We start from the raw sequence: 130758 nt of genomic DNA, 5'->3' as shown, positions 1-130758 counted from the left end.
TTGTATTTCCAATGTCGTATTATAAGAAGGGTCAGAAATCAAAAAACGACCAGCGAAAATGGTTCTAAAGGGCCAAGTTATAGCTAGTTTCAACTATGTCAGGCATGCAGTTTAGACTAGTTCTCAAACATTTCTAGCCTTGAAGGCCAATTCAAGGTGATTAATTTCGATTTGCAGTTGGCTACTATAAAGTAAGAGATTAGCACCCAAAGGCCATTACCAGACGCTTCGTTTTGAAGTTTAAGATTGTCTGGTAATCATAAAAAAGTAGCGTTTTACCTTCAAGCATTTTCAGTCAATTAATAGTGATTGTGCCAAAGTAGTGACCTCTGCTTTTTAACAACTAAGTGGTGAACATGAATAATTAAAAGATGGCTGTCCTGTTAAACGGTCTGCAAGACAGGACGTCAACGTACAAGCGAGAGTGACAGGTACCTTAATACACATGAGTTTCATTACCAAGGTAATTTGCTTTAAAATCAAGTTATACGTCTGTTTGTATTCTAACAATTAGGCATTGTCAGAAAAGACAATAGTTTGTGGAAATGATGATTTGAATGATTGATTGTAGTTCCATTGTTAAATGATTGAATTGATCTAGATTCTATGCTAGATATTCAAGCAGAAACACTCTCGAGAAAGACGTTATGCGCAGAAATATTCTTGAAATAAACTTAAATATTACAAAAAAAACAGACAGTGTTAGAGATTTTTTTGCCAGAATAAGAATAGACTATGCAAAATGGTCAATGCCCAAACTGCTTTGTTTTGCAATAACTGTTTCAGATATGTATTGTTATTTTATCTTATTCGCCGTTGATCTGTATTCAGTTTTGGTGTAATTAAATAATAATATTAGAGACGTATTAGTGAAATAAAACTTTACCATTTTTGGTATCAAGACAAATTAACATCTAGGGGTTTGAGAAACAGTTCAGTTGTCGCGTCTGATATATTCCTGGGTCAAAATCGATGCTAATGGAGTCTTGTGACAATGCAATTTACGAGTCATAATGAATGGAATAAATGTAATTGTGGGCTTAGAAAACTTTTTGTTCCTCCACTAACGAAAAGGCATTCGCACTTCGCCAGTCAGTAACTCATCAATTATTCCCACTTGGACTTGCTTTTGGAATTTCCTGGCCTTATTTTAGGCGGAACAAAACCAAGTTACGCCCAATTTTTGTAATAACTTACTTAAGTGCTTTGAACGTTGTATTTGTTATTTCTCGTTTTGGAAAATGATTAACTGATTAACAAATATATCCTTATGTTCAAATGCAAGTGTATCAGAACTAACATACAAATATATTTAAATCTCAATTGTTTTAACCCAAGGCTTTATTGTTAGTTTTTTTGTTTCTTAAGGCAGTACAATTTTCACAAAATGAAATGTTGAAATTCATTAATTGCAACATAAACCAATTAAAATGGGTTAATCAAACTAAAGATTTTTTACTGAACATTAGGTGCATAGGCTACTCACTGCATTAACTTACGAGTAAAACTTTTCTTCACCCCTGCCAGCGTAAAACTTATCTTTATTGTCCGAAAGTTCATCAGATAACAGTCGGGTCTTTTACGTAGCCAACACCTGGTGCATTTTTAAAGTTTTATTCTTTTTCTGTCTCAGCTAGGTTTAGTTGTCAATGTGACACAACAAACCAGCAGCTAGGAATAGAACAAAGACAATCTGGTTTATTCTGCTCTGAAATGCTGGATTATTGACCATTGTAACGCAATAGAGCTAACAATGAGGGCTGGAGTGGCTGCAAGTCGAAAGTTAAAGGTAAGTGTAAAGTTTTTGATAATTAAATTGTCCTAAATGTTAAGTTGAGTTTATTTCGCTTGGTGAAGGTACACATAGCGCCACAATTGCACTAAAACAATCACCAAGCCGGAAATAGCTGCGGTTTGAAATAGTATGCGTGTGTTTTTTTAAACGTTTTGGCAACTTTTGCCATTTTTGGCAATTAAAAAACGAAGACAGCGTAATAACAATAATGATACCAATTTTTCGTATATTTATTTTGTTTGAAGTTATAAGGTGTAAAGTGTGTTGCAAAAGTTATAAACAAGTCTGAAAATTAATTTCCGTCCATAAAACAAAACATAAATATTTCAAGGGCGTGCCTTTAATTACTTATGACAAGATAAGATCGCATTTTGGTCAAACAAACTTTCACGAATGGCATGTCCGCCAACTTTCTGGTAGGCAAAGTTATTTGGCCACTAGATGTCAATGTAGAGCTTTAGTGACTGTCGCTGCACCATGGGCCAATTTCTGTTGCAATAAAGAACGCTTTAGTCAGGGGGTTCTTAACCAGGGGTACGTGTACCCCTTGGGGGTACGAAGCATCAAAGCAGGGGGTACGACATGCAGGGTGAAATTATATGATAATTAGGCGTATTTGTGAAGAATGCGTAACAAGTTATTTTGTTACATACAGTATCCAGAACGGGCTAGTTTTGTACTACTTACAATACTGTTTTCATGCATGCATTCAACACCCAAGTTATAGATACACTGAGTTTAATTGTTACAATTTTATTTACGTCCGTCGGCCATTTTAGACAGGGGGTACGAGAAAATTTTATGGAAGCTCGAGGTACGAGCGCTAAAAAGGTTAACAAACACTGGTTTAGTCCTTCCAATCGATATGAATGCAACGTACAAGAGTTTGTGACAAGTCTGTTCGTGTGTTCATAATAGATAGGCTAAACTATTTTCCGTGCAAATTCATTTGTTTGGGGAATTAAAATCCTTGTTTTTTTCAACATGTATGAAATTTGTAAGTCAAGTAACAAGATTTATTAGTGTTAAACTTCTAAAACTCGACACATAAATATTTTTTTCGCAACATTTTTGAGACTTAAAACACCAAAAGTTGTTCAAAGAAATAATTATTGCAATACAGTGGTTCCCAACGCGTACGGCATTCCTGGTGGTACGCAAACACCTTTCGGTATTTTATTTAATCCGCATTTTTGCACACAAATCGATCATTACTTTAAATATGGTGTTGCGTATCACATGTTGGTGCAAGGTAAGGACGCTAGTAACTTCTTGTAAACAATATGTTTTGTCTTGAATTGTTTGGCTTATGAAAAGCAAGCAGTTGTGGATTGCGGATTAGTGTGCTGGGATCTTCGGTGTACTACATTTGTAGACTCTGAATGTAACAGTTGTCTGATTGAAAATACTTCTTTCTAAGCATGGGTGCATGGTACGCGGTGACGATGCGTAACCTTAAAGTGGTACGCGACCACAAAAAGTTTGGGAATTACTGATGTAATTAATGAGAATAGCTTTGGGTAACAAATGCGATCAAAATAGGGTTATAATGTTTTCATGCCTATTCTGATTTAAAAAAAAAACTGAAACATTAAATAAAAGTTGCCATGCGTAGAAAAATTGTCGAACAAAAATGCCCTTTCTAATGGATGTTTTCAATTGAACCTTGTGTTGTTGATTCAGGTGGACTTATTTTTGACACTTCCATACAACTTTTACAATATACAAGCTGAATAAAATACGTATTGGTTTGCAGACAACGTGCCTAGTAATTTTTAAAGATTTAATATTTTGGGGGTTTAAATTGGCGGTATTGAAAGTTAAGGCATTAATTTCCTACATTTAAAAAAATCCACTGAAACTGAAACATCGCAAAAACGCATTTCGGCTGAAATGTTTCGTGAAGCCTTGAAATCGCGAAATGAGAGTTGCTATGTGCAGAAACCACTTGAGTTTTTTTTCTGAAAATGTTAAACCGATTAACATTATACATGCAGTACTGCTTTGAATATAGTCAAAAAAAACAAACAAATCAATTCGCGAAAAATTGACATTGACCTTTTTCATGCCCTTACAACTGCGGTTGAAATTATCAGCTTGAGGCAATTTGACCTTCTTGACTTTCAATTACCACTTACTGCATATTGCCACATTCGTTAGTTGGCAAGACAATATGTGATATGCAACGATACTATTTAATAACGAAAGCAAGGCAATATGCCAGCAAGAAGATCGTCAATGTTCAAGGTAAAACATCTTGATTTTTATCTGTTTATTTCTCTGTTAAACTTTGCATGGCAATTACGGAACATGCTTTCGTGTGGAAATCACATAATTGCAAAAATAAAACATTGCGCAGTTGAAATTTACGAAATATTTTTCAATTTGCCGAATCAACAAAGCTTGAAATTTGTCTTTTAAAAAAAAAATCTTGTCATTGGGAGAATTGTCCTACGGTCACAAAATCCGTCATCAAAAGAGAACGTATTGTTTGACTATTTTTGTATCACACATGTAAACGATTTACTCATAAAATGTTTGTAACCCGTTATGAGCAGATTTCCTCATAAAACTGTGGCAAAAACACGAATAGACTGAAAGTTAATCAATAATTCAGCCCCGGATTATACAATAATTGCCAATAAGCTCCTGGATGCCTTAAAAGTGGCCAAAATTGGGTTGTGCAACAAACAGTCAAAAAGCGGTCAAATTTAAACACCCAGGGGCTCGACATTGAAGCCTTTGGCCCAATTCGGCAATGAATAATAGATTGTTACAATGCTTGAAGGTACGTGCACTTGCTAGCGGCGCTTGGCAGGTCTTTTACGGATTGTTCGGGGCGTTAAGATAAACATTTAGACTACTTTGTGACCTTTGCATTTGACAGAGTCAGGTTTTGTTATGCATGAAATCTTAATTTCTGTTGCTCTGCTGGGTGCTTTCAAAGGTTGTACATTTCAGTGTAATGGCTGAGTGATATTCAGAAAGGTATTGGAGGATTTAATTAGTTGAATATGTTTTTGCCACCTTTGCTTGGTTTGTCATATTTGTAGGTGAAGGGCTTTTTATCATCTTTTTTCGGTGTATTATGAAATTTGTTTTATTTTCTGTTAAAAAGTGTAAAAAAAACGGTTGTTTGGTTTAACTAAAAGTTGTAGACTTGTTGGAAAGAGAAAGGCGTTCACAGTGCCGCTAATTATTATTTACGGTTGTGTAACCTCTTGTACACTGTCGTTAGGGATGGTTTTCTCGCCTTCTTTCTTTTGCTTTCGAAAGTTTAGTCACACGCTTCGGAATTGACACTGATTGATGCTTGTGTCCGTTTAGCTCCTTGCTAATGGACTTTAGAAACCCAGTACCTTTGACATAGCCACTACAAGCCACCACGCTATTTGTCTCCATAAGGCGAGAGAGAAGAAATTCCGTCGTCGAGAATTAATTGCTCTGGCCTATCGGTTGCCACGCGGTCCCTAGGGACGCTACGTGCTTAGCAACGCGCGAATTCTTCGATTATTTTCCTTTTCAGGTGATTAAGGCTGTAAAATATTGATTTTAGCGGCTACTTTTCCGTTTGCTTGGCACGAAAATTGAAAACAAGGTAGCAATGTGGTGTAATGAGACGTAACCCTGTTCGTAATGAGCCTATTTTTGTTTTTTTGTTATTTCCCCACTTGCCGTGCCATTCTATCTAATTATCTCCTAATTAAAGAAAGAAAGGTCACATAAATGTCAACAAGTAAAACGTTTGAAAATGTCAATAATTAAAAATAAATAAATATTTTTTTAGGAAACTTAGCGTTAACAAAAGTATTTTTTCTTCTATGTTTTAATAAAATGATAAAAATTGAAAATTTTACGTCTTCTGAACAGTTCCAATTAAAACAAAATTTGGCAGAAGTGTTTAAAGTAAAAAAACGTTCAAAGTAAAAAAATAAATAAAAAACATTCGAAGTTGAAAAAGTGTATTTTTTACGTTTGATGCAAATTTAGGTGTTACAGATTTAAACTATGCCATACCTATAAGAAAACGACGTTTTAACCGAATTTTGCGGTAATTAGGTTTATGTGATGCTGGTTGCACGTAAGTGTATATGCCCGAAATAGGCTGGCACACAAAAAGGAAATTTATTTTTCAGTGACAAGATAATGGCACCCGCAACTTTTTACGCAACGCATTAGTGAACTTGCGGCTTTGACCTCATGTTCCTGGCACAAATGGCTTGTTGCGACCGGTTTTAACACAAGCTTTAGAAGTTTCACGACATTAGCTATGTACCACTTTGTCACTCTGGACTTTACAGAGTTGTAAGTCGTTGCCAAATAAAAGCAAGTTTCACCAAAACTATTATAGTTCGGGCCTGACTTACAGTATACGGTTGGTTGTGTTACGTGGTTATAATTCAATACAACAAAATGCGCAGCCTACAGATACGAATCTGTCGGCTTTCTAACAAAACCTCTGTTGCTTATAAAATTGTTAGCAAGCTCGTTTTGAGATGACAAGGCGTTTGAACGGTTGCCAAACCCGTTCCTTCCAAACATAAGCCCGAACGTACGACCTGAAAAGCCTGGCTTATACAACCCTACTTTGTACGAATAGCTTGACCACTGGAATATGTTATCCGTAGAGCTAATTCCATTCCGCTTTATTGTAAGAAATCATATTTTTATTAATGTTTAATCCAAATTCCGATGGAAAATTTGTTCCTATGCATTACAGCTGTAACATACAGCACACTTTTTTCCTTCGCAGTATAGTTACATATGTAACCTTTAAAAAACGGTGGATGACTTCAGACTTGTCAAAGTTTTTAGTCTGTTATTATATGCGACTGTATTCGCTATATCTCGTACTCAGTCTCTGGTGACCTGTGATTTTATCTTATACCAACTTACACACAGTTTATAGCCTATATGTTCTATTTATTTTGTTCTGGCGGCTTTCTGTTCTACGATGTGACACTTAAATCAATACTTAAGGAATATACTGCCAAAGATTTTCCACCAAACCTGACGAATCTTGGCATTAAGTTTGCATTTGTGACAAAGAGTTTAAACGTTTTCAAATTTAATATATTTAATGTATAGACTGCAGTTTAAGACCTCAATGATTTCCATCAACTGTAGTTGAATGAGTTTCACTTGTAAAAAGGAACTTTAGCAGCTTTTGCTGTAGTTTATTTTTCAAAGTGAAAAATATAGACTGAAAGGTATAAAAAATACAAGTCGGTTTTTTATTTGTCATTAAAATAAGTTTTTTTGCCTAAAGTTTATCCAAAGATTTCACACTTTATTGTTCACTTTGAACAATCGCAGTATTCCAGTTTATTTACTTTTGCTCTCTTTTCTAACTTATGAATTCCAGCTAAAACGTACAATTTTTTACCACCGCGTATAAACTAAATGAAAAATTTCTCTTCTCGATGTGTTTTTGGAACAAAGTACTTGTGAGCCGAATTTTCTGTGCCAGATTTTATATTCGAAATACAGGGTCAATGGGTTGGTGCAATGAAAAAAGGTTGAGAACCACTAGGGTAGGCTAATACCTTGAATAATGTAACAACTCATCTTTAAGCATTCAACCACAATTCAGAACAACCAAGCCAAAAACTTAGGGGGTCGTAAAGGGAAAGGGGGGGTCTTGGCGTACATTCACGAGCCCACATCAATTTTTAATGACCCCCAAAGAACCACACTAAAATATTGAAATTCGATATGCGCTTTGGTAGAATCGAGTTCCACGTGGCTGCTCTTGGTCCATTCGGTAACCTCTAGCTTGTTGCAGGAATGTGATCCAATCATTCGAAGTAATTGATGAAGAATTGGTGCCGAGAGGGACTTGAGTTGTAATTTAATTTAGACCGAGTAAATTTTGTTGGGAGTGAGGCTGTAATCAAATTCCGTTTTGATTTTCAGTCATGTAATTTTTCTCATTTTTCCTAGATGTAGTAAGGAATGTATTTAAAAAAAAACGAAAAGGCATAGAAAAATGTAAAATGCGTTTACTTTGTGCGTACATTTTGGTAGGAAAAGTATCATTTTTAAAATTATTACCAGGAAATAATATGCAGACTTTGTACTAATTTGATTGTACTAGGTTCCTTTATTTGTAATGGAAAATGGTATGAGTTACTTTTTCATTTAATTCCTATTTAAGAAACAATAACAGTGATCGTTTTTGTTGACTTATCCTGAAAATACGTGATCATTTCGTGCCTTGTAGATCGTGCCTATTTTTTTCTATGCTTTTGTCAAACCCACTGTTCTAGCATGTCTATGTATGTGTGCTGTGCAGCAAGAAAAAACGTCAGACGATTTTTTTTGAGTCTTTTAACCAAATTGGTTATTTTTTCCCCAGAGCTAACATGTTGCGAGATAAAAAGCCGCAAAAAGCACAAGGTCGCACGGAGAAATCGCATAGCAAGCAAAATGAGTAATGTTGTCTCACCTATAGTTTAAACCGCCATCGCGCATTCAAGAGATAGAGAGGGGAGAGATAGTTTACATTATTGCTCTCCTTGGTCGTCGTGAATGTCAAGAAAAGTGGTTCAGTATCTCATAAATCAGTCTGAAATCTTCTGTCAGTAGTAAATAGATTACGTGTATAGCATAGAGTGGTCATGGTGCCTTTTTGGAATTGAAAGTCGGGTTCGGGCCTAAGTTTAACTAAAATGGGCCAAATTCAGGCCCGATTTACACTCGAGATTATTTATGCTGCAATTTTACCAATTTTTCCAGCTCCTAATACGGGCTCTGTTTCAAAAATAGTTTGGGTCGGGTTCGGGCTAAATTTAAATAAAACGGGAATAATTCGGGCCTGACATTTGGCATCTTTTCGGCAGCAATTTCATTAGCTTTTTAACCTATTCGGGCTTTTTCTAACTTTCGGGTTTTAGGCAGGTTTGTCCCCCCCTGTACATTGGTTATTTGAAGCAAGGGGAAGGGAGGGGGGATAAGATCTAAAATTATTGTTGTAGTGTATGTACATTAATAAACAACAGCCCAGCGTTACCGAAAACAATCCTTTCTGGTGTTAGGTTTAAATACTGAGACACCATGCACTAAAAATATTTCGTGTTTAATTTTGCGAACAATCGAAATACAAACTTCAGTAGCGACATCACAACCTAAGTTTTGCCTTGACATTCTGGTTTCTAATACGAGCCGTCAACCCCAAAGCAGTCGTTCAATATCGTTTATCGTCAAAACGTTGCCTGTGCATCAAAACAAGGCCTTATTTCAGAGACTGTCAATTCAGGGTTTATTTGGTCCGTTGCCTCAAACCCTAATTGGGTTCTAAACGAAAAATCGAACTTTGTAATAATGCGCTAGTTCTTCTATCGATTGTTAAGTCATAATGATGAATGTTAAACGAAGATAGATTGGTATCATTTCGTTTGTGAGTTAATTCAGTGGTTTTTGATTTAAATTTGTTTCAAATTAAAAATAAATATGCAGCGGCTTTTAGTGTTTAAAAAATATCCCTAAGCAAAGTATCGCTAAGGCACAGTTTGTTTTGCAATTTTACAAACTTTCAGGCCTTATTCAGGCACACTTTCTTCAAGTTTCGTATATGTGTATACATAGTAAACCTCGGGTAATCCGGACCCGTTTGGACCAAAAAATTGTCCGGATTAGGCGAAGATCCGGTTCATCCGATGTTGTACCTCAATTTTTTTCCGAAATAGGCAAAGATCCGGTTTATCCGATGTTGTACCTCATTTTTTTTCCGAATTAGGCAAGGATCCGGAATAACCGAATCCGGCTTAACGTGGTTTACTGTATTTTGTTTTACTTTCTTTCGGTATTGCGTCAGCTTAATTGCTATTTGACATATATGTATGATTTTACACCCAACGTGTATTGCAAAAGAAATTTTGAAGAGGCAGAAAATTCTGTGTTGACTTGACTCGCGGTCAGCACTTTCATGTAATAGTTTAACCTTAAAAAATAACAGTCTAGAGAAAATCTGGATCTTTCTTTTTTCGCCCTATTTGACAAGGTCTTTGCTTGTTAAACGCAATGGAGAGATTCACGTGAAATTACAAAGTTCTTCACTGACCGATAAGCTCGGATATATAGGGTCGATATCATTACAGGGTGCGAATGCGCGGGGGGACAACGGAAAAAACGCAATTTACTGCATATAACTTAGCTCAATCCAACATAACACGTTGCTGAAGAGCGACAAGACATCGTATTGAGCGGTGTAGGTTGGAGTAGTGCAAGAGTTTTTATTGCTGACATAAGAATCCTGCCTAAATCTTGTTGAACTTTTGAATAAATTTCAGTGCTTTAATCAAAAATAAGCCGTGGTGTTCGTTGCCAGCTAACTTTGTGAATCTTGTATGGCGTGAAAAAATGTGCGCGCCTTTTAGCAATGTACAATACCCAGTCGACTGTTGCAGACGGAATGCAGCTGCGAAGCCTTTGATTTACGAGAATTAGCCTGAAACTAGTTTGGCGTGCAATAGGCAAACTTATCTGCTCTACAAACCTTACTAAACCGTCGTTGCCGGCCTGCAAGTGATCTATTGAACTAGCGTGTGGAAAGGGCAAAGCGATAACGGTTTAACATTACCATAATTTAGTTATTGTGTTGTTTGAAGATTCTGTGTGGCAAGTGCACAGGATTTTGCGTTTCAAAATTGTGTTCGTAAAAGATTCGGTTTCGGTCGAATCGCAACAAATTATTCGGTCGAAAACAAATCTTCATTAAAATCGCTGACTTGGCCGAATAAATTCAACAAGCCGAAAATTCGGTACATCACTATAATTCAGACCTTATGTAGTTGTTACTTGTAATTTTACCGGCTGGAATTTTAGAAGCAAATCGTTAGACACAAAAACCGAAAAAAATGTGTAGCGTTTGAATGTGTAAATGTGCAGTTTAGTCCAATTGCAGAAATTGTTCGCTTCTAAATAGGACTAAGCTTAAATAACACTTAGTTAATGGATCGAAAATGTTTCGATTACGGTTCAGGTTTGTTTCTCTTCTGGATCTTTGCTTCGTCTTCCAGTTTGCGGTTTTTGCGCTGTCGCACTTAAAACGAGGCTAAAGGGTTTTTCGAAAAACCTTAAACCAATACAATGAATAATGCACCATGAACGAAGCCTCATTTGGAAACATTGTATCAAATTTGCTTGCTCCTTTCACGACCAACTGTTACATTGATACTTATACCTCGTCTGTAGTGGGTCGTTTCGGCTTCAGTGACAAAGAAATAATATATACCGACTTATAAGGTTGCCACATTTATTGTGAAAACTGATTGTTTTCCTATTTTTAATTTTGTAAACCTGCATGTTCGCAGACAAAATTTTTTTTATATTGGTAAACCAATCCCATAAATAAAGGTAGATATAAATTACCATAAAACGGAAGTTAAAATTTGCTGCCAATATAGGTTTTAATCATTCCAACCTTCCGTTTGAAGTTCGTTAATTCCTGCACACAACCGCCTGCCGGAGAGCTTGCGATATGCGGACATTGTATCTCAGATGTTTTGACAGTCGCTGTTGCCATCATAGCACAGCCTACAAGCTGCGCTTAATAATGACAACAGCGAATGCTAAAACGTCTACAACAAAGCAGCAAATGGGCCAAAAACCCCAACAAGCCCGAAACCCAACCCAAACCATTTTTTTAAACAAAGGCCGAATTAGGACCGAAAGTTTGTGCAAATATGGCACTAACGATTCCGAGTTTGAAATTAGTCCAGAATCAAGCTCGAAACTTTAGTCTAAATCCAATCCCGAACGAATAACGGCACGACTTACAATTCTGTTCTATAAAAAAGTGTTTCTGGCAGTTTTGTTTTCTAATCTAGAAGTCCGAGATTAGTAATGCTCAAAATCTTGTCACGAAAAGTTCGAAAATTTAGTAACACAATTCACGTTTTTGTTTAATTTCTTTTATCATCACAAATCAATACTTTGCTTCTAAAATTGATGTTGGCAGGCAACCTCGTCGAAAACATTGCAAAGTATTAAAATCAACCTCTTTATTGGCTGAATTTTATTGAAAGTCCAAAAATAGTTGCAACGTTTGTGCCAAATACAACACGTGACATTTCGGCCTAATTCAATTTCGGTTTGACCTTGAACATTTTACGTTAAGGTCACTCTCGCCAGCTCGTCAACAGCAAATTAAAAGTCAAATTTTCAATCAGCCAAGGTCTACACTAATATATACTAGACTCCAATCGATGTTCTAGGTGTTGTTTGTTTCTAGTGTTAGCGTTTTTGGTGGTCTGGTTCAGCTGTTAAAAAAGTCATTTTTAACGTACGCATAGTTTTGCTGGAAATTTATTGTTTTTTCCAGAGACGAACTCTTATCTTATTTGTTGGGATTAATGGCAAAATAATGGTGGGTATAAATAAAATAACGAATGTTGTTGCAAGTTCAATCAAATATCTATTAAATAAGATACTTCCGAATGTTACTTTAGCTACAACTTTAATATATTGTAATGATGAGGTTTTTTAGAACACTAATGCTTTTAAAACTTGTGATGGTCAAATTAGGACATTGCACCGAATTTCTTCGAATTTATGTACTTTCTAGTAGAATTGTTGTCAAGAAAAGCGAGTCAGATTTTAAGCGTTTTTCTGATCAACTAATAAAGTTTGGACCGCTATAAAAGCACCATAGTGAAACAGCAAATACGTACATGTTTTTCTTGACGCTGTTTCCTTGTTAAAAAAAATGCTTAAGAACCGCAACAATAAATTTTTAAGTTCCAACCTCTTGAAATTCATGTTTTTATGACCAACAATCGACTGCTAGTCAATGTGTAGAAGTAGAGCATTGTGATATTTCAACATTAACAAAATTCGTTGTGTCCTTTTTTATGCGTCATATTGCTCTACTTACACATATTGGCTTTTGTATATTGTCATAGTTTTCAGAATTGTGAGATAATAATCTTACCGTCGCTGTTACCTAAAGTCTTAGAAAACATCTCTAGGTCATCTTTTGAAGGTCACATGACAGTTTTTCTTGTTACAGCTCGCCACCGTGGTATAAAATTTCCTTGATTTTTATCAATTCCTTTTGTTTTCACACTCGTGCCACTTCCCACCTCATGCACTCCACAACTTGCCATTAATTATTCAGTTGCCATGGCCAATAAATTGTCGGTCCCCGTCACACGTACTGGTGCCGCCGGCCGCAGCGACAGTCCACGCGCTAATGGCCAACCGTTGTCAATACTAGGGAAGTCAATCAACGCGAATCCTGGCGTCGTAAGTCTGTTGGTTTTTGTCAAGGTGATGTAAAAGAACAAGTTTAAATATTGGCAGAACAGAGTAAGGTTATAAGAATGCTAAAGACGTGCTTTATGTACGCTATATTGGTTCCAAATCTGTGGTACAAATACCACAAGGCTGTTCAGGTGGTACCAAAGCTTACCTGATAGTCAATAGTATATTTAAAAGCATAAAATTTCAGATGATGCAATGTGCGTTATTTTGTCACAATTACTTTTATTCGCATTACAAACCCTTGTGACACAACAAATGACATTGTATTAGTCGTAGCTGCGGTATGGGGACTTTCTTGGTATTTGTATTTTGGATATTTTCTAGCAGAAGAAGTTAAGTAGTCGCTGCGGTTTTAAATGATAGTTGAGAGGACAGCTTTTCTGGGATTTGAACGTACAGCAGACAGCTTCTATTACGATTGTCCAGTAATATTGCAAAACTGTAGCGTTGAATATGTTCACTGGTACTAATTTGGTTTCTTCGATCCGTTGCTAACAAAATAAGATTTAATTTAATTGTGAGTATAAATAGAAGTTTCGTCCGCTTGGTAAAAGAAAACGTAGCGACACAAATGCACTAAAATAGTGGCTCTTAACTTGTGGTACGCCGGAGCTTTTAGAGTAGCTTTTTTTCTGTATTGAATTCAAGGCAGTTTATGAATTGTAACAACTGACCAAACTGACCAGCCTTGGTTTTAGGTGAAACTCATTTCTTAGCCAATGAGGTTGAAACATGAGTTGTAAGAGGGCCCTGATTTCGAGCCTGAACCCGAAAGTATAAACCCGAAACCCGGCCCGTTATGGAAAAGAACGTTTTGGCCCAAAAGTTTGATTGACAGGCCTTACATAAAAGCCTACAAAACGTACTACTGTATACAGAACATAATTAAAAATGCGTTTTATTGGGAAATAGGTGAAGTTTAGCAACTAGCTACTTAGTTGGGTAATTTTGTCTGAAAAAAAAATGAACACAGAATTTAAATTTAAGCCCGAATAGAGCCCGTCTGTTTTAAAAAAAACCTAAGCCCGAACCCGGCCCAAACCCGACCGCAAAAGCCCGGCCTGACTTACAACTGTGATTGAAACCACTTCACTAAAAACAACCACCGAGTTGAAAAAAGCTACCCAAGTCAGACTGTGCTATTGGCTTTAGTAGTTACTATTGTAAATAAGAACTAGATTTAGTTTCACTGTGTGTGAAATGGTGTATCGATAGCTTGTTGTTGCAAAGCGTAATTTTGTTTTCCCCCATAATTTGGTTGCAATAAAATTACAGTTTTTGCTATAATGGTTCTTTTTGGAACACTATACGGATCTGTTCATAAGTTTAATGGTGAAAATAACGACTCAAATAGACGTAAAAAGCGACATGCTTTATTGTTCAAACGTTTCGGCAAATGCTCATGCCATCATCAGTGATCATGGTTAACTTTGTTTTAACAAATTAACAGTAAAGCAAAAAATATTGATATACGTTGATTAAACATCAAAACGCCAGAGACCTTGAATAGATTGGATTGCAGAGTACTGCGTATATGTAATAGTAATTTATCGTGAGTCTTGCGGGTAAACGAATCTTCTCTTACTTCATCTCAACGCGATTCGATCCAGAAAGAAATTCCGAGAAGTCTTTTAATGAGCGATGGATTTTTAATCGATACGTTTCCATTACTGGAGTCGTCTTTCGATGACGTAGGGGGACTATTTAATGACTAATCACGCTAATTTCGAACGCGTTGGGTTTCACTCGGGTTCGTGCGATCCTCTGCGGACTCTCCGTACTCGGCTGTCATCAATCGTTGTGAAACAGAATTCGATTTTTTTGCGTGGCTTCATCCATTTAAATTCCGAGTTACATCGATAGTTTTTGGAATCAAGGCTATGTAATACAGAACATATTAAAATTGAGCTTTATTATACACTGGTATTATGTGCGAGAAGGGTGGGTTCGAACCTTGGGAAGGGCATGGTTACCATTGCGCGAAAATCAGTGCAAATTTTAATTTGAGTTATGATTCAAGTTAGTTGGCTTGTAAAGTGTGTATTGTTGATGCTGAAGTCAGTGTGTTTGTGGTTTTTGTATTTCGGCTTGTTTAATTACTGGTTCTGATTGTTAGATGTTGATTTTAAAGCTTTTAGTTACATTAATTTTTATAGTAAGTTAAACAAATGGACCAATTTATTGATGAGAATTTATTTGGGCATTGCTACATTTTAACTTGAATCTAGTTCAGGAATTACGGATTTTTTGTATGTGTTCTATACCCTGTAGGTTGGCGAAAAAAATATTCTATGTGTTCTTCTATTTCTGTGTGTACTTAACCCCTGTTTTATTACCGAAAAAACAAGTGTGCAGTCTTAACCTTGTTTTTAAGCTTTAATTTTTTTAAGGTTATTTATAAACTTACTGATGCTTGTAACGAAAAATAAATTGTAAAAACGTTTACTTTAAGTTTTCTAATTTGGAATAAAAACCTAACGTATGTTTTTGTTTTCATTTGTCTAAAATTTAGCCAAAAACAGAGGAAGCCTCAAAATCCGCTTCCTCGTTAAACTCCAACCTCAAGTTTGATTCCAAGAGTCGCCCGCGCCACAACGGAACCAGCACCGGTCGCGCCGACAACACCGACAGCTCGAAACGAATCGGCCGACACAAAACACCAACACCCAATTGCAGACATGAACGCTACGCCCCAAAATCTTCAAGCGTGACGCTTCTAGAGGTCCCTGGTGGAGTCCCTTCGACCCCCCTCGTCTCCAACGGGAGTAGTCTCAACCCGGCGCGTTACTTGGCTGTTTCATTAACAGACGACTCGAACCAGGGATCCACCCAAAACCTCGGTCAGGCGCAGAATCAGGGCAAGAGTCCTGGGGTAACTTTGGTGCGTGTGGCGGACACTGCTGACGCTTTTATGGCCGCTGGGGCGGCAGCAAAGGGCGAGGAGCGCCTGGCGGTTGTGAAAAAACAATATTACAGGAAAGCAATCGCACTCATGTCGGTAGGCGGCTTCATATTCCTGCTCGGCGTGACTTTTGCAGCTTTATTTTTCGCCGGATACGCTCCTGTACAAATGGCTGGTCCTATCTGCCTGGCAATCGGTCTACTCCTGGGCGTGTGCGGTCTCGTATGGATTCCCATCATCAAGACGAAGTTAAAACGCAAGCAACAAATGATGACACGAACGTTTAGTTTGTGAATCAGACACTTGTGGGTTCGAATCCCGGCAACTACAGGGCACGTTTTTATGTTTGTTCCACTGTTTTTCTTTTTGTTGTCTTGACACCTTCCTAACGACTGTGTCGACACAATTCGTAATGACCCTTTTTTGTTTGAGTATGTTGGTCTATGAACTGATATATGTTAACACAGACTAAAATCGTCACAAAACGTTTTACTATTATTGTCCCAATTTGCATATAAGACCGAAGTTTTGTTTTGTTCGGAAACAGCAGAAATATTTTACAACACACATTTATTTCAGTGTTTGTGACATTGATTTTAATAAAACAACTCCTGCAATAAAGTAATCAAAGTCAATAAACATATTTTTGTTTGGGATTCGGGTCTAAGTTTAAACAAAACCTCATGCTCGGCCACACTGTTGTCATAATTTCATCTTAGTAAATCTTTCAAAATTGTGCTTTACTCACGAAAAATGGATTCTGGTTACAAAATTGTCTAGTATAGCATTGCATTTTTTTCGTTTTTTACCTGTTTCGCCGCACAAGATGTCAGTTTCAGTTGTGTTTCCTCTCGCCATTGTGACGTTACGTCGCGGTATTATGACGTCACGGAGTTTGTTTTCTGTTGCTGGCGTCGAATAAAAAATAGTATTCTGGTTCGGTGTTGTGAAAAAAACACGTTACAGCATTTTTTTGAAACAACTTATACATACACTGTTAATTGTGGCAAACTCTCGATTTAATTCATTCTTTCTTAACTTTAAACCAGCCAACTCAAAAAAAGAGCAATGTTTTTCTGAGTCCGCCCCCATTTGCCAAAATAAATTACAATTTCACACCTTTTTTATTTGTTTTACATATTCATTAAGTAGGATGCGTCATAAACAGTTCTAGACCTTGAAAAGGTTGAAACGATGATCTAATGTTATATTAATGTTGTGACGAATAAGTCTTGGCGCCGCGGAAGCTTGTTCTGTTTACGTGTTATCCAGCGGATGTTACAGCGCAAATACGATGCTCTAACGCAGTGGTTCTTAACCTTTTTTCCCTGCTGCACCCATTTCAAATCACCAACCAGTTTTCGCACCCCCTGGGTTTTTGTATTTATATACCAAGGGTTCTTAAACTTTTGCGGTCGTGCCCCACTTGACACTATTTATTTTTTCTCAGATTTTAAATTGGATTGTAGAAAGACCATATCGTGGCGCACCTAGAAAAATCGCCTTGTGGACTAAGTTTGAGAAGACGGCACTAGGGCATGAAAAAAGTTTGGTTAGTACAACTGGACATCCATTTCAAAGTAATGAAGCGCTGACTTTGATTTCTAAATAAGTTAGAAGTCAGCGCCGACATAATTCCCATGCATTCATTTACAATTGTTTGCAAGTGAAAACTTTGCAGCCATAATGTGCTGCGAACCCTTCACGCCCCCCAGTATAAGAACCCTTGATTTATACAGAATAGACCTAACCAACCTTAATGATTCAGCATTCCCGCACCCCCTAGGAACAGTTCTCGCACCCCTTGGGGGTGCGTGCACCCCAGGTTAAGAAGCCCTGCTCTAACGCAAGGGTCCGCAAATACTTTTTGGCGCGGCCCTAAAAAAAATTGCTCTAAATTCTCGCGACCCAAGCATTTTGCAAAATTGCTTTAAATTCACGCGACCCAAGCATTTTGCAAAATTGCTTTAAATTCTCGCGACCCAAGCATTTTGCAAAATTGCTTTAAATTCTCGCGACCCAAGCATTTTAGCATGTACGTTTGTGGAAAATACTAATCAACTAAATATCAATATTCAGACTGCTACTATGCTATTGTCAGTTGCTATTGTCACATATAACTGTAGGTAAACGAACGTATATTCTAACAAATTAGAACGTTGGGCTCTGTGTTGAGAACACAGCTAATCAGAAAACGCATGCTTGCATAGGTGCGCTTGACCCACTATTTGCGGACCCCTGCTCTAACGTCCACAAAACGTAATGACGAAAACATAAAACTTTTTTGCTCCCAAGCTACACTTAGGTATCTAGATAGGAAAACAATATGCTAGGCTAGTATACAAGACGTTTGTGCCCCTATTTTAAACACAAGTAATATTTTGATACATTTTAACATATAACATATATATGCAATCAACAATATGTTTAAGCTGCGCAAAGCAACAATAAAAATTGATACGTAATTGCTAATTTCAACTTTTTCATACTCATTCACACACTCTCCTGGGGTCTGGTTACAACCGCATTATAAACCGTGTTTAAATGTATGAATACCAATACGACTTTCAATAAAATTTAGTTCATCAAAGTGTTTCATTTTTTTTGACACTTACAAATCTTATCTTTTAGTGATAAAAATACCGATGTGTTCCTGGCAATAGAAATTATTTATCCACCAAGTGACAAAAGGCCGTAAAGTCGTAATTGGAAAACTCAAAATGTCAATCGCTTGATATAAAAGTGCCCGACAGTGCAACACGAAACTCAGGTATCGTTTGCCAGACACAGGAACACAGCTAGAGTTTAAAAGACTAAATCCTTGCTTGCGCTAAAAAACAAATTTTTAAATTATAAAAATTAAAATAATATTTCCGTTGATAAGATTTGACTGCAAAAGCGTCATGTTATGTTACACCAAAAGTAACGATAATTATAGGATTGAAAGTTTATGGCAGTGGCAGGGAGGCGAGCTTCAACAGTAAGACATTTTAAAAATTTTGAAGGAGGAATTTTAAAGCAAAATATTAAGCATTGCCGATTTTTTTGTATTATCGAGGAATTGGAAAGGTTTTAAACCACTGATTTGTAGCATAAATGATTGGGCATTAGTAACTGTTAATAAACCCCCTTTACATGTGTTTTTTCCGTTTGTTTTCCCTTTTGAGCTAGATTAAAAAGTCAAATTACGTACATCACAGTATTGGAAGAGAAGAGTTTTAAACTTTTTAGGAAATAACGTAAGATTTATGCGGTTCATATTTTGTTCCTTGATGACCAATTTTATACGAATAGATCTATTGAATACGTATCAACGACATTAAACGTACAATGTTTTCACTACATTTATTGCATGAATTGTAAATTGTGTTCATTGCAAGGTTGTAAAATTTTGTACACTCAAGGGTGCTGCAACAAAACCTTTGTTATGTCAAAAAAATTGCTTCCATTTTTCTGTTTGCTTACTATTTTTCTTACCAACTCGAATACTGCTTCGTCGGTAACCCTTAGCAACAACCAGTATCGTAGCGTTGTCATAGCAATCAATCCGGCGATCGCCGAAAACAACGACATCATCACCAAATTGCAGGTAACGCATATTTTAGTTGTATTCTGTTTTAAGAATATTTTTAATGTTTATGATCTTGTTAGGCGGTTTCCAGACAATCCTGGCAAGATCATAAAATGTCAAATTACACGTTTTATTGGCGCCAGGCTTTTAACTGAGTACACCAAAGTATGATGCAAACAAATTGTCAAAATAAAAACTAAGTGCAATTGGAATCTTTTTCGCTTAACCTAGAAACATTCAACTTAATTATATGGCTCTCATTGATACAAAACTTGACTGGATAACCCGTGTTTGGGTCGGTGTCCTTCCTGTTTGATGGAACCGTTCAGCAATGACAATGTGATGAAGTCACAATGCAAATGAAAATTTTAATTTGTATCATGTACACTTTTTAACTAGTCATTGCAAAAAACGAGTTGAAAACTTATAACTCACAAACCACCCTTGTAAGCTAGGCCCGAACATGGTCCGAACTCTTTTTTTGCAGCCAAGCCCGAATTAGACTTCCTTTTTTTCTCGTGGCCTGTTGTATGCCTGTAATTTCCACTTTAAATCGTGTGTTTTTATTGTACGTTAAGAGTGTTTGTAATTTAACCCGTTGTGGTAACGGTGTAGCTGCAGCGCGTTTTACCATTTTCCCACTAAGTACGCCCTCCAAATCGCGCTTTATTATGTAACGTCTCAAGGTTGCGCAGCTATTTTCGGCTTGGTGAATATTTTAGTGCAATTGTGCTACGATTCTTTCATCGGGCGAAGTAAGCTCAATTCAACTCAACCCCGACACCCAAACAGTTCCAAACGTTTTCATGTTGTTTCAGTGTTGTCATTGCAATTTGTGGGCCGAATCTTGCAACATTGTTTTATGGGTCATATAACTTGGGCTTAGCAAACATTTAACGTAGCTACGCCAGCTGTCAAACCTTTTACGTCAGCAATTTACCACGCCTATCGAGGAAATGTGATAAATATGAAAGCACTCTCTGAAATCGGACTTTAAGATAAGATTAACGATCATCTTTAGCAAACACGTTAATGATAACGCATGACGTTTTGTTGGTTTAACTAGGAAAACTAAACACAATTTCAGGACGTGCATGGACGTGTTCAATCTAGTTGTCGACCGCACACAGATTAATCAAACATTTGAGAGCAGTTTATGGCTTCACGTAACGTTTAGAAAATGTCAAACTTTATTACGTTACGACTTCTTTTGGACGTAAAAAGGCGGTTTATTCCTAATACTAAAAAGTGTCCACATTTTATTACTTGGCTTATGAAATGACAAAGCCTGTAGTGCAGCCCAAACATGATGGCCAAAATGAAATTTTCTGTGATTATTAACTGCGCAGTGCACTCTAGTTAGGGTCCGCAGAAAGTCTGTAAGATTGGTCCAGGGGATAATTTAATTGTTTTACTCTTTAGCCCCAGTCAAATAACATCTTGAAATGACGATTTCGCTGCAGCGAATTTGGCCATGATCCAAAAATTGTGTTTTAGCGTTTCACAGGTCTTTTTTCGGCGTGGTGTCTTATTGTAATTGTGTAGCTATGTTTTTTTAATAAGCGAAATAAACTAAACTAATTCAAATCAAATTTGCAGACGATCTGGACTGACGCATCCAGCGCACTCTTTGTCGCCACCAAACGACGTGCTTATTTTGGTCAAATCACCATCCTTGTTCCCACAACATGGTCGGGAAATTATAATCCTGCAACGAGTGAAACATACGACAGCGTAAGGTTTTTTAAATATCAGCACTAGTTAAGAATTTTACAACATAAATAACCTTGCTCTTGCCATAGGCTGATATACTAATAGCGGACCCCAACCCTGCTTATCAAGACCAACCGTACACGCTTCAATATGGAGATTGCGGTCAACCGGGCTCATATATTCACCTTACTCCTTCATACGTATTGAATGATACATTTATCAACGATTTCGGACCAAAAGGTTTGATAATTTTTTTTTGTATTTCTATTGACATGTACTATTTCGCGCCTTTTTCGTGCATGTGCTATTTCTGTATTTTTTCAAAGATTTGCTTCGGCGTGGTTGTTTGATTGTTTTGATGATTGGGATGTTTTTACTCTTGTATGACCGCAGCTTTGCATAAACGTTCGTAACTTATTTTACTAATTAACAGTACTTATGGTATATGTAAATATGTGAACGTTGCACCAGCAAAAACAGAACAGACAACTTTTTCATGACAACTAACTGTAACTTTTATTGTGTTTTAGGTAAAACACTTGTGCATGAATGGTCTCACTACCGATGGGGTGTATTTGATGAAACTTATACCACTGGATACAATCCCTACTACTTTGACAGCAGTTACAATGTTCAGGCAACAAAGTAAGAAAACTGTTTAAAATGTAGCAGAAAAGATACACCCGTTATGGGTATAACATTTGTGGTTCAATTGCAGTTGATTTGTCTCTGAAAGACCTTTGATTACCTTCTCAAGTTGTTAGATTTGCATTTATTTCCTGTGTGGTCATAACTATTGCTTGATATTGTTACTTTGGATAAAAATCTTCAGATAACGGTGAAAAAAATGCTTGGTATTACCAGAAAATAAATTGAAAATTTACAAGAGATGGCTATACCGCATAGCACAATGCATTGGCTATAACATTTTTATTTTTATCAGTTTTAATAAATTTTGACAGATGTCCAGTGGCATTAAAAGGTGTCAACAAAATTATTAACTACCAAACTGGCAGCACCAGGGACTGCCAAAAAAATCTTCAAAATGGATTGATGGAAGATGGCTGTCAGTTTATACCCTACGAGGAACAGCGAACTGACCTTGAAACTTCAATGATGTCCAACCAGTATTTGCAACAGGTTTGTGAAGTTTAAAGTCATAACTGCACCAGAATCTTTGGATTGTGGAGTACCATCTGGATACAAGCAAACCTTTTTGATGTATATTTAATGTGATATTTTTTTTTAATTTTGCAACTGACAAACAGCCCGACTTTGCTCTAACCTTATTTTAAATAGACTTTGTGCTGTAGTCATGTTCATCTTATATGGGGACAGGAAAAAAGTTAGGAAAAGTATTTTAGGTTCAACTGAAATTTTCCTCAGAATATGTTGTAAATCTTCTTCTATTTGTATTACTTTTGACAGGTATTTTTTGTTCAGGATTTATAACACACTGCTGCAGTTTAAACACATATATACCGGTATGGTTATGCTACTTTTGTTTTACTTAATAGGTTCAGACATTTTGTCATGATGATATTTCAGACCCGACAAATCTCCACAATACTGATGCTCCAAATGAACAAAATCGCCTCTGTGACCTACAGAGCACATGGGAAGTTATAATGAATTCTCCAGATTTTGCTGGTGGGATGAACACGCCAATATCTGGTAGTGTTAACACCCAGCCTAGCTTTAAAGTAGTTCAAGTTGTTTCGTCTAAGAGATATGTACTGGTGTTGGATACTTCCGGAAGCATGGATGGTGTAAGTCTAGTTAATGTATATAGGCAGTGGTGGGATTGAAATTTTTTGTCGGTTTTATCACAAAGTCATATTTTTCAACCAGTTCTATTACAAAAAGTCCAGTAACCAGAAGTGCTAACCGGTTCGCTGATCTCATAAAATTTCGTGAGATGGTTCTATAGATCCAGTGCGACCTGGCTGAATCTCACCACTGTGTATTGGTACAAGCAGCTACTGTTTTTTTCACAAATACATTTTATTAGTATTATAAAACCAGTTGGGTTCATGCTTTAACAATATTTAATTACTGTGGCAAACTTGATGTTTCTTAATTTTACTTAATTACCTTTTTTAATGTTGGACTATATCTTTTTAAAGTTGGACTATATCTTTTTTATTGAAATTAGCTTAGCTATGAACACAATGTCATAATTTTAAACAACTCAGAGTGTACCTTTGTTCAGGCAAGCTCAGAAAATACATTTTTTTCTATTTTAGGAACGATTGGAACAAATGCGACAGGTGGTCAATATGTTCATTTCACAATTTGTGGCTGACGGGGACCAAGTGGGAATTGTAGAATTTAGCACCAATGCTAGAATTTTATCATACATGGTTGTTATCAATAGTCAGAGTGATCGTGATAAACTATTGAATAGCATCCCTGACTCAGCTAATGGTAATACTTGCATTGGATGTGGCCTTCTTTCAGCAATAAAGGTATTACATACTCTGTAACTTAATGAAATTTAGTGTGCCTACAAGTCAAAAGTAATCATACATGCTACTGAATTTTTTTAGTGTGCATCATTTTTTTTGGTTAACAGCAAGTTATATTTGCCAAGCTTGTATACAGCATACAATAATGTTGTTTTTGTCAATTTAATTTACTTTCTCTCTCAATTATAACTTAAGGTTTTATCAGACCCAGCTTGGGGACCACTAGTGATGGGACAAGTACCCAGTACTCAGTATCGGTGGTATTGAATGATTTCTGTGGTATCAATAATAAAATATTTTGCCTCAGTTTTCGATACCGAAGGCCGGTTTACACTATAAGAATCCGGGCAACTTTTTACCAATATTTGCTTCTGCTGTAGAAAAATGCACGAATGTAGAAAAATGTGATTTCAACACGATAGTGAAAAAAATATAGGTTACATATTTTTTTTTCACGATCAGGTGGAAATCACATTTTTCTACATGCTTCTGCATGTGTGTGTGTACGCATGTACCCCGACCATGGCAGATAAATTAGCTAGTGATATACAACTTAGACTAAGTACAATACTATATTTGAGTACTCATACTAAGTAATCGGTATTGAAGGTATATACACGTGGTACTTGTACTCGGTATCGGTACTCGCTTCAAAATCTGATATTGTCCCATCACTGAACCACTACTTTAATCCTTTGATATGGTTTTGCTCATTTATAATTATGTTAGGTTCTGGAAGACCAGGGTGCCTCAGCAGCTGGAGGCAATGTGATTGTTCTTACTGACGGCAAAGAAAATGAGAAACCTTTTGTTGCAGATGTTAGTTCTACAATAATACAAAAGGCAAGACTTTCAACTTATGTTTTTGAATTTTGTACTGGTAAAAAAAATTTTCCAAAAAAACAGGAGATTTATTCTTTTTTATCATAGGAGGTCATCGTAAATGCAATTTTCTTTGCAACTGATGCAAACTCAGACTTGCAGCAGCTTGTGGCTGACACAAGTGGAATTTGGTTTTTCGCAAATGATCAAAACATACAAAGTATCCTGGGTGCTTTCCAAACCTTGGCTGAAAAAGATGACGGTGATGTGTACAGTGAAACTTTTCAGGTAATGTGCTGCTGGTTTCTGCTGCTTGTGAGTTGTGACTGTATTACACCTTCTGAATTTATGCCTGTATTTTTTTAACTTTGAAGACAAAAAATATAAAATGTTTAACTGTTTACTTGGTACTGGGTAGTTTTAAAAGGTTAAGGTGCTTTTGCCTTAAACATAGTACTTTTTGTTACATTTGCTTTGAATATTATTTAGAAACATATTCATCGCTTTACACTAGCAAAAAATGTCTTAAAAAAATTCTTTTGTAAAGTTTTGTAAAACTGTCTGAAACCTCTATGTCACTTGTAAACAGCATTCAATGATTGTTCGAGATATAGCTATAGTTTGTAACTCAAAATTGTGCTATAGACAATTTTTATTAGTTTTACTTTGTTTTATGATGTGCAAAATTCAAAAAGGACTAGATAACTGATGTATTTCAGTTTTATTAAAAATATTGAAGTTGTACTTCGTGATAATTTTTTTCTATCTGCTGAAATATTCTACACCTTTTTCACAGGTTCTTAGTTCCACGTTCTTTGTTGATGAATATTCAACCCACACTGGTGGAGTGACCATAGACACCACAGTTGGGAATAGCACTGTTTTCACATTTGCATGGTCTCAATACGACATTCCAATTAATGTTGTTTTGGAACAGCCTTCTGGATGTACTTACTCCACTAATCCCATTATTGTGCCAGAAAGCTGCCCAGGCCACCCATTGGCTGAAACAGATGAAACTTTTAACATTGTAAGATTTGCTTTGCCAGGAACTGCTGAGGTAAGCATTTTGTGCCACAAACAGGACATGGTGTCATTGCATTAAAGTATGCTTAAGCGGAATTGATCAGGGACTGGGCTGAGGTTAGGTTTATGTTTTAACATCAAATGAAATACAAACATCAACACAAAGTAATGATTATTTTAATTTTTTTCTGAAAGGTTTGTAAAAACCTAATTTGGTAAACTGAAGATGGCTTCTAATTTGGTAAAAAATAATAATTCCTTTGTTTAATCCCAACATTTATTTTTGCAGCATGGCAAATGGAAGTATTATGTGTCTACCTCATCAGCCTACTCTCAACAAATTACAGCATCTGTGAGTTCACAAGCAGCTAGCAGGGACACAGAACCAATTGTGGTTGCATCTGGTCTTGAAAGTACAGATATTGGAACCGGACAGGCAGTGGTTGTTTATGCCCAGGTAGGTGTAAATAATATAAATTAGCGCTATCTCTTTTGTGGCAACCTTTATCTGTGTGATGTAGTTAATTGAACCTTTTCTCCCTACTTTTCTGTGTATATAAACGCACTCAAACTAACATTAAAATCTTAAACACTGTCACATAAAATACTTTCGTCACGTTATTGGATGTTGCAGGTATCACAAGGGTTTCTTCCAGTTTTGGATGCAGATGTTTTAGCCAAGGTTGGAAGACCTGATGGAACTGTTGAATATCTAAACCTCTATGATGCTGGAGCCGGTAAGCCTACTTTCTACTCTTTAATAAACTGCTTTCTCTTTAACATTTTTTAATTTTTTAGCTCCTGATGTTAGAAAAGATGACGGTGTTTACTCTCGGTACTTTACGGGCTACAATAACCAGGGGCGTTATTCTGTTGAGGTTTGAAAACTGCAATTTACTAGCTCAAGTTTTTTTTTATAACACCTTTCTTTTAATGAATTCCCTAGGTAACAGTTACTAAGAACAGTTCAACTGTCGCTCGCAAAGTCCTGATTGTTTCAAGGGCAAACCCTAATGTTGGAACTGTTAGTGCTGATGGTAAGTGATACATATGTTTGCTGTGGTATTTTTAGTTAGACTAAAAATAGATCTTGGACACATTTGGACAAAAAATCATTTGCAGTACTTTTTTAACAAACGGGTCGGGTTGGATTATAACAGCGGTCTTATGTTGTATTAAACCCAAATTTATTGCTATAGGAACGATTGCAGTTAACAAAAATGCAGGAAAATACGTCACCGGTGACGTAGCATCCAGTGACGTCAGCGATTTTGAGCGAGTTGTGACGTCAGAAGGATTTTCGTACACTGGGTAAGTCTAGTTAGTTGCAAGAGAGCTAATATTTTGTCACTCTTACGTAAGAAATTACTAAATTTTTTTAAGAACGGCTTTAGCATTTAGTAAGGATGGGCCAAATCTGCAAACGTTCTGTTTGGTCGGGCACGCTCGGTGCATTATGGCGTCACAAACATTCCCATTTTCACGCTAGTTTCGTAGCTTTGTAAGGTCCCTTACGTCACAGCGGTGTATTAAGCTGTACATGCCCCAGACGTACGTCCACCATCTAACATTCTAACGCACTTTAAAAGCAGTTACTGTGTTTGGATACCCTTTTAAGTACTAGTTCCTTATGTTAGCAGGGCATGAATATTCAAATTTAATGCTTTGGTGAGTTTGTGCAACTGCTTGGCCGAGCACTCAGCATCAAAAACTGCGATGCTCGGTACCGAGTACTCAGGCTCTGCTCGGCCCATTCCTTGTTTCCACTATTTTAACAACCTACCTGCTATTTGTGTCATTTTCCTACCCATGGAACGATATCACAAAGTACAGACATTGTGTAGTTAACTTGTAACGGCCTCGTAATGCCTTAACAGAACGCCGGTTACTGGAAAACAGGACTTTTTCCCTCCAAGCAAGGTCATTGACCTCTCCCTCCAACAACTCGATTCGGGAGACTTCCACGCCGGAATCGTGTTACGCTTCACTGCACCCGGTTCCGACTATGACGTAGGTTCAGGTGAGTGACGTCATAGCGATTCGATTCTTTACTAAACAGTCAATACGTGCACAATTTGTTTTTAATATACAGCATCATCTTATGACATCCGGTACACGATGAACAACGCGAGCAAGTTGGTCTCCCAGTTTAACGTATGCCCTCGAATCACCTCCAACAATGTGACCCAAGGTAACCTCAGCCAACCGCAGCCAGCCGGAACCGAGGAAATGTTTGTTGTTGTGCCAGATCTTGAATCTTACCAGGATCCAACAAGGTAATGAAGTTTTAAGAACACTTGTACTTAAGTCAAAGCAATGTCCACTGTTTGCAGTTAAATTAACATCGTAATTGCTCATTGCATTTTAACTTCCAACTTTATCAATAGTTTGAACTGCAGGAATTGCTTATCACTTACTGCTTACGACGTTACCATTTATACTGTTATTGTTTTACCCGTTTGATAATGTTTGCACACAATCAGCTTACAAAAGTCTGCCGTGTGTCAACTTGCCTTGTATAAATATTTTCACAACTGTCAAAAATCCTTCTCATACAAAATTAAAAAGCTAAATGTCTTAGCCAATGAACGACCGCCAAGACATACATTAACATACTTCTGCATGTCCGCACAAATCTATATCCGCTGTCACATGCGGTTATAAAACTACAGGTTGTACACCCCTTTTCTTAACCATCGTATAACAAGCAAATGTCGATTTTTTTTCCTTTGCAGAATTTCTTTTGCAATGAAAGCAATCGACGCATCTAAGAATGTTGGTGATCTGTCCAACGTTCCTACAATTACACTGAATGACAATGCTCCCAACTGTCTTCCTTCCAAAACAACGTTGTTGATCATGGCTTTTCTTTCAATTCTTCGTTGTGGCTTTTATTAGTGATGATTGCACATTAAACATTTTCAACACTTGCACTTTTTATTTACAAATTTGCACTTCGCTTTTGTACTTACACGACTTGTGCACCAATAAACGTATTGTATGCTTTTGTGAAAGTATAGCTGACAATTGGGATGCTTCTCCGTAGCCTTGAATTGAACGAACATTTCAAAGTAGTTGAGGTCGTTGCTTGTTTTACAATATGACAACGGCGCCTTTAGGCCGTTTTGAAAACAAATAATAAATTCTTGTGATGCAAGATAGTTAAGTTGCCGCAAGTTAGCTATCTTGCGTCACAAGTTACCGGGTGCATTGTGGGAAATTCACATCTAAATGTGATTTAGCTAACTTGCAAAGCAAAGTCACCGCAACTTAGGTATTTTGCGTCGCAAGTAAGCTATGTTTGGTTGCAGGTTAACTATCTTGAGTCGCAAATAGTTGTCGCCTACTCTGCAGCAACAGACACAGTAAATTTCATTTTTTTAAAACCCGAACCGGAGTTGAAGCTGATGAATTTTTCTAGGCGTTGAACAGGAACCGAACCGGTAAAAAAGCAGCACGTATTATTTTTTTGTAATCGCTACCACAAAAATAACAGGTTGTATTTGATAGTCAAAATTCTTTTAAAACTATTAAGGAATCGGGAATTCAAACCGGTTTAAAATTTGCAAACCGGTCCGGGCTGGGTAATTTGAATGCGAAACTACACGATTTAAAAATCCTGAACCCATAGTAAAAGCGGTTTTGACTCCCTGCTTAACATCTGTGACATCTTCTGCAACAATCCTATCAGTTTTAGCCTAAAGTTTTCTAGCGAATTTTGTAAATCCAAAAAACTTACAAACAAAAATCAGTGAAGCGTGGTAAACAGTTTATTTGGGTTATTCCCCAAGAAAGCGGTTGAAATTTGGTTGTCAAGGTTCACATCACAATTGTTTTCGATATAAGTTTCGTTTGTAAGTTCTAATATGGATCAAAGCATATTGGATTGTTTGTCGAAGCCGAATGGCGAAGGTGCATTGTTGACGTCATGTGGAGCTGAGTTGCAGGAACTCATGCGTCAAATCGATATAATGGTTGGTAAATTACATCTTTATATTTTGTCTACCTTTTTATTTTTTCGGCATTTTGTACTCAAATACCCGTTTTACCTAAAAAAATGAGTTCATAGTTAGTTATATATGGTAGAAAATGTAAGGTAACAGTGTTTTTCGTCACAAAAAAAGTCCAGAACAAGTCATTTAAAAATATTTTTACTGTTTAGTTAGAACAACCATAAACTCCATAATTTGTGGTTGTTGTCCAGTCTGCAGAACATGGCAGTTCCCGACGAGATCTCGTGCGTGCAGGACCAAGATGTCCCGCGTACGCGCGTGTATGACCTATAAGTTTGCGTGCAAGGCCAATTTCAGCAGGCGCACAACAAGTTAAAGAGGTCCAGGCAGTACAATTAAATGCGTTTTGTGCGAAATTTCCACGTGCAACCCCCTAAAATTGGCGTTCAAAATTTTTTTTAGAAAAAATAATCGTGCGTGCAGCTGCCACACTCTGCAGACTGGGTTGTTGTTCAAATTAAGCTTTTCTGATATTTTTTAAGTGGATTTAGTTTGTATTTGGCTCATATTTATTTCATGCATGAAATTTGACACAAAATTATGTTACAAGAGTTACACAATATTTAAATTAATAAGCTGCTGAAGGCATGTTCAAACACATTTTGGACTTAAATAACGTATGTCATATAGGTTTTAATCTGTTTAACTGTGTAAAAAGCAATGTGAATAATTAAACTTTGGTGTATATGTTTCTATTTAAAAATTAGGTTAGAAACAAAAAAATGGAATGGGAGGCAGAATTGATTTCTACCCAAGATTGCTTAACATTGCGGGAACAAGAGCTGCTACATACAAGGTAGTTTGAACAGAAACTATTTCTTCACCACAATATTTAAATATTTTGTTTCTAAGGAAAAAATGTTTGTTTGTTTGGTTTTTCAAAAGTAAAAGTGTAAAGAATCATATACAGGTAGTACCCAGTTATCTGTCATATGGCTTGGGCAAATTAAATACTTTTGTAATGAGAAAGTATGAAACTGGTTTAAGAACAATAAAATGACATTGCACTGTTGAAAATCAGTAACTAAAATTTATCAGGTTGCGTCTGATGTTATCATGTAAAAGTAAATAAAATCAATGTAGAATGGTTATCACTGATGATGACGCAAGTATTTGTTGAGACACTTTTTTGAAAAATGTGGTTTATAACAACCATAAAATAGATTTGTCTTTCAAAACGTATTTATTTTAGGACTTTACTGGAACAGAAACACCAGGAGGTTGGAATGTTGAAGCACCAACTTGAAGGTTATGAGTCTGGTCAAAAAAATGTTGCTGAAAAATATGAAGCACAGCTCAACAAACTGAAGAATCAACTTAAGAATCTAAAAGTAAGAACATATTGTCAGTGGCCTGTTTTTCTTTTTACACATGCATGATAAACTAACCTCAATAGCCTTCATATACCACTTGTCATGCATGTACCATAGAATCTTAAACCTAAGTTAATATTTAATCTCTGTTTTATTTTTACACTTCTTTACAACTTTGTTTTTGTCCTTTCAAATCTGCAAGTGTAGCAAATTGTGTGATTTTTGACTCTTATATTTATTTGATTATCACTTGCAATTACTGTCTATATTTGTAGGAAACCCATGAAAAAATGGCAAGATCCAAAGAAAAGAAGGCTCAAAGTTTTGCAGAGAAAGAAAAGGAGATGATCGATGAAATTGATCGCCTCACTCTCGAGTTGAAGGAGAAAAAGGTTTTAAATGTGCAACATGAGAAAGAAAAGAGTGAATGGGATATCAGGTAACCACTTTATACCTTTATTGTAGTCACTTAAAAACTTCAAACATTTTCCTACAGCTACCAACAACAATGCCTGTATGGTGCATTTTATGATTCAACCAATTTATTACCCTTTTTTTACTACAAAATTGACTGGTAATTAGAGTCAGCAAAAAATATCATTACTTCAATTTCAATTTGCAAAAAATGACTTAAATGACTTTATAGGGCCTGCTTTATTGGTTTAACCCCAAGTTGTTTGCAATTTTATAAAAGCTGTGCCTGTTGTCATATTATCTATACCAGTGGTGGCCAAACTATGACCCACGGGCTGCATCCGGCCCCCAGTCCTGTTTCATCCACCTTGCCTATTTTTTTACTCCAGACTTTAAAAGGCTTGTTTAAAATTGTAGACAGTTGCATTTATCTCATTGATATATAAACCTTTTTTAAATACAAGTGTAAACAAAATGGTCTTATTTATTGTTATTCTACTACAATAATATATATTTTAATAAAGATGGCAACCAGTTACGACAAATTTTACGTAAATCTTATTTAATCCGGCCCTCCAGTGGCAAGACAGTTGCAAATTTGGCCCTCTGGTAAAAAAGTTTGGCCACCCCTGATCTATACCATTTGGTTAATCCAGATCTTTGCTAATTTGGACAAAACTTGAGTTACAAATGATTTGTAATGTGCCTAATCCAGACAATTTTTTGGTCCAAATGGGTCCAGATAGTAGCTAAAGTAGCTACCATGAAAAAAGTAGCTACCATGAAACTGTTGAATTAAATGTTAAGCAAGGCAAAACCAATGCCGACTTACTTACTATAATTGATTTTCAGCAAACGGTCTCTTCAGCATCAGCTTGAATGCATGGAAAAACAGAAGCGAGCAATTGCATCGAACTACGAACACGCTCAGCAACAACTTACCATTGCTCAGAATCGTCTCAAGAAAAGCAACCGCATGGTTGAGGAGATGGAAGGCACAAGCCATTCATTGCTACGGAAACTTGAGGATGAGCTCGCCAATGATAAGGAGTTGATTCAGAGACAGGAAAGCATTATTTCTGATCTCCAAGCTAAGAATCGCGAAATGTCAACTGCCAAACACCAGGCCACTGGAGAAAAATATCGATACCAGGAACAGGCTGATAAAGCCAATTGCAAAGTAATTTGTAAAAGTCTATAAACAAGAGGGTTTTACTGCCTCAATTTAGAATAGATGTTCCAATTTGGGTTAGATCAGTGGTTCTCAACCTTTTTTCTTTCGTGGCCCACTTTCATTGCAAACAAATTCTTTAGCCCAGTAAATTTTTAAGATAGAAAGAAAACAACTATAAAATAGGTTCAGAACAGAAAACAAAACAAAAACATTTCTTCTTAATTCCTCTCCAAGGCATTATTCTTGTAAAATTGAGTATAGTGACACAAATGAAAGTAATTTTTTTTTAAAAAAGCTTTCTATTTGGTTGGGCTGTGGTCCAATCAAAATGCTTCCATGGCCCACTGGTTGAGAACCGCTGGGTTTATGACATCATGTGAAGTTGTAAGCTATGAAACATAAGTTTTCCAACAGGCAAACTGTGTTAGTACATAGTTTTGTTTGTTTTATGTCATGTATATGCTTAAATACATAGATAAATGCACAATTAAAGGACTATTTAAACAGTATTTTAAAAACCTAGAAAAATAATAACTACATTTGTGCTTACATCATATTCTGTCTAAGGTTTTCTTTATAATGTTAAATTGAGTTCTGTTTTTTTTTTACTTGGTGTCTTCTCATTTACACAAATTCATTATAAAACAATTTACTTATTTAGTTGCGAGTTGTGGAAGAAGAAATATCTCGTCTACAAGCGGCTCTTTCAGCACGAGAAACTGCTTTACGAGGTTCAGAGCATGAAATTGCCACTCTACAAAACAAAGTGTCTGAATTGCAGACTTCTGTGGTCACCAAAGACAAGATCATCGATGCCATGCAGGTAAGTTCTGTTGTTAACTTGCAATTAAAAAAATTTTGGTGTATAAATTACTATTCAGAATATGTATAGAAAAGGTACTTACCTTTGGTTGAACTAACCAGGTTTATTATTAAGCAGTTTTTTAAAACTAGTATAAACTCATCATAAACATTACTGCCAAGGTACTTCCTCTATACATCAGTACTTTGGCATCAGCACTGTTTATTTTCTAATTATTTTTTATTTCACTGTTTATAAGTCCATGTATAGTGTTCCTTAGTATAAACTGAATTATAACTGTTAAGTTTGTGTCACATTTTCGTTCTTACAACTCCATGAAAATAAATTGTTTTAAGGACTGCTGATTTTGATTTTGACCACATTTTTTTGGAAGTCTCAATCATCACTTTTCACCTGTTTTGTCTTTTTAAAGACAAAAACCACATAAAACTGTTAATAATTTAAGAGATTCATTACATGTGCATCATATTCACTCGACTTTTTTGTCACGCTTTTGTCATTTTCACGTTTTTTAAGGTCCGCTCACCACTCAGAGGTAAAGGTGATGACTTAAGACAGAAAGTGACTTTGCTTGAGGCTTCAGTAGAAACAATGTCTGAAACCGAGTCGCACTTAAGGGATGAGGTGCGCTCACTTGAGCAACAACTCAAAAATTCTAAAGAAGAAGCTGAAAATCTGAGAGACGTTGTCAAAATCACTGAAAATGCCAGGGTATGTTTTGTATGCTAGAGAATAACAAAACTTTGCTTTTTACTTTGTTTTTATAATTTGTGTTCAAATTGTATTTGTTTTGCTTGGTGAATTTAGCAAATTTCTTGTAATGACTATGTATATATATCTAGTATAACTTTTCTTTTTGAATTTTAAGAGGATGAAAAGCCTTTTATGCTTTTAATCAATGCACTAACAGACTTCTATCTATTTAATTTGTTTTACTTCGATACCACTCGCATTTCATTTACATATCATTTTGCTTTTTGCTTTTTGACTGCTTGCTAAATAGTGTGGAATTAAAAACGTTGTTGGTCAGAAAGTTTGTACAAAAAATCCAAATATAATACAGCTGTAATCTGTGTAGGTGAAAGACTTGAACCAGGAAATTCTACAGCTTCGCGACAAACTAGGAGAGATGGAAGCATCACACTCCGCACAATTGAGTGGAATGAAGGTCAGTTTTAAAAAAGTGAAAGAGCAAAAAACGTTAGGACTCCATAGTTAAAAAAAGTTAACATTGGTCAACAACACTAACGGTTTGGGTCTAGCTACAACACATGAGCATTCATGCTCTAGAACTGGCCATCGCCTTTTAAGAAGCTCACAAATTCAGTTTACAAAAAGACAGGGGTTTTCAGATTGGACCCAAACCGTTAGTGTTGTTGACCAATGTTAACTTTTTTAACTGTGGAGTCCTAACGCATTCAGGCATTCCCCTACCGATTATAAAAATAAAACAAACAACTTAATTAGGCAAGCTAAAAAAAGCAATACCTAAATGGGTGTTTTGTGTAGAATGACGTCACAAAATTATCGTCACATCTTCACGGTCGTGACGCAAACATTGAGCGACTGACAGAAACCTGCGCTGAGATGGAAAGACAACTTCAAGACGAATCTCGGCAGAGAGAGAAACTAAACTCTGAGTTACAAACGGCTGCTTCGCATCTCAATAAGCTGAGATCGCACAGGAAAAGTGTGTCAGCTGAAAATGTGATGTCTGCCAGTACTGAAAGGTAAAATTATGCAAACTTGTTATTTTTTGTGTAAATGTTTTTTATTGTGAATGTTTGGCGACCGGCTGATTCGGTATGCGCGCCTTCAATGGGCCTGGGGTGCTGTGATTTATACATAAGTGTGCCGTGATCGCTGGTCTGCATGGACGTTTTAGGGCTGATCCCAGTTATGAATTTATGTTCATCCTAACTTTTTTTATTGTTTTTTTTTAAATAATTTTGCAAAATCTGCTGTTAATACGTTTACATACAACCAAGTTGAACTATTATGTCCCATTTTTAAACATAAACTACATAATTGTTTTGCAATTTTGGTGGCAAGAATAAATCGTTTTTGAAAGAATGGTTTTTGTAGCTGCTTTTTGATTCTTTTGTCACGAGCATATTGCTTGGTATTACTAAACAAATTCAGTTAATTGCATCACCGTTTACCAAGCTTTTAATGCAATTTACAGGATTAAGCAATTAACTTGGGTTGACTACATTGTCCCTTTTATGAACAAAAAATCCTATACTTGTAAGCACTTTTGTTGCAATGCTTGTTGCAAACAATACTTTAGAATTACAAGAGGCCTCCACTTGCATTCCCATGCAGAAATGATGAAATGTTTCATATTACCTAATCTAAATAACAACTATAGTGTGACATGCACAATTAAGTCCCGGAAAGACGACTGTCGTTGGTTTGAATCCCACCGCAGGCTCAATTTTTTCTAGCCTACGCCTTGCCATGTGGGAATGCTTGGGTGACATGGGTTGATTCGGTATCACGCCTTTAACAGGCTTGGCGGACTGTGATTTACAGATGAGTGTGCCATAATCGCTGGTCTGCATTAACGCTTTAGGGCTGATCCCAGTAATAACGAATTTATGTTTATCTCACCTAATGTAAATAGGTTTTAATTGATTAGTTTCATTTACATTTCGTGCTTATTAGATCGTTGACAGAGGCCGAGCTTCAGCTTTCAGATTTACGTCACAACTATGGAAAGGCCGTTATGAGGTTAGAGGATGAAAATCAACATCTCATTACGCAGGTAAACTTATTTCTCTGTTCCAAGGATAAAGTCCCGACAATATCGTAGGGATTCCCTTAAATCCAGGTACTGTGTGGTCATTACACATGTTACTAGCATGTTTGTTGCCGTGTAGACTGATATTCCTGAAACTTTGCTTTGGGGGTTTGTATTTTAAAAGTTATCAGTAACAAGGGGTAAAGTGTTTTTTAATCCTCACATCCTTGATTTAAATCTTTCTTTCAACACTACACCAGGCCTATTGAGGCATTGTAGCAAATCAACCTGGCCTTCCAAGCTATTATATATGGCATGGTATAGGTTAACAAAATCTAGCATGTGTTTGGACTTGAACTTATGGTGGGAAAATTTCAAAAAACGCAGAATACTCTCTTTGGAATACACCCAAATTAACTTGTACATATTGGTGGGTTGTGTATGCTGGATCACATGCACGCTTCAGGGCTGTAGCATATTGTTCTTGTTTATTCTACAGTCTATTTTTGCAGGTTTCTAGTTTGAAGGAGAAACTACAAGACAAAGAGAAATCTTTTCACATTGAGAAACCTACAGATCTTGCAAAAGCGCAAGAAAATGAGAAAATAAACGAAATAGTCAAAGCGTACGAACACCGAATAGCATCTCTTGAAGCACGACTACAAGAAACATCAGGACATAACCCTGAAATTCGAGCTCCACCATCTGCGAGCAGTGTTGTCCTGCGCTCCGCCGAGAGTTCAACAGTTACTCCACGCTCCGAAATAACAGAAAGTTCCGAAAACTTACGGGAAGAGGCAAGGACTCCTACACCGACCAAAAACTTCCTGCAGTCAATTGGAATTGATCCTACATCAGTCAATGCATCTTCTGTGTCATTTTACTCTAACGTTCCAGGGAGTATGAGCGAAAAACAGCTGCAAGCGCTACTTGGGATCACGGATGAGGGCTTCGAGGATAACGGAGGATCAACAATTGAAGAGTTTGCTCAAAATGAGGAAAAACGAGTGTTGGAACTAGAGTCGAGAATCGAGAAACATATTGGGGACATGCAGAAAGCTATGGACGCTGTCATGTCAAAATATGATAAATAGAAGTTTGTTAGCCTTAAAGTCTGCAAACATTGATTTCATTATGTGTGTTTTTTCCGTTGCTGCTATTTGGTTCAACTTGGCTTAGAATATGTTAGGCTAGGTATAAGTTTAGCACTCATGTTAAGATTTTTGAGGGTATTTGCAAGTGTTTAGAGCTTAGCCCATAAGATAAAAGGTTGTGCTTTTCCTGGGATTGTTGTCCAAAAAAACTAGTCTAGTTATTTTGAAATTTTTAATAGGGTTTGATTTATAATCTAACAGAGCAAAATGTGTCTATTTATAATTAGAACTTCTCTGTTCTCCCACAGTTCTATTTCACCTTTTTGCCAACTTCTGTTTTGTGTGCATTGTTTGTATTTACTTTCTGCAGTGAGTTTCCACCTGTAGGTACACTGTTTGTTTCAGCAAACCATTTGGTTCAAATTATACTTGTTTACAGTTGCTCCATATTTCCCATCAATACATACAAAGATGAACTTTACATGACATACAACGAATTTGTAAATTCTACCTAATTTTATTTCATTGATATTTCTATCCAGTTTTGTCTTCTGGTTACATTTACAATTTAACTGCATGCAATTTCACATCCTTGTTAGCAAAACCTGTCTTGAACTACTTTCTAGCTGTCTAAGGAAGACCCAATTTATATTTTGCTTGCATTGGTATTTATTTTTCTGTAGCTATCATAATATTTTCTTTTTCAGTAATTAGAACATGATTAAAAAAATATGAGATTCTTTGTAAGCTTTTACTGGTCTTAGCAAACTTCCAGCAATCCAATGACGTTTACACAAACTTTTCGTGGATTGAAACATCGACCGGACATGCTTGCCTCCTGGTTGAAATACCCGCCACGTTTGAAACTTATCACAAGACCGGTTTCAGCTTCTATTTGAAGATTTCTTAGTTGTCTGTTGCCCGAAGTTGTCATGTCACTGGCTGCAACAATTTCCCCAGATTCCGGCAAGATGGTGTCGAAAGCAGTAAGATCGACAGTATCTGTTGAACCATCATCGAAGTTAATTGCCACCAGGTAGGATTGCGTTCCTGTCATTTCCCGGACAAACCTTTAAAACAAAAATATAATTATGAAACAACTGAACTTTTATTGTTTGAAATAAAAGCGTTTTTTAAAATGTTTACAACCTAGCAATAGAAATGTCTAATTGAAGTAATTGATTTCTGTACAAAAAAAAACCAGTTGCCTCCAAAATGATTAGTTCTGTCCTTTTGACAGTGCTTCATTTGTAGAAGCACAAAATGTAGTTAACCTTGAAAATTTGAAATACTTACACTATAGAACGTTGTGTCGAATTTACTACACACAACCATCCTCGTAAAAATGTAACTTCAGATCTCAATTGCAACAAATCCTGATACATCGATAGCATGGATGTAGGTTCAGTTTTTGCAGCCTAAGTACACAAGATGAAGGCTTTAAATTGGCCTTCTTTAATGCTAGATTGCCTTTCAGTAAGTAAAAAGGGAGGCACAATTTAAACTACAATTGGCCTGAATTTTCAAGCAACATTATCTTCTGTAAAACTTAAAATAGAAAAAGCACAAATGAAGTTTCAATGGACCTGTTTTTTTTTTAATACACAAGTTAGCATTTGCAGTATTAAACACATTTAATCACAACTACAACTTTGTGCTTTTTACCTCAACATTTATGTCATTATTATTTGGATTAACTGCAAGCCATGGTGTGCAATTGTAGCAAAACCCAGCAGTAGCAGTATTATCCCATTGCATTGGGGTTCGTTCTGGATCTCTGAAATCCTGTTTGGAAATGTTGTGTTAAAGCTTATTATTTTCATAACGTTGCAGACTATACATTTTTTATTTTTAGTTAATGTTTAAGTACAGTGCTTTCTTTATCTGGTGCACTTAGGATTATGTTTAACAGATTACAATTTTTAGAGGTGCTTTTGGGACTGAGCTTAATGTAATAATATTTTTTTTTGAGTATTCTTCTTTTTAATATGAGACTATTAGAATGTACAACTGTTTTGTGTTGTTAAATTAAAAACTGAAACAACATTCAATCTGACTTTATAGGACAAAACGATTTATAGGACGAGTGGATAACCAAAAGCTGTTAAAACGAAATTTAGATATTTAAAGGCACTGTATTTTGCACACATATTTAAATGTATGTTGTGCTCACACTTTGATCTGACATCTTGTAGTCAGTCATTCCGATTTCTTCTCCATAGTAAATGCCTGGTGTTCCTGAAAGTGTGAGTGTGAGAAACGAAGTGCACCTTGCCCTCTTTTCACCCAGGCGTGTTACTAAGCGTGAGTTGTCATGGTTACCGACCTGTGTGAATGGAAATGGTTTCTAATAACATACCTGAAACTTGTTTTTTTTTGCTAACAACATACTGTAAAATTTAATAGGTCTAAAGCAATGATTCTTGAACGCGGTTCTCAGGGTCACATGTGGCTCCCAACTACTTATTTTGCGGCTCTCACCAAACCTCAGACAATCACCAAACACTGCTATTTTAGCTTTCAAAGTCATCTTCTTTAGCGATTTTCTCAAAGTTTTGTTTTTTTGTGGCTCCAAACACACTTAAAAAATACAATTTGGCCCCGACAATAAAAAAGTTGAAATAATAAAAAAGTCGACAAATAAAAACCACTGGTCTAAAGTCATTTATCATTGAAAAAAATAAATTACTAGAAATACATATTAATCAAGTATTTCACGATGTGAAATTGCACAACAGCGAAAGCTCTCCTGTTTACTATTTGCCTTAATTACAATTTGCAGCTTCTGGTATAGTGAACTTTAAACTATAGCCTTATTAGTTGAAAAAACATTGTACTTAATTGCATATTGCAGTTTACTGTATAAAAAGATAAATTGAACTTGCTATTTAAAGTCAGCACAAAAAAGATGTCTGGTAGGTTAGAACCACTTTAAAAAGTTATTTTTTTCATAATTTTCTACCTCTTTAAGACATTTAATAAACTGTTTTTTACCCAAGAGCTCTGTTTTTTTAAACATCTATTAAAAATCAAATCCCTACCACCCAGTTTGGCCATTTTGATTGCGGCATATTTTGCATCCATTTTAAGACTGTTGCTTCAATGTTTTTTCCACTCCATGACGATGGGTCGTTACCGATATCAATAAGCAGGAAATTCATTGGAAAATCAGCCTCATCTTGCCATTCAGTACCATAATATCGCATTATGATGTCTATGTCTTCGTTATATACTTCAGTTTCCATAAACCTAGAAATAATAGTTAAAAAGTTGTTGCAAGCAGTAAAAATGTAAAGGGTTCATTGTTGTTAATGTTTAGATCAAAACTCAAACTTAAGCTATATATATTTGTACTATAACTGAAATAGTTATATCGCACTAAAACGTTTTGAGTTAAAATAAGCTTATGCATGAAACTTTGCTTTTTATAATAATAAATGTATGAATGGTGTCTATCCCTCTAATAGCAGTTACGTATATGTCCATGATTGCTAATTACTGAGTAAAACTGTTTTAAAAAAGTATTAATAAAGAAGAAATCCTCTGACTTAAATGAAAAATTGTTTACATTTATTTACATCATCATCAGCATTGCTTTTTTAATGACAATAATTTGTGTCAAAGCTTTTGTTATTTATTTTTTTACCTGTAAACCCCTGGTTCACTGCTGTATTTTTTCAGTAAATTTCTCCAAGAAGCCACAATTTCATGGACCCCATTCTGGTTTTCTGTGTAGTCAGGATACATGTTCTCGTACGATGGCTGGACAAAAATCAAGTACATCACCAGTAAGTTTAGGTAAAAAATTGGGTTAATACTTTGGCAGATTTAAGATCAAGCTTTTTTATCTCATAAAAAAATATACAAATGTGTCTTGGATAGCTTACTGTAAAATCTATATTTATTGCAAATCTACCCTTAAAGTATCATGAATAAATTGGTTCTTCTAGCTTAATATCTGAACTCGGAATTAAAAAAAGAGTCTCTTACTGGCTGTGTATCATCTTTAAGTGGGTTGTCTCGTAAACTTTTGGACTCCAGCATGAAAGCCAATGCATCGCATCGAAAACCATCAACCCCCATGTCCATCCAATAGGCCATAATATCCTAGACAAAACCAATAGAAAAAAAAGAATTTTCAATACACATTAATCTGGCTAATTGCACATTGGTTGATCACACTCCATTTAACTGCATGGTAGTAGTGAATTTAAACTTAACACAGATAAATCAGTTATTATATAAAAAGATGACATTTGTTTTGCCAATAACTGTAATAGTCTGTATTTGTCGACAAAAACTCTTTTTAGAGTTTCCCACACCTGGCATAAATTATAGATAATTTTAAGTAATTAATCAGCAATATGCCGTCAAGTTACCCACCGAATACCTTTCATACTTAACACAGCTCATACCAATAAAGTATTACCAATTATGGCTGTTCCAGCAGATGTTTATTTATTCTAAAGAAGGCATCTTATTTTGGGTGTCAAAACATCGTTTATTTACAGCAAAAATCTACTAAAAGAGCGATAATTGTTGATATGTTATGTCTGACAACAACACCATATACATGCCAATAATACTTTGGGTTTTGTTGTCTGCAAACACAAGGTTTACATTTGTTTTACTTACCTCAAGTTCTTGAAGTACTTGGTCATTTCTGAGGTTCAGATCGGGCTGCTCTTTGTAAAAAGCATGATAGTAAAACGCTTTACGGTTTTCATTCCACTCCCAAGCTGGAGAAGTTGCATTCCCAGGAAAAACACTTTGCTAAATAAAAATATTTGGTTAACACCAAAGCAGTGTTTCTTAACCTTTATAGCGCTCGTACCCTTTGAGCTTTCATGAAAATTTCTCCTACCCCCTGTCTACAAGGCAGATGGAAGTAAATAAAATTGTAATAATAGGAATTAAACTCAGTGTATTTATAGCTTACATGTTGAATGCATGCATTAAAACAGTTTTGTAAGTTCAACAAAATTTACAGCACACCAACAATCAGTCAGTTCCAATCAGTCAAAGACATATATCGAAGTAACTTGTTACGCCTTCTTTAGAAAAATGCCTAAATAGTGTATAATTTCACACTGCATGTCGGTTAAGAACCCCTGCACTAAAGGTTAAGTTTGAAGCTATTGTTTTCAACATTAAAAACAGAATCAATACAATTTTAGGAATTAAAGCTGTACCAATTCTTAAAAGTTTAAACACAGTTCGATTGGTATTGCTGTGGATTTGATTGATCACACATCTAATTTACCAAACAATTTGTGAACCAAAATATTTCTTGATAAATAATATTTTTTACTTGGTTCCAATTTTTTGTTTGGTAAGTTAAAAAAAAAATTTGACACACTTAAACGTATGAACAGATGTGTATATAGTGTTCCAAAGTATTATTTGAGAAGTGATATTTTTTAATTTCATAATCCTGATTCTTTGACAAAAACATGCAAGTTACTGGAGATGACGGTAGTAGCCTCAGCAACAGAAAAATGCAGGGAAAATTAACTTTTGTTAACATTTGCTCCTAAAGACTTGTTTCTGAGGCAAGATGATTGTTTTTGTAAGCCAAAATGTTTACCCAATTGTTTGGAAGCCCTGTAGCGGATCCATTAGTACTATTAACCCATATATAATAATCCCTGTACTGTTCATGATCCGTATGGTTAGGATTAGAACTGGCATTGAACCACTTGTGTTGATCACTAGTGTGATTTGGGACAAAATCCATGATCAATTTCATACCTAAAAAAATGAAAATAATATGTTTGAGTTAAGTTTTCGACAGGCAAAATCGTAGCAGCACAATTGCACTTTGGCAGCTATAAGGGCCTTCTGATAGTTGATAGCAATTCTCTAACTATTTAATTTAACCTAGCAGACTGAAGCCAGGTTGAATTTATCACCGAGTCCCAGAAAAGACTCCTGTCGTGGGTTCAAATCCCACCGCAGACTAGATTTTTCTAGCCTACGCCTTGCCATATGGTGGTGAATGCTTGGTGACCGGCTGACTCGGTATGGAGTCTTCAATGGGTCTGGTGTACTATGATTTTTATCATCCTATGTTATTTCTTTTCTAAAATCTGACAATATGACAAATCACATAACTTAGGAAGCACGGTAGTCTGGGACATTTTTTTAAGGATTGTTTTGCATAATTTTATGTCAGTTTATGGCAAAAATTACCCATCCCACAAACTAGCCCAAAGTTATCTATATTCAGTAGGAAAATTTGTTTTAGTCCAGCATTTTTTAAAAAATTTGTTGGTTTGCTAAATTTATTAAACCTAAAGAAACGTTAAACATATCACTAGACACCAGACTGGTAGCAATCATGTCAAGTGGAAATTCCGGCCCTTTTTGTCAATGCCTAACCGTTGCCCACTATTGGATAAAAAAATAAACCGATTAAACACAATCCTCTTAATCGGGAATTCTGGATAATCGAAACAAAAGCCTTGGCCGAAGGTGGGTGAGATTTCGGATTTGTCTGTGCCCTGTATTTGAAACGTTGTTCTTTTCCTAAAATAGTACATCTTTCTGCACAATCTAACAACTTTACCTCTGTCGTGCAGATCAGTGATGAGTTCTTCCATATCGGCCATTGTTCCGAATAATGGCCAAATAGAACGATAATCTGACACATCGTACCCGTTGTCTATTTGCGGAGAATCGTAAACCGGATTGAGCCAAACCGTCTCGATGTTGAGGTCGTCTCCCAAGTAAGCCAGTTTGCTTCTAATTCCTAAACATAACAAGAAAAGTTGACTGTTGAAATAACCTAAAAAGCTTTCGAAGTTTTTATACGGCGAGTCGGATAACTTGGTAAGTAGTTTTTAGCTGGTGTGTTTTCGTTTAAACCGACTCCCGTTAGCAAAGCATAAATGAACGTTGTAGCTACTGACTAATTATCGTTTGTTGTGTCCCCTGCTTGTCACATTCTATAACATCTTAGCGTTGCGCGATTATTTCAGCTATATGGCACAATTGTGAGTACTGCTGTTAGATGGCTGATCCTAGTTATGAATCTTAACTGATACTGGTCAATCTAGCGAACCTAATCTGGCTACTATGAAGCTGACATGTGCAGCATACAAGACAGGCAACGGTGCTCGTGATTCGACTTTCGGCGGATTCTCCATTGAGCTCGTGTAGCTCAGTTGGAGACCTTGTGATTTTTTATCTTGTGAATTTTGGGTCCAACTACAAGGTACTAATTTTAAGTTCAAGTGTTCGTTTGTCACAAGACTGTTTTCACGAGTTTGAACACTTAACAGTCCAAAGCAGGACTCCGCTATTGTTTGACAAACTAACAGACAAGTTACTCATTTACAACATATTAAAACTCATTTCACATTAACGACCAATAAAAAGGTTTACGTTCGTCGGAATGTGGATCGTTTCAAAATCGTGCAAAACTGTGCAAACTCGTTTTGAATAAATTCGCAATTCTTAAAACTACATAAAATAGAAATAATATTTCCCTTTAGCTTAGCGTCAAATCTTGTGTAATTCAAAATTAATCTTTTAATGGCAGAAAATCATTTTTATTGTCCGTAATCTTTTGGAGTCCAGTATAAATGCCAGTACATCGCTTCGAAAGCCATCGATTTTGCTCATATATGACGACTAGCATTATTTTCACATTATTTTTCAGTAAAACGTACTTAAAAGTCCGCTTTTATATCCCAACATCAATGAAAAATCTGTACTAGTAGAAAGGTGGTGATAAAAGTGACCCAAACTAATTATTCGCCGACTAACCCTCAAAGTAGTATAACAACAATTTTACCAAAATTATGCCGCTTGGGGCAACAATGCAAGTAGGGTAGTCAAGCGAAAGCTTATACAATGTGGCACCAGGTCATTGAACGCTTTAAAATAAGTTTCCGTCGCTTATTAGAACACCTTGTTATACAGTGTTTTAGCGGCAGCGCTTTCAAATTTAACCAATTGTGCCCTTTATATTTATGCGTACAATAACGTTGCAAATTTGACACATCATTAAATTGTGCCCTTTACTTTCATGCGTACAATAACGTTGTAAATTTGGGCAAATTTGGCAACATCATTAACGGTCAAACTAACCATTGATATCTCCCATTCCGTCGTTGTTCGAGTCTGCAAAGGATTTAGGGTAGATCTGGTAAATGGGGCTTGTTTGAAAGAACTTCTGGCATGCTGGAGAAACAGCAATGAGCGCGATGACCATCGATAACAGAGCCAGGATCGTCAAAATCACACAGGCTGTGAGAATGTTGCGGGCCCAAACGAACTTCTTCTGTCGTGAATACTTGAGCAGAACCTCTTTTGGCATTCCTGTTGAAAGTTTAGGTACAGGTTATTTTGCGTAATACAAGGTGTTAGTAACGGTTGTAGGTTAAACGTATTGATTAGTTTCCCAGCTATGAAAGCAGACAAAAAGGTAGGAAAAATGCCGTTCAAAAACTTTTTGAGCAATATTAAGGACACATAAATGATTTAGATACTTATGTTTCAGTGGAACTTGCCACTAAAAAACCTTGTAATTCAATATCTTAAAAAAACTAATACAAAATGATTATTTTGTTGGATGAGAGGTGGAGATTGGATACGAGCAGTGGAAAGTTGTCAAACATTAACGCGATGTTACTTGAGTTGTATATGCTTGCCTGAATCATGTAGCACTGTGGGTCGACATAACAAATATCTTGCACTCTGATTATGTTAGGTAGAACGTAACGGCCTTTAAAGCAAGGCTTAAAACGGAGTTAATGCAATATCTGCGCTTTTAATCATCAAAACTTGTAATATTTGCAACAAAATATATTTTTTGTTGACTTTAGCGCACTTGTTAAACCACCCTACTATATCATACACATGATAAAGAAATTATTTTCCGATTTTAGGTGTATCAAATTGTTGATAACCTACATTAAAATGATCAAAAACGCATCTAGGGCAGTCGACCCAACACCTGTACAATGTTGCACCTGGGCGTTAAACGCATCAAAATGAGTTGCTGTCCTATGAACATATCGCCTTGTAAAAACATTTTTAAAGCTGCAGCGCTTTAAAAAAAATAACCAAATGTGGCCTTTACTATTTTGCGTTCAATAACCTTCCATTTTATTAGTTTATGTCGTTGGTTTTGAAAACACGACGTTTTTCACATTCATATTTCCAATCTCTGCATTAAAAACTAATTGTTAAAGTTCATACCTGCGTACGGACCATCATGAGTCGGTTCCATTTCCATGCGATTACCATTCACTTCTACAGTGACGTCACTAGTTGATGGCGTCATTTTATCGCTGTCCGAATCGTAGGCGTCGTTTTTAGACATTTTGCAAGCACTTCACTTTGTAACTGTTCACAACTGATAAAAGTTTGCTGGCAATAAACTAAAAGGTTAATTACTATTGGTAGCATGCAAACTAAAATACTAAACCAGTGGTTCTCAACTCGTTTCGGGCCATGCACCGCCGGCCCAGTAAAAATAATGTCATTTTTATCATTTCATTTTGAGCAAGATTGAAGTATGCATACGAAACAACCATTTGGGCTTGAAACATATTTCTTTACAATAGATTTTCAATAAGTGAGATACAATTATCATCAGCCAACACTTTGATACTCTTTTAACATGTAGTATGCAATCATCTCTGGTTTTTTACTAAAATTAGTGGACGTTCTATGGGCCACCAGTTGAGAACCACTGTACAAAACGAAACGTTTTAGACACAACAGTACGTTTTCGATTAAAATAAATAGTACTTGATACTGAACTTTGGTGCAAAAAAATGCAGAAAAACAAATCGTGAATGCAACAAAAAGCATTTTGATTGCATGCTTTTTATGATATGTTTTTAAAAAACATGTCCACTGTGAAATTGTCTAGTCTTAAATATTTGTTCTTTAACCCACATTAAAAGATGAAAACGCCAGAACTGTCAATGTAACAAAGCTATCCCTTGTCGTTTTACGACTTTTTCTTTGCAATATACATTATTTTTGTTATGATCTATTAGTCACATGTTACGTTGTGTTTTTAATCTGCTTTTTCTCTCAAAAACACCCTAGAATCAACTATTCCTACTAAGCTTAGCAAGGCACTTCTATCTGGCATTCGGTTTCTCAAATCTCAGTCGCTCTTAAATAACTTCGGTTGAAGAACACTTTGCATTGTTACGTCACAATAAGGTGCTCTCGACGAATTTGGGTTAACGATTGACGTTGAACAAACTATTTTTCGCTGCTCTAACTAGGTGCCCCGTTGTTGCGACACAATAGGTTCAAAGTTTGGTCCTATTTGTTTGCGATGAACAAATTCTGCACTATTTCTCGCGCTTTGGCAAATACTTAACTTTACAAACATTACTTTTGCATGATATGAATGCATTTAACACAAAACTGACATAACACTCCACTTTTTAGTCTATGTTTAGTTGTTTATAAGTTTTATTGATAATCTCGATTTCAATTGTTTGCATTAAATTTGGTGTTTAAAAAAATAAATTTCACAAATGAACATAAAGCTTTTATTTCATTTGTTATAAACGTATCAAAACATATAGAGCGAACAATTGACTAATAGGTGTTGTGAGTGCTGCAACAATGGCACTGTTATAAAGTCTGTTCTTTGTTGTCGTTTCAAAAACGAATAACTATTTTGCAATTTGCAAAAGGATATTTTTGTATTTTCTTTCCAATTGCAAAAACTATTTTCGTGCAACAACTTTTTAACACATCTTTGCAGAATAAACTACAATGGAACCGTTTGAAAGTCTGTTGTTTGTTGGCATTTTAAAACCAGATAACTATTTTACCATTTGCAAAATTTTTTGTGTTTACTTACTAATTACAAAGAATACTTTTTCGTGTAACAATGACAAACTTTTCAGAAAATAATGGCAAAGTTACGTCGGAATAGTTGTGTGTTTGCAATGGTTAATGATTGTTGAATTTGCAGCAACTAGTCTCTGCCAGTGAGATTCGCCAAACTTATCCGCAATCATAAAAACCGTCGCTCAGTTATTTGCTTCGTAATCATTGCAAATATTTGTTTTGCTTATGTCGTGGTTACGTAAAAGGTGTGTTCGTAAGGTGGCGCTATTGAGGCCTTGGCTATTTATTACTTAGTATAAGAAATCGGTAAAAGGCGACACGCCAGGTGATTTTAATGGCAAGTCAAGTAGTTACCATACTTTTGCATACCAAATATGCCTATTTTGAGTTAATAACTAAAAGTAAATTTGCATTTGTTTCTATCCACATAGTGTCAGGTCGCAGAAAAATAGCACCGGATACATTAATCTGTTCAAAAATATAAAATAATTGGACTCGCTTGCCAGTACATTTGATACCCCAGCGTCTCCGCGGGCTGCAGGTTGCACACCACTGCTGTAAAGTGAGCAACCAATTTCCCGTTCATGAAATTGCTAACCCACAAACTGCATCGTAATGATTGAATAGTTTAGAAACCCTGCCAAAGCAGGGAAGAAAAATTCGAAAAGACTCATTGAAATGTTCCCCCCCACGGAAATCTTTAGTAAAAGGCGAAAGATTTATGCGTGTGAGGAGAAACCAGAGTAACGTAATTTACTTTTTCGATGTGTAGACGCGTGGCACATTTTTTCCGTTTGTGGTGCGTGCGGCGTTTTTTTCTTTGCACTGTTGTAAAGCAACCAAGACTCGAGCAGAAAAAAAACACCAACGGCGTTTTTACGATCGCTTTCAAGTTTTATATTATGCGTGACTGCCACCCTGACTTGCTCTGTGACATCACAATGCCCAGTGTCGCACGACAAAAATATTGGAATTCTGCTACTCATCTTAATGTATAGTGTTGTTTTCTGCGGGCAGCGTTTGTTTGGAAATGGGCGTAGCTAAGATAACTACTTGAGATGCGATTGTTGTGATTTATCTGTGCGCGCCATCTTCAATTTCTTGTAGCAATTGCAAGCTATATTCTAGGCTTCATATTTGTATCTATAATTTGAAGTATGTCTTCGCACAAAGATTACAAAAAATTAAAGATGCAAAAAAGTCCTGATTCGCACTGATTATAATCAGTGGTAATATTATTTATAACATAATTATTGTGACAACATAGATTAATAAAGCGTCTAAAATGCATTTTATACACTACATACCAGTCGAGCAACCTTCTAAAATGCTCAATCATTTGTACTCCAAACCGTAGACGTACAAACGACAAAACACTTCCATTAATAACGCTTGATTATACCTGGCATAGTGGAGTGTTGTTTTAAGTGAAGTGGAACACTTGAATTCGACCACCACTTCCTATTTGCCCACGGCTAAGTACTGTCCACGCGATAAAGTGATTGCTAGGAAAGACTTCGCGGATACAACAGTGTTTGGGTTGGCAGGCAGCCCAGATTTTGGAAGTCTTTGTCAAAACAGTGTTCGACAGGTCACTGGTATTTCGGCAACATTTTTATTATAGGACCGTACCTAAACTTAATTTTAGGTGTTTTCGTCTATTTTTGTTAACTGTTACAAAGACTGAAGAATCGATTGACTGCATGAAGCTCGTTGTTAAAACCGCTTTAAGTTGCGTTAGAGCTAGGCAGTGCTCGCGCCAACTGTGCTCATTGATGCGGTGTACGGCGTTTCATGGTGTTTGATTTTGTTTGTGACTGCTTGTAGTTGTATACAGACTGAAGGTAGTACTAGTCGCAGCATTTCAAATTAGTTGTGCCTAAATTCTAAGTCTTGACTTCGCTACTTGGTTTTCATTAAGTGAAAGTAATATACATTGTTATTTTTGTGGCCACTATACCATTGTGTGCAAATTTTTTTAACAAAAGTAACAAATAAAGTTAGAATGAGTCAGTTTAGACTTTAGAAGTAGAACTAAATAGACTTTGAAAGGTATTGAAAAATTCTATGCTCACAATATTAATCTATTTGGCATCTTACAAATTTGTAAAACATTTGTTACGTTTTTGTATGGAATTTGTTCAGGCTTAAAGTTTGAATAAATGTCGTTCAAATATTTTACAACACTTACGCTGTTATGTGATTCACTAATGTCGTGCAGTTGTCTCGTGGTCATTTGTTGTAATTTTAAGGTACCGGCATTTCAATGGGTAATTTGCGGATATGTTTCAACAGGTGACATACATTATCATTACAGTACATGTTTCGAAACAATGGCGACAGTTACTTTAAAAGCATAAACAGAACAATTTAATTTACATAAAACTAGACATGGACAAAAAACAAACTTTTTGCAAAAAAATATGTTAATTTTCTATATTATGAGTTATGACCACAGCGATTGTTTAAACTCATGCAATAAAACGTATTCGCTGCGTACAAACTTTGGTGGTTTTGTTATGTCAATCAAGCTTAGTTGTATTGCAATTGAAACCCATATGTTTTGATGTAGTTACAATTTGCCCAAACCGTATTTCACCGTAAAAAACAAGTTTTTTCGCACAGTGCGACGGCTAAACCTTTAAAAGTTTGTGAGGTAAAATACCAGACAAAAGGCCGGTTGTGTTTTAAGGCAGCGAAAAACTCGCGGTTTTGTAATGTAAGAACCACGATCAAATTGCTGTCTCTTGACGAGTTCGTTAAATATCAGCAAATGGCCAGAATCCACTTCAGTCAGCAAAACCTTTAACATTCGCATTTCTTTTTAAATGTTTATGTGATCTACATAGTAATGCCATTACCCTGACGAAGGCGTTTTTTCTAAGTTTTTGGCACATTTAGCGGCAAATTACCGACAAAAAGCAGTACAGTTTAGGTTTGTGGGTTTATGTAGTTTTCTTGTGTTTTGTGTACTTGAGATTTAGACACTTTATTGCATTTGAATATCATATATAGCGACCCAAACATCGATTTAGATTTGTGTGGTAACCGACGTTTAGCTGTCACAGAAGTATGTTTGTATAGCAGTAACATATATTGGCGGAGATATGAACTGATTTGTTTGATTATATCAAACATTGTCATTCGTATCTTACACTTACGGTATGCGGGACGTCTTTAGGATTCTAATAAATGGCATTTAGAGTGTTTTCTTATTTGTTACAGGTTCAATCGCATAGACTCAACTTTTGGGCCCCTGCAATGCTATGAAAGACGGAAAAGGCCCCGGAAGTGACGTCATCGGTGGAAATCGTCGGTTGCCGTGGCGACGGAGGTACCATGATGTGCAGGTTACCAGTTTGCTGCACACCGATGTTAAAGGTAAAAAGATTTGAACAGCTATTTTTTTTCACATTTGCACAGTATTTGAGGCACGCGCGGCCTGTCGTCTCGTTTTTTTTACATCTTCATTGCGCTGTGCAGTCATGTGTAACGCTGTGAACTCATGCCTATCACGATTTGTTTCCTGGCAAAACAATTGCCACAAAATATTTTTTTTACGAAATAAGTTTACTTGCACAAGAAATGATGTTTTTCACGAGAAATTTAGGTTTGGTAGCATTCGACTATTTTTTTTTACTTTTTGCATTCGGACTTATTCTTGCAACACAGTTCACTGTCTTTTTACTGTGACTAATAATATGTATTTTTTAAGCGTTTTCAAACTGTAGAAAAAAGACAAGATTTCTATTTTTAACCAGTTTTTGTTACCGACTCGATTTTGCTAAAGTGTTTGTTTTAATTAACAGTTGCGCATTTAATTTTTAACAGAAACAAACATATTTCCAAACTTCTGATGTTAAATGCATTGACCTATTTGGTTTTATTTAAATCCCGCTACTACATTCTTGATGACAAAAGCCTCAAGAATATTCCAGAAATTTGACCTTTAAATACAAGCATTTTTGACGAATCAAAGGCGTTATGACGTCACAAAAGGTTGGGTCTGCAATTCCACCCCATTTCTTTAGTGAACAGGGTTTACGCGCGATTTTGGGGTAAAACATGACCCCCAATGCCGCCCCACGCTTTTACTCCTCAAGGGTAACGTTACCCACAATCGCGTAACAAAACCAGCTATTCTGACATCACAATAATAGAATCCCTCGAGCATGACCGTGGGATCAACGATAGATGCGTGATTATTCTCACATCGGTTCGTGGTGGTGGCAAAAGCGATTGCGACGAATTGATGTGAACGACCTTGCAAAATATTTGGTTCGGAATGTTTATGACTTTTATTTGTCTGCACTTTTTGTTTAAATCGTCAAATCAGGCCGAAACGAAATCTTTGATATCTCCTTTGTGTTGTTTTTTCAATAGCGTTTTTCACTTTTGACACTAACGGAACTAACAAAAGTGAAACATACTGTCATGAATTTTCATATAGGCTACCCTGCAACGATTTCTGCCTTTTTGTAGATGAGTTTAACATTTTTTTTTATCTGTCGTACATTTCAGTCAGCAAAAATGCGTTTTAAAACGGCTTTTTGTCTGCAATTCATATGTAAATCTATCATAAGTTTATATTCTTTTAACTAAGTGGTCTTACAAATGTCGTGTTATCCATAACAAATTTCTTGTTTTGTTACAACAGCCACAGCAATGTGTGCGGCTGAAAATTCCAATTTCCACGCAAACGAGCCTGCGCTGAGACTACTTTTCGCGACCAACCACGATGTCGGAACCCCTAGCAACGGATCTCTGTCAAACCTTGCATCGCCCAAACACATCAGTTACCGTGGAAACGGTAACGGGTCAAAATTAGACGTCATTCCAGAAATTAACAGTGACATCGATAAACCTCATTGCGACGTTGGAAATTCAATTTTTCAGCGGTTTCTTGAAGGGCCGACCTGCCATCTGTCAAAAGGTAACTAGATAATTTGTTTTTGTCTGACCTGTGCGGTTTTCTAATTTCGAATGCGGACCTAATTACAAAATTTAAATCGTGAATAGAATTTTGCGGCTAAATCTGAGCGCATTTTTACACGATTATCACAGGCCAACACAATTTTTGGTGTCTTTAATGTTTAAATTGATATTGACTAATTTTGGGGTGCTGATTTCAAAAATCATTACGGTTTTCTTTAATCAGGTCAACTTTTTAAGTTATTTACAAAATCTAAATTTATGACCATATTGATTTAATGACTTTAAAATCATGCTTTTATGTGCTTGTTAAAGTTTTGTTACATTAAAAAAATTAATTTCCTACAGTGCAGTCTGTTTCATAGCATGAATATGCGTTCTATTCTTATGCTCTGTCTAAAAATGGTTGGTGCAGGCTAGCGGTAACTTTAAACTATACATGTTTTATGGAGTGATTTTCAGACTAGTAAAGCAAGGTGGTAAAACTAAAATTAATAGTGGCTAGGTCATCTAAAGGTGTTGCATGAATTACCAAGATGGTTTATGCTACATTACTGGTGAATACCCATACAACACAACTAAAAAGAAAAAAAAAAAGATCCGTATCAAATGTGCATATCTTGCACACTTCGATGTGGCTTTAGGGGTTTAGGACAAGCAATGGGCTCCACTTACCTAATGTTGATTGGAATATTGCAGTAATGGAAAAAAACAGTAGAAAGGGACTGAAATTAATAGAAAGAGTACATAACTAAGTTGTTAAGCGGTCTGAAAAATTGAGTACGAAAATAAGTATAAAGCTACACTTCCCTTAAAACGTAGGGGATATAAATGATGAGAATTAAGCTGAAAGATTCCAACAGGATATCAGTAAAACGAAACGTGTCAGGAAAGATGGAATAATGTGGTCCTAGCTAACTGCTGTTGGTCAATTAAACGGGACGATATTGCTGCCACTCAGTTTCGAAAGTTACCAAAGTACATGTGTAGGCCTATACCTAATAACTTACAAACTTGAAACATTTTTTTGTTTTTTTGTGTTGAATTTTGTTTGTTAGGAGTGTCCACCTGTTACATTTAAAATTAATTTCGAAATTTTGTTCTTGAAATAATGTTAATTCCAAATAAAATACTCAAAACCAGTTTCACTAGTGTATACACGTTTTTCAAACGTGGATGTACCATAACAGGAAAACTAGACGTGATACAGATAAACCGATTGCATTTTTGAAATCAGGGCACTAGAATTAGTCAAAATCACTTAAAACATTACAGACACCAGTAAAAAAATATTTTTTTGTTGCCCAGTGTTATTTGTGATTGCAAAAAAGCGCATGTTTTTTTACAAATCCAACTTAATAGTTTGGAGAGTAATGGACTAAAACGCTTCTGTCGTGGGTTCGAATCCCACCGCAGTCTAGGTTTTCTAACCTTCATCAACCTACTTGCATAGCCTGGCATGCTGTGATTTTTTTACAATAGTATCAAGTTTATTTCTGCCATTTACGCGTTTAATTTTAAAACATGTGATTTTTTAGAAAGTTTGCAAAACGGAGCGACCGACAGCGACTCCTCGGGTGATAACCACGTGCTGACGCCCAGGAGGACTCGAAAATCCCGTAAGGCTAGGGTGAAACGTCGTCACACGGTGTCAGGGGAGAGCGCAATCAACTTGGAAGACATACAGGTGCGGGTTTTCAATGCAGAGTATAAATTGTTTGTTTTATAGTTTTTGATTTATTTGTGATTTGCTAAAATGTACGACCTATAAAAACAAAGTGCGCTGTTTTTTTTAACTCACTCATGGTGGTGAATGCTTGGTGACCGGCTGATTCGGTATGGCGCCTTCAATGGGCCTGGCGTACTGTGATTTATCGATGATTGTGTCATGATCGTTGGTCTGCATAGTTGCTTCGGAGCTGATCCCAGTAATGAATTTGTTCATCTTGGTTTTTAACTCATGGTTCTTAAAGTACCAGGCTTCAACACTCTGGGGCGTTTGCAGTAACAAAGGGGTGCTGAAGAATAGTTGGGCAAATGGGGGTGGAATATATCCTGGTAGTTAGAATTAGAACAGAATACAGCGACAAGGGAATTTAGTGATATATTTCTCCCTAATTATCCAGCATAAGCAAGTTGGTAAAATGTTTTTGTAATATTCACTACTTGTAACATTTAAATCCGAAAGTGCTAAACTGGTGTCAGCGTATATAAGCTCAAACTGTCATTGAGATTTTTTGCATTATGGGTGTGTTTTGAAATTTGACGTACATCGAAACACAGGGTTATGTTTAAATCGGCAAATCAAATGTCTCTTTGGTGTTAATTTTGAGAGATACTTTGCGCCAATGCAAAGAGTCTTAAAAGGAAACAATTAGGCCATTTTGCTTTAACCAACCAAAATCCACTAAGCGCGTTGCACTGATAAAAATGAAAAATCATTAAAAATCATGACACATATTGATTTTACTCAAATTGTTTTGTTGTTTTTTTGTTTTGTTTTCTGTTTTTTTCTCCCCAAAGTTTGTCCGACTCGTTTTTCCATGAAATGTTTGATGGATTTCGATGAAATTTACACAGATGGTAGATATAGGTATGTAGATGTGCATCCCACTTTGTTTGTAACCCCAGTATTTACCCCGCTAGCCCCCTTTTACCCCAAAGTTTGTCCGACTCGTTTTGCCATCAAATGTTCAATGAATTTAGATGAAACTTACACAGATGGTAGATATAGTTATGTAGATGTGCATCCCACTTTGTTTGTGTTGATAACCCCAGTATTTACCCCGCTAGCCCCCTAAAATGTTTTTTACCCCCCAAAGTTTGTCCGACTCGTTTTGCCATCAAATGTTTAATGGATTTGGATGAAACTTACACATATGGTAAATATAGTTATGTAGATGTGCTTCCCACTTTGTTTGTGTTGATAACCCCAGTATTTACCCTGTTAACCCCTTAAAATGGGTGAGTTTTTAAACATGTCGGAATGGGCTGAAATTTGGATAGCTTGAAGAAGAGGCCATTTAGAGGTGTTGATTGTTGTGTTCAACCATGTAGCCCCAACATTCACCCCACTAGCCCCCAAAGTGTAAAACGTATTTGTATGTTATTGGGCACCACAATCGAAAGATTTCTGTGGCCCAATAGTGTTACAAGAGCAACCAGTTGTATGTTACTTGTGTTTGTGGGTTGCTTGGTGGATGTTTTTGCGCCATGACAGTTAGGGGGTTGTTAACAGCCCTATGTAGTCAGAAGCATTAACGGTTGTTGCTCAAAACACCTCTAGTGGTCAAACCTTTAAACATTGGCGGATTGGGCTCAAATTTTGTAGTACTATTGATTGATTTATTGTGGTTTCATAGTATTATTATTTAAGCCCAGTGCTGATCACTGTGTTTTACCTTACAACACCCGACTTTCTCATGGTTATCTCTTGAAATGCATTATTTTTAACTTTGCATGTGTGGGGACCCATGAGTTTCTGCCTGCAGAAGCAACTAAGGTTATAAAAGAAGGTGGATAATGTAGGACCCAATATAAAATAAGCAGAGGAAATATATGAATGTTTTAAAATAGGTTATAGTTTATGTGCAATGACAAAATGTGCTAAGCCACCCTTCTAGTTTTAACATAGAAATCATATATTCCGCGTTTAAAAGATAGGCGGACATTTAAGAAACCACAACAAAGAATGTGCACAACCTAATTCCAGTTTGTTGATTACAGCCAACTATCCTGTTGTACAGCAGCCATTGTTGTTAATTCTAATCCATTGTCTATTGATCAATAGCTTGAATGGTAGCTGTGCTGGTCCTGTCGTAATCAATACTTTTCATTAACTTTTCAAGACGCATCGTCCGTTTCTGCTTGCGGTGTTAACAGGACGAATTAGCTGAATTTTTCCGCCTGTCTTGCCACATTCGTTGTGTTAAATTTGTGACTTTTTTAACTATGGTTTTAGATAGTTCGTAATGCATTCATCCGCGGCGGAGAAAAATGGGGGTGCCTTTAAAGCTCGTTTCAGTTTTTGAATTGTGTATTGTTTTCTGACCTATGTTGTAATCATAGTTTCTTAGAGAATTAGGAGAAGATTATTTTTAGTGAAATCTTAGTTACCCTTTGCAGTTAAGAAGAACTGCGGTTCGGCTCCTTTCTATCGGTACTTTTTTAAGGATAATTGTTGTTAATTTCGATTCGATTTGTGTTTTTTCGACATACTCTGTGTTCATTGCATTTAAGGTAATCACTTGTTACTCGTTAAATTAACAGATTAGGTGCTGAGTTTCTTCAGTAACATATTTGAGAATAAAAAAAAGTAATGCCGTGTATTAGAAATATGCTCAAAATGATCCAACGCGCTTGATTTAGGTCGAGAAAGGCTTTTTTCGAGAGGTAGTAACGTTTGATTCAATGGTGGGATTCAAATTTTTTTCAGCCGGTTCTGTTACGAAAAGTCCATTGACAGAACCAGTAATGCTAACCGGTTTGCTGATCTCATACAATTTCGTTTCTATAGAACAGGTGCGAACCGGCTGATGTATGATACATTTTTACCTTGCCTCAGAAAATAAAGTGTGTGTGATGATTTTTTACCCTTGATTAACGCTTGTCAAACCGTAAAGAATTGTTCGATATAGCGCGAAGTTTTGTATTTTAGCACTTTACCAAACTGGATTAGGGATGGAATATTTTGATGTGCACGTTTCGTTTAGTCAGTCGCGACAGGCTTGTTTCAGAGTTTTACAAAACATGTTTAAACCCAGCTCAGACAGGATTTTAAAGTGGGCAATTAAAAAATCATTAAAACCGAACCTACGCAACATAGGATAATGTGCTTTATCGTGTTTGTGCTCGCAAGCAACCATTAGAAAACTTTCATATTGGTTCTACACAAATATGTGTTTTTCTTAAGTTTATACACTATGTGAGTTTGTTTCTTGAAAACGTGCTTGAATATTCAGTAATTTACTTCGTCAAGCAGGGTTCGTTAGTGAACAAATTGTCTGTTGAGAAGGTATAGATCAGTGTTTCTTAACATTTTTTCCTTGCTGCACCCCTTTCAAATCAGCAACCAATTTTCGCTCCCCCTACTGTAATTGCTTAAATAGAATAGACCTAACCAACCTTAATGATTCAGCATCCCCCGCACTCCCTAGGAACAGTTCTCGCACCCCTGGTTAAGAACCCCTGGTATAGATGTTGCTAAACATAGACACTCTTAGATCGTTAATAGTTGCGGTCATATTCTTTGTTCAAGCTGAAGGAATTTTGTTTTGGGGTTTATTACATTCTATTCAAATAAGGAACCGGCGCTATCATTTAGGAAAACTCGATGAAAAACTGGTTTTACACGAATTAGTTCGTAAGTTTAATGGTGAAAATAACCACCCATATAGACGTGAAAAGGGCCGTTATTTTCACCATTAAACTTACGAACAGATCCGTATATTGTGTTCCATAGTTTGTTTTTGGAATACGAGTTATCATTTTCATTAATTTACATTGGTTAAACAGCAGTAGTTCATGACCATATTTATTGCTTAATCGGTTGTGTTTTGTGTACCTCGCTTATAAATTTCCTTATTGGTGATTTTAATTTTCCGTGCTGAAGGTTAAATTGCCCTCGGTTCAGAAGCCCCTAAATATGTTTACCAGTTACAGTTTTTAGTGTTGTTTTAGGGAAACAGATTTCTTACTGCTATAAATTAAATCTGTGGGGCTCCCTTCTAAACACAATGAAAGTTCAAGTGCCTGAATTAAATTTGCATGTTTGGTTGAATTGGCGCCAGAAACCGGTCGCCTCAAATGAATAATTAAAGAAATGAACACGCAAACTGTTTTAGTACAGTTTTGTGTTTTTATGCTACAGGCATATTTTGTTGTGATTTTCGTTGTAAAAGGGAAATAATTTTGATCAAAAGCGTTTTATTTTTAGCAATGGATTTCAGACTCTTCGAAACAACGTCCTTGTGACGTCACACTGAGTGATGATGACGCAAAAGCCGTCATAGCAAAGCCCAAAGTGTTGCGGACGAAATTGGCCTTGAACAAAAAACGAGAGAGCAGCGGCATGTTCGCTTGGAAAAAGGGCGAACGAGAGAGCGCGTGGAAGAAAGGCAACGGCAGCTGTTCGCTCGGATCAGCTGGCGCTCCTGGGCGTTGTGATGTCACAAACGTTAGAGGTAACGGCTCAGTGAGCGCGAGGGAGCCAGTAGTGACGGAAGCGAGAATTTTGACTCTGGGAATAAACCGTAACCGAGACTGTTTCTTGACTCCGCGGCCGTTCCGACAAAATGCGACGCACCGACACCGGCAAGTGACGTGGGCGAGGTCACGTGATTACGTCAGTGACGTCATAGAAGGGCAAACCGGCGGAAGGATGGAAAACGGCGGTGATAAATTGCGGTCGTCCAGTGAAGGTAACGTACTTCATACGTAGTGGACAACGGGTGTAGTTTTATGTCTAAAGCCAGGTTTATTAATCCGTAAGGGTCGACAGTTTGAAAAAATCGGTAGTTAGTGCGCGTTTAAGTAATGCAATACATTTGTTTATGCTTAAAGGAAAAAATGCTTCTTAATTTTAGAACATTTTAGCGATAGTAAAGTTGGTGGTGAAACAAACAAGCTGAAGAAATCCTAATGTAGCATGTTTCTTTGTAATGACAGTAGCTCCGTACTGGTAGCTTAGTAATACGTTGTTATAGGACACTATGCGTTGCCATTACGTATTTCGTCACCAATAGACTTACCTCTCACCCCATAGCTAAGTAAAATTGGTACACAGTTTAGTTTCGCAATGATACAAATGTCCTACATCACTTCAGGGGCTAAATTGCCTGCATTTTGCGTGCCCAGTAGTGTGTAACGCACGTGTCAAAAGGAAATAACAGGTCATCGACTCAAAAACAGACCCCACATTGTTCACATTTTCACACAAGTAACGGTTACTGAAAAGCCATCCTCTTTCAAAATTGTATTTTGTAGAAAATGTCCGTTTAAACGCACAGTGAAAGAGTTCGATTTAAAAAATCAATACATAACGCCTTTTGTCTGTTGTTTTTCACCTGTTGGGCTTATGCAACCTTATGCAGTCAATATATTTTGTGTTGCAATTCAACTGTTGGCTAATGCGACTTTTGAAGAAAACGCCTTTCTCAATTGCCGCTTTATAACTATAGAGCCATGTTCTAAATGCTGACTTTACGTTTTGTGAAATTCTTTGCAGAATCCTATTCAAATGTATGTAACCGAGCTAAGGTGTGATCAAAAAGATCCCCTTTTTTAATGATTAATGAAATGCTTTGTCAGGAGTCGTCCAGTATAATTCAATTTTATACGCGAATTGAAATTAAATTTTGAATTCTTTGGCCTTCGCTTTGATCGAGGCAAGCATTCTCAAAACAGAAAACAACTATCAGTGTTTTTGTACCTTATTTGTCAAAACCGAAATGAAAGGTAAGCGTTCAAAGTATTACTTGATGAGTAGAAGTGTCAAATATATTGACATTTGTTATAACTTCATCGAAAAATTGTTTAATGTAAAACCGCCCGTCGCGATAGGTTTTAGATAACTCTAATTTGCCATGCATTTAATATTTCAAATTTTCAATTCTGTTGGAATTGCTTTAGTCCAAAAGGTCCAAAGCCTTTTGTTTCGTTTCACCCCTTGGCAATTTTCGAAAATTAGTTACGTTACTTGTCAGTACTGAGCATAATAACAGTATCTTTATAGCAGGGGTGCTTAACCAGGGGTGCACGAGAACTGTTTATAGGGGTTGCGGGGATGCCAAATCATTAGGGTTGGTTAGGTCTATTTATCAAGCAATTACAGAAGGGGGGCGAAAATTGGTTGGTGATTTGAAAGGGCTGCAGCAAGGAAAAAAGGTTAAGAACCACTGCTTTGTAGCGTGTTTGCATGACTATGCGGTTTTTTCTATTTTTTATGGAATTTCAATACTTATACTTCCTTATATTTACCCCGGAGACATGTCAATGTTACACTGGATTGACAATAGCTACTTAAGCCTGTATACAGAAACCGAATAATTTGTACCCCTATACACGGACCTGTTTATAAGTTTAATAAAGAAAATAACCGTGATATTACTGATGATGAGATGAGCATTTGCCGAAACGTTTGAATAATAACGCGTGTCGCTTTTTGCGTCTATTTGAGCCGTTTATTTCTCAATAAATCGAAAAATTTGTGTGTGAATAGCTATAGATGACGTTTAGGACAGTGAATTTGAAACTTAATCTTCCCTTATCTAATCAAAACAAACTTAAACTTCAATAAATCTTGCCTCGGGGCATTCATTCGTCTCCAATGACAACAGACATAGGCTTGGCATTTAATTGTAATTACGAATGCGACATGTTGGTCATCTCTATAAGTTGTGTGTCCTTTGATTCCTAGTTTGTTTGAACGTGGAAAGGTTACTTAACCACTTTATACATTTCCTTTTTTCTTTTTGTCTTCGGAGACCATGCCATCATCAGTGATATGAAGGCCACATCAGTTGCACCCGTTTGAAAACGTTTTATTTTAGAACTTTTTTTTTTTTTTTTTACATATTTTTTACAATAAACCATTAGGAAAGGTGTCAAATAAGTCTAAACCATGTTTTACATTAGTTTTGATTTTTAAGCCACACTTCAAGCTCATTTAACACGTCACAATAGCGATTGTTTAAACGACTGCAATGGAATGTATTCTTTATCTGCAAGCTTAATTGCAACTTTATTTTGGATCCAGCTCCTTTCAGGCCTAGGTGTAGTATTGCTAATTTTCCAATTCTCTGCAAAAACGCTAAATAAGTGTAACTAACCATTAAAAAAAGTTTTTTTTATCTTAAATGTATAAAAATCGTCAAACGCAAACAAGGGGAAAAAATGCTTTAATTTGTTGTGTATTGCCTTCTAACACTTAACAGTTTAAACAATCAAACCAGTTTCTGTTTTTTACTCGTCCCAAGTTTATGATGTCAATTTGATTTCCTTTATTTTCCTTTATTATGTTTTCCGTTTGAACTATGCCGCTAAGCTAAGAAATAATTGCATTGGTGTTTCGTAAGCGACCGAATACAGAAATAAACGACCGGTAATATGATTTGCATCGGGTTGGAAGACCCTGCCCTTTCCGACTTGTGTATTTTCGACTTCACTGAGCGACAGCCCTGGTTTGACGCTTGTACATACTGAAGTCCGTTTTAACTCCTTGGTGTTGACTTTACCAAATCTACAGAGGCTATTTAACGCATTTGAAGGCCCGTGCTATATTTAAACACGATCGATGTGCGAGTTTTGGTAATGGACTGTAAATTACCCGCTGTTTGAAGTAAACGTAGAGAGAAAACTTGTGTCCTGCACTGTTAATTGCGCAAACAGTGTCTTTGGTATTTGCTGCTTTGCCATTTTTTTGTCAAACTTAAAGTGCCTTTAAACGTTTCCCAGAAGAGTTTTTGACCAATTTTATTCGTTTTTAGTTTTTAACGGCGGTTCGTTTCATTGTTTTGATAAAAAGTTATGGTTCCTATTTACACAAACAGTAACTTATTATATTACAATACCTACAGAACCTCAAAAAATCGGACTCATATTAAAAAATGTTTTGTTTAGCTCTAAGTTCGGAAATTTAGTCAGTCAAAGAATTTTAAACACTGTACTTATAAAAACGTTAAAATACTCTAACAAATTGATGGATGTTTTGCACTATGCCAATAAGGGCCCGATAATTCTACCCTCAAGTTTTAATCACAGGATTGTTTTGTTTACTTGCAGAAGATGCAAATCACCCTAATGGCAGCGATGTTACGAAGGACACTCGGTACGACACCTTTCTTGACCTTTCCAAGCTTAACTTAGACAATGACGTAAACCCTAGTGATGACTTCATTAAGGGTGGTGACGTCATTGAGGTCGACGGTTGTAACGAAAACACCGTGACCTTGGAAACTGTCGATGCGACCTTGCAAAATAAAGACAATGGGCAAGAGATTAAAAACGGTGTTTCTGTATCAGCTCATGAAAACAACCATGAACATTTAAACAAAAGCCAGGACAATGATGTTTCAAATTCGTCTACCAACGAAATTAACCATTCTGATGTTACTCAACCTTCAAAAACGGTTACTGTCAAAGAAAATGGGAACCACCATATTTCTTGTGACCCACCTATTAACAAAGAGAAACTAAACACAAACTGTGTAACAGCAGATGATAAAGCATTTCCAGAAACCAGTAATAGTTTCCAAAAAAATGTCAAAGTTAATGCTAATGTTTCTGATTGCAATGTGCACACAGAAAAAGGCATGGCTATTGAAAAACAAAACAACACCGATTCTGACCCTATCGAAGGTGACAAACCCTCTTCTCAAGGTGCTAAAACAAGTGACAGATATGATGGAATGGAAGCTAATACACTTAGTAATGATTCAACAGATTGTGGTACTGGTTCTGCTGATGGCGATATAAATACATCTGGGAACCACAACACAAATCAAGACAGCGCTGCTAACAATTCGACAACTAACAGTGATCCAGCGAATGATATCACTATTACATCATCATTAAACTCAGGTGTTATTTCGACGCCAGTTGTAAAATCGGCAAATTCAGAGGATTTCAGGAAGATGCCGCAAAATAATGTGACACATCAAAATCTGGATCTGATTTCAAAAACAGATGACACAAATTTGAAACAATTTGGTTTAAACTCGGATGTAAATGGCAATGATAGTATTGGATTTGAACTGAAAAACGGTAGCTCACACAATGGTTTGCACAGTAAAATTTCTAAAGTCAATGAAGAGGCAGAATTTAATGAAACAATTGAGACATCGGATCCCATCCACAATGAAGATGATTTACCAACTTCACCTGAAGCTGACTCTCAGTCTGGGAGCAGCATACTTACCAACGAGGACTCTGAACCTTTTAAATTTGAGTTTGTGTCACCCAAGGACAAAACACTCTCGTTGGACCGCAATGCTTTTAAATGCCAAGAAATACCGCTCTTCTCTAAAGATAAAAACAAAAAAGAAATGGAAGACAAAGCAGCATTACATTCTGGGATGAAAAGGTTGTATCAAATCACATTGTCTAGTGTCACGAGCAAGGAAAAGACTTTTGCCAAGATCAAGGACCTATTTGATCTTATTGAAAGCAAAGGAATTCGCTTATCTGATCCAAGGTTAAAGGAATCGTTTCGAAAGATTGAAGTGGAACCACAAGGATCTGATACTGCACTAACTTTTGATGTTTTTTCAAGGTACAGTGGCTTTATAATTTTGTAAAAATGTCAGGTTATGGCGATACCCAAAATAAGAGGATTTGATGAGGAAGAATGTACTTTTGTTTCTGAAAAAATTCTCAGATAAAAAAAAATTTGTAACAGGTTTCAAATTAAACAAATAATTTTTGTGCTACTTTACTGTTTTTTCAAATTTTTTTATAATATCAAATATAGCTATGATTTTGTGATATATGATATTACCGGTTCATCTTTCTATTTTTTTAGCAGTAACAGACAACATAAAATAGTTTTAAAGCTTTGTATTTTGTCACAGAACATGTGAACCATCATTCAAATTCATCAGAAGCATTTTACTTAGCCAACTTTCTGTGCCAGGATTCAGTATCTTCAAACTTCGAATGGAAAGAATATTCGAAGTCGTCAAAGTGTTGCTGGATGAATTAGTAAGACATTTCTATTCTTAGTCTTGACTAAGTCTAAACACCAAAGCAGTGGTTTTCAACAGACAGACAAACAGTGTTGGACAAGTTTAACATGACAGCTGAGTGTTTGTGCTACTAAAGTGTGTTCATAAGGTTGTGGGCTCTAATCCTGTCCCTGCTACTTGTGTTTCCCCAAGAAAAAAATAGGTGACATTGCTCAAACCCAGTGGAACCCACTTGGTTGGACTGAATTAAAGTGACCAACTCTTTAACTTAAAAAACGTGTTTTCAAACAATGATTCAACAGCAACAAATTAAAGCTATATGGCAGACTCATTGTCAGGCACTGTCTGCCCCACTAAGGATACAATAAAACAAACAAAATAACATACTAGATGATTTTTAATTTACACCAATTTTAATACCTTGCCTATCTTACTTGTAGAAAGTGGAGCCATCAAAATCCGTTGAACCATGTTCCAGTTATAATGTGATGATGCGTCGTCAAAAACAGAGTGACAGCTCAAACTTATCATTTTCTGTTTGCACAGTTGATGGACAACGCTTGTCCTTTGGTGACAAGGGTAAGGACATTTAACTATATTTTTATTTTTTTTAATAACAATATCTCAATCAAACCTATTTTTGAGTGCATTCATAAGCAAAAATAATTTTTTGTTTTCTAAAATAATTCATATTTGTTCACTTACATACGAAAGTACTGCTTAACCCTCTGAAGTTTTTGGCAACAGTTTTTATATTAGCTAAAAATTTTAAGCACCCTAGATTTGAAGCAAATGAAATTTTTGGACATCAGTTTTTGTACTTTTTTATTGTTATTTTTTTCAACAGAAACCCCCCACCCTTTGAATTCATGTGCATCAGTATTCAACTTTTGCTTGGGGTGTCGACAGAACGGGAGCGAAAAAGTTTCATCCTACGTTGGGAGCGAAGCAAAACCAGCCGATAAGGTAACTGAGTAACTGCAAACGGATCAGTTGGTTGAGAAGTGATGTATGTTTGAAATATGATCATAACTGTCTGGGGAATAATATACCACATTTCTACAGGGAATATACCAAATACTGTATGTACTTGCTCAAGGCTACCTAAGTACAAGTTAAGGAATAACATCAGATTCTTAACTGCCTTGGATGTTACTGTTTGCACATTTAATAGGATTTGCCAAAAACGATCATAAATGTTCAAAGTAACATGTTGTGTGTTCATGTTGGGTTTGCTAATTTCGCTTTTCAATGGGTGTGCAACCTTTCACTTCTGGGCTGAATGCCAAGATTAGATAGTCACAGCTTCATAAACAGCAGGCTGCACTTCAAAAATCCAAACTTTTCTTTGAGTCATGGGTTGCATACTCATGTCCAAAATTTTTGGATCAAATGCTTTTTTTTGATAAGATTTTTTAGATAAAAACTTCTATTACACACCAGACAACATTTCACGGCACACAAGTGTTCCGCAACCAAGTGGTTGAAACACTGTGCTAGCAATCCAGACAGTTATTTATCCCTCTGTTTATAAACTCTATGTTAACCCCAACAAAACTATCCAACCTTTTGTATATTTGCAGGATGAATTTTCCTTCAATGAACAGAGTCGTGTTTGGAATCCATTCACAAAAGCTGGATCCATTATAACAACAACATTGCTGTTTCAACAAATGATGGTGGAAAAGCGCTTGGATGCCTTGCACAGCTTTTATAACCAGCTTGTCGGTGGTGAACCAATTTGTTGTGACAACCTCAGGTACAGTGAAGAAACTTGGATGTTTGCAGTTGTTCAAATCCATTTTATTCCTAAGGTCCATTGAATTTTGTCCTTTCGTTTTATGTTAAGAAAGATTCTTCAGTAAAAATTCTTTAGCAAGGCCATAATATAATCACTAAACCTCAATTTTTTTTCTGATTTATATCAATTTCTGATTGCCAAACCCTGCTACTTTTACTCTTTAAATACTCTCTTTATCTTTTTTTGTGCTAAAATATTAGACTGCATCTCAAATTTCGAACATGTGAACAAACCTAGTATGGAACTCTTGCTTTCAGTCAAAACAGTTTTTCAAGTAACCATTGTATATTTTCGCATACATTTTATGGTTTTTTTTTTCACAACTATTCACCACTCCTCATTTTTTGACAGTTACAACTATCGGAGAAACTATGCCCATGAAGAAATCTCCCTTGCTTATTACCTGAGCGCAACGCAACACTTGCCACGTGGAGCATCAGCTGAATTGTCAGAACTGCTGGAATTTTATCTTCAGTCTGTTTCAACAGCTATGACAGCTGATTCATGTGCTGTTGGTGCAGCAACCATGGCTAACAAGGGGAGGTGCCCATTAACAGGTGCGATGGTTTGTCAGATAATAAACTGACCCATGAGAAAGGATACTTGAATTACAATCATTTATTTCTTAAAGACATAAAAACGTTTTCATGTTAATAATTTTAAGTGAACAATGTTTATTCAATCACTATGCGCATAAACTCTTATGGCTACCTTTAATGTTGCTCATATTGGTCCTCAGTGTGCTAAGGGAACTTGTACATATGGCCAGACGCAAAGTAATATTTGCTACACATAAACTGGTGTGTAGCCACAGTGTGCACTTCTAATGTTGATCGCATTGGTCCTCATTGTGCTCAGGGAGCTTGTGTACATGCTCAGATACATAAAACTATATGCTGCACATAAACTGGTGTATGGTCACAGTGTGTGCATCTAATGTTGCCTGTATTGGTCCTCAGTGTACTAAGGAAGCTTGTGTATTTGCCCAGCCACACACATCTTAATGGTGCAAAACAATAAATTTCATTTATACTTGCATCAAACAGATTTTACTTTCAGACAATCTCGTCATTGACCGGGAGAGCATCAAAAACACATTTAAAGTCATGAAAAGTTCTGTGGTGAAAGAATTGTCCTGCAGTTGCCAATATGTAGGTCTTTTTCATTTTTTAAAATTTGTTTTGAAAATTGGATTTTGGGGCATTTGAAACAAAATTCTTTAGACCAGCAAAAAATTTCTTTACACCTCTGAACATTTTATATACATGTCAAAAATGCAAAATTTTATTTACAGACGCAAGAAGTATTGGGATCCTGGAATGAAAACGGAAGTATTATGTTGATTGTTCCCGGTGTCCTTGGTTTAACTTGTTTCACCCACTGTCAATCCATCGACATTGTCCAAAAAGTTGCTGCTTGCATTATCCAGGCAAGTAACAAGTTTTTCCTAATGCAATCTGCCGATATTGTAATTTATTTTTTCCATTAAATCAGCTTTGAACTATTGATTTTGTTAAACATTTGTTTCAAAGAACATTCATACTGAAGAATTAAAAAAAATGCTTCCTAAAATTTATTTTTTGAAGTCTCTTAAAAAAATTGTGTTTTTAATGGTGAGGGTAAGAATTGTAACTAACATTTATTAAAACTAACAGTAGCGAATCAAATTTAAGATGCTTTGTGGCAGTTACTTAAACCAGCATTTTTGTTTTCAGGAATTAAACGAAAGTTTCAACTTCAGTGTTTACAAAAGCCTCAAAGATCATGAATGTTCCAGTAAAAGAAGAAAATAGAAACTGTCGTATTTAAGTTCCATTGAAGCACTACACATTTTGCATGTCTTGCCAACTCGCTTTGTTTTATTGTTAAATAAATATTACTCTTTAAATCATGTGTGCTTCTTGTTTGTGGGTTAAAATACTGTAGGCTAAAATATTCATGTAAATTATAGCAGCACAACTCAAACATGGGCAAAATTTCCAATATATTCTAGTTGTTGTAGTTTATTTCTTTTTTATCCTTGATGGGCAACGCCTGAATGCATAATGCTCATAATGAGTCAACCGTCAAACTGCTAGTTTTATTGCAAGACCATTTTTTCAACTTTGGTGAACTCAATTCAGTTCAACCCATTGGGAACCATAAGGTTAGGCAATGTCGCTGAAGTTTCTTGCTCAGGACAACACAAGCGACCGAGATAGGATAAGAACCCATGACCTTGTGAACACAAAAAAGTTGTGCAAACCAATCTGCCATCTTGCTGACTAACTTCTGTGTAATGTTCAAATATTTGCTTGTATAACATAAGGAATTTGTTTTGCATGTCCTTTATGCACTATTATTGTTTCAATGAACTGAGAGGTGCCCTTTTCAGTGATACAAAGCAATGAGTTTATAAAATTTGTAGTCACAGTAACTGAACACTAGTTTTTTTCATACCAAGAAAAACCTAAGTTAGTCTTTGGCTCATTGTGGTGCATCCCAGTACAATGGTAGCTCTTTCTAGAAATTTATTTTTACCAAATTGGTGGCTAAGAAAGACGACATTCTGTTAAGCATATTGATCAAATAGGGTAAATAGAAAAACATAGTAGAATTTTAGGAAAGAGCATTCCATGAAACTGAAGAAAAAATCAATATGGACCTTTACCTTAAAAACAAAAATCTTGCCTCAGCGTGAAAAAGTAGCTGAAGATATCGCAAAACGTAAACACAAAAAAATGCAAAAATCCAGCAGCCTGGAATATTGGTGACTGGCCGAAATGCTTTTATATGGCTCAGTTTATAATATAAAGCAGTTAACTTTTGGTAGATAAAAATCAAATCATTAGCGGTGTTATTCATTTTGATCTAGGATGTGGTGCTCTACTTTGTATAACTGTCCAATTGTGACCTGCATGAGATAGAAGTATAAATATAGTTTACTAAAATCCACACAAGTGAAATAAAAAACAGTAATATACTTATCATTTTTGCACATTTTCAACTTAATAATCATTACAACATAAGACATTTCAAGTGCAAATCTTAAAAACCGAAAGGCACACAACTTATCTTACCATTACCTATTTAATCTTTGCTCATATGTTTTCGTTTAAAACTTTTTTCGCAAATAAAAACTGTAATGGCAGTTTATATATTTTTACTAATTTTGGTTTTTAAATGTTATTTGTAACGCAAATAAACCAAAGTCATGAGTCATGACTTACCTGACGCTGAATTTGTTTAAAATCATGTTCGGCGTTTTTGATTAAATCTTGCAGTTTTTCTTCATTTGTTTCCTCCAAGTTTTTTCCATAAAGATGCTGAATTCTTCTCATTGCATGACTCCTGAAAAAAGATATGTTTATTTCTTTATAAACTCTAAAAAAGGTCATTACTGCACTATAAAAGTGGCTTTAAAACACTAAAATTATACCATTGGGGATTAAGAAAGTTTATGAATTGCAGTCAAATGATAAACCAAAAAAATGAGTAGGAAAATATATTCAAATACTGCTGTTTATAAAACTTATGAAATTATCTCATGTATTGAATTCGAAAAAATATTCAACAACGTTAAGTTGGCATTGGTCGGAAAAATGTCCATGTATAAAGTTCATTTACTTGTGCCAAACTTGTACATACCGAAAGTTGTAATCTGTGAATTTGTGACTTTCTGTAAGTAGCTGCTTGTACAATTTCGCGAGCTGATTTCTTGCCATTTTTGCGCTGCAATGTGCAAACTAAAATTATAGAATACCTGGCCGAAAAATAAACAAACACAATAAAAATTGTCACGTGTTTTTTTCGGTCGAGCTGGTCGCTCTTTTTTACAATGTTTATGTTTTGTAACTAACAATTAAAAGCTTGAGGGTCTGATTGGTTAGTAACGAACGTTAACTAATTAGCCTGCATGTGTGATTAAATTAATCAAAACATCCGTGTAGAATTAAGGTGTTGTGTATGTATATTTATTCCTTGTTTTAATAATTTTTTTATGATATCTGTTGACAGTTTAATTTTTTTCCTAAGCAGTGCAGTGTTTTTTTTTTAAAAAAAAGTTATCAAAGAGGTCAAAACATAACACAATTTAATTGCTAAAAACCTGCATACATTAATTTTTGAATAGTATTTTGTTTGTTTGTTTTTCAAATTTGATGCTAATTGTTTTTGAAAACTGCTCTCACATACAAAAAACCCCACACAGTACCGGATTTAAAGATCTCTAGATTACAGTTGTTGCAAAAGTAGTTTGGTGAAGGTCGTGCCGTGTTTTATTCATTTTCGTTTGTTTGATTTTCGATTTGTACTATCCTCCAATATTTTTTACGTCCATAGGGTACCTAAATTAATTCATCATGGCGGAGCAAAGTGGTTTGGCGGTTCATCCAAAATATTATGGAGCTAAAAGTAAGTTTATTTTATTGACAAATAAAATAATCAGAACCTTTGAGTTATAATATTTTAATCAGAACCTTAAAGGCTTATACAACCTAAACTATGGGCATAGGTAGCAGTGCAAAAGCAATGCCCCAAATATTGGTGAAATATCATTTTTCCTTTTTTTCACCTTACCATCTTAGAATGTGCAACTTTATTTTTTTACTTAGCTGCTATATACAATTTCTATTTGTGTTTAGTGCAGCCTAACGTTTGTTGCCAAAATTACTAACCAATATTTTTTTAGTTGAACCAGGCATGAAACTGCCAGGTGACACTCGGCTCCTCAGAGATGTTAAACTTTATGAAGTGCCCAAATGGCTCATGCAACGGAATTGGACTCCATTAGGAATGTACTTTTCTCTTAAACGAAGTAAGTTCTAGAACCAGCTAACTCAAAAACAAGTACATAAGTTCATTCTTGAGCTTTTTTCTCACTAAAAAATAACACAAACTTATCTCACAACAAATTGTTCCACCTGTCAGAAACCAATTTTGCTGTATATCTTGCTCTGTATAGTTTGTATTTTATATTGCTATAGCCTTTGGACAGATTGCCTTCTTTCCCCACTTTATATTTTCAATATTTATTGCTGCAAACCTTCCCTTGTGCAGTCATTCAAAAAGTATATAATTAATGATTATCATAAGCTGCAGACAGTGCACACTGTTTCGACCTATAAGGTCTCATCAGTGCAGCTGGTGACGAGAGATCGGCCGCATTGGCTAGTGTAGCCATTCAACGGCACTCCAGTTTGTTGGGAGCACAGGGTACAACCCCATGCATCACCTAGCTCTATATGCTTTTACAATGATTATCATGCTTGGTTAATTTTTATGCTAAGCCCAATCTTTGAACCATAGTAGGTTCGTGAGCGATGCCCAGCAGTTCACTCTTATTTTACAGAACACAAATTACTTAAACCACTTGTCATACACAATTCAAGTTGTGTTCTTACATTATTATAAATACATTACGTGCTAAAAAAAGATGCCTAACTTCAAAATTAGTTACTTCAAATATGTAATTTTATGAAGCTTGTTGTATTTGTTGTGTTGTATTTCGACATTCATGGTTTGTGTTTTGTCAAGCAAAAACTAGTTGTATAAACCTGCTGCACTTCAAATGTGCAGCACAAGTTAGGTTCTTAAATAGTATGAATTAGAAATATTTTAGCCACAATTGTTAAATATTGTGTCATAAATGGGATGGTTTCCTAAAAAAATCAGTAGTAGGCAACTGCGGTCCGTGGTCGACAACCGCCGGAAGTTCGTTACTGGGCCGTATAACTTTTTAAGTTGAAATGTCACAAAACATTTTGCTCATGTATGCTGGATATGATAAATTATTAAATTAATTTAAGCATTTCTATTGCTAAATATTTGTAGGTTTTTGAAGACCGGTCCGCGATAAAACTTCACTTTCAAAAACGGTCCGCAGTGCAAAAAAGGTTGCCGAACCGTGCTGTAAATGACCTTATGTGAATTTTTTCCTGGGAAATAACTAAGTTATAATAGTGGTTATTATTGCGAAGCATTGGAAACGCTTCCAATATATCAAACAAACATTGCTACACAAACTACATGAATGTATACCAAAACACTTTTTTCACTATCGCTAATGCAAAACAAATCGTTCCATATTTTCTCACTTTATCCATGTTTTGCTTTCATCCATTATAGTTAAATGGGCTGTGCACAGCAAATGGGTAAGAAAGAGAAATCATGGAGGAAATTTCTATGCCATGCTTGGTATATCATTGGGAATTTTCAACTATTTGTGTGAATACCATCGCTTAAGTAAGTTGTATACCAAGTATTAGTAGTTGTACTATTTATTCATCAAATCTAATCTAATTCCTGTACTTGTAGAGGCAGAACGCAAGAGGAAATATCATTAGGAATGTCTTATTGCCAAGAATTTCATTTAAAACAAGTTGTGGATGTATGAAATTGTTTTTCTAGTGGTTCAAATTATCTGTTCAAGAAAATTTTTGTTGTCCTTAAATAAAATTCCCAAACTGTATTTGTGGTAGTGTTGTGATATTTGATAATAATCAAACAATTCTGCATTTTAGACTAGAGGCAGACTGATATGGGTTTTTAAGGCTGATACTGATTATAATTATCGGTAGTTAAGTAGGCTGATAACCGATATTTAAAATCAACTTTTTATTTGCAGTGAAATGCCTAAATTAATACCTATTTTATGCAAGACGTTCCCACATGGTTTAAAATGTGAATGTTAGGTGATTGTACAACAAACGTAACAAAACTGCTATGCACATACAAACATACCCGGGTAAAACAGGAACTAACTAAAGCCACAACTGCACAAAGTACCTTTTGGTAGAGATTTGCTTAGATACCTATTAGTGGCTGGGTAATGCATAAGGTTAGGTACAGTAGAGTCAAGCAAAAAATCATAGTAACAAACAGGCCGTTTATCGACCGTCCAATGACAAAAAAGGGCGATAATAATTGGTAACATGCAAAAATCAGATCATAATATTCCTATTTCAGATACAAGCACACATAAATATATATCCGCAAACAATTCTAAAACAAAAATTTACAAATAAGTTTTTCAGTTTTACAATACACAACTAAAGAGTTCTTCAGACCACTACAGTTGATAGCCTTTAATCACCAATCTTGTTTTTTATTTCATGCTAAGTTTTAAACTGTGGCCAATTTTTACAAAATTTTCTTTTTAAAAACAGATTTGAGTTAAGCTTATTTTTAAAAGAACACATACTGACACAATTGCAATAAAAAAAATTTTCGTTAATCTTAAGTGCACTGTAGTTTTGATTACACGAATCTGCCTGTATTTACTTGTTTATCACCTAAGTAACATTCAAGTCCAACTTTTTAATGCATTTTGTTGAATAGCACAAAATAGGTTATATGGGCGATTAACCTCAGATACTTTGCACATTGATGTTGCTATTCTGCTTCATTGTTCAGCAAAGGGTGGTAAACAGGTCAACAAAAAAAAACAGATTGTGATTAGGACAATTTTATAGTAATACTAATAACCTATGTCCCTCTGTTTTGTTTTTTTGTCTAGGAATACACACTTATAAAATGACTTTACTGAGGACCACTGTCCATACACAAGACCAGTTTGGATATATTTTTATGTAGTTGACTGTTTGGGCATATTTGCAAACTTACACCAACGACCACTATGTAATAAATCAGCAGTTTGTTGAATTTTCTATTGACAAAGATGCTCTTAAATTACAAGCACTCAGTAACAGATAAGGCAAACATGTGTATAATTGTGAACATTAAAAAGAAATAGACCCAGATAAAGGCATTTAGAGTATGTTGTAAAGTCACTGGATGCATCGCAACACAATTACCAGCACATAATACTAGTACAACACAATCGGATTTAAATATGTGTGTACTAGAAAATAGTTACAGGGTTTAGAAGCCATAAAAACAGTGCAACAACATAGTGTTTTAATCAGTTGGTATCTACCTGTTTCAACCTCAAACAACTGTCGCTACCCTTTTCTTTGCGACTTTCTGCCTTGGCAATTCTTGAGCCAAACTGGATGGCACGTTTTGGGAGTACGCATGCCCCTCTAAGTCCCAGCAAATATGCAGAACCACGCAACAAAATCTTTTCTCCAATACCTCTCGGGAGTCTGAAATCTGATTTGATGTGGACGGGAAGTTTTAAAAGAAATTCTACGACGTTTTCATCAAGGTAAGGAAATCTTGCTTCTTTTCCATGGTCAGATATTATCCTAAAAACAACAAAGTTTGGGTTGAGCTTATTTTGCTCGGTGAAAAAATATGAAGTGACACAAAAGTGCACCAAGACAATGTACAACCTGGAAACAGTTGTGCATCATTAAAATCTTTGGTCATGCAAACGGAAAATTAAGGGCTACCTGTGCAGCTGCACCGCCATTACAAGTTTGATAATAACAGAACAATCTTTAGTTTATGTCCCAAATGCTTAAAATCTATGATTTCTTGATAAACCAAACTTATTGTTTTACATGTGGGTGCAATAGTTGGGTATTAAGTAAATTTACAACATGTGTGAAAAACTATTTACTGATTTGCTCATTTTAAAACATAACACAAAAAAATATCAGTAAAATTAACATTACCTGTCATCCCTTCCCAAATTGCGGCTTGATATTCTTTCTATCTCCATATTCATTTCTTCATTAACCAAATCCCAATTGTTTGTGTTTTCAAATATTCCTCTATGCCTCGAGTAACCTCCCAACTGTTCATCTGCCCCCATTCCACAAAGTAATATCCTTGAATTTGATGTGTAATCGATATTACAAACCTTTCCCTTTGCTCTTGCAGCAAACCATATTGCACATGCAATACTATCATCCAGTACTGTATCTTTTGGAAAAGTTAAATCACCAATTCGGGACTTTCGTTCAGCTATAAGTTCTTGCACAGACACATTTACTTCAATAAAGTTCCATTTACGACTTGGAAACAACTTTTGAAGCTCATCAAGTGATGCTAAACCTGTTACTCTGTCTGGCACCTTGAAATCAGGGCTGTTAACATTATTAGAGCCTGTTTTACTGTCTCTAGCAGTTTTTTTCTGCTTTTCAAATGCAACATTAATTAGATCAATCTTTTCCTCGGGTGGAAGGCAAGAATGAGACAAGGCAGCCAATACAGTGCAATCGATGCCACCTGAAAACAAAATCCCCAAATTACATCTTTGGTTCTGTTTACAAGTTTGCACTCTCTTGTGAATTGCAGTTTTAAGTGTTCCTAAAAGTTCTTGGCAATACTCCCATAGACCAACATTGGTGCAATAATCCTTTAATGTAATGAGGGGATCTTGGTTTTTCGTGTTTACAACTGCTAACAATGGCAGTTCATGGGAAATCTTTTGTTTAGGAACAGTGCTGCAACTTTGTAGGGTTTCTTTAACAGTTACATCATATCCTTCGATGTGACAGTCCTTAACATGTCCATCAGTTTTTCGAACCCAAGGAAAACAAGTGAGTTTATGTGGATTAGGAAATGGTTCGTTAAGGTTTAAACTGAATATACCACATGCTGGGAGCTCAATCCAATGCTTTCTGGCTTTGTTACAAATTGAGCTAAGTACAATTTCTTCAGATTGTGATGATAGCAACAAGCTTCTTCGACCGAAGTAATCCCTCCCAAACCACAAAGTGTTTGTTGTTTTGTCGAAGTATACAAAACCCCAAGGCCCTTGTATAGAACCAAGAATCGAACAAATTTCTGTGGAAGTGGAAGTGTTTTCCAAGGCTTCCAGAAGTACAGCAGTGTCACTCTTGTTTTCTGGAACCTGAGAAAATATTTCACATTTATTCTTTTGCAAATTTTTGAAAGCGTTTAAATTTTTTAAAAAGTGACTAATAATGACACGTAAATGCCAAAGTGAAATATCCAAATTACTCAAGAAGAGTGGCAGACAATCAACATCAGTTAAATCATTCAAATAGGACAGAAACTGACAAAGTCTTCTAAATTGGTGAAATTAATATTTCTGTTACGTAAACAAACACTTTAAATGACACTGATTACCTGTCACTCTTCTTGAGTAAGTAGGATATTTGATAAGTGAAGACAGATCTGTCAATCACCACCCTGTTACACAGGCTGATTCCTGTCTGTTATGGCATTACACTTGCCAAAGTCAAAATTTAAAAGTTGTGTATAATCAGTTATTTCATTTAAGTAAAAAAGAGTTTAATACAGCTATTAAGAGTCCATGGTAAAACAGCACACAAACTAATGAATTTAAAATGGTGCATAAACAACCAGATGGTGAAACTAAGCTAAAAAGGTTAATAGAAAAGAAAATATGAGAAAAAGATACACTAACTAAATGTGTACCTGTAAACCTCCAAAGACTTCACCATTCCAAATTAGGACATTCCCTCTTTTAGAAACAACAGGTTGGGTTTGCATAACCTCCCCCTGCATGTGCAGAACACTGGCTTGGAACAACACAGCAAAGTTTTCATTCTGATGTTTATAAGATCCACTATGATCTGGACCTCTTCTTGCTAAGACATCATCCAACGTATCACCCAAATCTTCTTCACGGTTTGTCTTTAAAACAAAAAATCCAAATGAAACATGTCAATCGGTGAACCTTGCATGAGAATCTATCCAGGAATAAAGAGCTTGCTAGCTAGTTCATGTAAGCACTAAGCATTATACACACTAAATATGCCATAATTTTGGGTGGAAAATAAAAGCCTTTGCAGCTTCAAATTTCTAATCACGTAATCAAATTACACAAACAAAAGGTTTGTTTTTAAGTGCTTACCTTTTTAGATTTGATCAGACAGAATATGCCACACATGACATTTACAGTTTGTTTCAGTTTTTGTACTTGTTCAGTTGATTTTTGTTTTATTTTTTGGCACGTTTGTTCAGCAGAATGTGTTTTGGGAATTTACCACTAGGGAGAGTACCATGTTCACAATTATATGTTTATTTCAATCATTTTTCTTTTTTTTCATTGTATTTGAGAAAGCGTTGTGTTTAGTTTGTTTACACTTACAAATTTGTTGCGTTTTTCCACTTGGCACATTAAACAATGTGATTACAAAATAGATAAATAGCTGTATATGTCCGAAAAAAGGGTTTACTTAAATGTCACATGACGTTCTGGTCGGGTAAACACGATCGGCATAAAAAGCGTCATTTCTGACTTCTTGGGCCAATTTGTTTCAATTCAGTCAATGAACGCAAAGTTACGTCAGTGTCATTCTTTAAGTTCTTGAAGGCATGAACTAACTCAGTGTCACGACTCACGACATTGTAGTGAAGTAGATCGTAAAATTTTGACACAGTTTGTTTATTTACCGGTTGTTAATTACCAATTATAATTACCGGTTGTTAATTACTAATGAGGCTTGGGGTTCGACTTGCAAGTTACTATCACTCCACTCGTATCAGCAACATGTTTATTATTTACACGTAACTAAATTAAAACATTTATGCAGGCGTTAGGTAATGATGATGTTGCTTTGTCTAGTTTTGATTTCTGGGTTGGCCTGTGTCTTTGCAGCAAAGGATGATGACCTTGTGACCCATTTGCCGGGTGCATCACCTTTTCCATCATTTAAGATGTATTCTGGATATCTTGATGCCTCTGAAACCAAACACTTCCACTACTGGTTTGTCCATTTCTTGTTTACTGTGTTTTGTACGTATATTCTTAAAAAAAGATATTTTAGGCTTCGTCCTGCTGGCAGCTTTTATTTGCCTATTCTGTTACTGGGCTAGATGGTGGCCACATTTATCGATTTACAATTGAGTTTAATGTGTACCAGGTTTGTGGAATCTCAAAATGATCCAGCAAGTGATCCAGTTGTGTTGTGGTTGAATGGTGGACCAGGTTGCAGCTCACTGGATGGGTTCCTGTCTGAAAATGGACCACTTCATGTAAGCTTTTTTTTAAGTTTTGACTGTAAATTGATAGGAGAAACATAGTAGCCCAAACAGGTGTAAAAGTTACAAAGTTTTTCTGATGTTTCAACTAATACTCATGCTGTCATAAAAAATATCCTTTTGACCATGTTATTAGGTAAAAGATGATGGGGAAACGCTTTCAAACAATCCATACAGTTGGAACAAAATTGCAAATGTCATCTATCTTGAATCACCCGCTGGCGTTGGATATTCATATGACGATAATGGCGACACCAAAGTCAATGACGATGATGTTAGTAAAGTCAATTTTTCTAATTTACTCTTAGATAAAATAGCTTACTCTTAAAATTACTCTTAGATAAAAATAGTTATGCTGCGCAGTTTTGAATTAAATTTACTAAACCAAAAAAATATTGGCACATATTAAACTTTATTTAACAATTAAAAGGTGTCCATGCTTAACCACAATGCCCTGGTCGACTTCTTCAAGAAGTTTCCAGAATATGCAAGCAATCCATTCTTTGTGACTGGTGAAAGTTACGGAGGCATTTATGTTCCAACGTTGAGTGTTAGAATTATGGAAGGAAGCTTCAAATTCAATTTCAAGGTAAAATAAATTGTCATTTATTTGCAGAAACACACTGAGAAAAACTTTACAAATTATTCCAGTTATTTGCATACTCAATTTAAGGTTCAATTTTATTAGGGCAGGGGTGGGCAAACTACGGCCCGCGGGCCGCATGCGGCCCGGCAAAGGAGTTCATGCGGCCCGCCAAATGTTAGTAAATTTTAAAGAGAATGTTAGTAACGCTGAATAGTATTATGAGCACAGCCGCAGAGTTTTAAAAAATACCGGGGGTGCGACTTGCCGATACCTATACCATGTGTAGTATATGTACCCATACCATACTTACATTGGAACTAAACACAGATACTTTTTGCGTGCTTTAGCCTGTTGTTTCTGCCATGTTATTTTGCAAATCGTCACTTGACACAATTTCTTGGTTCGATAAAGATAAATAAAAGTAAAAGCGATTCACGTTTTCAAATACAGCCCACTTTGCACTGTTGACGCCAAAACTTATGTTCACATTGGATCAAGTTTAGGTCGTTGCAATACTTTGCAAACGGACATTAAACACGGCTTTAAAATCGTTAACACTGACCCGCAAACCACCTAAAAATGGATACTAAAAGCGGCTCGCTTTGTTTAATGTTGGCGCAAGAATTTATTGACAAACAAACGTGGTATAGCCAGTGTTGCAACAAATGCTTGTTTATTTTGAAACAATGCAATTGTGGCGTTTCAACCAACGTTTGTCCAGTAATTTCAGTGACAACAGACGTATTTGCACATAGCGGATACCATATTAATATTTTGGGCTAAATCGAGGGTGCACAACCTGCGGCCGTACGGCCACATGCGGCCGCGGAGACGAGTTTGTGCGGCTGTGACCATGTATGTTGAAATACACGTGCTGGCGGCGGTGACGTAACTAAAATTATTTTGCCAAATATTTTGATTTTGAAACTGCTAAAAACAGATTTCGTGAGACTATATAAAAAAGATTACCAGCCTAGTAACCATATGTACCAGGCTTTTTATCCGCTTATTGTGTGCAAACAATGCGAAAGAACAGGCACCGCAATCGTCACAATACAGATTATGACGTCATAAACAGTTAGCTCAGTTTAGCTAAACTTATGCGTCAAGTAAGAAATTTTATATAATATAAACCTAATTCTTTACACCAGTTATTTAAAAAAAAAACAAGCAAGCAATTGGCGGCCGTTGGTGAAATACTATGCGGCCCCATAAGATTATAAACTTTTGAATGCGGCCCTTGCACTGAAAAGTTTGCCCACCCCTGTATTAGGGTATCAGAAAATGTTTGATTATTGGCATAGCATTTAAGTATTGGTTACAATAAATTCAAAAAACATAAGTATTAGAATCCAAGCGTTTTGAAATTTAAATGAATAAAAATTTACAAGACAGATAAATGATTTTCATAAGTTGCACAATTTTTTGTTAAACATTGCTATTTTGCCTTGTATATTCTCACAAGAAATAAGAACTATTTGTGTTTAAAGTCTACAATTGTATTTGCAGGGAATGGCAATTGGAAATGGATTAAGCAGTTTCCCTCTAAATGACAACTCTCTGATTTTCTTTGGTTATTATCATGGACTGTATGGGGCCAGGTACCTGACTTAGCAAGTGCCGGGAATTTGAATCCAAGCATGCTTAACCTTGTAACAATGAATAGTTAATTTTAGCAATGCACTATATATATTTTTAATAAAAATATTGGACTTGAATTGAAAAAAAATATGCAAAAAGTAAGTTTTGATTTTAAAATTAAGCTGCTTCATTTTATCCAAATATTTTATTTTGAAAAATGACTGACTGTGAAATGGTAGTGTCATTACCCTTGCAAGCAATCATATTTCTTCAACCGTCTGTAATTAGTGTTGTTTTCTGAACAGATGGACCATTGTTACTATTGCATGCTATTAGAGTTTCATCCATTCAAAATTTAGCATTGTACCATTTTCTTGTATTGCAGCCTTTGGGACAATTTGACTACACATTGTTGTGTGGATGGAATGGGTGTGCCGGAAAAGTGCAACTTTCATGCAAGTCCTAATGCACAATGCCAACAAGGGGTTTGTTCACATTTTAATTTTACTTGTGTTTTCATGATCATAAATAACTTTAACAAGTAAACTGCTTTAAAATTTCCTTCCTAGAAGCTTCTAATATTGCTTCAAATTAGCAAAATTACATTGGAACTGAAACCTTATATTCAACCGTTAAAAATTCAGGCCAATTAACCAAATTGTTTGTGACAACATGTAGGAATGTACACCAACATTTTTTCATTGTCACACATGTTTTTTGCTGCAATGCAAACAGTGCTCCAATTAAGAACAATTAAAAAAGCATCTTCAGTGTCTGTATAGAGCAGGGGTCACCAACCCTATGCCCGCGGGCACCCTGTCGCCCGTTGGCCCCTTTTAAGTCGCCCGTTGGACTAGTTCTAAAGTAGCAAGATGTGTTTGTGGTTTGCAAAAACATGCTGCTTCTTATGTCGATTCTGTTGAAAGTAATGCAACATTTTTATTTAATGTTCTAAACTTCTAACCACAGCCACTTACTACAAAGTTGGGCGACAATCATGTCAATTGACTTTTATTAGTAAACGAGAAAATGTTGTATCATAGGGATCACATAAAACCCTAGATTTGTGAGCAGGCCAATGATTATACGCACTACAAATCCTAAAATATAGCCACTTCTTTACAAATACTTGTTAGTTTTTGTGTATGCTTTATAATTTTTTAAATATGGTAACCCTCGAGCTATTTGGTGATGCTAAGGTAGCCCTCGGCATTAAAAAGGTTGGTGACCCCTGGTATAGAGCAGTGCTCCGCAACCTTTTTTCACGCAAGTCGCACCATACAAGCTTTAAATGTTCGGCGGCACACCCGAACCAAAAAATGCGATTTGAATTTTTGAAAGCCTAAAAAAGCATTAAGCCAGGGGTCGTAGCCCAAAAACAATTTTTACGTTTTTTGCGTTTATGCCATATAATGTACATAAAACATTTGTAATGTAATCAACAAGAAACAAATATATGGTGTAGCAAAGTAAAAAGTGCAATAAACTACTATGTATGAAAACAATGGCATACAATGCCGAAACAATTGGAAAATTTGACGCAACAATTGGAATTGCTGATTTACAACAGTAGGAACTATTTTCATTTCTAGCCATTACTAATAAAAATTGATTGTTTCTTAAAATCAGTGGTCTGACTGGGTATTCCACCTGAGGTAAATACCTAAAATTTAAAAGTTAGTTCGCGGGCGGCACAAAAACCCTCTTGGGGCAACACCAGGCCGCATGTTTTGAGACCCCTGCATTGAGCCATTGTAAAGTATATTATGACGTAATAAAACACGAATGAGTAGTGAGTAGTTTAGCTTCAGTTTGGTGTTGTGAACTGTATCATTTGCTATAACATTTAAATACACAAAAACAAATTTGAAACAAAAGTTACTGTTTTGCGGCGGCACACCCAGCATCGTCTTGCGGCACACCAGTGTGCGGCGGCACACCGGTTGCGGAGCACTGATATAGAGCATTAAAAGGGATAAAAATAAACATTTTTTTGTGATATATATAATGAAAAGTGAAAGTTGTTGCAACAATGGTAATAGAACAGGGAATGATTCCCAGAAATAATATTCACAGTAACACAATGTTTTTTTCCACAGGTTTTCGAAGCTTTTAACATTGTCTACCAAAGTGGACTCAACGAATACGCTTTGTATCTTGACTGTTATGGAGGAGCTGGCACAAGCAAACTAAGATACTTGCATGATATGAAAAACCTATTCCAGAAAAATTTGCTTGTCAGAAAATATTCAACAATTGTTGAAAGGGTTGGTTTGACTTGTATATTTTGTGCTTTTTTAGTCAGTAAGTTTAACTTTTTGTCTGTGAAAAAACTTTTTTGTAAGTAAACATATTAAATAAACAAATTAAAATATTATCAAGCAATTGTTATAAACTCCTTGCATTTTGCACTTAAAAACACTGTGATGTTAAACTACTCTTTTATTGAAATATTTAACATGCAAACAATTGAAAAGTGTGCTTAGTTGAAATTTAACCATTCTTGTAAAAAATACTTTGATCATCAACCCTACAAAAAGAGCACAAAAACATTCTAAGCAAATTGTCCAATAATTTCAATGCTACAAGGAAACAATAACAAAGTTTCATGTGACGAACCCCATGTGATGCGATATCTTGTGACCACTCGCTTTTGTGACATGTGATATCGCATTGTTTGCATCCCCCCCTCCCCTCTCTTAAAATTGATTATTTTCACTGTACAGACATACAGCTATTTGTTTGCAAATGGCAGTTAGTGTTTTGTCCTGATACAAAGTAAATCATTGCTGCTGCACAAGTTTTTGCTCTGTATTTCAATCTCAATGTAAATTTAAAATGATTTGGTTAATTGCGTGCCTAAAGCAAAAACATTTTTAGTTTATTGCAAATAATATTTCTCAAAAAGATAAATATTTTAGGTGATGAATTAACCACTAATGTAAAATATGTCAGTCACACATTAAAGCAAACAAAATTGTTGTTTATATTTCAGTTGGTTTGCAATGTAAATTTTGAGACAAAGTTTCGTATTTTGTGATGTAGTACTCGTTAAGTACTCTATATGCTTATGGGTACTACAGGTTAGCATGGTACCCTTGCGGTTACTTACGCATAAACTTTTGCTGCCAGGAATCATAAAACATTAAGCAACAATGCATGTAAATAATTGCTTGAAACTCATCTGTTTACATTTTACCATGTCACATTCATTATGTTTTAACAGAAGCTGACTCAAACGTTGAATGTTCAACAAGGGAAAGACAGTACCGGTGTAGTTCCACCTTGTATAAACTCCACAGCTGAAACCAACTGGTTAAACAGACAAGATGTCAGAAGTGCACTTCACATCAAAGCTCACCTTCCAGAATGGAGCGTATGCAGGTAAAGTTCATGTTCAACATCATGGTATTTCAACCCTTGTATTTTGTCACCTAGTATTGTAATGTATTTAGTTAAAAATTCCTTCGCACCAAAATGTAAAGTTATGCTTGCACATCTGAAGTTTCGAACCATTTTTCTTCAGTGCCTGCATTGTATCATTTTTTTCAATGTTTTTTTATACTTTCAAATATCTGATCAAATATGCTACCTGGTGGACAAAATGCCTGTTCAGTATTTTCTTATACCTTTCTTTACAAAAAATCACCAACAAAATACTACTATCTTGGAACATAATCATGGTGCTTGTTTTGCATCTTTTTATCATTCCTTCATGCGACTCAAGTGTATATAAACGGGTGTAACTGATGTGGCCTTAATATCACTGATGATGGCATGAGCATTTGGCAAAACGTTTGAACAATAAAGCATGTCACTTTTTACGTCTATTTGGGCCGTTATTTTCACCATTAAATTACTATCTTGCATCTTTAACATGCACCGAAAACCGAATCTTTTATTTGTTTCTCCACAGCAATTTGCAGTACACCACTATATATCAAAACATGACAGCCCAATATCATCAACTACTAAAGCACCCGGATTTCCACATTCTTCTGTACAACGGAGACACAGATATGGCTTGCAACTTCTTGGGTGACGAATGGTTTGTTGATAGTCTGAAACAACCAGTAAGCCGATCCCGAAAACCATGGTACCTTGAAGGCCAAGTTGCTGGTTTTGCCCAGGAATATGGAACACTCAGTTACACCACAATAAGGGTACGTGGAATTTTTTGTGGTTTAGGTTTTATGGCAGTGGTTCTTAAACTTTTTAAGCATGTGGCGCATTAAAGAACTAAAGTTTCCTTCTGCGGCACACTTCACAGGTTAACTTAACAAAAATTGTTCAAAGAATGTTAATTTTCAACTTTATTGAGGAGCTTTTTTATTACCATTTAGTAAAAAATGAGCTTTGAAACGTTGTCTTGCACACCAGTATTTCGTAATGAAGTCCTAAAACACCAGGAACGCTTTGCACTTCAAAATAGGAAATATTTCGTGGCACACTTTAAAATCTCTTACAACACACGCGGCACACAGTTTGAGAAAAGATCTGTGGTATTAAGTAGTGATGCACCGAACCCGACTAAAAAGGTTCGGGCCGAAACCGAATATTATATATAATTTCGGCCGAATCAGGCCGAACCTAAAATCCCCTTTCTTATGGATGTTTTCAATTGAACCTTGCGTTGTTGATGCGAGAGAACTCAATTTTGACAAACTAAAATCACTTTCACAATGTTTAAGCTTTAGTAAACATCTAATATTTTGCAGACAACGTGGCTCGTATTTTATAGATACAACAAATAGTTAGTTCTTGATGTTTCGTTTGGGCGAAAATGAAGTTTAAGGCCTAAATTCAATGCAATAAAAAAGTTCGGTTTCGGCCGAATTTTTAAAAAAGTTCGGGCCGAAACCGAAACATTGGAAAACAGCGGATTCGGCCGAAATGTTTAGGCCAACCGAAACTTCGGTGCATCACTAGTATTAAGTGCACGTTATTATAAGGAAGTAGGCCTAGTATTGACTTATTCTATCGTTTCCTTGTCCGTGTATGTTAGCTTTAGCCTGTTTGGCATTATTAATATGAACTGGTCGGAGTATGGTAACGTATGCTGATCCATATGGCCATCGTACCATAATTGTTTAAAAAAAATATTTAAAAAAAAAAATTCAACATTTTTTATGTACACTTTAAATCAGTGTTTTTCAACCTTTTTTGAGCCACGGAACACTTTCTACATTAAAATATGTTTGCGGAACACCAAACGAAATTTTGATGCAATGAAACAACTATAGGCTCAGGGTGACACTAAAACGCTAAATCGCACATCACGTAATCACTAAAACGGATGAAAACGCTCATATAGCGCTATTAAAGTCGGGGGAAGTTTTACGAAAACGTATCATTGAAACTAGTATTGTACCTAAATACAATATTCGCCTAGCACTGACTGTTCCGTGATTCATCGTTTTCCGCGCAAGCAATTATGCTGAACGTCAGAAAATTTGTTGAATCTCGTGTCGACTGAAACAGCGTTTAAATGTTGTATAATTTTTAAAGATCACCCAAAGCTAAATTGCACCAACGGTCAGCAATTTACCCGCGATTCAGCTATTTCATTATTAGACAACGAGTCTTAATATTACACAACAATAAATGAAGCCAATCACTACAGAACATTCCAATCGGGTATGGCGGATAATTATTTCCATAAAAGAAAACCTACTTCCGTCTGTTGTATTAAACCAGTGATTTTCGACCGGTGTTTGACATAAAACACTATTCAAACCATAGAAGTCTAAAACATTAGAATCCTATATTCAAACCAGCAAATGTATCGCGGAACACCTGACGATCTTTCACGGAACACCGGTTGAAAATCACTGCTTTAAATAACCAGTTATACTTGGCCCAAATAAACTAGGGTTTCGAAGGCATCACAAATGACCTTCTTGGTACCAAAATAACAAAACAATGTTGAAGTTCTGTGATTACTTGAACGACAAAACTTTGGTTTTTATTTTTAAACTTTGATCGAAACTTTCGATTAACAGTTCTGACTCTGGATCCCCGTACAAAATACTCACGTGACAAGGAAATGAATTTCTGAAATAATTGTAACTTGCTGAGAACAGAATGACGAAGTCTTGCATCATAAGCAGTGCAGTAGGGCTGGATTTTCGAAATTGAGTTAAATATCCATTGTGACGTAATTTAAAGGTGCGTCAGAACCCGGAAGTATTTGGAAAAAACTCCCGAAAATGTATTGTCATTAAACGCGTTGTTGTAGGGTATATGAGATTTTGTCTTGTTTTTTTACACTATACGTTTTATTAGATATTGTGTATAACCTACTGGAGCAGTAATAACTTTTTTTTTCTGCCGCCTTTTTAGTTAACTATAACTTAAAATATAATAATTGTAATCAACAAATGTCCGAAACCTTGCGCATTTAGTCATAAGTCCGCATAGAATACTGAAATGTGGTATTAATCGTCTATGTTGGCCAAAGACGCCAGAACACTTTTTATCGGCTATGGGCGAGCTTAAACTCTATCGCTGCGACGTTCCAAAACTGTTGTTCGCGAAGAGCTTTTGCAGGACTACCAAGATAATTTTTTTTATTAGAGTCTGATAGTGTTTCTGTCAAATGGTAGTTTCGTTGACCAAAGACGCCAATCCAGGTTGTTTATCTGAACGGGCTTGTTTCGGACTTGACTTCATACTCGGCCACACTCGTAATTACATTTTTTTCAATTCTGACATTTCAGAGCCAATTCCGGCATATGTTTTTTTTTTCAAAATTTCCGGCTGGTAATTTCAGGTTTAGGCCCCAATTTTGGCCTCTCTTCCTACTGTTAGAACACCAGTGTAGCTGCAGCGCGTCTACCATCTATCCACCAATTGTGCCCTTAACTTTGTCGCGGTTTTTAAGGTCCCAACGTTGCGCAGCTATTTCCGGCTTGGCGAATATACAAACATTTTTACAGGCTTAGCGCAGGTTACTGTGATTTTCACATTTAAATTTGCCGATTTTTATTGAGCTTATTCAAAAACTTTTTATTGTCTTATGATTTGCAGTAGATGCTTATAACCAACATTTTGCGTTTTGTTATTGTTTACAGGGTGCTGGCCACATGGTTCCCCAATGGGCCCCAACATACGCCTTTGCAATGTTTGAAAAGTTCATCAACAACAAGCACTTCGTGTAATTAAATTATTCCGTTCAATCTCAAAAGTTCACGGTAATGTGTCAACCATTTCCACTCCGATTTGAGTTATTATTTTACTACATAGAACAAGATTTCTGGTACCCTGTTTATTTTGTTTGCCAAAACCCAAAAGTTAGTTTAAAACTTGCTTTGTGAAGTAAATCGTAATATCATGTATCCTTCGCGTTTTTTGTAATGGGCTGGCCACATGAATCTATTAATTTTTTGCTAAATTAATGATTTATTCATCCTACTTTTGCTTGATTTCTTTATCCAGTGTTCAAAATCTGTATCGTTAAGCAAGTGATTCGAAATTCACATTCGCTTAAATGGAAATGTATATTGTGATGAGTATTGCAACATTGTATGAACAAAACAAGTTATATGCATTTGTTCTGTACGATTATTCTTCAGTATGGCCTGCATGAGTGTACACTGTACGAATGGCGATAGTGAAATAAATTCGGGTACATCAACATTTGTGTTTCTGTAAAAAAAAAATGTTCGTTGCAAATATCGTTTTTAATCAAAGTTGTGTAATTTAGAATTTTTTACCTAATCAGCTTGAAATGATTTCCAGAAGTCCGAGAAAAAAGTTTTTTTTCTTGTCAGCAGAAAAGATCGTTGCAAAAAACTCGTTTAGCACTGCTTTTTAAAAGGGTTCACCCCTTGCCAATGTATTGTAGCCTACGATATGTAATTTTTTTGTTATAAGCGAGTGATAAAATTGGATCGTTTTGAGTTTTTATTTCGAAAGAAATTGCAAGGTTAATGCCACGAAATTTGACAAAGCTGATTTGCGTAAGTGTTTTTTATTTTCTTGTTATAAAAAGCATTTTAAATTAATCTGATCAATAAGATTCCTTTTACTGACCAAAAAACAAAACAGCTGATTCGTTGTGACGTCACAAGGCGCGCTACGCTTGAATCGTTTTGTGCTCCCGGTGTTTTTATGTTTTCAAAAAACGTGAGCCGATCACAACTCAAAACAGCCTTTTTTGTAACGATCTTTGCATTGTATCGTGCATATGCAACAAATACACAGAAGAAATGTTGCTGTTGGCATTTGTAGTTGATTATCTGTTGCTAAATTTTGCTGTATCAGCCCCAAGTGATGATTTAATCAGTAACCTTCCTGGCTTAACTGAACATGCAACGTTTAAACAATATTCCGGCTACCTTGACGCTTCTCCTACAAAGCATTTCCACTATTGGTAAGTGAGGTTTGATATTGCCTAACCTGACGTTCTTCCGGAGCTTCGGCCAATTGCAAAAGACATTTCTGTTGTATCCATTATGAAAAGTTATTTTTTTTATCCTTGCTGAGCAACGCATAATTGCCCACATCGGGTGACACTAAAACGCTGAATATTGCGGGAGGTCGTAAAAACCGCTGAATATCGGGTTAAATTGCTGACAGTTAGTACTGTTAAGGTTTGGATAAGGTTTTATAATAAAAAATCATTAAAAAAATTCCGCCGGATACATTCCGCGACCGAGGAAAAACATTCAGCGGCCGAGGGAAACTTTCCGCCCAAGCATTTTTTCTCAATGTCAGGAAACAGCTGAATAAGTTTTAGGCAGGGACATTTTTTTAATCATATACTATTATAAAACCTCAACCCAACCTTAATAGCACTAACCGTCAGCAATTTAACCCGATATTCAGCGGTTTCGGCGATGTCCCACAATCTCCTGCCTTTCAGCGTTTTAGTGTCACCCCCTAAATCTGCATTTGAATGATCCAAATTACAGATGACTTCAGTTTTTTATTGTTTGTGTGAACTTTACGCATAAACATGCAGGTTTGTTGAGTCGCAGAACAACCCACAAAAAGATCCTTTAGTTTTGTGGCTTTTTGGCGGACCTGGATGCAGTTCGGTTGACGGGCTATTGTCACAAAATGGCCCATACAGGGTAAGTTAAGTTTCACTTTTGTTACAAAATCTTTGTTTCAATTCTTGCCTCTTTTGCACTGTTGCACAAGGATATTTATTAAAACTGTACCTTGCTAATGATTGACTGGACAGTTCTTAAATAGACTTTGAACACCTGGTACTGAAAAACATTCTTAAAAGCTAAAGCCTAGTTTCTTATTTCAGTTCTTATTATTGATTGATATATTGCTATCACCTTTCAAAACCACAAAACGCATACGAATGTGCTCTAATTTATGTGGTAACATTGTACAAATAGAAGCAAATGGAGTGAGTTTGTTTAAGGCTGTAGTCATACAGAAATTTTTGCAACAGGTAAATGATGATGGAAAAACTCTTCGTAATAACTTATACAGTTGGAACAAAATTGCCAATGTTCTTTACATAGAATCACCTGCGAGTGTCGGCTATTCATATGATGACAACGGTGACTTAAAAACCAATGATGATAAGGTGAGTGTTGAACAAAGGTTATTTAAAACTTTTTGTAAGGTAGAAAACAGTGAAATTTGTAAGTTAATTTTTTGCTAGAAAAAATATATAGTATGTTATTGTTTATTGGCATAATTTGTGTTAAAGTTGGTAACATTTAAATAAATAAACATTTTTTTTAATTGATATTTTTGCCCTAATTTTTGTGGAAACACAAAGTATATTAGTGTATAAAACATCACAACATTTCAGTAATTAATGTTGTTCAAAAAAATAATATTGATTTGTATAGTTAATCTGCAAAATTATTGTTAATGAAAACATTTTCTGTGTGAATTATGTTTTTAGATTTGTTCTAGTCACTACAACGCATTAAAAGATTTTTTCAAAAAGTTTCCTGAATTTTTGTTGCATCCTTTGTATGTGTTTGGTGTAAGTTATGGTGGTGTATATGTTCCAATGCTTTGTGTAAGGATACAGAATGGCGATGTCAAGATGAATTTACAGGTATGCTTGTTGAAGAACCTGCTAGTTTTTTTGGTTTAGATAGTAGTATTAAGGATAGATACAGGCCATTGGTTCTAATATATATATATATCATGTATATACCTAAATATTTTCAAAAATTACGATCTACACACTCCTCCTCTAAAAGTAAACTATTTCTTTTCAGTAAAGATTTTACAATGCATTTCACAAACATCTTGCGAAACTTTAAATTATGTGAAGTGCACGTACATTTTTTGTTATTAACTAAAACAATTGTAAAATTATAACCATAGTGTGCTGATGTATTTTTTGTGTACAGGGTATGGGAATAGGTAATGGAGTAACCAGTGTACCAATGATCAAAAACTCACTTGTATTTTTTGCCTACTATCATGGACTGCTAGGAGACAGGTTTTTCATACTTTATAAAAATCAAAATGGAAAAGTGTGTTTGCGTTTTAAGTACTGAACTATGTGTGTTGCAGCCAATGGAAAACATTAACATCTCTATGCTGCAATGGAACACCTTCTAAGGAAAATTGTGATTTTGTGACCAACCCAAAGATGAAATGTGAAATGATGGTAAGATATTTAAGCTGCGAAATACTTTATTTAAATAAAGACTTAAATCCGTGGGAATTTGATTCCTGTTAAATAATAATACCTGTTAAATAATAATACCTGTTAAATAATAATAATAAATTAGCACAAATCTTGAAATATTTTTAATGTATTTTATTATGGACCTAGACGTTGGTTATTCTATTAACATTTTTTTAGTGTCTGACCTAAGTTTTCAACATGACCAAATTTCAATAATGTGTAAACAAGCTAAATAGTTGATCAAAGGTAAAAAGTAATTTGATTATCAGACTAAATTTGGTAACATTACAAAATTTTACAATCTGTTTAAAAAGTTGTTTAAATTTTGTCCAGGTTGCCAAAACATTTCAATACTTCCTGTCATTGGGACTCAACACATATTCACTGTACAGTGACTGCAGCACTGGCCAACCAACTCGGAGCAAACAATATGAACATGCCATGCATGCAATATATGGGACTAAATCAATCCAGTTCAACCACACGATATGCCACAAACTTGAGGTTTGTCTCAAAGTTATATTACCGATTTGAGTAAGCATTGAAGTTTTAAATATTACCTTAATTGTATGTGCTTACGTTAGTGATATGGTTTCATTTGTATTTGAGCAGATAAATAATTTTTAAAAAGCGTTTTTACCACTTTTATGGATATTTAAGCTAATATTTTTTTAGGTTTATCAAAAACATCCAAGGATTTTTAAGATTTAGACTGTTGAATAATGGTTAAGTAGTCTTCTGAAAAGTGTAAAGCCCTGTATCTGAAAATGTTTGGATTTCAACATACAATACTTTACTAATTCTGAACTCCAAAATATCACATGACATTACATCACTTGCATTTCGTGCCCTGCCCCACAAGTGGTATAAATTACATGATAAACTATAGTTTTGTTTAAACAGTTCCCAATTAATGACTTTTTAAAGCTAAAAAACAATTGGTGCCTAGTCATAAATGTTTAATTGCATCATAAAATTTAATCCTGCATTAACCTGTGTCTGCTCCTATTGTTAGCAGCCTTGTGTAACTTTTTTTAACAGCTTTTTAAATCATTTATTAGGCTTTCTACACCGAACATCAACTTAATGTGGCAAACATTGTGCAATCATTTCGACAGTTAAAAGCCGGGTTAAAATAATTCCGGTGCTTAATGCAACTTCAGTCACAGTACTATAGCAGGGCTGTTTAAAAAGTGGTTGTATTTTAGTATATTAGGCAGTGTGTGATTTTGTTGCAATGTCTTTTCCAAACCACTGAAGGTTTGTTTAAATTTTTTGAGATGTGTTTTGTAGGAAATTAATTCAGGACCCTCTGATTGTGGTACGTACTGCCTTACCACAGAGTATTTTTGAAATAAAGTAGGCACTGTGGAGGGGTTTTAATTAGAACTAAAATTTCCTTTTTGTTATCAGAGCACAATGCCATGTATTAATTCAACAGCGGAGACTAGTTGGCTAAACAGACTAGATGTTAGGGAAGCTCTTCATATCAAACCTGGTCTGCCACGGTGGTCTGTGTGCAGGTGGGAAAATTTTAAAAATAAAGTAAAATAAGATCATTGTAAAATTTTAAACACTTATTTTGGGTCACCATATTATTTGTGTGTGTATTTTTTAATGTCTAACATGGCCATTATGTATTTCTTTTGGTCAAAAAGGAATGGTTCAAATGGCAAGCATTACCAGGCAGAGAGGCATTTAAAATTACAAAAACAAAACGAGACATAAAAACTTTTGTGCAGCATTATTGTGGCAAATTGCGCTAGGACTTAAACTTGGCTTCCAGTTGTGAACTCGAAGGTCTAACGTTTTTTAAAAATAGCCGTCGAATGGGTATGACCAACACAATCCCTTTTGATCGTCAAAAGGATTGATCGTCAAAAGTGTTCACATTTCCTTTTTCAGTCCTAGCCAATTATTCTAACCAACTGAACAGGTTTATATTAGTTTCGTAATTGTCCAAAACAATGCAATTGTTTTAACAATGGCTGCATGAAATCATTGTCGACGTTTTTCCGGTACAACTAACCGATTGACACTGTTGATTAGTTTGTTAAATGTTTTTTTTCATCTGAAAAATTGCCACTACTAACACAAAAATTGTACCAAACAGTTGTTCTTTTAATAAGAGGCGATTGTTAGCATCGTTTTACCAGAAGCAATGAGTGTTTTTTTGCGCTTTTAGTGACTTATTAACTTACTATTGACATTTTACGATTATATCTGATCATGTACCTTTTAATATCTGTTATAATGTTTTGTATATTTTTTAAAACTATTGTTTGTGTTTTAATTTGCTTTAAACTTGCATTTTGATTTGAAAATTGTAAAAAATAGCCAATTTTGTAATCAATCAGTTTTTGTTAAAAAAATACAAATATTTATAGTGAACTTCTAAATTATTTGCATTAATTATATTTCACAGCGCATCAGTAACATATGTTACAATTTATCAATCAATGGCAAAGCAGTACAAAGAATTATTGAAAGACCCAAACTTTCGGGTGCTGGTGTATAATGGAGATGTGGACTATGTTTGCAATTTTATCGGCGATGTTTGGTTTGTGAACAGTTTAAATGTCACAATGGTGAAACCACTAACACCGTGGTATGTTAATCAACAACTTGCAGGATTTGCAAAAACTTTCGAACAAATTGTTTTTACAACTATCTGGGTTAGTATTATGAAACGTTATTGTTTGTTCAATTTTTGGGCGGGCAGTGCCTGGTGCATTTTTCTCTTAACGAAATTACTGTCGAGCTGCATGTCCGTTGATTTATTATGGGTCCCCTTCCCTGAAGGGGACACATATTGTTTTTGTCTATATTTTTTTTTTTTTCTTTCTAACGCAGATTTGTTCCCACGTTTTGGTCAAGAAAGAATGATTCAAACTTTTTCAAATTCACACATTATAGGTATTGGTCTAAAGATGGTCCATGTGAATTTTGACCCCGTTGGATCCCTTGGTTCACCCACAGCCCCCCAAAACGTAAATTTTTTAAAATGGCTATACTTGCTAAAGTACTTCATTTAGGAGTTATATGCTTTGGTTTTTGGTGCAATATAAGGTATTTCAAACAATTTTGTACCTTAAAAAAAGATTTACCCATTTTCACCCCTTAAACCCCCAAAATATTCGTTTCTATCTAACACTGGTTTGTTAATTGCGTTTGGTCAAGAAAGAATGCTTTAAATTTATTCAAATTTGCACAGATGTTAGTTATTGTTCCTAATTTGATCCTCCGGAAGTTTGACCCCAAACGACCCAGCGGTTCACCCACAGGCCCCCAAAACGAAAAAAAATTAAAAAAATTAAAAAGCTGTACTGACCCAAGTACATAATCTGAGGGTTTCATGCTTTGTTGGTTGGTGCAATGTAAGCTATTCTAAAGAATTTTTAACTTTTTATTCGATTCACCCATTTTTACCCCTTAAACCCCAAAATAATAAGTTTTAGGCCAGAAATACAAGCCCTTATGTGCTGAAATGTTAAACAATTGTTTGCAGTAGGTTATTCGTTTAATATTTAAAAATTTGCCTTAATCGGCCAAATAGTTACTTTTGCAGCCCATAATATGTGTACACTGTCAGTCAGATAGAAGTCTCAACTCTCAAGGGAGTTCACTTGTTTACGATTAAGGCGGGTGAATGCAGCGGGAGTGCTCAGCTTGACGTCCGCCGGACGTTTTACGAGACAGTCGTGTTGGTGATTAGATATCAGCTGTTTTTGCGCAGCTATGCTATGTCGTTTTATTAAGTTATAAAACACATTTTCACTTTTGGAAAATTGTGTTTAAAACCTGACCTTGAACGACAATATCAAGGTCAAACCATGAGAATAAATTAAAAGTATTTATCCTGTTCTTATTTACTGTTTTTTTGTAATTATATATATGACAATAATGATGCAAAAAGAATATGGACAAAACTTTTAAAGTTTTTTTTTTTTTTAACTTTTTAAGTTTTTCCTTAAGAATCTAAAAATAACCAGGATGTTTGTTTACCATAAATCCGCACAAACGCGCATGTGGGGACCCATTCGTTTTTGCTTGCAAAAACAATCATATGTGTAGATCAAATGATGTGTATAGTAAATTGGTAAATATCTAACAATGATTGTGCCCTATTTTTACTGTTACCAATTTGCATATGCATATGTGTGGGGACCCATTAGATTATGCTTGAAGAAACAATTATGTTATAAAGTGCCAGGAAAAGGATAGGGACCCAATGAAATGTAGGTGCCAAATATATATCCATTATAAATATAGTAAATGGTATATGTGATACAAGTATGATGTAGTATATATAAACTGGCAATATATAGAAAAACCACTATTCTAGTTTTAGTTAGTTTTCACTTTTAGAAGGTTATTAACTTTATTTTAGTTTAATCCATTAAGTCCAAATTTGTTGCAGCAATGCCGTTAAAGTTTTTAATTTAAGAAACACAAGTGGTTGAGGCAGGATTAGAACCCACAACCTTGTGCACATAATTCAATTGAATTTGATTTCTTTGAATTGCTAACAGAAATAGTGAAGTAAAAAAAATATATTTTCTACCGTGTTACAAATGTCCAACTCAAACAATTTTGTTTAAAGGCAACGTTAATTTATAAAAATAAAAACCAATAACATGCAATACCCAGAATTGTTTTCAAACTAATGACGGGTTGCTGTTTAAAATGTGTATGAAATTCAGTGAAATATTTTATATTTTTAACCATAAATATATTTTTCAGGGTGCAGGACACATGACTTCTGAGTGGAAACCTTCCTATACATTCTCGATGCTAAACAAGTTTCTTAAAAACAAACCCTTTTACTGACAACAAAGTTAAACTCTTCTATCTATCTATTTTTGGGTTGTTAAGCTTTTCTTGAGATCTCTAGCCATGGATGTTTATTGTGTTTTTTAAAGGAATTGATTGTCATTCTTCCCTATGCATTTGTTTGCCAACTACAGTTAAAATGCTCAGCCAAAATATCTCATAGGTAGTTTTTACTTTTCTTTTACTTTGGACCAAATGTTGTCAAACTTTTCTACCTTGTTAACCTCTTCTTAAAAACTACCCCCAAGTAATGCACTATCCCTTCCCCAATTTATTCATTAGGGAAAATGTACCTACATTTTAAAACATCTGCTTCACACAAGTTTCGTTTTAAAGAAAAGATTGCACAATGTGAATTCACTGCCTGTCTTTTCTAAATCATAGTATGTCAGGCCTGTTAAAGGCGCTGTACCTGTCTTTTCTGTTGCATTTATTCTTTTCTATTTTGAATATTGCATTTCTAGATTTATTTGAAAAATTATTTCAAAATGTATGCAGTAACAGTGAACTTTTTAAACTATTCAGGACCTTGTTAAGAATAATTATGTGGCAATTGGTGGTTTTGTGTTTGTGGTTGACTGTAGCTGATGCAGCAAAATCTGATGACTTGATTACAAGTTTACCAGGGCTGTCACAGATGCCTTCATATAAGCAATATTCTGGTTACCTTGATGCCTCTGACACCAAACATTTCCATTACTGGTTAGTTCCTAATTAAACTATCACTTTTCAGTTAAATCATTAACAAAATTTTACTTGTCATAAATTTGTCATTTTGAGAGTAGGCATGGAGTGTTGTCGTTAAAAAATGTATTAAACATTATTACTTTAGTTAATATGTATTTTTTAAAGAAAAAAGTTATTAGATTTGTTTTATTTTTTAGGCAATAAACATGCCAACACAAAAGTTTGATGTCTGTTATTTAAGCCTAGCATTAAAATCAATTTGAAAAAATGTTTTCATCATACAAACATTGGGTCATACTGTTTTATTTCATTGGTTTTAATTTTTTAGGTTTGTTGAATCTCAAAAAGACCCACTGAATGATCCCTTGGTTTTATGGTTAAATGGAGGTCCAGGCTGCAGCTCTATGGGTGGATTTCTAACTGAAAATGGACCTCTACATGTAAATAAAACTTGTTTTTATTTTGTCCTTGAACAACAATTCAACAAATTTAACTTTATAATATTGTCCATTTTTTTATACCATGGAATGTAATTTTGTTGACTTATTTTGTGTTAATTTTCATTCAATAAATTTCTTTAGCCTAGCTATTCTTGGAGAACAATTTGGTTTTATATCTAAACCTGTGGGTATTTTGGTTCAAATGCTTGGCTATTTTCCAGATAATAACAGATGGCAAAACCTTGCACAACAACCCGTACAGCTGGAACAAAATAGCGAATGTTCTTTACATAGAATCACCTGCAGGTGTGGGATATTCCTATGACGACAACAATGACTTGGACACTGACGATGACAAGGTTGAAATATCATAATATTACATTATACAAATTTGTTTCAAATTCACCGCTGGCCTATTCTATAATAAGACTATTCTCAAAACCTTTCAGTACTTCAACACCATGAAAAACAATACTGTACATACTTGTGTAAAATCATCTTATTGCAAGTTTTTTGTGCCTTACCAAATGCTTAACATTTTTTGGCAGGTGTCACTTCTTAACTACAATGCTCTAGTTGACTTCTTGAAGAAGTTTCCAGAATATTCAAGCAATCCATTCTTTGTGACTGGTGAAAGTTACGGTGGAGTCTACCTTCCAACGTTGAGTGTCCGAATTATGGAAGGCAGCTTCAAAATTAATTTTAAGGTAATAGATTAAATAAATTTTTGCAGAAAATTTTGGGCTATCTTTTACAAATGATAAGCTGTTGACGTAATGCTTTTATATTTTATAAATAATTTCAGTAAATTGCACACTAAATTTGCCAAGATTGTTTTTGTAAAATTGTCTCTATAATTGAGTACAAACAGTACATAATGTTTAGAATTTATTGATCCCATGCAATTAAATGAATTGTGAAATTAAGTAGTATGCGATTATTTAGCATTGTCTGTAAAAATTTTGTAAATATGTGTAAACACATAGATGTAACTTTTGACAAAAAATCCAATTTAGGGAATGGCAATTGGCAACAGTTTGAGCAACTATGCAATGAATGACAACTCGGTGGTTTTCTTTGCATACAATCATGGACTTTTTGGCGAAGTGTAAGTGTTTTTCTTTTTAGTTTTACTTGACCGTTTGGAAAACCATCATTATTTCACAATGATTCAAATGAAAAACGACAAGTAAGAGTTTACATTTTGTGGCATATTTTTTTACCAATATCATCTACAGAAAATAAATAATAGCAGCATTACCATAAGACAGGGGTGTCCTCATTTTTTTTATGGGGGCCAAATTTTATCAGGTAAAGACGCCAACGTTTTTTTGCGAAATTTTTAACCGTAAAATTAGAACACAAATAAACGGGATTCAAGGAAATTGGCGGATTTGTTGCGTCAGCGCCGGGTATACTTCCTTTTTGCCGGTAAAGAAAAGCTCCATAAAAGGCCTTTGCGTGAAGTCGCAAATCGCCACTACTCAAACAACTGAATTCACACTATGGCGGGCCATACGCAACACAACTTAAAACAACAGGGTCACGGAAAATACCGCCGCGGGCCGCACTGTATACACCCCTGCCAAAAGGTCTAAGAAAATACTGGTGTTGCTAAACCTATCACAACAGACAAACACACCAAAAATTAATTTGTCAACAACTTAACTTTCAATAAATTTTCTAAGTTCTTTTGCAATTTTGTTTGTTAAACCAACAAACGCTTTTCATAAAATAACAATACAGGTGTTTATAATTTAAGAGGTAGTTCTACATCACAAATAACTTCTGTTTTTTTCTTCAGACTATGGCAAGCATTGACAACTTATTGCTGCAATGGAGTTGCTACCAGAGAAAATTGTAACTTCCACAACAGTTCAAATGGGAATTGCCAAGATGCAGTACGTATTACTCTTGTATATACTGTCCCATATAACATTTAAACATATCGTTATTGATGTGGCATCAAGTTCAAACGAATGAAACAGGCCTAAACCGCTCGCCAAACTAGTTGTTATCATAACCATATTGTGTTCATAAGGCTATGGGTTTGAATCTCATCAGGTCACTTGTTCATATTCTATTTAACTTAACCCTGAAAGAGGCTTTAGCGGCATTGAACAATCGGACTGGTTAAATTAAATAAAGTCGGCACATCAACTAGTAACAAAACCATATTACGCCCGGCCATTTAAAAGGCGTCATACCGAAACAGCCGCTCTCCAAGTATTACCATATGCCAAGCCTCGACAAATCTAGCCTGCGGTGGGATTCGAACCAACGACACGAGCCTTTTTTCCAGCCTTCGCAACATGGGAATAAGTTGGTGACTGGCTGATTCGTTATGCCTTCAATATGCCTGGCGTACTATGATTTATATATGAGTGTGCTGTGATCGCTGGTCTGCATGAACGCTTCGGGGTAGATCTCAGTTATGAATTTGTGTTCATATTAAGCATTAATAGCAAGATTAAAAAGCGTTTTACTGAATTTTGGGACTAACATGCAACTCGACGGTGGTTTATTGTGAGCATATCACATTCAAGGACCAGTGGTTCCCAACCTACTTCGACGAGTTATTCTAACAATATAAACATTTTTATTTCTACCTAATTTGCTGAGATGCTAAACCAGTGGTTTTCAACCAGGGCCCATGCCCCTCCCCCTTGAAGGGGGCCACGAGGTCCAAAAGTTACTTTTAGGGGGCCACGGTTCCCGAAAGGTTGAGAAACACTGTGCTAAACCATACAAAGACCTTTTAAAATAGGATCTGTAACTTAAGTGTCTGTTTATAAACCACATAAATTAAAGTAAAATTCCTCCCCTCTAAGTTTTAAAATTTCTCCCCTGTTGAGAACTGATCTTGCATAACAAATTGTTGAATTTCAGGTTGAGGAAGTTTCCCAATACATTTTCCATGTGGGTCTGAACGCGTACGCTTTATACGACAGATGCGACTCGAGCGACCAACTTATTTATCCGGAGTCGTATCTTAAATCCATCTCTCATCTGTTCGTCAAAAATCCGAAAGTTCAAGAGCTAAAGAAATACATGGAACTGGTAGGTTACATACAAATGTTTATTTCATTTTTTCGCTGTCTTCAATGTTTCCTCTTGCGCTATGATGATAAGTAGATTGCTAAGCAGTTTACCACTTTTTCGATTGTGCAGATTTCTGTTCTTTGAAAAAATGACAAGTTACCCATTTGGGGGTCAATACCTCAAAATTAAGAATCACTGACGTAGTCGTGAATTTAAGGAACTGGTTACGGTTGTATGGGGGCATTAGCTAAAACTTGAAATGGCCCATCTTTCCATATATATTTATACATATATAGCTGTGGGGCGAAACGCTAAAAACATGATTGTAGCCCTTTTCATTCGCCACTGATGCTAGCCGAGTTCTTACCCGACATTGAATAATTTTATGCTTACACAGTGGTTTTTCAAAACGTTTGTAAAATGTGTACGTAAGAGAATATATGCGTATTTTTTGTAAATATGATTTTAAAACCAGCCAACGTTAGAGGCGCCAGTGAGAAATACTGAAACGTTTTTCTCCCGTGAAACTTTACTGATATTGTAATAATTGACGGGTTGTTAAAAAAGGGTAAAACCATTTACAAATCAAGAGGATTGAGTACATTTAGCCTTAAACACATCTTCACAAAAACAACTTGCTCTTGACCAATTACCGATTGATATTTTTACCTAAATTAATTTAGGATTTTTTTTTCAATAAGTAACAAACATAAAATAATTTTATAAAGTATGGTACTCCCTGTTAAAGGCGCCTTTTATGACCGGCTGATTAGGTACAACGCCTTCAATGGGCCTGGTGTACTGTGATTTATACATATGTATGCTGTTATCGCTGATCTGCACGAACGCTTCGGAGCTGATGTGTATGTTCATCTTAGCTAAAATAATTTTATCGTGGTTGACAGTTTAAAGGAAAACGTCGCCACGTAGAAAATCCTAATCCAAGTCCAAATGCCATTCAATGTTACAACGACACAGCATTGAAGAGTTGGTTGAACGATGCTGATGTAAGAAGTGCTCTACACATCAAATCGGATTTGCCACCGTGGGAATTGTGCAGGTTAGAAAATTTTGGTTAGAAAAAGTCGTGCAGGTTAGAAAATGTCGTTTTTGTTTTATCGTGTTTATGTCACATTCCTCTAAGTCTACACCATGCTCTTTGCTAGTATAGTAGTGAATGTAAGTGTTGTACATATATGGTATTACCTATGCCTTGGAACAGTACACACGGATCTGTTAATAAGTTTAATGCGGAAATTAATGGTCAAAGTAGACGTAAAAAAACGACATGCTTCATTATCCAAACGTTTCGGCAAATGCTCATGCAATCATTAGTGATATGAGGGGCCACATCAGTTACAACCGTTTATGAACACGACTCACCTAAAGGAAACGTTTGGATAATAAAGCATGTCGCTTTTTACGTCTATTTGGGCCGTTATATTCCTCAAACCTTTGCCTTGTTATATTAGGGTTTAAGATACAGCTCAATATTATTTATTATTATTATTTTTTTAATATATGCCTGTTAACAAACGACTGTTTTGATTTTTGTCACTATTTTAATTTTCAGATCCCAAAATGGCTCCTAAATTACGGTTTCAGACTTGGCTCTTCAACCCCCTAAAACCCAATCTATTTTTCAGCTCAGCAATCAACTATACTAAACTATACATGGACATGTCACCTCAATACCATCAACTTCTCAAGCATGATGACTTCAGGATTCTACTTTACAATGGTGATACTGACATGGTGTGCAACTTTCTTGGTGATCAGTGGTTCGCAAACAGCTTAAAACAAACTCCGAAAAGGTCTCACGCTCCCTGGTACGTCGGTGGACAGGTTGCCGGATTTGCAAGGGTCTGGGATAAGATTAGCTTCACTACTATAAGGGTAAGTGAATAGGGAAAGATTTTTGGTCAAGTATTGTAAGTAGGGTTAAGCAGGGAGTGTGGTCAGCGATTAAGAATTATGAATGAATGTTCCGAAAATGCTTCATCACTTTAGAATAGGATTCAAAGTCGTTTCTAAGCACATTCGTGTGTAAGCAACCCATATGTTTCAAAATAATGGCTCTTAACCGTTTACTATACCGTTGCCCCCACCACATATATTAACCATATTATTTTGTACGTTTTTTTTTGAACTTTTAAAACTGCTGCATGTGTTTATTGCACAAATCAAAAAAATAAAACAAAGAAACAGGTAGCCTTTTTAAAACAGAATTTTAAAACGACTAAAATCCGCTTTATCTGTAGCATTTTCGACCGAATAAAAAGTTTCCTAAAAAGACTGTTTTCCAATAGAATTGATTCGTCAATATGATTTATTGTAACATGTGGTGCTAAATACATGGATGGCACCTTTACCCTTTTAATTTTTTTTTTTTTAGGGTGCTGGCCACTTGGTGCCACAATGGAGACCGTCCTATTCACTGGCAATGTTCGAGAAATTCATCAACAATCAGCCATTCACCACTTAATTTCATTATGACGTCAGAGCCACGGCTGCGTCATCATACCATTTTACGTTGATTTCAGCTTACATACTTCGTCAGTAGTTAGTCTAATTTAAATGATTTGGTGAATAAATCGTAGTAAACGAGGAAAAACATTTCTATGCACTACAAGTCTACATTACCATGCAGAAAGTCGAAATCTTTGTTTGTTACTACATAAGCTCATATCAGATATATTTGTTTCCTATATTCAGTTGTAATACTTCCTTTTGAAAAACTAGGGCAATTGTTTGGCATTGTGTTTTATATAGTTAATATATATGTCCTGTGAGGTATTCTTTGTTTTTCTTCATATATTGCAAAATCCATGTGTCTATTCAGCACTTTCTGTTTATCTATTACTGTGTTTTTGTCTGTCCAAAAACAAAAACCAATTGAATAATCGTGCAATCCGCAGCGTCATAATTTTTCTGTACATCACATACATCTGTCTAGTTAACCATCTTTTTGCAGTGTTACGTTTTAATATCTTCCATCGCGCTTGCTATAGTGATTTGACAATTGAAAGACAATCAGCTGCGTTCTAAAGTATTGTATTGTTTTTTAGATCTTTGACTTTTTTGTTTCTGCATAACTATTTCAGAGCGTTATTTAAAAAGTTAATAATGAAAAAGTGTAAAAACATTTTTGTAATGTGTTCATGGACTCACGAAAAATTTTCACAAACTCATTCAAGTCTGTAGGCTGAGGGTTAAAGATTCTTGTCCAACCCATCAATATGCTATTACACATTTTAGACCAATGTTGTTGTGCCTTTATGCCACAACATTACCAAAATGCTACTACTACGTAGTACGTTTTTTGATGTGTTATGCTTTTTCACAATTGTTCATTTGTCTGTACTTACACATACTGTCTGTATTTGTTTCTGTAGTTTATGTTGTACCATTGCTTATGTTTGTGTTGTTATTGTAACAACCGCCATGCTGCAAAAATCACCGTGAAGATATTGCATTATTTCGTCACTTTACACATTGTGTTTCAACTTAAAATTTCCTAAATTGTCCAAACGTTTTTTGCCCACTGGAAATATGAGTGTGTTGTCATGCAATAAAAATCATATTCTACACTTGTTTTTTTTCCATAATAAGTTGAAAGAATCTTCGTTGGAAATCTTCGTCGTTTAATTTTTACTCGATTTTGATGACCAAAATTACAGAAGGCTTAAAATACTGAACTTTATCACAATATTTTTGTTTTACTTTCACATCTGGTGACAAACTTTAATATGGAAAGTTTACCTGTAAAAGTCATTTTGCCCATGATTCCAGGAAATTCCGATGTTTTGGACTAAAGCTTTCAGAAATAGATTTAAGAGCTAGAACATGGTGTAGCTACTAACGTGAGAACTCAAAACAAAAAAGATTGCGAATTACCGATTGGTGGCGCAAAGAGCATTGATTATTTAAAAGCAAATTGTGTAGGAATGCTGACAGTTAGGGTTTTTTGGGTGGTGTCATAACAAAAAACAACCTTAAAACTAACTTAAAACCTTAGTTCCTATCCTTTACCTTAGTTTCTAAACCGAAATTGCTGCACTTTTGGAAAGAATGTGATTTTGTGTTTTCACGTTAATAGCTTTGACGGAAAATAATCTGTTACTCTCCAAAACACGAGGCTGTGCTTAAAAAATGCTGACTTGATTTCCCGCCTAAAAATCATACAGTTCCACTGAACTGCGCAAAGCACTAAATTTGGTGTCGGATGTTCTGACAAAACATGCCCTAAGAAGCGAGTGCAAATATTGAAGTAAGTGATAAGGAATACTTAGCCGGTAGAGAAGTGGCTGTTTCTCCTCAACTTGTAACAATCTAACTTTTTTCTGTTGTCAAATAAACCTCCTCGATTTATTGGACTCTACACCGCGGTTTTAACGATACGCCCGGTCATATAAGATGACGCAATAAAAACAACATTGGAATAAAAGTTTGTTTTAAGTAATTATTTGGCCCAGGGTTCACTGTGTGACCGAACAACGCAATTATTATGACATCATAGAGAATGAGGACCAAAAGTGAGACGACTTTCCGCTTTTTTAAAACACTACGAATTACATAAAGCAATCAACAGATCTGCAAAGCCGTGTATTTACTTTTTTGTAATTGAAATTGTGCAGTTAGGACAATATATGTTGAAAATAAATATTTGACGTCATAATCAAATAGTGACGTCATCGGCAAATAGTGATGTAACCGATATGTGCATGTCGTTTTTCAACAAGCCAATAAACGCAGGAATTTAAACCATACACATTACAGTGGTGGGATTCAGCCGGTTCGCACCGGTTCTATAGAACCATCTCACGAAATTTTAAGAGATCAGCGAACCGGTTAGCATTACTGGTTACTGTCAATGGACTTTTTGTAACAGATCCGACTGACAAAAAAATTGAATCCCATCACTGCATATTGGGCTTTATGATTGGCAAAGCCAGGGGGGTCATTGGGTTGCGAACCAGGGTATTGGTAATTTGTTATAAACGTATGTACCAATTTTTTTAGCCGAACTGCGGATGGTTTAAATCTAGCGTGCGCGAAAAAAATTTATCCGACGTGAACAAATTGAAAAAAAATACTAACGCCTAAAACAAAAATAGCAATAATTTTAAATTGTTAACAAATGCAAACATATTTTTGTTTGCATTAGGTGTCACTTAAATCTTCCTATTAACAGTATTTCATTACGAAGCGCTAGGTATTGCGCCACAATAACCAACTATGTCGTCACAAACATGCCCGAGCTCGGCAAAGACCGACCTCGGGGTTAATTATCAACTTATTGTATAAGGTTCGTTCCTCAGTGGGTCATGCAGAGCTATATAAGAGGGCGACATAGGGCAACTCGTTCATTTTATGCGTTAACATAGGCAGCGGCAGGAGCGAGGAAAGATAGGATAAGGTAGCAAGGGAGTTTGCAGGCTAGATGCAGTGCAGTTTTTTGCAAGGTTCAGATTAGATTGTGTTTGTGCCAGTTTGTTTATTTAGAAAAAGTTTTTGTTGAAAGAGAAAGTTTTTTGTTGTCTTTTGTGCCAGAGTAAGACTTTCGGAAAAGTTGTTTTAGTCTTTGACGTAACTTAAAAACTGTTTTTTTTTGCAAAGGTCACAAAAAACTTTATGTCAACATTAGCGAATATAGTTTGTAAATATTGATATCAAAATTAACGAAAGATAGTTTGAGCACTTACTAAATATTTGCTCTGTGGCCCGATTAGCTATTTAGCCTCATTCGAATAGATTTTTGTCTACTTGTTCAATTAGGGACTTAATTTAGTGTTAGCCGTAAGGTTCAGTTGGTTAGGCCTACAGTGGCTTTTTAATGAAACATTTGTGTCAAACAGAACTAAAATCCGCAACTTGTAAATACAAGAGGTTTCGCTAACCCCATGATAAGCTCAGTAACTGTTCCGCATAATTAACGCGTAGGTTATGGTTACCAGAAACAATTTAACTTTCTTTTATTATTTCTCTGCCAGAAAATAATAATGTTTTTATTCGATCTTTTGCTCTACGCAATTAAAAATATGAAACAGCATAAAAAAATTTCGACGTCGGCTATTGTTTTGGTTGATTAAATTAGATACTTGTAAAATGTTCTCAAAAGGTTTTGTCGTTTTTGTTATTTCTGCATTGTCTGTTTTTCGAAATTTTTGCAATGAAAAAAATGTTTGTTTGCATAATTTTTGCGTATATTTCCATCAAAAGCGAAAGTGGCTTTAATTTTTGACTGAGAAAATATTTTAATAAACCTAATATTCTTCTTTCGGGTCATGAATGGGGATATGAAAGAAGACTACGCTTTAAATGGTAATACAGATAAAAAGGGAGTCGTCGGTATGAAATTTAACAAAGTTCACGACAGTGTTGATGGGGTGGACGATGTTTACGTCAACGTGGCCAACGGAAAGTAAGCAAAAGTTCACATAAAGTCCAAAATTTGATTACCCAATGCTATGGTTTTTATTGTTTGTTAATTGATCATTTGCTTGCACGTTTTTGCTCCAAAATGTTTTATACCGCGATAATTTTTTCAATGGGCAAAAATATGCAATTTACTGGTTTAACGTTTATTTGAAAAATTGCATCGCTTAGTTTGATTAATAAACCATAAAAGTTGTTGCTTGTTTTATCTGTCCAAATTATTTTTAACAAGTTTTATTTCTGTGTAAACGGGTAATACCCCGTAAGATGTCACGTGATCTATTGTTTTTTTTCTTCTAGAACCGCTCCTCCATCTTCGTCCGGATCCGGTTCCAGCATTTCAGACGACAAAGAGGAAAAGAAAGAACCGGAACCAACTGTTGATTATTATCAGATCGTAAGTTTATTGGCTAATTTGTTAATATAATGACTATATGCCAGGTTGTGTGTTAAATCGTTTTACTTGACCGTGACCGTAAAATGTAATGTAGTTCATTTTTTTTTTCTTTAATTGAAAAAATGTGGTCCTAAATTTTATAGCTTAGTGTTCAAAGTTTCAGAGTTTTGTTTGTTCAAATTACATCTTAGCCTTCATATTTATGTTGAATTTAGATTTCAATTTACCCAGTGGTGGGATTCAATTTTTGGTCAGCCGGTTCTATCACAAAAGTCATATTTTTCAGCCGGTTCTGTTACAAAATCCATTGACAGTAACCAGTAATGCTAAACGGTTCGCTGATCTCATAAAATTTTGTGAGACGGTTCTATAGAACTCGTGCGAACCAGCTGAATCCCACCACTGATTTTACCTCATATTTAATTGATGTTAAACTATAAGAAAAACATATTCATAAAAACTGTATTCTTTTTAGTTCCGTTATGCGGACAGTTTGGACTATCTCCTTCTGTTTTTGGGAACAGTTTGTGCTATTGGTCATGGAGCTTCTCTGCCTATCATGTTTATATTCTTTGGTGATATGACCGGTTCATTTGTGGACTTTGGAACGTATGCCCCATGTAACTTCACTTATACAACCTGTGTCGAAGATGGCTACGTTAACCCCAATACAACTACTGAGGAGTGAGTGAATTTTCAATATATCCAGCAAATGTATCGTTGAATTTTGTGTTAATGTTACTAAATGAATGCTGCTTTATTTCATGATTTATTTGGAAAAGTTTTAAAAAACTGGTTCTTAATTATTTTATGTATATATATATATATATATTTTTTTTTTGAACTAAGAAAATAATTACAGTGACTAAATCGGTCAAGAAAAATGTTTTATGATTGTGAAGGGATTGAGGTGAAGGATGTCAGCAAAATAATTACAAGTTTTTAGGTGACGTCACATAAAGTTTGATACACATTAAACACAAATTATAATAAAGGTATTGCTACATGCTAACGGTTAGGGCAGCGGTTCTCAACCTTTTGTGGACCGTGGACTGTGGCCCCCCTTCAAGTAACTTTTAGACCTTGTGGCCCCCTTCAAGTAACCCTGTAGGACCTGTGGCCCCCTTAAAAAATGTAAATGGCAATCTCATGTTGGAATTCGGTACTAATTTCAACTTTAAACAGGTGGAATAGAATAAACAAGAATCCATAATTGTAAAAAACCTCAATATAGACAAATAGTGTGTGAAATAGTCGAATCAATTATGGAATAAAGTTAAAAAGGAAATGGATTTTAGTGGGTGTTTCTGGTGAATCTACACCCGTGGCCCCCGGAACAAAGCTCGTGGCCCCCTGGGGGGCCATGGGCCCTGGTTGAGAACCACTGGGTTAGGGCAAATCTTGTTTGGATACATTTTTTTTTGTTTCTGGTGAATCTACACCCGTGGCCCCCGGAACAAAGCTCGTGGCCCCCTGGGGGGCCATGGGCCCTGGTTGAGAACCACTGGGTTAGGGCAAATCTTGTTTGGATACATTTTTTTACATGTGGTGTTTAGATAACACACATGCTTAATGTCCAGTGTTTGTTTGGGTTTCATTGTTTGGGTTTCATTGTTCAGGCATGTTTTGCTCTTCTAAGAAAAGTATTTGTTTTTAGGGATTTTTACGCCATGTTGGCAGGAGCAAGTGATTTGAACAGTGAGATGGCCCAGTTTTCTTTGTACTACGTCTACATTGCCATCGCCGTACTGGTTTTAGCTTCAGTACAGGTAAATATGTAAAGTTGTTATAACTTAAAAAATTACTGTTGGATTGTTTTTTAATCAAACAGCAGGTTGTTTTCTATTCAGCAATATTTTATGCAAAATTTCCATTTAAATAAATTATCCTTTTCTCCAGGTTGCATGTTACATGCTTCAGGCAGTGCGTCAAGTAAACCGAATTCGTCTTGAGTTTTTCCGCAGCATTTTAAGACAAGATATCTCATTTTTTGACTTAAACTCTGCCGGGGAACTGAACACCAGACTTGCAGAGTAAGTAAAGCTGAGATATTTTGGGGTTTGATCACCAAAGGTGGGGGTTTGCCTCACATTAATTTAGGTGATGAAATAGACATAAAAAGCGATATGCTTTATTTTTCAAACATCTCGGTAAATGCTCATGCCATCATCAGTGATACGAAGGCCGCATCACTGATGAAAAATATAGCAGGTCGCTTTTTACGTCTATTTTGGCCATTATTTTCACCATAAAACATCTTATTTTTTAATGTTGGAATAAAATAACATTCAAAACTGAAATGGAATAAAGTACCTTTCAAACTAAAACAGATAAATTAATTTAATCGCATAATCAGCTATGTGGGTGATATTTCGATGTAATAACTGAATTTGTATGTAATAGTAATTTTGAATGAATAGAAAGTGGACTTAACGAGTTTCGTTTCTCTTCACTTATAAATGTACTGAGTGGTGTTACTGCTCGCAAAATACTCTAAGTTGCACTTGGATTTAATTTTCCTACCTTTTTGAATGTCTGTTTAGCCAGTCTAACGTTTTTTTACCTTTTGTTTAGTGATATATCGAAAATTCAAGCTGGAATCAGCGACAAGGTATCAGTTTCACTTCAGATGTTGGCAAGAGCGATTTCGGGACTGGTTATTGGTTTCGTGTATGGTTGGCAATTAGCACTAGTAATTCTTGCTGTGTCACCATTACTCGGCATTTCAGCAAGTGTCATGTTCCGGGTAAGCAAGTTTATTTTATCTAAAGTATTTTTATCTGAAGTTTTCTGTTGTTTAAACCATTCGGAAACAATTTCATGGCAATGGTATGAGATATTAAAAAAAGATCAGTTGGTTTAATGCATGACCAGATTGCCTACTTTTTTAACAAAAATTTAATGAAAATAAGCCAAAAATTTAAAGAAAATAACAAAAATATGTGATTGACCAGAGGTTTTTCTTTGCAAATAGTATTTTTGGAGTTATAGTTTTGATGCAATTCTTAAAAATATTCTTGCAATTATCAATTATATTATATGGCTTGCAATTATCTGTGTTTGTTCATACTAACCAAATGTAGTTATATCTGTTAAGTGTTTAACAAAATTAGTAGGTCACACTAAAAAAGGCCAATTTAATTTAAAAAAATATTTTGTAACTTTTTATCTAATATATCTGTCAAGTCTTTGTAAACAGTTTAAAATAAAAACAACATTTTGTTTTAGATTGCTGCAACATTTACTAAGAAAGAATTGGATGCATATGCAAAGGCTGGAGCTGTGGCAGAAGAAGTGATTTCATCGATCCGAACAGTTGTAGCTTTTCATGGCCAGGACAAGGAGGTGGAAAGGTAATACAAATTTGTTGATCTTAAATCCCAGGTATCATTACCACTGTAGTCTGAAATGTTTTATGCCTTTTGGCAAATTTACATAAGACATTATGGCTCCAAAGACAAGATTGAGAATTTGATTTAATGTTGGTTTGCTGATCAGCTTTATATTAAGCAATATTTAAAATACAGATATGTTTTGAGGTACTATTTTTGTTTGATACATTTTGTAATTTTTTTTTGTAAACCAGTGAGTCTTGATGTACTTTTATTACCACATGTTGTTAAAACACAAAACAAAACTGCATAAATTCTTATGTTTTTAATTTGTTGTGACCAAAGAGGATTTGCAAGAAATGACCAAACCTTATTTTGCTTAATGTAATTTAAAACAAATTTCGCCAAATAAATTTCACAATTTTCACCAGGTATGATGTAAATCTTCAAAGTGCCAAAGCAGTCGGAATTCGTAAGGGTATGACAACAGGCCTTGGAATGGGCGTTGTATTTCTTATCATGTTCTGTACATATGGCCTGGCTTTTTGGTATGGTTCCACACTCGTGTTTGCAGAGGGTTCCACATTTGGAATAGACAGTATGCTAACGACTTTCTTTGGGGTCCTCATTGGTGCCTTTTCTCTTGGCGGAGTAAGTTATTAAAAGCGATAGTTTTTTACCAGTATTACAAAATCTGTTATTTATGAAACTAAAAAGGTGTTTTTATTGGCCTTACGTAGTGCAGCTTATTATTTATTGACTTGGTGCTTTTACCTAACAAAATATATTTTAGAAACAAACACATAATATTGTGTGATGCTTTCTTACTAATGTGTATGATCTAGTTTTAATTTGCTTGTCAAGCTAACCACATTTAAATTGACTTCCATTCATATTGTTTCTATAGCTTAACAACTGTTTGTGATTCAATTTCACCAATTTTTGTTCTTTTAAGACTGTCAAAAACTGTTTTTTTTTAATTTGTTAAAATGCTCTGTTTAGAAAACAAAAAAAGCCACAGTGAAAATAGTTAGTTATTCAGTAGTATCTGTAGTTTGGATTAAGCTAAAACTGCATTACCTTTGCTGAGTCATTGCTCATAGCCCATTTGACCTCTTACCACAAACTCAAAAAAGTCAGTTTGTTTACTGCCTGTTACAACTTACATTATCATGCCCTAAGCAGCAGTAAATGCTTGACCAAACTTAAGCAAATATTGAATCTAACCAAATTTGGGAAGGACGCTATTCGTTGCCATTTTATTTCTACACTAGCTTTGCTAATGACTTTTTATTGCTGTGCAATAAGGAAATAAATTATATGTTATGTTAAAGTTTTAAATTAAATTTTAGTTTTTTTAACCCTTTTTGTAGTATATATATCTAGTTAGAGGTTTTAACTTCTAAGACAGTGGTTCTTAACCTTTTTCCTTGCTGCACCCCTTTTAAGTCACCAACCAATTTTCGCACCTCCCTGGATTTTTGTAATTATATAGAATAGACCTAACCAATCTTAATGATTCAGCATCCCCGCACCCCCTAGGAACAGTTTTTGCCCCCTTTGGGGGTGCGTGCACCCCTGGTTAAGAACCCCTGTTCTAAGATGACCTTAAGTTAGTGATTGCCTGATCACAAGGTTGTTGGTTCTAATCCCATCTCTGTCTCTTTATTTTCCCATTCCCTGACAAAGAAACTTGGGTATTATTGCTCTTATGACAAAAATGTAGCCAAAAAATACTAACATTCTAGACAATAAAACGTTGCCACAAAATTTTAGGGACTCAATTTTTAATCAAACTTTAGTTTACAGTTTAAACTGCCCAATTGGAGTCAAAAAAGTCTAAACCAATTTTTCTACTGTTTTAGGCAGGAAGCAACATGGAATATTTTGCAGCAGCCAAAGCAGCAGCTTACAAAGTGTTTGAAATTATTGATCGCGTCCCTGAAATCGACTGTATGTCGAACAAGGGACACAAACCTGATAGCTGTCGCGGTGAAATCACCTTCAAACAAGTTGACTTCACTTACCCATCCAGAGAAGACGTACAGGTGCGTTTAGTAAACCGATTATTAGATGTCTCCATAAATGAATACATTCATACTGGGATCAGACCTGAAATACATATCGATAAATCATAGTAAGCAATTCCATATGGTACGGCACAGGCTAGGAAAATCTAGCTTGCGGTGGGATTCGAACCCATGACAGGAGTCTTTCCTGGACAGTATTAACGATTTGTCGCATAAAAACAGGACAGCTGTAGTTTTTCGAGTTACGTCGTACCTATTCTGAGTTTAATCGAACCAAAGAGAGTTACCTGCACTATTTTTAAGTTACGTTGCACGAAAAAAGGTTACCAAGCGAGGTACCAAGCGCACCTAGCGCACCTAGCGCACCTGTAGTATTCGAAGGCACCCAGCTACACAGGCTCAGTGGAGAGTCCTCCGAAAGTTGCATCACAAGCACCGTTGCCTGCCTTGTATGCTGCGCATGTCAGCTTCGTAGTGTGGGATCGCCAGTTCGACCATTGATCAACAATTATGAATACATTTATACATGGACGCTTCAGGGCTGATCCCATAATGCATTTATTTAAAGTGGCAATGACATAAGGGTATTTTTAAGAATTTTTATTTTAATTTTTTTTTCTAATATTGTTTTCACCTTTCAGATCCTGCACAAAGTCTCATACACGGCTGAGAGTGGAAAAACAACAGCCTTGTGTGGCCAGAGTGGATGCGGTAAAAGTACGTGTGTCCAGCTCATACAAAGATTCTATGATCCTCAGGTAAGCTTCAAGTTGGCATTTCGAGCTACATTTTGTATAGAGTGTCGACAGGCAAACAAAGTACTACAAATATGTATTACACTACGAGCGTCACAGTACGCCTGGCCCATTGAAGGCGCCATACCGAATCAGCCGGTCACCAAGCATTCACCACCATATGGCAAGGCGTAGGCTAGAAAAATCTAGTCTGCGGTGGGATTCGAACCCACGACAGAATTTCTTCCGAGACTCGCGCCCTACCAACTGAGCTACGCAGGCTCAGGGGTGAACCGTCGAAAGTCGAATCACCATCACCATTGCCTGCCTCGTATGCTGCACATGCCAGCTTTGTAGTAGGGGATTTGGCTAGTATCAGTTAAGATGAACATAAATTCATAACTGGGATCAGCCCTAAAGCGTCCATGCGGACCAGCGATCAGGGCACACTATTAACGTTTTACACCCCAAAAGCGACCATGCGGTTATATGTCTCTTTACTAAATATTTGTCACAAACGTATCTCTAACGAAGTAAAGGGTTAATGTGCAAAATCCATAAATATATAAGTTGCTATATACAGGAATGAATGCATGTAAACTAGTAATATATAGAAAAGTCACCTCTTTAGTTGTTTTATTGGGAGTTTAGGCAAATCGCGACAACATTATAACTTGTGATGCGAGTTTCAATTGGTAAAAACATTTTGGCAAACTATGTGGTAATCTCCAATTTCAATTTCAGTCCAATTTTTTTGTAAACTCGGCCGAAACCGTTTTTTTTTTAATTTATTGCCGAAAAATTCACAGCCAACTCAGTATAACGTTACAATGTAAACAATCCCACATGCCAGGTTGTCCAAATTATTTTCACTCTTGTTGAGTTAAAACCTTGTAAACGGTCTTGATGAAAGTCTTAAATACGTTTATTGATCTGTTTTTGACCGTAATTGTTAACCTATTTGGCCGAAAGCTTTTCATTCGGATTCGGTGCATTGATACTCATATAATCAATCAACTGCTTGGCCGAACCTACCAACGATAAAACAGGCAATAACAAAACGCCTTTAAGAACTCAATATACGGTACAGCCCTTATGCCCTTATCAATTTACTCAAAATAAAGAAACTGTCCAAATTAGCGTTATCAGAAATGTCAATAGAATTATCAGTTGTTTCGTTGAAACGTTAGAAATGAAACCTACCATCCTGTGATACTTTTACTGCAACAACATGCTCGTAAATGGGCTATTGTGGTCAATTTAATCAAGTCCATGAAATAGTTAAAAGTCGGCTTTTACTTTTTTAAAGGTGTTAGTTTTCACAATTAAGGTCAAAATGAGCTTTAAATAAAATCTGTTAACTCACGGAAAACATATAGTTGCCCCAGCATAAAACCTCTCATTTAAACTGTAAATAACCTAAGAAAAATATTGGATAAATTATGAAGCCTTGTTCAAAGTTTCAGATGTATTTTCACAGTGCTTCATGTTCAATTTAGTTTTTAATTTTTTTTTTCAGTGACTCAGTGACCGTATAACGTATTTTACTGTACTTTCAGACATTTACAGATTTGGTCATTTCAATTAGTAGGGTCAGTAACTAGTTATAGCCATGTGTGGTCAAATCTGTTTTTTTTGTAACGCTTTGACTTTTTTGTTTTTCGTTTAAAATTACTGCGTTTAATTTAGGCCGCTGTAAACAAAATATATAAATATAATTATAATCATGCAAATTTAACCCTGGTTAAGAACGGTGTTGTATTCTTAATGAAGCACAACAAACAAACAAAACAACATCTTAATAAAAGTCACATGCTCTAGTGCTGTTCATACTAACTGTGGTTCCAAAGCCTAATATGGTAAAACTAGCCGTTAAAAAAGCTTTAGTAAGATAAGTTACGATTCAGGCCAGGCTTCAAACTGCCAACGTGGAGGTCTTCTAATTAATATTTAAACCAACTTATTGGCTATTGTCCCAGTGAACCCTGTGGCTGAAGTTTTTATTGTATTTGTTCTGGACTCAAAAGGTATCAGACCGCTAAAGAAGCTCTTAAAGGCTTTTAATATCGTGCTTACAACATTTTTTGGCTAACTTTTTGGCTTTTACCTCATTTTTAGACTAATTCGTTTCAATTTTTAGATGCGAATCATTACAGTGTTGTCCTTATAGCTTAGGTAACAGTCAGGTTAATGTATAACGTGGATTTATTGTTAAAAACGCGTACAGGGTACAAAAGGTTATTCTTACCTTTCTGTATATTTGTGTTAATTTATCCACTGTGTGCACAAATGCTATTTACAAGATACCATGATATAAAATACAATACAAAACAGTTGAAGTATTAAAACACTGCTCATAAAACGAACAAACTCAATAAAACTATACCAAACCTATAAAATTGTGTAAGGAATGCATTGCATTTTATTTTGTTTTGCAATGTTGTTGCAAACATTACACCATTTTCCATACACAACACAGAGTTTTGGTGTGCTGTGTTACAACAGGCAAGCTAATGGATCATGTTGGTAATACATCAAACCAGAGTTTTTTAACTGCCGGCCCGTAGACTAATTTTGAACATTTTTTGCGTAACAAATTCAGAGTTACATGACGTAAAACAAAAAGCAATAAACAGGTTGAAATATTTACGCCCAAAAATTAAGACAATTCTGCCATTATGGCGCAACAAAACTTAATTGTTGGTACAGTGTGTTTTAGCTCGCAGTAAAATTTCCGCGATATTTGAAGTGTAGATTCTGTAAATTTACTAGGCAATGAAACTTGTTTTCCAAAATTTACCAAATTCTACAAGCTCAAAAAGGTTAAGAACCAATGGATTAAACTACACTAAATTTAACAATATTTGAATATTTTTATGCCACGCATAGTTTAATTGATTGTTACCTAAAGTTTATCGGCCAAGGCTGTATATAGTGAAGCACTGACTTTTACGACTATTTAATGACAAGAAAGCTATAACAGTATATTATAAAACTCGACAGCTAGGAATTGAACTCAATATCAACTTAACCCAACTATTCAAACACCAAGTTTATAGCGGTTGAATTATATCGATATTCCCTCAAACATCTTGAACTTTGCCCAACAAGACTTCACCTCCCATTGGTGTTTATTTATAACAGCTCCTTTCGAAACACAAGTGTATGTAGTGTTTGTAATACTGGTTGCCATGGCACCGGCACAACACATAACGGAGCCAGGACTCTGCTGTCATAGCAGTGTTAGAAGGAGGCTTGAAATTGGGGTCCTTGCCCGAAATTTTGTTGCAGGGAGTGGAAACGGAACGATACCCGAAACCGCAAACCGGTTCGAGTAGTTAAATTCATTGAACCCGAATAGAACCGGAACCGAACCAATATTTTGTTGAACCGATCGGGCGTATTAAAAATGACATTTTTTTAGATATCAATGTGCACAGTCTAATTGTTTTCGAGTTGTAAAGGCCGTTTCCAAAGTAGGTAGAATTACAATTAAACAAAAAAGGGGATTTGAACATGTTTAAAACCGTTAATAAAATCTGAATCGAAACCCTAAAACAATAAAAGTGAACCCGAACCGAATCCGAACCCATATGACAAGCGGTTCGACTCCCTGGTTAAAATAGAACTTGAATTAGGCCCAAAAATTTGATACAAATGTCACCAGTTTGAATCCAAAGCCAAATCATGCCAGTTTTGCGAACACTGAATCCCGAACTAACAAGAAAAGCCTGACTAACAACTTTGTGCCTTAGAATGGAATCATCGAATTGGACGGACGTGATATCAGAACTTTGAATGTCCGCTGGTTGCGCGACCACATAGGGGTTGTGTCACAAGAACCGATCCTTTTCGACACTTCGATCAAAGAAAACATCAGATACGGGCGTGATGACGTCAGTGATAATGAGATCATCGAAGCGACGAAACAGTCCAACGCTTATGACTTTATCATGAAACTTCCCAACGTGAGTTTTGTTTGTTGTTAGGATTTGAATCAGGTGTTCTCAACCTTTGGTACGTCACCTGTGTGGGCGTGACGTAACAAACACCATGTACTTATGTAACAGTTGAAAACGTTTTAGGTTTTGGTTTCATAAAACGAACATTTATTATCTTGTCGTTAACGTACTGGTACCAAAGTAGAGTAATTTTAAAAAAACACAGCAAATCCTTTAAGTAAGGCTTGAAAACCGCAGCTAGTACTAAATATATAATGCCTCGGTGCATTCTTGTACAGTTACAGCACCTCAGCGCGCCTCTTCAAATATTTAATGACAGCAAACAATAGAGGGTGGGAGATTTGACATGAGTACAGCAAACAGGTTGTCTTGTCATTAACACAGTCGTTCCTGCTATTCGCTTGTTCGAAACATATGCTTGTGGCTCTACTGGTACATCTTATCTGTTTGCTAACATTGTGTCTTACATTTGTTACATTTCGGCTTAAGCGTTACTGCTAAAAAACGTGTAGTTATTTTTCGGCGCTTTTTACTACACACAAACAGATCAATCTTGTTTTTAGGTAAACTTGAATTAGTGGTTTGCATTCAATGATTAACCCTTTCCTTTTTTTCTTTGGCTCTTTTATCAGTTTGCTGACAGGTAACCTTTCCTTTGACTTTAGACTACATTTATTCAGCTTAAAACTTTTGATGTTATTCTTGCAAAAATTGAGTCATTAGTTATATAAATTAGTTTTTCCTTTGCATTGAGGTTTGCAACTGCACTTTTTGTTGGTAGAAATAGGCTAAAATTATTATTTACCTAAATTTTAATGTGTGATGGGTTTTCAGTGAATCATTTAAAATTTAGTTGTTTTTTTAGAACAGTTAATTGTTTCAATTTGGCTTGTTACTGTATCAGCCAACACTATTACCATCTTTAGTAGGATAAGCGCTTAACAGATTTAGGCTTAGCCCATCGCAGGGTTGTTTTTTGGTATTTAACAAGACTCTTGTCATTAAAAAATATACATATACATATACATTGAACGTCAACATTTTTTTTGGCTTAGTTTAATTTTTATGGTTTTTTGGGGCATACGCGACATCCTTGCTTGGTACTTTGTATGTTGTCTATGCGCTTTTTACCATGGAATTGTCACTTATAGGTTTTTACTGTAACAGTGTTTTACAACAGGCTTGTGGTTTGCTAAAACGAACAGCCACCACGAAGCAATTACTGAGTAAATATTTGATACCAGTTTTTACGCGACACCAAACTTTAACTCTTGCCTGCCATCTGGTGGTTAAAAATACAATTCCTTCTATCGTTTTACCTACAGTATACTGATTTCTATTGATTATTATGCACTTGTCTCAAAAGTATGAAGTTAGTCTTTTTAGGAAAAACATTGTCTTAAATCAGATTGACCTGCTGAAAAAATATTTTTACCATGATGACCCGTGATTGGTAGAATTTGAACATCGCCGAATATATAAGGTCACACCTGCGCATATCTAACATAATATCTAATCAGTCCTGTCCTTGGTTTGACCTTGACCAAGTGAATTTGTGTTATCTATTTTTTACCTTTTCGATGCCAAGATTATACACCATAGGTTTTTCTCAACAGCTATTTTAGACCAACATTTTTTTTATTGTTACGTCACAGAAATTCGACACAAATGTGGGAGAAGGTGGGGCCCAGATGAGCGGGGGTCAGAAACAACGAATCGCGATCGCCCGTGCAATTGTTCGGAACCCCAAAATCATGTTGCTCGATGAAGCGACTTCTGCACTTGACACTGAGAGCGAATCTGTGGTGCAAGCTGCGCTGGAGAAGGCTTCGCAAGGTGAGTAGGGGAACAACGCTTTTGGGTCCACGTCGATAACCAGGTCAGAGATGTAAGTCAGGTTGGGCACATGCTTGATTCGGGCCTGACTTTATACTCGGCATTTTTTTCACATTTCCACCAACGTTCGGGTTCAAAGTTGTAAGTCGGGCCTGGCTTGATCGGGTGAGGTCGGCTTTGTTCTTGGGTTTGAGTAAAACGGGGTTGATTCGGGCCTGTCTCTATACTTGGAATCATTTATGCCGCTATTTCACTAGCTTTCGGGCCTAAATCGGGCTGTGTTTTTGTTTATAAATCGGATTTGGGCACAAATTTCAGGCCAACTTATGACAAATTTAAACTGGCTAGCTTGTGCTGCTTTCAAACCCATTTCAGAACTGATTTAAAGCAATATACGTGTATTATTTTTTCAACCTCCTGGAAATAAAACTCTCAAATTTACAATGCTTTTGCTCATTATTGTTTCCAAACTTCTCTGGCTTTGACCCCCCCCCTCAGTTTTTTGACCCCCAATTCAGTTTTGAAAGAAAAACATTTTTATTTTTCCCCCATATTGATTTTTTTTATTTCTTCCCTATATTGAAAGAAAGTGTAAATTTGTAGGGCTTTAACTACCGTTGTAAATAATATCACAATTATTTCTAGTATAAATCACAAAAGAAAACCTGAATATTTCAATATTATTAATGTGCACTGTGTTAAAATTGCTCGACTTTATTCATTACAGGTCGTACCACCCTTGTAATCGCACATCGACTTTCAACCATCAAGAACTCGGACAAGATTATCGGTTTTCACGAGGGAAGGGCCATGGAACAAGGTAGTCATGACGACCTGCTGAAAGTTGAAAACGGAATTTACCAGAATCTTGTCAACATGCAGAGTTATGCAGCTGAAGAAGGTAGGAAATTTTTTTGTTTTTTGCCATAAGGTCTTACGCATCGAAAGCTTTGGTATTGCTTTGGGATTGTTTCAAAAACCTTTGATTGAATATTTGCTAAAAATGACATTGTCGGTTAATTTTAACCGAGTGCTTTTGTTTTTTGGAAATGTGTTTCTAGTTTAGGCATTTTACGTGCATAAAATAGCGATTATTTATGATCATGTTGTCTGTTGCAAAGGTAATCTTACAGTTTTCGTCTTATATGCCTGACAGAAAGACAACTGTTTAATTTAGTTTTTATTTGGAAGGAAACATTATACAACGGATCATTTTATTAGTTTTGAAACAACTAGTTTTTATGACGATTTGTTGGTATAGCTGCTCTTTAAGTCAGAGTCATGCGTTATATAACTCAATTGTTTTTGATCTGATTTTAAACATTGTCTAACTAAAATTTTTTTTTTTAGGTGAATCGGATGTCAAGAAACGAGGTACGTCATGTTTTGCACTTTGCCATGCGCTGTTACAATCGTATGTACTTGGTATTAACCCAGCCTGTCCATAGCATTTTTTTCCAACATTGCAATTGTTTTCAAAATCACTGGTCTTCGAAAATTCCACCAAAAGTTGCTTATTTCAATTGCACAAACATATGACATTTTGCAAGATTTAATTCGTTCAGCAATTAGGGAAAGACAAAACAGAATTACTTTGGTCAATACGAACATTAGCAACATACCTAAATTTTATTCACGATAAGTATACTTACCGTGTGTGCTTACCATCTTTCGACAGTTTACACCTTTCTATTACATCTTATCTACTGTTGCAATTCGCAAACTTCCCCAATGCACGCTTCATTCACAAAAAAGTGAGGGGGATTCCCCAATTGTGGCACGTGTTTTCAATTTTTTTTTTCAATTTTTCGGCAGAAGTCGAAAGGAAACGCTCGACCGTTCGGAAGCGAATCACAAGCGTGACAAGTGTGCGATCAGGCGTGGCGAGTGACGTAGATGTGGAAGAACAGAAACCACCAGAGGATGAAGATCTTCCTTCTGTTTCCGCCGGAAGAATTTTTGCTATGAACAAGCCGGAAGCCTGTTATATTGCCTGTAAGTCCAGATATTTTAATGTAGCGTAACGCAAAGGTGGGCAACCTTTTTGCATGCGCGGGCCAGAGAAGTAATGACATTGCGGGTGCGGGCCGCAACGATGCCAATGCTATGACAAAAGAGCAACTCAACTTTAAGTATTTGCTGAATGTGCATAAAAATTTTAATTGCATAAAAACGGTGAAATCGTTACGACTGCTATTCCACCAAATTTTCTGGTTGGTTGCAGAAACGATTTATTTCTGTCATGTCGACTATTCCTTGATGTCTTTAACCAAAGCATTGGACTTGCACATTTTTTGGCCATATCCAAGGCCGACGTTTTTTTCAAACACCTTTAAAAGCAAATTAGAATTCGTCAACCATAGTAAAAGAACACATTCATTTTTAGACTTTTTTGTTTTTACGAATTTTTCGTCGGGCTTGGATTTGGCCAAAAAAATGTGCTATATATAGTCTAGTGCCCCCGACTTAAACACAGTACTTCGTCAAATAGTTGTTCTAGCAGTGCATTTGAAACAGAAATTAAAAAAATGTGCTCATTCTGCAGTGGGATGCATAGGAGCTGCTGTGAACGGAGGAATTCAACCTTGTTTTGCGATTATCTTTTCGGAAATCATCGGTGTGTTTTCACTTACTGACAAACAAGAACAGAACAACCAAATCACTCTCTACTCTCTACTCTTCTGCGCTATCGGAGTCCTAGCTTTCATCGCCAACATCACACAGGTAACTTGATTTTGTTTTGTTGAAGCGTTGAGGTAATAGTCGTTGGTTCGAATCTCACGAGTGAAAGGAATACATTTTTTTGTACAAATGTTTTGGTGTACTTTTATATTGCTTTACCATAACGGTAAACTAAATTACGTTTTGTTCTAAAATAATGTATTTTATAGCAATCGTGTACATCATTCTTGTACAAAAAAATAGTTCCTTATGTTTTCACTATAAGCTATGTTTACAAGATTGTACGCGTCCCAATAACATTCTGTAGAAGTAAGAGTTCATTGAAAGTTTTGTCCACCACTGCTCTAAACATTTACTGTTAACAGAGGAATAATTGCTAGAATCAGTGTACTAAATCTGCCTCAATACATTGCAGGCCTCGTCTTTTGGCAAATCTGGTGAAGAACTTACAGCTCGTCTTCGTTCTATGGGATTCAGTGCCATGATGAGACAAGAAATGGGATACTTTGACGACCCCCTTAACAGCACTGGTGCCTTGACAACACGACTTGCAACGGATGCTTCAAAGGTGCAGGGATGTACTGGTGTCAGATTGGGAACAATCTTTCAAAGTGTTTTCGCCCTAGGTACGTATATTTGTAGTTAAGAGCTAGTGGTGATAATGTGGGAAATTGTTCTGTGATTGCACTGCATCGTATACCTGGGGATGAAAGGTATTGAGGTTGAAATCTTCAAGATTCAAATCCTGGTGTATTCGGGGTATCCGAATCTTAAAGAGTATTTTTACCGTATAGTAAAATGTCAAAAATGCTTTATGTTTTTTTAAAAAAACGTGGTTCGGTGACCCATTAAATATTGAAAATGTATAAATACTAGGGATGGGCCGAGCCGAGCCAGAACCCGAGTACTCGGTACCGAGCATCGCTGCTTTTGATGCTCGGTGCTCGACCGAGCAATTGCACAAACTGACCCGAGCATTAAATTTGCATATTCATGCCCATTCATACGAAACTAGTGTTCGAAAGGGTATCCAAGAACAAAAATGACTGTTTGGTCAGATGTTGGAATAGCGCGTATTTCTGGGGTCTGTATAGCTTAAAAAAGTGCTTGGCCGAGCACTGAAGATTAACGTGAGATGATCGGTGCTCGACCAAACAGAACAATTGCACTTTTGGCCCATCCCTAATAAATACGAAATTTTGGATTAGAAAGTGTGGTTTTTCATAACATTTAGGTGCTCAATATCATATATTTTGTCCATAGCTAACGATTAAACACAGTATTGGTTTGGTATGTTTTTATTCATAGTACAGTAAGTTTTCTGTAACTTTGAAATCATTTTTTTTTTATATTTACGGTCTTGTGATTTCTATGCTCGCAAACAACCTTGGTGCGATTTCTATCTTTCACTATTTCTGTCTATTTATTCATAGGTGTCGCACTTGGGATAGCTTTCGCCTACGGATGGCAGTTGACACTTTTGACTCTGGCTTTTGTCCCGTTTATGGTCGTTGCTGGTGTTCTTACTATGAAAATTCTTACAGGACAGGTAGGAATTCTTACAAGGCCTGTACAGTACTAGGCTTCGTTTATTATTTTTACAATATTTTCGCGTTTCGGGATTTTCGATAAATTCTCCAATAACAGTGAGTAGACCATACTCAAGTACCGAATCTAGTTGTTATTCCAAGTATTCCAAAATGCCAAGACATAGGCTAGAAAAACATAGACAACGGTGGGATTCGAACCCACATGTCGAGGCCATTCAGGCTTTTTCGGAATAAATGACCATTATATTGGCTTGCTTTTATTTAGTTGTTCTGTCGGTTACGTTTTTTTTGCAGTCCTCTTTCTAGGACAAATCAGTCTGCACTTATGCAATAACCAGTAATATTTCTCCCGTTAGATTAAAAAAGACTAAAATTTGATGCAGCAGAAACCAGTAATATATAAGCACTAAAATGATTTAGCTAAGATAAATATATATCCATACTGGGCTCAACCCTGAAGCGTCCATGCAGACCAGCGATCACAGCACACACACACATATTCATCATAGTATGCCAGGCCTACTACCGAATCAAGTCGGTTTCCCAAGCATTCTCATAAGGCAAGGCATAGACTAGAGAAAATCTAGCTTGTGGTGGGATTCGAACCCACGACCGGAGACTTCGTGGGACTCGTGCTCTACCAACATAGACTTACACAGGCAAAATTGTCTTAAATTTAAGCGGTACTAACGTTTCGTGTTCTTCCGCAGTCTGGCGAAGAAACCAAAGCTTACGAAGAAGCTGGTCAGATCGCCACCGAAGCCACGATAAATATCAGGACTGTCGCTTCACTGGCTAAGGAATACAAGTTCTACGATAGATACGTGAATGCACTTGACGTTCCATACAAGTAAGTTACAATTGAATCCTCTAGAAATATTTGATGCTAATTGATTGTGGTTCAGGACTGTTTTTCTCAGCATAGCGGAGCCAATAAAATAGCATAAGAAACAGTTATCTTTTAACGTAATACAATGTTATAACAGAGGGGACATTTTATTTCTGGCTGAACCTAATTAACGTGATGCAGGATTGAATCGCATAATCTGTTTAAATGCATAAAAATCCTGAAACTTAATTCTATCACCTTTGAAGAAAAACGTCTGCCTAAGTAAATACTTCGTTTATTAGCAAAAAAACGTAGTAAATCGGGGTATGCGATTAACCGGATTCGACTGTAAATTACTGAGGTGCCCCTAATCTGCGTAACTTACAAAACGCCTAGTCTTAAACGGCATGGTCCACCTTGAGTAAAGGTATGCCTATTAAAATAAAATTTGCTATTGTCTAGATTCAACCTAAAACATTTCTATTTTAATCGCAGCGCATCGAAAAAGAAGGCTTACTTCTACGGCGCATCGTTTGGATTTTCCCAATGTATTGTGTTCTTCGCTTACGCCGCAACATTCCGATTTGGTGCTTGGCTTGTCGAACGGGGAGATATGGAATTCGAAAACGTCTACAAGTATGTGTTATAACATTGCAGCCACGTCTCACTATTACGCCTGTGGTAGGTTGTTTCGCTAAGATTGCATAAAAAAACATCACAGTATGCTACAAATGACGTTTGCTAAAAGGCTTGAATGCTATAAAAAGCCAATGATAGAAAGTACTAACTCGAAGTGGGGTTCGAACTTACGAGCTTTCCGTGGATGGCTATGTACACTAGATCTGTGGCAAAATTTTGTATTACACAGTTATTTAGCTTGTTGCACACTAGCAAGGCAGTTTTTTGTGGTGCACTCTAAAGGCCAAAAAAACACCAAAAGGTAAAAAGTATGATTAAAATTGAGTTTTAAATTTGTCATGCACGCCTACATTCGTCATTAAGTGCTAAAATATGGAACTTACCTTCTGTGCAAACAATTATGTGGCGCACGGACTTACATACTGATAACAGCATAAAAATGCACATGAGTAGGTTTTTAAATATGTTACATTTTCTTCCGCTAGGTGTCTCATGGCGGTGATATTCGGCGCTTTCGCTGTGGGTCAAGTGAGCTCCTTCGCTCCGGATTATGCCGAAGCGGGAATATCGGCAGCTCGCATGTTCAAACTGCTCGACCGTAAACCAGAGATTGACAGCTACGATCCGAGCGGGGAAGCACCGGTGGGGATTTTTTTGTCATGCAAATTTATGAATGAGAATTTTTAGGAAATTTAACAACGAATTTCCTTACAATGCATGCAATTGGTATGTTAAAAATACTGAAATATAACAAGCAAATTTGGATGGGGATTCTTTTGTATGGTTAAATTGTGTGTTACTTACCTTAAAATAAGTTAGTTTTATTCTCCAAAGCACTGCCGTTATGTAAACTGGTTAAAAGTTCTGAATTTTATATGACTTTGTCAATATTCACAGTCCAAAATGGAATCAAACGTGAACTACAACGAGGTCAAGTTCAACTACCCGACCCGACCAGACGTTCAAGTTCTTAAAGGTCTCAACTTGGGCATTGAGCCGGGCAAGAGAGTGGCCCTGGTCGGTCAGAGTGGGTGCGGGAAATCAACTTGTATACAACTCCTGGAACGATTCTACGATCCAGTAGATGGCGCTGTGGTAAGTTGTTTTTTATTTAAAAGGGGTCGAATTGTCTGTGATGCTTGACACATACAAAGGCATTTTTTTATTGTGTAAAGCAAGGGTCACTAAACTTTTTTCACAGCTGGCCGTATAATATTAAAAATGACACGCGAGGCTTACAGGCCCTAACGCAGCGCCGTTCCCAAAGTGTGATCCGCAAAGCGTTTTGGGGAAAGAGCTACAATATAGAGTTAGATAGTGGTACTGTATAGTAAAGTTGTGTGTAATAATATTCACAATTACCAACCCAAAGGCGTTTGTTCGCGCACAATAACGAAGGCATTGGTATACTTTTAGCCTTGTCTGTGATGTAACAAACTGCCTTTGTATCATTTTTATGCGTCCTGTACAACAACTTAAGGTGAACAGACTAAGATAGGGGCATGGAAGTTGTCTTTTGCCACACAAACTAAATCAGTTAGGTATTAAATTTTTCCAGGCCTATTTAAAAAAAAACGTTAGGGACAAATTTCAAATTAACAGTTGTTTAAAATGTTTACTTGTTATTTCATTAGTACTTGGACGAAAAAGATCTAAAGAACTTGAACATTTCGTGGTTGCGATCTCAGATGGGCATCGTATCACAGGAGCCGATACTTTTCGACAAAACTATCGCTGAAAACATCAGATACGGGGACAATTTGCGTGTTGCAAGTATGGACGAAGTTGTACAAGCTGCCAAGAATGCAAATATACACAGTTTCATCCAAGGACTCCCGGATGTAAGTGTCGTTTTTTTACAAACTAAACCTTGTAAAAACGAATACATTTAAGTCCAACTGGATTAACAAGCCTAAAAAATTTGAGTTTACTATTCTAATTAGAATTGTTATTTAAAACAAGTTTTTGCCCTAAAGAACGTCAGCACATTGATGCATAACTTGTTGATATGATTCTATTTGAATAAGGTAATAAGATAAATTTACAATAATAGCCGATATCGACTTCTTTAGTAAACTCTGATGGTGCCGTTTTTACTTAATCATTGCTCGTATTTTGAAGGGTTACAACACTGGGGTCGGTGGCAAAGGAGCCCAGTTGTCCGGGGGTCAGAAGCAGAGAGTGGCGATCGCGAGAGCTTTGCTCAGAAATCCAAAGATCTTGCTTCTGGATGAAGCCACCTCTGCTCTGGATGCTGAAAGTGAAAAGGTGAGAGAAATGGTTTTGTCAGTTTACTTAATTTTGTAAAGGGAAACAAAGGGCACATCAATTGCACAAAAACTATCACCAAGATAACTTTGTCTCAAAACACCATCCAAGCTTTCATTTTCAAAATAAATAAACTTTGATTTTAAGATTTTCAACAAGATTTTTTGTTTTTTCTGAAAATAAAAGAAAGTTGTTCCGCGTTTTCTAAATTCTTGCCGGTTGGTGTAAGAAGCCTTGATATACCAATCCGGAAAGAAAACACTTCAGAGAAAACTATTTTAAGCTTAAAATAAACATATATGTTTTTTTCGCACCAAAATCAACAATAAAATACATTTAGGTTCATTTTTTTGTTTTCCGCTAGGTGGTGCAAGACGCCCTGGACGCAGCCAGCGAAAACCGCACGTCAATTATCATCGCTCATCGTCTTTCAACCATAAAAAATGCTGACGTAATTTGCGTCATCGAAAATGGCGCCGTCGTCGAAAAAGGAACCCATAGCGAGCTTATTGCTCTCCATGGATCGTATTACAGCTTGGTCAACGCACAACTCCATACAAAAGGACAGTGAACGGTTTTTAACTTAATTTGAAAATTTATTGTCCGTATCATTAGTAGGATGGAAGTTGGATTTTAATACGGAGCGCCACAGTCGATATTTCTATGTGAATATTTATTTTAGATAACCAAAGTTTAAATTAAGCTCAGTCCAGTCAAGAAAAATTAACAGGGGCCCATATATATATATATATATTTTAATGGCGAGTAGCTTTTGTTAATAACTTTATTCCGAGTCAGATTGTATGATATCCATGTTGAAACATATTTATGCTGTTTTTCCAATAATATTAAACATTTTTTCTGATTTTTAAAGCTTTTTTAGTTGAAAACATTTAGCCTTACTGAACTTTCTTCAATTTCAACAGAAAAGTTCCTTTTTCGTCGAAACATTGACTTTGTATTGTGTATTAAGTGTGACCTGTGTACAGTATTTTTTACACTTCATTGATTGTTCATTGATGCAGTTACTGCACGTCTAATTCTTCGCAATCTCTCTGTGTTTTTTTTTTGCTCTTGCTAAAGTGTTATTTAATGCGCCGAATCGGTTCCATAATAAAATCTCTTCAAAAATATGCCGGAATTTTTGTTACTATCCCTGAAAAATTCATCTTTAAAATGTTTTAAACACAAAAATAGGGAGTTAGAAAGTAGTAAATTTTAAACATCCACGTAATACTTTGTTTCTAATCAAATGTATTTTTAACATAAATGAAAATTCGGTGAACCTTTGCATGCTTCTTACTTTTTCAGATTACAGATTTTTTTCCAATCCGCTTTATACAACATATCGGGGGTCAGCAAATTTTAGCGCTATAAACCGGGCGAAAATCAGCAAAGAAATCAACAATTACATCCAATTTTTTTAAGACACATCAGTCATATAAGCGACTTCGCAACGAGGCGCAGGTCGTGCAATAAACGTCTTCGGACACTCAAAAGTAAAAATATACATTTATCTTGGCTAAAGCGGACCTCCTAAGAAATTCCTATAGCAGTACGCTTGGAACCCAACCCGGATTAAAGGCTGTCGAATGCAAAAAAGTGGGATTATAAACCGCAAAGCCAACTTTTAAGCTTCTTAACTTTAAGTTTGATTAGAATTTCGCGCGTCTGGCATAATCCAATACCTGTACGAAGCAGAAATTGTAAATATGGCCCAATGCTTATCTTTTCAACCTGTAAAAAGCACAAAAACCTTTTATTTGTAAAAACGTAAAGTTTGTCTTCAAAAAGAACAGCGGGACTTAAAAACACGAGGTTCTAGGACACTACGTTGTTAGTCTGTTATTGCTTGCTTTATCACAATGGTACTGATTGCAGCGCATTCTTTTCTTGCCAAAAATGCGCTGCTATTCTTAACTTGCCTATCTCGCAAGGCAAGGTTATCTGAAACAGAGCAATAATGACGTAGAAAGGCGATAGTTACGCCTGAAAGGGCTTGTTCGAAACCTGATAGGCACGACTTCACGGTCTGTTGCCCACAATCCTTTGCACACCACTGGAAAACCAAATGTGTTTACCTGTAGTTTGAGGTGATAGTTCACATGTCATTGAGAAGAAAAAAACGAGCGGTATACCAAAATTGCCAGGTTTAACACTTATGTCCAAACAACAGGTAAGTGCGAATTTGGTAAAACACAGGTGAAAAAATTGAAAAGCCTAGACGTTATGTATAGAAAGAAACCTTTTACCTGAAGTTCTTGATACAATGCATGTTCAAGCTATACCTGTCGCAATTTGGAACATGGCGTATTCAGTCGTTATGTAAGAATACGCATACAGCATTGTTTCCAGCTACATATTATTAACGGTATTGAAAAAGAACAAAGTATAGGGAGCAAACACCTATCCAGCTTGTAAATGATGTATATTTGGTCTCATTAATATCACAATACAAATAACTGTCTTTCAAACGGTTTTATAAACGACGGAGGTTAGGGTTATTTAGGAAATTAGCTTCACAGTTTTGCGTTTTGTGCTTGTTAAGTATGTTCCACGTTTTTGCTCTGAAACTGGTGTCTTGAGCTCTTGACACCTTGACGATTTCCTTTTAATTGCGCCGTTTTCTAGTAGGTTAAAAGGCAATTTCTTGCTCTCGGCTATTTGTCGTTTTAATTTTACCCATGTAAAGTAGCTAATAAAGCCTAAATTTAAACACAATATCGATTTAATATCCGTTTAAGGGTAGTGTATTTGGATTTGTTGGAGAAACTGAACAAATAAAATGACGCATTTACGAAGTTTGCCATTGCATTGTTCCCCCTACAACTGGCCCATTGTTACCAACAAAGCCTTTTATTTTGTGACATTTGATCAGTGTCTCGAACATTCTTTTTACACAGTGGGACATAGGTCAAAACGTTTCGACAGAAAATTTAACCACAATTTTTAGGTGTGGTAATCAAATCTTGTTTCCATTTTGACAGTCACGTAAAATATTGTGTAACAAAGATGTTTTAGTAGACTTCAACGTACTGAATAGATTAAACAAGGAGAGATTGTTTGTCACTGTTGTGTAGTTACACTTATAAAATAAAGATACAATTAAGCATGTTTTCTTTTCAACTGGGAAAATGTTTGCCCCAAGTTCGACAATGTACACCGGGCTTTCCTATTCCGGTATGCAGTGTGTGAATAGGAAATTGTCTTAATTTTCTTTTAAGCCAAGTATACTTGTTTCGATTGAAGGTTAAATTGCCCTATTCTGAAATCAGCCTCTTGACAACAAACAATGTTACGTTTAGCTAGATTTGCTGCAATGTCAGGTATAGAAAAGAACCAGCACAGTTTGTCTGTTACATCACAGGCGCTACTAAAACATTCTAAATCTGGTGTGCGAACAATAGCCATTTTAGTTAGTTGTGACAGTACATAGTGCATTGTTCGGTACAGGAGACGAGTAGAGTCAAAATTTATTTCAAATAAACGTACACAAATAGAGTCGTATTACAGAAAATCAAACTGACAACAGTTTACTTTACAAAGAGGTGTAAATGAACTTGCTTGGCGTATAACTTAAATAAAAAAACGTTTGTGCCCTTACAAGTGTCCCTGCAATGCAGAGAAAGTTGGTTCTGATGTACGCTAATGCTCCGAGTTGTCAAACAGTAATTACAAATGCAGTTCGCTGGAAGTGTTCGATTGCCTTGTCATTTTAACTGCTGCATTTGCATTGGCGAAGCACTGAATAATTTAAACCTACATAGAGTTTATCGCAGGCTTGCTGTGGTCTGATCTGATGAAAACGCTGTTTGCTTCCAAGCGTTGTGAGTTTTCAGCTATATTGTGTTTATGTGGTGGACATTAATAAAATGTTTTATGTTTAATTGACTGCCCTAAACAGGAATAGGTGGTTTTAGTACAGGATAATATAGTGGCGTTTTGTTACATATAGTTTTGTTACAAGGGCATTGTTATGTTATAATTAGGTCCGCTTAAAAACATTTATTTTTCAGGGAATTTTTG

At 35.8% G+C, this 130758-nt stretch overlaps 11 protein-coding genes, 2 non-coding genes and 1 pseudogene across 16 annotated transcripts; 9 read left to right on the top strand and 5 right to left on the bottom strand.

Moving 5' to 3' along the window:
• The first annotated feature begins 1631 nt into the window (after positions 1-1631).
• On the top strand, positions 1632-16898 carry LOC145207873 (uncharacterized). Its single transcript, XM_080078807.1, has 2 exons — positions 1632-1789; positions 15573-16898. The coding sequence occupies exons 1-2, from the start codon at positions 1754-1756 to the stop codon at positions 16254-16256; spliced, it is 720 nt and encodes a 239-aa protein (XP_079934933.1). The 5' UTR covers positions 1632-1753; the 3' UTR covers positions 16257-16898.
• A 4454-nt stretch (positions 16899-21352) lies between these two features.
• LOC145206107 (calcium-activated chloride channel regulator 1-like) lies at positions 21353-28569 on the top strand. 3 transcript variants are annotated; one of them, XM_080078501.1, is made up of 16 exons: positions 21353-21486; positions 21777-21891; positions 22209-22386; positions 22764-23015; positions 23493-23714; positions 24444-24557; positions 24645-24824; positions 25333-25596; positions 25852-26019; positions 26197-26299; positions 26361-26440; positions 26509-26599; positions 26762-26873; positions 27440-27582; positions 27655-27838; positions 28298-28569. In XM_080078501.1, exons 3-16 carry the CDS (start codon positions 22300-22302, stop codon positions 28458-28460), a joined length of 2163 nt encoding a protein of 720 aa, XP_079934627.1. In that variant the 5' UTR covers positions 21353-21486; positions 21777-21891; positions 22209-22299; the 3' UTR covers positions 28461-28569. The 3 variants fall into 3 exon arrangements, with proteins under 3 accessions (XP_079934627.1, XP_079934626.1, XP_079934628.1); XM_080078500.1 differs by lacking the exon at positions 21353-21486 and adding an exon at positions 21541-21651; XM_080078502.1 differs by lacking the exons at positions 21353-21486; positions 21777-21891; positions 22209-22386; positions 22764-23015 and adding an exon at positions 23036-23215.
• A 772-nt stretch (positions 28570-29341) lies between these two features.
• LOC145226882 (centrosomal protein of 63 kDa-like) lies at positions 29342-37842 on the top strand. Its single transcript, XM_080092320.1, has 11 exons — positions 29342-29536; positions 30283-30371; positions 30768-30906; positions 31164-31327; positions 32155-32482; positions 33138-33299; positions 33816-34010; positions 34378-34467; positions 34809-35029; positions 35967-36066; positions 36555-37842. Exons 1-11 carry the CDS (start codon positions 29429-29431, stop codon positions 37134-37136), a joined length of 2178 nt encoding a protein of 725 aa, XP_079948446.1. The 5' UTR covers positions 29342-29428; the 3' UTR covers positions 37137-37842.
• LOC145226898 (amino acid transporter heavy chain SLC3A1-like) lies at positions 37795-46543 on the bottom strand. The gene is made up of 12 exons (XM_080092321.1): positions 46344-46543; positions 45231-45461; positions 43705-43887; positions 42724-42887; positions 41772-41909; positions 41127-41243; positions 40783-40898; positions 40178-40385; positions 39310-39462; positions 38802-38921; positions 38433-38554; positions 37795-38206 (listed from the first exon to the last, which is right to left on the bottom strand). The coding sequence occupies exons 1-12, from the start codon at positions 46465-46467 to the stop codon at positions 37897-37899; spliced, it is 1986 nt and encodes a 661-aa protein (XP_079948447.1). The 5' UTR covers positions 46468-46543; the 3' UTR covers positions 37795-37896.
• A 2060-nt stretch (positions 46544-48603) lies between these two features.
• Positions 48604-48716, bottom strand: LOC145210935 (U5 spliceosomal RNA). Its single transcript, XR_013856261.1, has one exon. It is a non-coding gene; the product is annotated as a U5 spliceosomal RNA (small nuclear RNA).
• Positions 48717-51198: 2482 nt separating this feature from the next.
• LOC145212270 (uncharacterized) lies at positions 51199-68271 on the top strand. The gene is made up of 13 exons (XM_080080354.1): positions 51199-51350; positions 52627-52902; positions 54440-54588; positions 58837-59320; positions 62682-64170; positions 64469-64598; positions 65023-65161; positions 65430-65548; positions 66166-66341; positions 66735-66940; positions 67443-67534; positions 67678-67812; positions 68099-68271. The coding sequence occupies exons 1-13, from the start codon at positions 51236-51238 to the stop codon at positions 68174-68176; spliced, it is 3588 nt and encodes a 1195-aa protein (XP_079936480.1). The 5' UTR covers positions 51199-51235; the 3' UTR covers positions 68177-68271.
• Positions 68272-68876: 605 nt separating this feature from the next.
• LOC145212306 (LYR motif-containing protein 4A-like) lies at positions 68877-70166 on the bottom strand. Its single transcript, XM_080080401.1, has 3 exons — positions 70011-70166; positions 69593-69713; positions 68877-69276 (listed from the first exon to the last, which is right to left on the bottom strand). Exons 1-3 carry the CDS (start codon positions 70085-70087, stop codon positions 69220-69222), a joined length of 255 nt encoding a protein of 84 aa, XP_079936527.1. The 5' UTR covers positions 70088-70166; the 3' UTR covers positions 68877-69219.
• Positions 70167-70610: 444 nt separating this feature from the next.
• LOC145212299 (ATP synthase F(0) complex subunit f, mitochondrial-like) lies at positions 70611-72831 on the top strand. Its single transcript, XM_080080387.1, has 4 exons — positions 70611-70775; positions 71053-71178; positions 72489-72605; positions 72678-72831. The coding sequence occupies exons 1-4, from the start codon at positions 70724-70726 to the stop codon at positions 72704-72706; spliced, it is 324 nt and encodes a 107-aa protein (XP_079936513.1). The 5' UTR covers positions 70611-70723; the 3' UTR covers positions 72707-72831.
• Positions 72832-72958: 127 nt separating this feature from the next.
• Positions 72959-77282, bottom strand: LOC145212280 (asparagine synthetase domain-containing protein 1-like). The gene is made up of 4 exons (XM_080080366.1): positions 77116-77282; positions 76677-76895; positions 74942-76125; positions 72959-74569 (listed from the first exon to the last, which is right to left on the bottom strand). The coding sequence occupies exons 1-4, from the start codon at positions 77149-77151 to the stop codon at positions 74284-74286; spliced, it is 1725 nt and encodes a 574-aa protein (XP_079936492.1). The 5' UTR covers positions 77152-77282; the 3' UTR covers positions 72959-74283.
• A 487-nt stretch (positions 77283-77769) lies between these two features.
• Positions 77770-88048, top strand: LOC145212287 (lysosomal protective protein-like). Its single transcript, XM_080080378.1, has 10 exons — positions 77770-77971; positions 78128-78239; positions 78382-78519; positions 78676-78834; positions 80341-80432; positions 80798-80897; positions 82512-82679; positions 83639-83796; positions 84329-84575; positions 87486-88048. Exons 1-10 carry the CDS (start codon positions 77808-77810, stop codon positions 87570-87572), a joined length of 1425 nt encoding a protein of 474 aa, XP_079936504.1. The 5' UTR covers positions 77770-77807; the 3' UTR covers positions 87573-88048.
• Positions 88049-88509: 461 nt separating this feature from the next.
• LOC145228635 (lysosomal protective protein-like) lies at positions 88510-96391 on the top strand (annotated as a pseudogene). Its single transcript, XR_013860106.1, has 10 exons — positions 88510-88786; positions 89378-89489; positions 89825-89962; positions 90290-90448; positions 90750-90841; positions 90916-91012; positions 91367-91537; positions 92447-92556; positions 93459-93708; positions 95777-96391. The product of XR_013860106.1 is annotated as a lysosomal protective protein-like (transcript).
• LOC145228632 (lysosomal protective protein-like) lies at positions 95947-103625 on the top strand. Its single transcript, XM_080093792.1, has 10 exons — positions 95947-96568; positions 96882-96993; positions 97215-97352; positions 97542-97700; positions 98010-98101; positions 98798-98894; positions 99883-100053; positions 100941-101095; positions 101682-101931; positions 102431-103625. The coding sequence occupies exons 1-10, from the start codon at positions 96252-96254 to the stop codon at positions 102518-102520; spliced, it is 1581 nt and encodes a 526-aa protein (XP_079949918.1). The 5' UTR covers positions 95947-96251; the 3' UTR covers positions 102521-103625.
• Positions 103626-106255: 2630 nt separating this feature from the next.
• On the top strand, positions 106256-127859 carry LOC145209548 (ATP-dependent translocase ABCB1-like). The gene is made up of 25 exons (XM_080079859.1): positions 106256-106459; positions 106774-106870; positions 107346-107554; positions 108528-108639; positions 108770-108903; positions 109445-109616; positions 110099-110223; positions 110634-110853; positions 112068-112250; positions 112874-112990; positions 116722-116934; positions 118584-118764; positions 119492-119665; positions 120115-120138; positions 120580-120759; positions 121310-121488; positions 121862-122072; positions 122880-122995; positions 123707-123846; positions 124321-124461; positions 124950-125106; positions 125362-125559; positions 126099-126305; positions 126586-126732; positions 127097-127859. Exons 1-25 carry the CDS (start codon positions 106323-106325, stop codon positions 127301-127303), a joined length of 3981 nt encoding a protein of 1326 aa, XP_079935985.1. The 5' UTR covers positions 106256-106322; the 3' UTR covers positions 127304-127859.
• On the bottom strand, positions 113175-113248 carry Trnap-cgg (transfer RNA proline (anticodon CGG)). Its single transcript is given in 2 exon segments — positions 113175-113208; positions 113212-113248. It is a non-coding gene; the product is annotated as a tRNA-Pro (tRNA).
• Positions 127860-130758: the final 2899 nt, after the last annotated feature.

This window comes from Phallusia mammillata, chromosome 1 (assembly GCF_965637545.1).
Source record: "Phallusia mammillata chromosome 1, kaPhaMamm4.hap1.1, whole genome shotgun sequence".
NCBI lineage: Eukaryota > Metazoa > Chordata > Ascidiacea > Phlebobranchia > Ascidiidae > Phallusia > Phallusia mammillata.
This window is presented reverse-complemented; position numbering and strand designations above follow the sequence as displayed.

Coding starts and splice junctions, on each gene's coding strand:
- LOC145212299 (XM_080080387.1), top strand. CDS start 70,724: ATGGCGGAGCAAAGTGGTTTGGCGGTTCATCCAAAATATTATGGAGCT. Junction 71,179..72,488: donor GTACTTTTCTCTTAAACGAA/GTAAGTTCTAGA, acceptor CATCCATTATAG/TTAAATGGGCTGTGCACAGC. Junction 72,606..72,677: donor GTGTGAATACCATCGCTTAA/GTAAGTTGTATA, acceptor CTGTACTTGTAG/AGGCAGAACGCAAGAGGAAA.
- LOC145212287 (XM_080080378.1), top strand. CDS start 77,808: ATGATGATGTTGCTTTGTCTAGTTTTGATTTCTGGGTTGGCCTGTGTC. Junction 77,972..78,127: donor ACCAAACACTTCCACTACTG/GTTTGTCCATTT, acceptor AATGTGTACCAG/GTTTGTGGAATCTCAAAATG. Junction 80,433..80,797: donor CATGGACTGTATGGGGCCAG/GTACCTGACTTA, acceptor CTTGTATTGCAG/CCTTTGGGACAATTTGACTA.
- LOC145212270 (XM_080080354.1), top strand. CDS start 51,236: ATGAAAGACGGAAAAGGCCCCGGAAGTGACGTCATCGGTGGAAATCGT. Junction 59,321..62,681: donor ATTGCGGTCGTCCAGTGAAG/GTAACGTACTTC, acceptor GTTTACTTGCAG/AAGATGCAAATCACCCTAAT. Junction 66,342..66,734: donor ATTTGTTGTGACAACCTCAG/GTACAGTGAAGA, acceptor ATTTTTTGACAG/TTACAACTATCGGAGAAACT.
- LOC145206107 (XM_080078500.1), top strand. CDS start 21,630: ATGACCGCAGCTTTGCATAAAC. Junction 21,892..22,208: donor TACAATGTTCAGGCAACAAA/GTAAGAAAACTG, acceptor AAATTTTGACAG/ATGTCCAGTGGCATTAAAAG. Junction 24,558..24,644: donor GTTCTACAATAATACAAAAG/GCAAGACTTTCA, acceptor TTTTTATCATAG/GAGGTCATCGTAAATGCAAT.
- LOC145212306 (XM_080080401.1), bottom strand. CDS start 70,087: ATGGCAAGAAATCAGCTCGCGAAATTGTACAAGCAGCTACTTACAGAA. Junction 69,714..70,010: donor TTCACAGATTACAACTTTCG/GTATGTACAAGT, acceptor ATCTTTTTTCAG/GAGTCATGCAATGAGAAGAA. Junction 69,277..69,592: donor TTAAACAAATTCAGCGTCAG/GTAAGTCATGAC, acceptor TATCTCATGCAG/GTCACAATTGGACAGTTATA.
- LOC145226898 (XM_080092321.1), bottom strand. CDS start 46,467: ATGTCTAAAAACGACGCCTACGATTCGGACAGCGATAAAATGACGCCA. Junction 38,922..39,309: donor ACAAGATGTCAGATCAAAGT/GTGAGCACAACA, acceptor ATTTCCAAACAG/GATTTCAGAGATCCAGAACG. Junction 38,207..38,432: donor TCGACACAACGTTCTATAGT/GTAAGTATTTCA, acceptor TTTGTTTTAAAG/GTTTGTCCGGGAAATGACAG.
- LOC145207873 (XM_080078807.1), top strand. CDS start 1,754: ATGAGGGCTGGAGTGGCTGCAAGTCGAAAGTTAAAG. Junction 1,790..15,572: donor CTGCAAGTCGAAAGTTAAAG/GTAAGTGTAAAG, acceptor TCTAAAATTTAG/CCAAAAACAGAGGAAGCCTC.
- LOC145226882 (XM_080092320.1), top strand. CDS start 29,429: ATGGATCAAAGCATATTGGATTGTTTGTCGAAGCCGAATGGCGAAGGT. Junction 31,328..32,154: donor AAGAGTGAATGGGATATCAG/GTAACCACTTTA, acceptor ATTGATTTTCAG/CAAACGGTCTCTTCAGCATC. Junction 35,030..35,966: donor ATGTCTGCCAGTACTGAAAG/GTAAAATTATGC, acceptor CGTGCTTATTAG/ATCGTTGACAGAGGCCGAGC.
- LOC145228632 (XM_080093792.1), top strand. CDS start 96,252: ATGTCAGGCCTGTTAAAGGCGCTGTACCTGTCTTTTCTGTTGCATTTA. Junction 96,994..97,214: donor CTGAAAATGGACCTCTACAT/GTAAATAAAACT, acceptor GCTATTTTCCAG/ATAATAACAGATGGCAAAAC. Junction 101,096..101,681: donor CCACCGTGGGAATTGTGCAG/GTTAGAAAATTT, acceptor TCTATTTTTCAG/CTCAGCAATCAACTATACTA.
- LOC145212280 (XM_080080366.1), bottom strand. CDS start 77,151: ATGTGTGGCATATTCTGTCTGATCAAATCTAAAAAG. Junction 76,126..76,676: donor AAGTCTTTGGAGGTTTACAG/GTACACATTTAG, acceptor ATATTTTCTCAG/GTTCCAGAAAACAAGAGTGA. Junction 74,570..74,941: donor AATTTGGGAAGGGATGACAG/GTAATGTTAATT, acceptor TGTTGTTTTTAG/GATAATATCTGACCATGGAA.
- LOC145209548 (XM_080079859.1), top strand. CDS start 106,323: ATGAATGGGGATATGAAAGAAGACTACGCTTTAAATGGTAATACAGAT. Junction 124,462..124,949: donor GAATTCGAAAACGTCTACAA/GTATGTGTTATA, acceptor TTCTTCCGCTAG/GTGTCTCATGGCGGTGATAT. Junction 126,733..127,096: donor TGGATGCTGAAAGTGAAAAG/GTGAGAGAAATG, acceptor GTTTTCCGCTAG/GTGGTGCAAGACGCCCTGGA.